This window comes from Acomys minous (assembly GCF_964271855.1).
Source record: "Acomys minous genome assembly, chromosome: 1".
Lineage (NCBI taxonomy): Eukaryota > Metazoa > Chordata > Mammalia > Rodentia > Muridae > Acomys > Acomys minous.
Window position 1 is genome coordinate 21,698,507 of NC_140483.1, and position 144,179 is coordinate 21,842,685.

Sequence of the window (144,179 nt, forward strand, 5' to 3'; positions counted from 1 at the left end):
TCGTTTACCTAGCTTGTATGTGCAGTTCAAACCATGCTGGACTTTCAACTATTGGTAGATAAAATGAAAAAAAAAAAAAAAAAAAAAAGAACAAAGATGACTGTTAGTTGGATGACATATTCTGACTTCAGAAAGTTGTTTAGGGGATATTGTTAAAAAACAAGTCAAAACAAAAAAATGAAAATAAACTAAAAGCCAAGAAAAATGTATGAAGATATTTTATTTTGGTAAATGAAATATTTGGTAAAAATAGTACTATTTTAATATAGGATTATTAATGGTAGTTATCTTGGCTGTCATAGAGAAGTTTTGTTTTAGAATGTGTCAATTACTCACAATTAAAGCACATAGGATATTTTTTTGAGAAAAATAAAATATACCAAGAGAAATATACAAAAACTCTTCTTCTCCCTCCAGAAATGCTTCTCAAGGACAGAGGAGTGTGTTGTTTTTTTACATTTGGAACTTGAGCAAAGGCAAGAAATGGCATGAATGTAGCCAAGTAGTATGCCTTTTCTATTCTCAGTTATTTTATTTTACTTGTTGGGACAGAGTCTTGCTGTGTAGCTTAGACTGTCATGAGACTTCCTATACTGTAGCCCAGGCTGGCCTTGAACTTAGGACTTTTCTAGCTTCGATACTGAAGGCAGTCAAGCAGATTCTGTGATTTCAGGAGATAAAATTTAACAGCAATGATAATGTCAGTGATAAGTTTTTTTTTTTTGAGACAAAGTTTCATGTAGCCCAGGCTGGCCTCAAACTTTCTGTATAACTGAGGAGGGCATTGACTCCTCCTGACTCCATTTCCCAAGCATTAGGATTCTAGGAGTGCGCTGCCACATGGTAACTGGCAAAACTAGCAGTTGGACCAGATGTTTTTGAGCTTTTAAATGTTAGGCACTGTGCCAAGGGCTTCAGGTTTACATTCATCCCTTGTGTTCCTGGGAGATGGTCTATGCTATCCCTAGATGCCAAGAAAAAGTATGTATATAGTTAGTATAGATACAGTTCTTTCTCAAATATTTCAGTTTGCACCTGATAGGATACACATAACATAAGTAGGCCCACAGTTGCAGAGCCAACTGTACTGTCTTATTTAATTACCACACAAACCTATTACATATGCATTTATTTATTAAAAATATTGAGCACGGAGAATGTACTAGGTATTAATGGTTACAGCAACAAAACAATCATTGTCTCTGTTCCCATGAACTTATGCTCTTATGATGGTAACAGTGTTAAAAATAAAAATAAGTGTAATAATATAAATGTATATGTAAAAAATTTTAAAAATTAAAAAAAATAAATATTCAATTACATGTGATAAACAACATGGAAGGTCTAGGAGAAGAACAAGGAGACCCAGTTCAGGTAGAGTGCTCTGGGAACCAGGCTTCTTCTGTGTCCTCTTCCAAGGGCTCAGTAGATGGGTTCTACTTGCGTTTCTTCAAAGCTTTCACCAACTTAATAGATGTCCTTACAAGTATTCATCCCGTGAGAGATGGGCTTATTTTATGAGGAGAGAAATGAAATAGATCAATAGGGATCAGGGCTATAGCCTACCCCCATGGCCTCAAAGAGGACGTGAGAGCCCTCATGGTTAGATCGTAGGGCTATTGGTGGCACAAGGCAGGAGGACTGTGTTAAAAACAAAAACAAAAACAAACAAACAAACAAAAAACTAGGCTAATTATAATAGGGGATCCTAACACAAGATAATTTAAAATTTCATCACCTTATTTATTTATTTATTTATTTGTGTGTGTGCACGTGTACAAAGTGCACAAGTGTGCTCTGCCGCAGAGAACAACTTGTTTCTCTCCTACGCTGTTGGTTCTGGGGATTGAACTCAGGTCATCAGGCTTGTTGAAAACTGTCTTTTTATTCACCGAGTCAACTCACCAGCCCCAAGATAAGTTTTTACATTTTAGTGATGTCTCCAGACTTTTTTTTTTCTAGTGGTATTTGGATAGCTGTAAAATGGACCTTTTAATTTATTTGCAAAAATCACAGGAAAGGAGTGAAAAATACAAGAACCCAGGGGCTGGCAAGATGGCTCAGTGGATAAGAGTACCTGCTGAGCAAACATGAGGATTTGAGTTCAAATCCCCAGTCCCCTTGTAAAAAGCTTTCATGGGCTTGTAATGCCAGCACTTTAGGGGCCAGAAGCAGGAGGACTGGGCTTTCTGGCCACAGGCTTAGCTTCAGGGTCAGGAAGAGACACTGTGTTCTGAGAGGAAGGCGGAGAATGATAGAGCAGATCCCTGCATGGGCTTGTTCCCATCCACACGCGCATAAGCACACACCACACACACGTACATTACACACATAGTCACACATACAAAAGAAAAGAAGATAAAGCAGTCATGGATTTACCTCTCTGGCCTGATTAACTATGGAGTAAATTGTCATGGAATCATTTTTTATGGACTTGGAGCTTTCCATTTCCTGTAAACAAACAAAGAAAGAAACAAAGAGTTATATGTGCAAAGAGGTCCATATGTACACGTATTTTGGGAAAAAGGCAGTATGACAAGCGAAGTGGCATGCCAAGGGGAGCTGGGGACCAAGCTCCACCAGTTCAAACCTGTGAGGTTTTAGCATCTCAGAAGGTTATTGCATCATATCTTTTGTCTTAGCTTTTACTAGCTGTAACTGGGGCCACTTGCTTCAGCTGCTCCATTAATCCTTGTTATTCTAATGGCCTAGTTAGCATGTAATGGTTGGGGGTGGGGTGGGGGGGAACCGGAAGTGTAGGAACTCCAAGTTTTGAGAGCGGCTCTCTCTCATACACCAAGTAGTAGTGGCAACAAAAATACTCAGGCCCTAGATGAATCTGTTCATATATTTTGATACTTTAATAAATTAATGAAGGAATTTTAGAGAATAATTTAGACCCCCCAAAACTCCAAGGTATAATTTTTTTTTTTAAAGAAGCTGACAAATGGGCTAGTGATTAGTGTTTTGGGTTTGCTCCCAGGGGGAGTTGGGAATGGTAAATGAGTAAGGGGTGCGAATGCCCCTTATTGGTCTTTCTTTCTTTTAGGAGCTTTACTCCCCAAAGACTGTGATGGGCTGGGCCAGAACTGTTTGCTGTTTAGGAAAGTGGCCCCACATTTGTCTCACTCATGGGTAGTGGGGAGAGAGGATTTCCCGGTGCTTGTCAAAGGCCGTCCTATTGTGTGGGAGTTCTCTTGCTTTCATTTCCTTTCTTGTGGAGGGCGTCCGAGTGCCCCGTCTCTCTTGAGACACTAACTCTAAGCACTCCCATCCCCACCTCTGCCTGGATGACAGCTCCTACCGGAAGAGAATCTCCTCTGATCTAGTCAAGCATGCCAAGGGAAAGGGAGCCGGTCTAATTTGTCCCTTCAAGCAGGTTGAAGCTACCCTGAAGGGACAAGACCCACTGGCGCGTTAAGCAGCTACAGAGCCCTGAGAAGCAAGTGAAAGACAAGGTTCCCTCAGGGGTGATCATGGAGGACACCGGGATGGTCAGCCCTGTGCTTGCCTTTACCTGCATTGGGCGGATGACTTGTGCATACACAGTGTTCCCAGGGGAGCCTGGAGCATCTGTGTTGCCGGGGTAATCTATGGTGAACACAGAAAGGCACAGCTGTCAGTGGTAGGACCCGGGGCCTGCTCCTCACAGCATCTCGGCAGGTCTTGCTGGTCTCCACAGCACTTCTTTTATCCCCAAAGCAGTTATTTCAAGCTTGCCCTTCCTTAAGGACTCTGTCCCCACCTCTCAATCTTTAGCATTCTGGGCTAAACAAGAACTTCCACATGATGTATTTTTAACCTCATTTTTTTGGGTGTGTGTGTGTGTAGGTGGAGGTGGTGTTCTCATGACTCAAGCATTTTAGTGACTTTCTCGTGTCAAAACATGAAGGACTAAATACTGCAGTCCATGGGACATTGTTTTCACAGCCCCGTGGGACAGATTGGACTATTTTAGAGACAAGGAATTGCAGGCTCAAGAGAGCTTAGTAGACTTTCAAGAAAGTCTGTCAGAGGGCTGGAGAGATGGCTCAGAGGTTAAGCGCACTGACTGCTCTTCCTGAGGTCCTGAGTTCAATTCCCAGCAACCACATGGTGGCTCACGACCATCTATAATGTGATCTGATGCCATCTTCTGGCCTGCAGGTGTACATGAAGACAGCACTGTATACATAATAATAAATAAATAAATCTTTAAAAAAAAAAAAAAGAAAGTCTGTCAGGAAACAATGGGATAGGCGCTGGAATGCTTGTTTTCTGACCCCTGGCCTTGTGCCATCTCTTCAACAATGGCATCTTGAAACTATCACCCATGGGATGAGGCAAAAAAAAAAAAAAAAAAAGCCTGCATTCATCTATTTATCGCACCTACTTTTTCAGCAGTGACTATCCACTGTCGAAACCTTGGCTGAGTATCAATGGTGCAGTCACAGAGCTTGGTTTTGAGTGTTGTATGCCCAACTCCTATTTCTGCCCCAAACCTGTGGGGTGACAGTGGGTGGTTCATGGATGCTTTCACTGGGATTTATTTTCTCCATCAGAAAGGAGGTAAGTGATCTTGACCTTGCTATAGAAAACGGTGATGTCCCTCACATGCTTGGGAGGAACTCTACGGGTCTCATGGCCACCAGCCAGCCTCTCGGACACCATAGGGTCCAGTTGAATAGCGATGCTCTGATCTCTCTCCTCTCTCATTGTTCAGCCCTCTGGCAAGCCCCTCTTCCCTTTCACTTATCTCTTCCTGTCTGCCTTAAGTTTTGTGGTGGAGAGCTTGGGTGCTCACCTGCATGCTGGCTAGCCAAAGGAAGAAAACCTAGAAAATAAAAGCAAGAAGTAGAAATGCAGGACCAGGGAGATGAGTTTCCATCCCTTCCTATCCCAACAGGCATCTTTCCAGAGGATGTAGGCAATAGGTCCCAAATGAAGGGCGGGCGAGCAGGTGGATCCTGAGGCTGAGTCCTGCTTTTCTCAAGGATACCTCTCTTGAAATATTAACAGATGCCTGGCCACACCCAGGGATTATCCCAATAAACTAATTTAGCCAGAGGTTGTGTCCACCCTCCCTTGACCTTTGGCAACCAGAGGTCCAAGATTCTAAACACGGGCTTAAAGGAGATAGAGGAAAGCAGAAGGAAAACTTACCTCTTCTTTTCATGCAAACATAACTGACCACGCCCACGACAGCTATGATTATTGGAATAATTATAAGCCACTGTAAATTCCAGTGAAGATTAGTTAGAATGCCTAAAAAGAAGAATAAAGAAGTGGAATTTCTTAGGGTACATAAAATGAAGGCTCCATTGAGTTTGTTTCATCTCTTGAGTCTCTTCTGGGATGCCTACAGAGGTATGGTCATTTATATTCCTGTCTGGGGCTCTGGCAGACTTCCTCAGTGGCCTTGTGGAAGCAGGACAGGTAGGAACTGGGGGTGGGGAAGGGGCGGAGGACAAAGCCATCCTGACTCCTGAGGCCTAGAAGAGGACACTGACTCCGACTCACAGAGGCAGAGAGTTTTAGAGCCTGCCTGTCTCTCTCTGCAGCAGTTTGGCCACTCCCAAGGCCACAGTCCAGGAAGTCATGTGGGCTGTGAATCCATGCTGTAACACCACACAGCTAATTGAAGCTCCTCCTAGAAAAGACCCATGGTGGCAGGTGTTACCTTTGCAAAGGCTCCGGGCGGAGACAGAGACGGAGAGATTGCTGACAGCGTTCTCAGCTCTGCAGGTGTAACTCTGGTCACTGGAATTCTTCGAGTCCCAAGAGATAGTGAGATTTGGTCCCCCTAAAGAGATGTTCCCTGAGGCCTGCCACCCAATTGAGACAGTAGAATTTGGATTCTCCACAATACAGGCCAGGTGCATCTGGCAGGTCCCATTCTCAAACAGGAGAGTTTGGTTGGTGACTTCTAAGTTACTCAGTCGTTCTACACAAAGAGAAAAGACCTTAGTTAAGAACACATGGCCTTGCTCATCAACCTGTGAACGACATCCCTCACTTTCCTGTCTTGTCTTTTGGTGTGTGTACATGTGTGCGTATGATAGGATGTGTGCATGTATGTATGGGTACATGTTCATATGCAGATGGAGGTCAGTGGTTGGTGCTGGGAGGGGTCTTCCTTTATTACTCTCTACCTTATTTTGGGGGACAGGGTCTCTCACTAAACCTGGATCTTACTAGTTGGTCGAGGATAGCTGGCCAACAAGTTCCAGGGGCTTTCCTGTTTCTTGCTCTCTAGTCTTAGGATTATAGATGGTTGCCACCATCCCCAGATTTTCCTGTGGATGCTGAGGGCCGATGTTCGCCTTCTTGAGGGATGCTCTTTGAGCGTAGAAGAGCTTTGTTACCTGCTCGGAATGACCCTTCCTCCAGATAGCTGCATGGTTTATCCTCTTAACACCAATAAATCATCTCAAATGTTTTGTTTTCAATGAGGACTATTCTGATCACTGCCTCTGAAATGCTTCCTTGGGCCTGGTGTACATTCAGCGATAGAGTACCTGCCTGGCTTACTCAAGGGTCTAGTTTTAGCCTTTAGCACCAGGTCTCCTACCCTGTTCCCTGGCACCCCTGATCCTCCATGCCTTTTTTCCTTAGCACTCATGGCATACTGTAAGTTTATTTACTAATTAATTAGTCTGTTTTTTTGAGACAGGGTCTCTATACATAGCCCTGCCTATGCTGGAACTCACACTGAAGACCACTCGGCTGGGTCTACTCGGTCTTTGTGGAAAGTGAGACAGGTCAGTCACGTGGGATGTGCCACCACTTATCATTCCCAAGACATGACTAAGGCTGTGCTTTGCGCATAGCAGCGTGCACACCTCATAGGGCCTTTGTAAGGAGTGAGCGTGGGGACCTACTGTGTGTGTGTGTGTGTTAATAGCATCATTAAGTATTTTGCTTCCATTAACTGTATGCTTCTGATAAAGAGGAAGTGAGGTGACTGTGTAGACAGCCACAAGACTTAGTTTTTGACTCAGCTCTGCTTGCTGTTTCGCTGTGTAACATTATCAAACTGCTTTACTTCTGGGCCCCCTTATGATGCCAAATGCCACCCTCATTGTCCCTAGACTACAGTGCACAATGGTAGGCATGTCGGATTGAAATATATGGTTTGCATTTTGTTTTATTTTGTTTGTTTATTTACAAGTGGGTAAATGCCACATTTGGACTTACCGAACACCCTCAGAATATAACTGAAGATGACTGGTTTAGAGTCCTCTGTGGTTATCTGCACACTGTACTGTCCTGTGTCTGCCATTGTGAGGTTTCTGATGAGCAGGGAATAGGACTCGGTAGCATTTAGTCGCTCTTTCCTCTGGGGATCAGGTCGCATGATCTGTGGTTTCTTAGACGGATGGAGCTGGATGACAAGGATTGTAGTGACATGCGGCGCTTCTCTCCCATAATTCCACACAAATAAACTGATCGTCTTTCCTTCGGGAAGCTCTAGAGGAAAAGTTGCAGACTCCCCTAGGACACCGTTCACTGGCCGGGGGGCTAGGCTGCTTTGTGAAACTTCATTCCCTGTAAACACAGAAGGAGAAGAGCCGTCTCTGACCACCTCCTGCCATCCCTGCATCCTTTCTCTTAATTCTGCTAGTCTGTTTAAGCTATTTGGAAGATGACCAGAGGTGTGATGATGAAAGAAAAGGGTTAGAAGTGTTGTGGTGGACAATTACTCTCCCAGTGCCTCCTCCACCTCCAACAGTCTTGGTAAATGGGAAATTGATCTAGTTAGATAATCCTGACTGATGTGTGGTCTCCTTCTACCCTGGCTGGTCATATTTTTGTCACCTCAGCCTTTGAAATCTTTTGGCACCAATCTGTGAGGGATAAGGAAACATATTAACCCCTTGGCACAAACTCCAACCATTGCAACATTTTGTTGATGGCAGTATTGTCACAGCCAGCCATTTACAATGTAATGTTTGCCTATGTACAGTGCTTATACAATCTAGAGAGCAAGTAGCAGGGGTCTACTTATGCACAGTTCTTTGTATGCATTATTTCATTTGATGTGGATAACAGTCTTTAAGGCAGAGTTTTAAAAAGTCTGCTTATGGATGAAGAGACTGAGATACAGAGCCGTCAACTGACTTTCCTTGGTATGGCCTCTGAAAACCAGCAGAGCTAGGATTCAAACTCAGGCCTTTAAAAAATGTGTATAAGTTGCTTGCATGTATGTCTGTATACCACATGCCTGATGGCTATGTCGGCCAGAAAAGGGAGCTGGGTCCCCTGGAACTGGAGTTACAGACAGTTGAGTCACTATGTTGATACTGGAATCAAAGCTTAGTTCTCTGAGAGAGCAGCCTATGCTCTTAGCTGCTGAGCCAACTCTGCAGCCCCATTCTTTAGCGTCAATGCCAAATGCTTAGCTTGTATTACTCTGTTTTCTAGGTCTCTGCTTACTTGTCTGACTGGCCACGCTGTGATCATTTTCATATGCCAGACTTACCACTTAGCACTCCACACGGTGTCTGACATAGGGCATGATCTGTGGTAGTGTTTGGCTATCAGTCAACAAATAACCCCGGTGACTTCAACTTTCAAGGAGGAGTTGCATACGTGTGTGTATATTTATGGGGTATCACAGAGGGGACATCTCGGGGCTCCTGACACTTACTCAGCTCTTACATGAACTTGCACTTCTGCTTTCTTTCCTGAATTGCCATGTGGTCACCAGGCACACCAGGGTTGCCATCACACACCCACTTCTGCGTGGCATGTTTCCCATCAGCCCTTTGACACATGGCTATTTGTCTTCTCCGCCTCTCTTTCCTCTCAGAATCACATGAGTAAAATATAACGAGAAAAACCTTGAGTCCAAAAGTCTCCCTCAAGTAGTATTCCATGTATTTGAAATTAAAACCAAGCAGGGCAAATCTGTACTATCAGAAATCAGGAGGACGGTTGAGGAAGGACAGGCAGTGAGCAGGAGGCACCGTAAGAAGGGAACTTAGGGTGTTGATAACAGTGTTCTATGTCTTTATTTGTGTGTGTAACACAGGTGCTCTCTTTTTTTTTTAAATGACAATTCATTGAAGCTAATAACTCAGAATTTGTGCAGTTTCTCTTTGCATTTAGTAAAAATAATCATAGCAGTGACAACAAAAATCAAACCTAAAAATGTCATTATAATGACCTATAAAGGACTAAGATGATTAGGCCAGTTTCCTTGTCTGGCACACTTCCTATGACTTCCTTCCTGTTCAGTTTGCCCCAACTTGGGGATTCCTTGAGCTGGCTCTGCACTTGTACTTCCCTGGAAGGCACTTCTTCCAGGCATACGTGTGGCCGCTCCTTCATCTGCATAATGCCTTCAATGCAAATGTTCCTTTCAGAGATGCTTTTCTGAGATCACTCTTTCCTCACTATCAATCTCTACCACCCCTCCAACCCACTCTCCACTGGGCTTATTTTTCTCTATGGCAATCAGCATCTGGTATACTTTATACATTTGTAGGGTTTTGTTTTGCTTTGGTTTCTGTTTGGTTGTTTTATCCTCCCTACTAGCAGTGTAAGCATCACACAGGAAAGGATTTTTTAATCTGTCTTATCACGACTGTGAACATGCTTGACTGGTGCCTGGCACACTCATGCAGAGCATCAGATAAATGCATCGTGAAGCGAATGGACACATCCCTGGTGCTCCTTTTGGAAGGTCTTTATCCAGGATGTTGAAGTTCACTTTCTCTGAATAAAGAGACTGGGCTTATTTTCTCAGTGGCCATAGGACTCACCAGGAACTCTCCCTCCCCCCCATCCCCCCACTGCCTAGCATATTCCTCTCAGTTCTCTTGATTTTATAGGTCAAAATTATTAGAGTTTTTTTTCTGGCTGTTGTTTGGAGACAAGGACTTATATATAGGCCAGGCCAGCCTCAAACTGGCAATCTTCTGCCTTAGACTCCCGGGGCCTAGAATTACAGGCATGTGTCACTATGCCTGGTTTATTCTTTTATTCAAAAAGCTTACTAGTTGGTTAGTTTTGTGCTAATTTAATGGGTAAAAATTTAGAAATCGTGGCATCTGGACCATATTTTTTTTTGGCTTCCCTTCGTATACCTGCTTCTGGTGTGGATCTGGGGAATGCATATGTTGTTGTATGTGTGAACAAGATCGTCCTGATTCCCTGGCTCACTCTCTGATAAAGAAGGCTGACAGGTGAATTGCTCTATAGTGTGGTTGTCGGGTAATGGCCTGGGATTAGGCTTGCCTTTGCATTGTCCAAGTACCGCTACTGTACCAGCTACGTCGAGTACTCCTTTTCTTTACTATAATTATAATATTATTTCCACGTTTTTCTTCCTAAATGAGAGCAGGCTTTATGCTTGTTTACTACGTATTCTTATTGCTTAGCACAGTTTCAATTCAATAAAATAATGACCTGATAGAGGTATATATGTGCTCTACGGAAACACAAGTGGTGAATGAGGGACCAGGGCCAGTTGCCAAGAAACAAGCCACGAGATACAATGTTACAGGAAGATTTTGAATAACAAGAAGGAATTTTCCATCGCCGAGTGATTTGTAAATTTCCTACACGATTCTGCTTTCTTTGGATTGCTGTTACTTCGGACTGAAATTATCCTTCATTTTTACATGGCAAGCTGTTACTTTTCTTTGAAGGATTGCTGAAACACCTGCTTGCCTCTGGTTATATTTGTGGAAGTTTTCACTGGTGCAGGGGAAGGAGAAGGGAGCTTGTGTTGAGAACAGAGAGGTGCATGGGCATACAGAACAGTAAGAGCAGTTCCCTGCATGTCTAAAATGAAGTAATGACAAAACCAGGTTTGAACCAACAGGCTTATGATGCCCGAAGATCAGAAGTTGCTGAGCATGCTCAAAAGACCACCAGGTGAAATGTTTTGGCCCAGAGGAAACATGGGATTTTTCTTTTTTCCTGCATTGGGCACTGATGCTTTTCATCACTCTGGACCAATACCTTTCACATGGATACTGATGTTCTGGAGCATCAAGCTGCTCAGCTGGCAGTAAATGTGGAAGAGTAGAAGCAGAATAGAAGAGTAGGAGTTGGAGAGATGCTTTATGGTGGCTCTGGCTGTGGCAGGCTACATGGCCTCTGTGTGTGTGTGTGTGTGTGTGTGTGTGTGTGTGTGTGTGTGATGTAGAAAGCATACCTTCGGGACTCTATAAACCACCAGAGGATCACTTGAACTATGGGGAAGGTGTTGATATTCTCTGGTGACATCAAACCAGGGATCACGAATGTCTGGCTGAGCTTTACATTTTTGTACAAGTTGGTACAGTGTACACAATGAGAGCTCTGCAGATCGAGACTAGAATGTAGAAAGTCTTAAAGAGTCACGTGAGCAGTGGGAATCTACTTTGTAAGGTAGTAGTAAAGTAGAACACATTGGGGAAGCAGAAAAGTGTATGGGAAGCAGTGTTTCAGGAAGGAGTAGGTAGGCAGAAGATGGCTCTGAAAAAGAATGAAAAGGCCCCAGAGATCCATGGTGTTTCTAACTTAGATGGCTGGCTTAGGTATGTTCATAGCCAAAGGGGGATACAGTGGACTGTTTTACCTCCCAGGCAATTAGTTCAGAGTGAAAGAAAGTGGGGGCTGATTTGTCAAGGGATTTGACAGAGAAAGAAAGAAAAACATAGAGCAGACCTTTTAGGTGGAGTTGGAAGAAGGAAAGGTGGTCATTAGGACTGTAAGAACCCTTGGTAATGGGTTGGAGAGATGGCTCAGTGGTTAAGAGCACTGGCTGCTCTTCCAGAGGTCCCGAGTTCAATTCCCAGCAACCACATGGTGGCTCACAACCATCTATTATAAGATCTGGTGCCCTCTTCTGGTGTTCAGGTGTACATGCAGACACAACATTATATACATAATAAATAAAATCTTTAAAAAAAAGAACTCTTGGTAAATTTAGAGAAAAGGGGAACAGTGCACAAGGAAAGACTTTAAAAATATGGTGGTAAAGGAATGTTTAAAACACAGAGCTGTTTCTGAGGAGGAAGCCAAAATGGTGCTCTGGAGCACAAGTGAGGTGTCAGTTTTGAATGAAGGTGTGTCTCCTCTGCCATCAAAGCAAGCAAGAATGAGACTAAGACATTTATAGGTGAAGGAAGAGATTTAGATACGTCATAGAGCTTGATCTTAAAGTTATAAGACCACTGATCTGATAGGTCCTGAAGGAAGATATTCTTGGATTATTCACCAAGATAGACTATATGCGAAGGCCAACACAAGTTTCTGAAAATTCTAAAAGCTGTCCTCCCCAAACCAAACAAAACCAACCAACCAACCAATCAACCAATCAACCAACCAACCAACCAAAAGACTCTTCTTTGACTACAGTGGAATAAAATTAGAAATCAAGAACAGAAAGAACAATAAAAAATGCACAAATAATGTGGAAATTAGACTTCATTATGTAAAGCAGTCCATGGGCTAAAGAGGAAGCCGCAGTGGAATTAGACTATCTTGAGAGAGGCAGAAATGAAAAGACAGCATGCTAAAACAGAGGGATACAACAAAAGCATAGCACAGAGGAGTGTTTGGACATATATGTGCTTACATTAAAGGAGAAGGAAGATCTCAAGTCAGTAATTTAACAACAAGGCCAAAGACATCAGGAAGGAAAAGAAAGAAAAAGAAACAAGGAAAAACTTCCTATCCCCTCCCCAACAGCAGTTCTCAACCATTGGTTCACAACCATTGGAAAATACATATTTCTGATGGTTTTAGGAACTGAGACACTACCCAGTAGCAAAATTACAGTTATGAAATAACAACAAAAATAAATTTATGGTTGGGTGTTTCTAAGACCATCAGAAGTCTGTGGTTTTCAATGGTTATGACCCACAGTTTAAGAACCACTGCTAGATGGAATGTTTGTGGAAAAATCCTTAACAAAATGCCAACAAACTGAACAGAACTGTAAGGTTATACTTCATGATTAAGTGAAATTTATCTCAGGAATATCAGAGTAGTTAAACACACACACACACACACACACACACACACACACCAATCAATGCAATTCATGAATATTAACAAGACAGAGAAAAAAGGTCAAGGTTATCTCTTTTGATATAGCAAAAGATTTGAAAAAAACTCAACACTCTTTGAGAATCTAAGTATGAAAGAAAACGTCTTTAACCTGACAAAAGGCATTTATGAAAACCTGTGGTTAACATTCTACTCAACAGGTGTGCCTGATAGTTTTATGTCAATTTGACATGAGCTGAAGTCATCTGAGAAGAGAAAACCTCAATTGAGGAAATGCCTCCACAACCCAGGGTTGCAGGTAAGCCTGTAAGGCATTTTCTCAATTAGTGATTGATGGGGGAGGGTCCAGCCCATTGTGAATGCTGCTACCCCTGGGCTGGTTGTCCTGGGTGCTATAAGAAAGCCATGAGGAGCAAGCCAGTAAGGAGCACATTTTTATGGCCTCTGAACCAGCTCCTGTCTCTAGATTCTTGCCGTGTTTGAGTTCCTGTCCGGACTTCCTTCAATGATGAACAGTGATATGGAAGTGTAAACCAAGTAAACTCTTTTCACCCCAACTTGCTTTCTGGTCATGGTGTTTCATCACAGCAACAGAAACCCTAAGACAATATGCAAGACTGAATGTCTTCTAGTTAAAACTGGAAGAACGTACCCATTTTTACCATGTCTACTCAGTGTTGTTCTAGAAGTTACAGCTAGAGCAAATAGGCAAGAAAAGGCAACAACAACAACAAAAAGCATATAAACTGTAAAAAAGAAAAACAGTTCCTAGTCATAGATGCTATGGTCATATGAACAGAAATTCCTAAAGAGTATATCAAAATAACCAGAGCTAATATGTGAATTTAGCAAAGTCAGCAGGTCACAAGATCACACACAAACAAACTAGTTTGGCTAGGTGTGGTGGCTTTAATCCCAGGACTTGGGAGGCAAAGGCAAGTGAAACTCCATGAGTTCAAGGCTAGCCTGATCTACATAGTTCCAGGACAGTTAGGGTTATATAGAGAGACCCTGTCTTAACAAACAAGCATAAATCCAACAAAAGCTAGCTTGTATTTGTCTACACAAGCAGTGAAGAACAATCTAGAAAAAAAAGGGGGGGGAAACAAATTCCACTTACAATAGTATCTAAAAGAATAATGTCCTATGAATAAGACTTCCTCAAGACTCAGCTTTTCCACTCCTTGGAATATACCCACAAAAATGCTCCACCACACAACAAGGACATATGCTCAACCATGTTCATAGCAGCCTTATTCATAATAGCCAGAACCTGAAAACAGCCTAAATGTCCCTCAGTTGAAGAATGGATAAAAAAATTGTGGTACATTTACACTATGGAATACTACTTGGCTATTAAAAACAAGGAAATCCAGAAATTTGTGGACAAATGGATGGAACTAGAAATGATCATAATGAATGAGTTAACCCAGAAGCAGAAAGACTCACATGGTATATACTCACTTATAATTGGGCACTAGCCCAAAAGGCATGTCCCACGAAAGCCTTCACTTATCAGGAGATTGGGATAGATGTGAGGACTTCCTATTGTGAATCTAGGTAAGAGAAATATAGGAGATGAGGAAATAGAAAGACCCAGAGGGTCATAGAAACCTACAAGAAGAACATCACGACGGGTGGATCAGGGCCCAGTGGGTTCTGCTCAAACTATTGCACTAATCAAGGACAATACAAGTAGTAAACATCGAACCCCTATTCTGATCTACCCAATGGACAGGACATTCCCCACAGTTATGTGGAGAGCGGGGACTGACGCTGACATGGACTCTGATGCCCCATATTTGACCACTTCCCCTTGGTGGGGAGGCCTGATGGCATTCAAAGAAAGAATAAGCAGGCTACCAAGATGAGACTTGATAGCCTATGACCATATAGTGGAGAAGTGTCATCTGTCATGGGCAGCAGTTATGCAATGACTCATAGTCAAATGGTGAGAATAAATGATTCCTGTGGGCTCATCCCTAAATAGCACATCTATGTCAACCACACAAGAGTTGGGAAACACTGGGGAAGATGATGTGGAAAGAGTATAAGAGACAGAGAATGAGGAAGGATGCTGTGAAATGCTATTTTCTAGACATGACATTTTAGTTTCACTCATGAACTCACTGCACCCATGGCCACTTGCAGAAGACTAGGCCAATACAACCAGTCAACATTCCAATAGGCAATGTTAACTGGTACTCAGTGGGTTCCAGAAACAACAGCAACACCCCACATAACAGCTCAGTGCCAGACATGGCTACCCCATATGAGTTATTGGTCAGGGAGGTCTAAGAAGTGTCTCAGATACACAGGCTATTGCAATTGCTCTTGATTGTCCATCAGAACAACATGGTGAGACCCCAAGGCACCACTCATTTTGGATACAAGGTATAGAGAAGTCAACCTCTAACTTGTTAGGACACTTGCCTCCTGCTGGCTAACTTACATAGTGCTAGAAGGTGCTATGCAAGTTGCTAGGGGAGAAAAGATATCAATGGTCCCTCCCAGTGCTGGACTCTGTATGTGCCAACACTGATATGCTGGCAAGATATGCCTCCTGGGTCAGTAGTGGTATGAAAGGTTATGGTGTGTATGTGTGTGTGTGTGTGTGGTAACCAACTACTTTCTGATCAGATATATAGCCTGCTCCACAGGAAGGAATTTGTACCTCCTGCTGTAAACCTTTTCAAAAGCCTTTGATGGGAAATGACAGGCCCTGGGCAAGAAAGATGGAACCTACTGTTGATGTTTTGTAAAACTCTTCTTGAGGAAAATAAAATAAAATAAAATAAAATAAAATAAAATAAAATAAAATAAAAGTCACTAACTGAGGTTTTGGCTCTTACTCAGGAGTTGGCCTTTAATTTGATTGGACGGGATGAGCTGTGTTCTTTACCAAGGGAACAAAGTAATAAAAACATGGTATCTAGTCATTTTGCTCTATAAGCTGATTAGCTGCCCACGAGCTGTCCATAACTTGTGTTTTCCTTTTCTTCCCAGAAATTGTTAGAAGCTTGGCCTAGTTAGGCAGAGTGGAAACCTGAAGCCTGTCATGGATTTGGTTTAGTCAAGCAAACTGGGGTCTTTGGGGAGGGGTTTGGGGCTCCGGGGGAGGGTCCCTTCAGTACTGGGTATAAACAACTCCTAGTGTGCTCAGCTGTGAGCTCAAACTCTACCACTGAGCTGCATGCTCAGTCTGGGATTTTCTTTTTGGGTGATGCCTATATTAGAGCAATATAAGTGATGGTTGCAGAATACATGCTATGTGAATTTCATCTTGAAAAGAAAGAAAGGAAGGAAGGAAGAAAAGAAGGAAGACAGACAGAGAAAGAAAGAAGAAAGAGAGAAAGAAAGAAAGAAAGAAAGAAAGAAATGAAAGAAAGGTTTTAGTGTGAGTGAAGGAAACAACTTGAGCTAGATCTGGAGTGAGGGACCCAAACCTGAGGGGTGTGAGGCATGGAAGGCTAGAGATCACAGTGGGGACAGAACACGAAGTCTGAGCGATGGAAAGTCACATGTTTTTTGAGCATAATAACAAGATGTCTTTGATGAGGTAAAATAACTGTCTGAATATGCAGATGGTTGTTATAAAGAAGATAACGGTGCTTGGGGAGTCATTAGGCCACAATCTGTTAGCACTAGAACAGTTTCCACTTTTGACTCATAAAATTTCAGTCAGGGCTGCAGAAGGAGGTCAGTGCATGCTTGAGGCTATTGTTTGGATCCCTAGCTGCAAAGTAAACGAAAGAAAGGAAGAAAGAAGGAAGGAGAGAGGGCAGAAGGGAGGATTTTCCTTTACCGGTACCTCCAACCACTGCTCTCCCCTGGGCCTCAGAGGCCCTGTGTCTGTTTCCTTCCAACGCACCCAAAGAGTTAGCTCTTACTTTTGTCTGGCAATGACTGCAGTGTGACTGCATTTCAGAACCTTGCTACGGTCCTTTGGTCCAAAGGTACGGTCCTTTGACAGGCAACAGTGATATCAGCTGGGAGTTTGTTAGAGCTGCAGAGTCACAGCCTCCTCTTAGAGAGTTGTCATTCTAATAAACTCCTTAAGCTATGTGTACATTAAAGTCTGACAAATTCCTACGGAGAAAGAAGAAAGAGAGAGATAGCTGAGATTCACGCAGATGCCTGATTTCATTTTTATAACTGTTGTTTTGCTATACTAGGCTTTTTGTATTTTGCTTTGTTGTGTAGCCCAGTTTGCCTCAGCATCCTAAGCTGGGATTGAAAACATGCAGCACCACACCTGGATGTCAGGCTAATTAAAAAAAAATGTTTTTGTTAGTCTCTATTAATTATATGCACTAAGAGGTTTCATTATTTTTCATACATGTATATATTTTGGTTATTTTTACCCACATTACCTTCTCTTGACCCCTTCCCACTCCTGTTGATCTCCTTCTGAATTAATCCATCTTTTTATTTTATTTATTTATTTATTTATTTATTTATTTATTTTTTGAGACAGGGTTTCTCTGTGTTAGCCTTGACTGTGTCCTGGGCTCGCTTTGTAGACAAGACTGGCCTCAAACTCACAGCGATCCACCTGCCTCTACCTCCCCGAGTGCTGGGATTACAGATGTGAGTCATCACATGGGTAAGCGGTTATTTATGTACAGGGGCAAGTGGTCACACCACCAAGGAAAATGTCTCTCCCTCCCCAGCCAACCACTAACGACTTATAAGGCCTGAGGCAGGGGCAGGCCTGATTGGTTTCTTCCATCTGCATGACAGGATGTTGTTGGATTTAATCTTGTGCACAGCCTTGTGTGGGTAATCACAGGTGCTGTGTGTTGAAGAGTACAACTGCCAAGTCACGTGGTAGGTTAGTTTTGTGCCCGCCCCCCCCCCCCTGCAAGGAAATGAGTTAAAGCGAACGCAGGGGGCTGGGGTGATGCATAACTTGGCTAAGTGTTGGCCATGTAAGCAGGGTCATCTGTGTTCAGATCCTGAGCACCCCGAGTTAAAAGCCAAGTCAACCGATCCATTGCTGTTCACCTCAGCACTGGGGAGGCAGGAGGATCTTTGGTGCTTATGGACCAGTCCTCTGCCTAGCCAAATGGACACACTTCAGGTTCGGTGAGAGCCCTGTCCCAGAGAATAAAGGAGCAGTCATGGAAGATACTCAATGGATGTCCACCTCCACACATTTGTAAGCACACGGGAACAAGTAAACACCCGTGCATGCACACAAAACGAGTCAGGATGAGTCCCAGCTACCTGGACACTTGTAGTGAGTCATTTTCTCCATCTTCTCAGAGAGTATCTGTCTCTTCGTCTGATTTACCCTGCAGTCTTGTCTTTCCTCAACCACCCCAGATGCTTCCCTGCTGTATTTTCCTCTCCCTCCCACACTTCTTTATTTGACTCCTTCTCTTTTCACGTACTTTTCACCTATTCCAGAAAGTTCTTCCTCAGCACCCCATCCAGAGCAGTTCCCCTATTTTGGGTGCCCTTCTTAGTTTTACCCTAGAACCAGACTCTTCACTTTCCACCCTGGTAAGCAAGGTTCCGCTCCACTGCGGGGGTTTCTGGCCACCTGCATCTATCTGCTGCAGTCAGTTAGCCTTGTCTTTCCCTTTGTGCCCATCCCCCACAGCTGTGTGGCAGTAAACTGTTACTTAGGCTCTGTTGCTTTCTTTCTGCACCCGCAGATTGGTGACAGAGGAATCCTCAGAGATATGGAGAAGGGATTTTAATATAAGGACACTCAAAAAGTATTCAGTTTTATAGAGGTGAAAGTGAGGTTAAAAAGCTCAAGTCTCAGCCAAGCCTTTAGTCCCAGCACTTAGGAAAGCAGAGGCAGGCAGATCCCTGTGAGTTCTAGGCCAGCCTGATCTACAAAACAAGTCCAGAACAGCCAAGGCTACACAGAGAAATCCTGTCTCGAAAAACCAAAATAAAACAGCAGCAGCAGCAGCAGCAGCAGAAACAACAACAACAACAACAACAGAAAAAACTCAAATCCTTGGTCGGTTCCAGGCCAAGACATCGCAACTTGGATGGATGCAAGTAAAATAATTTTCACATTTTTTTCTTCATTTTATATGTATTTCTCAAGGTTCTGTCCTCCTTAGTTTGACTTAGTCTCTATTCTCAGCATGAGCCTTGTGCCTCAGTTTCCAGCTGCTTTCAGGAAATCTCCTCTTTGTTATTGCACCGATGTCATAAAACAGATATATCCAAAAAGGAACTGATCGTCCTCCTGTGGCTGGTCCTCCATCCTAACTCTGTCCCTCCTTATCTTTGACTGTCCAGTCTACAATGAGACATTATATGTCTCTTTCTTGAGTTCTTTTTTCTTATTTCTTCAAAATTATCTGTCATTATTCAGTGCACATTTTACTTGTTTATAGTTTCTCTTCCCTGCCGAGACATTAATTCCACAAGAACAGAAATTTTGCTGACTTAGGTGCTGATGTAGTTCCTGAAACTTCTACAGTGCCAAGAATTCAGTAGTCATTTAATGAATGGTTATCAGATGACTTAATGAATCTTCCCTTCCTCTTATTTCTGTTCTCAACTAATCGAATTACTTCTATATCTACAATATGTCTTGATTTGTGTATGTGCGTGTATATGTGTGTGTGTGTGTGTGTGTGTGTGTGTGTGTGTGTGTATGTGTGTGTGTATGTTACTGACAGGTTTAGTCAAGCTGTTTGTTTTTCTTTTTGTTTTGTTTTCATCTTTTTGATGGCTAATAAAAATTTGGCAAGTTATTTACTTTGCTTTAGTCTCAGTTCCTTGTGTCTACATACAATTATTAATAGAACAAATTCATAGACATACCACAAGACTTCTAAATACAACTCATGCTTAACATGATTTTCACAGGCTTTTTCCTTTTTCTGGCTTTGCCTGTTTTCTGGAATAAAATAAATGCTTGCTAATTTGTTTCTTCGATGGACTCCTTGGGCATAGGTCTGAGTTAGCAGCCTTTGTTTGATCTCTACTGCAACACCACTTCAGCCCAGATGGACACTGTGTGATGTCTCAAACATGATGTGAGCCTTCCTGCTCTCCGTGTTACAGGTAGCAAGGAGAAGAAGAAGCGGGCTCAGTTAATCCTTTCCTAACGGCAGTGTAAAAGCTGCAGGGTTTCCAATATTTGAGTGTAGAGCGAGGCTCAGAAAAGATAACAGATGCCCCTGAAGTTACACAGTATCATAGTAGGTAAGGCATAGAAGACTGTCTTCTTCTTCTTCAACTTATTTTTGTGCCACAACATGCTGGTCACAAACAGTCTTGACTTACAAAGACCCATGCCCCAGAAAACACTTCCCTTCTAGACAGCCCGAGCTGAAATGTTTGCGCTAGAGGGGTCCCATGGCAGTCCGAGGAAGCGGCTTGCTATGAACCACTGAATTTCCTCCGGCCCCGAAAAGAGAACCAGGCGCCTCGATTTAGATGACTTTGATTCAGCAAGCCTTGCCAAAGAAGAAACTCTCTCAGAGACAACAGTCCAAAAGAAGAAACTTACTCAGAGACAACAGTCCAAAAGAAGAAACTCGGTCAGAGGCAACAGTCCACAGACATTTACCTGAGCCAAGGCAGAAGACCAGTGGGAGCAGCCAGACCATCCTCTGAGAGCCCGAGTCAGATGCTGGTGCCCTTGACACAGGCATTCTTGCAGAAGCTTGTCACTGAGACTTCCTTTTCCTCTAGTGATGAGCGCTCTTCCTCTAAGTTAGCAAACTTTTGTTTATCGATTTTTTTTTAACAGCACACTTTGTGTAAGTTAAGACTGCTAGCAATGGAGGACACGGAGCCTGAACTGGCCATCTCCTGTAACCAGGCAAGACTTCCAGTGGAGGGACTGGGACACCAACCCAGCCACAAACCCTTCCATCCACAATTTGTCCTGGCAGCATGATGTAGGGGAGTAAAGGAGGTGCAGAATTGTGGGTGTGGCCAAGCAAGGACTGGTCCACCTTGAGACCCATACCACGAGAGGGAGCCCACTCTTGACACTGCCTGGAGAGTCAGGAACTTTGGGCTGGATTGCCCAAAGACACAACCTGCCAAAAAAAAAAAAAAAAAAAAAAAAGGAAATGAATTGCTTCCTTATGATTATTCTTCTATATTCATAGATAGGAACCTAGCCCAATTGTCATCAGAGAGGCTTCACTCAGCAACTGAGGAAACATGCAGGGACTCACAGCCAAGCATTAGGTGGAGTTCAGGAGGGAACCCTGTGGAAGAGGTGAGCAGGAGAATTGTAGGCGCGAGAGGGGTCAAGGACACCTCAAGAAAACCCACAGAATCAACTAACCTGGGTTCATGAGGCTCACAGAGACTGAAGCAACAATCAGGGAGCCTGCATGGGTCTGACCCAGGCCCTCTGCATATAGGTTAAGGTTGTGTAGCTTGGTCTTGTGGGACTCCTAACAGTGGGAGTGGGGGCTGTCTCTGACTCTTGTCCTTTCTTTTGGGACCTTTTCCCTCATACTGGGTTGCCTAGTCCATTCCTCATACGAGGGGAGGTGCCTTGTTTTATTACCACTTGATGTTCAGTTGATGTCCCTGAGAGGTCTGCCTTTTTCTGAAGGGAAACAGAAAAGGAGTGGAGGCGGGGGGGGGGGGGGGGGGGGGAGGGGGGGGGATGGGGGGGATGGGGGAGTCAGGCGTGGGGGATAGAGGTGGGGAAAGTGTGTGTGTTGGGGAGGAAAGGTGTGTGGGAGGAGGGACTGGGAGGGAAGGACAGAGGGGAGCTGTGGTTAGGATGTAATTTTTTTTTAAAAAAAGGAAATATCTTGTAGAATTTTTTGAACTTGTATAATTTTAACTTAAAAATTTTAGGGAGAGTTGTAACCTGACCAATTTATGTATTTGAGAAAATGTTCACCTTGTCCATGGCATCTTCTGTAATGTCTGTCAGATCTTAGTGGTTTGCACAGTTGCTCAGCATTTGTTTTTTTTTTGTTTGTTTGTTTTTTTTTGTTTTGTTGTTGTTGTTTTTTTGTCTTCTGTAGTTCAGGTGATGCAGGTGATCCAATGCGGTGATGCAGAAGGGTGGTGGGACCTCTGAGAAGCATGTCCTAGTGGGAGAATATCAGGTCATTGATGGTCTCTGACAGAGGGATTTCCGGTATGCAAATACCTTTGAACTAGCCACAGGCTGCCACCCACAGAAAGCCCCTCACCCATGCACCTGGAAGTAACCCCAGTGAACTAATCTACACTTGTGTGGCTGTTTCTCTGTTTTGTTGTCAATGCCTTATCTGGGGTGACTAGAGATACTTGTTCAAATCTCCCCAGAAAAAGTCACAATTGGTGCCTGGACTGGGAGAAACAAGGCAAAGATGAGCATGAGAGAGAAGGGCTCACGTGACCCCTGGCTGTGGGTGAGACACAAGAATGCCGACTGAGCCAACGGAAGATGGAGCATTCAGGCAGCAGTCCTGACATCATTACCCTTCCCTGCTGGTATGAGACCGTGTGCCTCCTTGCTGGAGCGTGTGTTATGCATAAGACATGCAACGGAAGCTGAACAGCTCTGAGGGGAAACCCAGGGTGGCTGCCTTCCTGTGCGGTATGGCTGGCATATCCCTTTTATGAATGTGGTCTGTCACTCAAGTACAGGAATGTCCCCAAGGTGGCTGATGGACTAGAGACTCCGTTGTAATTTCTGGAAGTGGCACATATGGCGTGTGATTATAAGCAGGTCATGGAAATAGTCCTTTGGTCTCGGCTGGATGCCCTAAGAGATGTGACTGAGGCTGAGATTTCTGCCCAGAAGGAATTGCCAGCAGGAGAGAGAAATTATGATAGAAGAGGCACACAAATGCTCTCCTCCACATCACCTTCTAAAGTGACAGGAAAAGGAGGAGAAAGGAGGATGGCTTTTCCCTCCCCTTTCAGTTAGTGAAAAAGACTTCATTAGTCCTAGTAGAGAGAGCCCTTCCTGGAACCCAAAAATCTTGACCCATGAGAAGAATCAGACAGTGAGGAATGAAGAGATGAGGAGGAAATGATAGGAAAAAACCCCTCAGGTTAGAACAGCTGTATAGTTTGGAGCTGCTAGTACTGGGAACACTGGGAGAAAAGGGATTGTTTAAGCCAACTGTTGGGGAGCCGCTAAAGGAAGACCATCTGGGAAAGAAATTAGATTCAGGCCTCTCTCTCTCTCTCTCTCTCTCTCTCTCTCTCTCTCTCTCTCTCTCTCTCTCAATCTCTCTCTCTCTCTCTCTCTCTCCCCCTCCCTCTCTCCCTCTCTCTCTCCTTCTTTTCTCCTGTCTAGTGTTAGGGAGTGAAACCGGGAGAGGGGTTGAGTTGAGTGAAGGGTGGGAAAAAGAAGATCCTGCGAAATGGCAAAGACAAGCTACAGAGATTGCGCAGGATGGAGTTCTTTTAGAAGTCAGGGATGGGTGATGGAGGTGGTCTGGAAGCAGTCTGAACCCTGTCTGGTACAACAAGGAGCTGGCTCAGTAGTGGCTGTGATAGATGACAACATTGGTTTGCTTTCCCTTGCCTAAGCCAGCCCCATGGAGCCTATCAGGGTTGGGAAGACGTGTAGTTGCCCAGGATGAGGATATTGCATGACATGGATTACAATGATTAGAGATGATAAAGATCCAAATAAGGTAGTGCCCCCATCCATGTATCTAAATTGCATTTTGAAAAAATACAGTTGAGACAGTGATGGAATATTTTTTATGCTATATCTCTAACTTTAGCCAGGTGATTATAGCATACAACTTTAGTCCCAGAACTTGAGAGGCAGAGGCAGGAGGATCTCTGTGAATTAAAGGTCGGACTGGTCTACAGACTGAGCTCCAGGACAGCCGGGACTACACAGAGAAACCCTGTCTCAAAAGCAAACCAAACCAAACAAACACAATTTAGATTGAATGTCAAAACCAATTAGCATTTACTTAGAAGAGACAGCAATGGACCTTCAGAGGCCCTGATCACTCTCTGTGAAAGTTTTCATTATGTAATCCTAAACTCTGTGTGTCTTACAAATTTAGAAAATCATCTAGAAGAACAGTAAAAAAAAAAAAAATAGTAGTTGAAAAGCTTGAAGGAATGTACCCTATGTGGGTGGGGGAAAAGCATTCTAGAAACAGAAAGTTGTTGGGTTAAAACAATATGCATAACAGAAGTGGATTACCTCTCTGAGCAATTATTGGTCAGAAAGGCCCATGAGGACCCTATAAAATATGGGCTATAGCCCCTGCTGTCAAGTGTATGTCGGAACTACACGCTAAGTTTCTACAACTGCAGACACTGTATGCTTTGGTTGCAGGCAGTTAAGAAATCAAATTTGAACTAAGTTGAAAGCTCATTTCTTGTTGGCCAGCTTTTGTAGTACTTGAAGGAACTATGTAGGATTATGGAAGAGATTTGTGACCAACAGGCCTGCTTCACTATGGACATTGTGTGCTATATATATATACTAGTGACATGTCAGTCAGAATGTGCCTCTGATTCAATAGTGGCACGGCTGTTGTAGGCACAACCAACTGCTTTCTGCCTGGATTTGAGGCCTGTCTCACAGGATAGAACTCATATTTGGTAATGTAAGCCAGGATAAGATCTGTGATTGGGAGATTATAGGAGTGAAGGAGGCTACTGTTACTGTTTTGTTAAACTGGTATTATGTACCTCTTAATTTGCCTTCTAAATATTTATGTGTATATCCACACATTACTGCAGAATTTCTTTTTTCCAGTAGCGAATCCTGGAGAAGTTGACAACCAGTCAAAATACTGAGAGTAAGTGACTTTTGCTGTGGAACAGTGCCGCAGTATGTAGCCATGAATGAAAGTGAATACCCAGATGTCATTATTGTCCCTTCAAGAAACACTGTAGAAGAGAGGCCAGAAAGAATGCAACAGCTGCAGGAAGGAGTGGAGTTGCTGCACAGCTGTTTCCTCTAAACGGAATGATTCCTTCCTGCAGGAAAGAGGGAGGTTCAGAAGATTAAGGAAACTCACCAAGATCACATAACTTACAAGGTTTAGGAATAGCATAAAAACTTATAAGACCCAGAAAACCCATCACCAACTTTAAAGAAGCAGCAAACAACTGTGGTTAGGAGAGGAAAGTCTTCAGTGGAGATTCCTGCAACTTGTTCAGGGGACCTCAGTGATGATGCAGCTTTCAGGTGTTAACAGCCATGCCTGGATGGGCTTTTCAGTGATGCAGCCATCTGCCTTTGAGTCTCCTAGGCTTCTGTAAGCAATCTATCACCTGTGCACCTGTGCACCTGTGCACCTGTGCACCTGTGCAGTGACTCTTTGCCTTACCAAGCTAGCTTTGGGTGAATTGGCTTTATCAGTGCACTATCTGGTAGGAATGGATGCTTTTGCATAGCTCTCCAGGAAAAGTCACTCAACCCTTTGATACTGCTTAAGTACACTCACTGATTTGATCTATTTCAGTGAATGTATGTTGTAGCCGGCTTTTGCTACTTTGTGTGTTCTCCTTTTTCCCACCCTTTGTTCCTCCAATTTTACCCCCTATCACTAGATAGGAGATAAGAAAGGATATTGGGATATCTATCTATCTATCTATCTATCTATCTATCTATCTATCTATCTCTATGAATCTAATTCATTTCTTCTGTTTCTTTCTTGCTTGTAGCTGGTCCTAGCTACTTTGTGGGTTCTTCTTTTTCTCACCATGAATCTAATTTCTTTCTTCTTCTTTGAGCACAACTACTAACATACTGCAACCAACTTCCCTCAATGACTACAAACCACCAACCTCAACCCTTGGGGCCCTCAAAGTTTTGTACCCTTTGAAAAATTCTGCAGCTGGCAAAATCATGCCTTGGCTAGAGCACAAGGCAAATCCTAGGCAGCTGCTGTGAAGCAGCCCCATATCTCCACACCTGGGATTAAAATGAAAACATACTCTTACAATATTTCTGTGTGAGTATTTTTAAAAGAAGCCAAAATTGCAGAATTGTCACTATAGTATGTAAAACAAAATCAGCCAAGAGAAATGAATGCACAAGCTATGTGCTGACAAGATGGCTCATGAGGGAAGGCCATTTGCTGTCAAGCCTGATGACTTTGAGTTCGATCCCTGTGGGACCATATTGTAGAAGGAAAGAACTTGCTCCCATGATTTCTACATGCACGGTGGCATTTGTGTGCTTCCCTTACACAATAAATACAACGCAAATATAAAAAATAAATAAAGAGGGGGGGGCAAGGGACAAAGCCACTTTCTATTCAATACTTCAGGACACATCCTCAGGAACTGAAGGTTTTGTGGGAATCACAGCCTCCCTGTCTTTGTCTAAAACCCAGTGCCTTAGTTCCTTTCTTCAAAGTGGTAGTATTGGTAATAACTGTCCCGTTCCCTAGTCTCAGACGCTAAGTGTTTTGTGGTTTCAGGTGGCGCAGGGCTTGTACTGCGCTGACTGTCTTTTGTTGGTTTTAGCTAGTTCATTTTTTTTCCTTGGGGAAAAAAAAAGACAGACAAATGAAAAGATGCATTATAAGACAGTATTTATTATGTTTACTTGATGAAGTGAAGCCTGTAGCCCAATGCTTTAAACACTTACAAAGTAAAATTTATAGATAAGGAAATTTACAAAGACAGACATTGATTGTGTCACTAACTTCTGAGGCAGGTGAGTAGCATCATTTATTGTCATCAAGCGTAATCTTTTTGTTCATAATAAACTAATCTAACAAAAAATCATTTTTGATGACTTAATATTTGATTCTGGAGAACTCAAAAATAGAGTAAGATAGATTCCTGACTCAAATTAATTCGCTGACTAGTCAGTCAGAGAGACAGTTAAGAAAATATAGCCGCTACATAATGGCCACAGGATGTGGCGAGTGCTGCCACTATGCATGTATGAAATGCTGTAGAAGCACAAATAAAATGATGTATAATTAGCTTTGTTTGGGGAATTGGGAGGGATAACAAAGAGAAGATACTTACTTTGACTGTGAAGACAGCATGATATGGAAAAAGGTGTGTGTGTGTGTGTGTGTGTGTGTGTGTGTGTGTGTGTGTAGGGGTATGGAAATGTTTTGGCAACTCATAGATCTATGACAATTCTGTGTGATCAGAACTAGGTAAGAGCAGGACTCTAAGCCTTTGAGGTAGAAAATTCCAGTAAGGAAAGAGGAAATTAAGTTATAGCTTTTTATGCGTCATTCAGGTAGCACAAGACAAGGGAGCAGACATGCAGAGGACGTATGCTTCAGAATTAGGTAGATAGAGGGAGATGTGCATGAGAGGAGGCATGAGGAGGACTGGGGACTGACCAAATCCAATAAAAGGGGAATTGTGGTGGCAGGCTGAGGAAGTGTCGAGCTTTTGACTATTCAGTTAAATGGGCAACTGATCCTTTGTGTGATTCCCAGCTGCTTAATCCACACAGGATGATGTGTCTACCTCAGAAAGAGGATAGGTGTGGTGTTTCTCAAGAGCTTCCAGTGACTTATGTGCAGAAGAGCCCAGGGAGTGGCACATGATGAGCACTCAATCAATGCCAGTGTTTATGCTTACCTGGCACGGGGGAAGCAGAAGAGCAAGGTGGGGAGGTAATGAAAGACTCAGTTCAGTTTGGGGCCCAGTAAGTTAGAGGTGACTTTTGACATCTACAATAAGATCACAGTTGGAGAGGAACAAAAGTGGAAGGGTTGAGACTGGCGCATGTTAAAGAAATAGTCTTGACAGATGATATATATGAAGAAAGAAACTCAATTTCTCATTTTCAAAGACACAGCCATATTTAGGTCAGAGACTTGACCCGCCTACACTCAGAGACTCATTCAGAGCTCTTCAGAATGGACTGGACCATCAGCCAGCAAAAGTTCAGAACCATCACGAATTTCCTCATGTATTCATTTTCAAAAAAATTATTTATTCACTTTACATCCCAATTGTAGCCCTCATCTCCTTCCCCTCCAGGTCCCACCCTCCCTCCCACTTCCTCCCTCCCCTATTCCTCAGATAAAAAAAAGAGCCCACCCCAGCTCATCAAGACCAATCAGGACTGAGCATGACCTCTTCCACTGTAGCTTGGTGAGGCATCCCCACGTGGGCGTGGTGGGAGGAAATGATCAAAAAGCAGGCAAATGAGTCCATATCAGAGACGGCCTCTGCTCCCCTTGCTAGAGGATGCACGTGAACCCTGAGCTGCCCATCTGCTACATCTGTGTAGGGGCCTAGGTCCAATCTATTGATGGTCCTTGGTTGGTGCTTCAGTCTCCTCTAGCCCATCTGGGCTCTGGTTAGTTGGCTTTGTTGGTCTTGTGGAGCTCCTGTCATTTCCAGGTCCTTCTGCCAATCTCCCCACTTTTCAACAAGACTCCCCTTGCTTCTCCCAATGTCTGGCTATGAGTCTTTGCATCTGTTTGGATCTGCTGCTAGGTGTAGCCTCTCAGAGGACAGCTATGCTAGGCTCCTGTCTGCACGCATAACAGTGTATCCTTGATAGTGTGTCAGGGGTTGGCTCTCTCCCATGGAGTCTTCATGTATTCTTAAAATAAACCTCTCAAGGGCTGAAGGCCTCTGAATAATGCTCTGCTCTTTATTTTGCCTCATTGAGCTAGAGGTCAAGCCTTCTGCTAACTGCTATTTGTCAAAATATCTGAACACTTTGGTATATTTTGAAAAAAATCTCAAAGGCCTTTCATATTAGTGAGCAGTGCAATCCTCTAAATTTTTACCTCTTCTGTTCCTGTTATTTTTATGATGTTAATGGTGGAAATACACACTGTCCCCGTCATCTTCTAAAATCTCACCAGAAATATACATGACAATGACTCCTTGTTTTCTATGAAAGCAACTTTGTCCACTCAGACAAAGATTGGTGCAATCAGAAAGGTCTTCTTTACTTTGATGGGCAGGGCAGTTAACCACACTACCATGGGATTAACATGCCAACATATTTACATCTATCTCCTTCTAGTAGCTTTAAAATAAGAATCTATGCAAGTATTCATTCAGTAGGTGTTGGGTGATCCTTCTATTATGCAAAAATGCCATATGTGTGCTATGTCTGAGGCCAAGTGTCAGGTGTTGGGGATCCGCAGCAGGGAAATGGAGGCCACGTGTCAGGGTGTAAATGCATGGATCTCAAGTTCAACTCCTGTCTTCCCAGCTTCCTGATTTTGTCAACATATCTATTCCTTTAGTCTTAATACAAGCTAGAAGAATTAATTTCTACTTTAACTGGGCTGTTGGTATTAACAACAATATACACAATGCAGTAGTGGTTGATATGCAAAATAAGTCCTCAATGAACTGTTACAATATCCTTTCCTTGCAAGAGCTCTTCACTTCATTTTAATTGTTATTTAGATATATCCCCTATCGTATCTGTCTCTTTGAGGAGATGGGTATGCAGACTGGTGTGTGCAGATGGCAGAGGGAATAGATGGGGCCTGTAACAAAATAGCCTCAATAGTCCTTGTTACAAGGACTTTGTTAAAAGGACCCAGGACTTTACTATTTTCTGTCATATTCTTTTTAAAAAAAGATTTATTTATTAATATGTATACAGTGTTCTGCCTGTATGTACACCTGAAGGTCAGAAGGCATCAGATCACATTACAGATGGTTGTGAGCAACCATGTGGTTGCTGGGAATTGAACTCAGGACCTCTGGAGGAGCAGTCAGTATCCGTAACCCCTGAGCCATCTCTCCAGCCCTTCTGTCATGTTCTTATAGTAACACTTCATTTAATGATCACAACCAATCCTGATAAAGTAGGCACTGTTGTAATATTGATAAATAACCCCCCCCCAACATATTTGTGATAGGAAGATTTATAGTAGAGGAGAAGAGGGGAGAGAAAGAAGAGAGAAGGCGCGCCCCAGGAGGACAGAGGAAAAGAAGCTGAGGAAAGGGCAGAGAGAGCAGGCAGGGGTGGCAAGTGGCCTATATCCTGGGCCCTGGAGTCCATGGCAGGTGCTGACATCAGCGGTTGCTAAGCAACCTAGAGGCAGGCTAGTGGAGCTGCCTTTATGCTAACAGGTACTATTAACTATTTTTATTTTACAGATGGGCAACTCAAGGCACAGGAAGTTGAAGTTACTTGCTCCAAGGCCACTGGGAAACTAGGTTTTAGATTTAGGCATTCCAATGTCAGAGCCCATGTTTCTGATCACAATATTTTCTTCTGTTTGTTTTTGTTTTTCGAGCTTCATTTGTACCCAGTAGAGAAAAATCATTATTTTGGGGAAAGGTATACAAATATTGGGACATTCAGGAAAAAATTGAGCAGAATAGGTATAAAATTTGGAAGAAACTAGCTCAGTCATTTCTCCTCACCAAGGTTTAGGTAAGTTTGCTTTCTGTTGACACAACCTAGACCACACAGGCTTTTTTATGTCTGTAGCCTTTTTCCAAAAAGGCCCAGTCAAACTCTCTCGTGTGAGCTGTCTTGTTTATGGTAATTTTTAAAATAAAAATATTTTAAATAAACTCAGGTTTCCCCCATTCTTTGAGTAACGCGAATTGCAACTTTTCATTTACTTAGTGGAGAGCCCAGTGAAGCCTTGTGTCCGTAGAGGCAAGGTCTTGGATCACCAACACCTTCCACTAGAGGGCACTGTGTTGGAGAGGTCAGTATTGCAGGGGAAGGCACACTGTAGGCTGGGAAGGACTCCTGTTCTATTGGAAGTACACTTTGATTTTTATGGACCTATGGGTTACACTCTAGTTCTTTAAAAGGGAAAATAATATAACTCTATTTTTTTTAGAAGACTCTGAGAACTGAGCCCTAAGAAGGGAGTGGATAGCTTCTATCTTAACAAATCACAAGGTTCCTAGAATAGAGCGCAGGCTGGTCCTGAGTCTCAAGGCCACCTTTCGAATTCCCATGCTTCCAACACGGGTTGTAGTTAGTGTCTTGTAGGCTGCCTAGAGAACTCTTGCCTCTGGTCTGTTACACTTGGCATTGTACGCTAGAGCTTTAAAATGCTGGGAAGTTTAGTGAGCTGATTAGAGAGAGGAAAGGACAAGCAGGAGAAGGAGATCTGTCCGGGAGGGATTCCTCAACTCAGCTCCAGGACAAGGCGTGGGTCTGAGAAACTCTGTTCAGTGTCACTGTGACTTGTGACACTGAGCCTTTATGACCCAGTCTCTTTACTCCTTTCTACACGTGTCTCTCCAGGGCACCGCCTCGTCATGCCAGGCTTGCCACTTCAGCTGACCTCATGTGCAGGCCATGTTCCAAGGAGAAGAAAAGTCTAGTTTTGTTTGTTCTCACAAGGGAAGTCTCATGTAGCCTAGCCTGGCTTTGAACCGGTTGTGTAGATGAGGCTGGTCTTGAATCCTCTTGCCTTTGCCTCTTCAGTGCTAAGATTATAGCTTTCATCACTACACCTGGCTTTAGCTGGCCTCTTAGTTGGTTTCTCAAAGTCTTTTTCTACCAATTTCCCTCACATTAAGGCCATATATGATGTTTGCACTTCATGATTAATGTTTAGTGTAATCTGGTTCCTCCATGTCTTTTAGCTTCTATTAATCTTTACTTTCCATGTGTGCCTTCTTCTGAGTTGACAGGTCACTTTGAATTCTATTCAACAGCAGTCATTACTCTCACATAGGCTACACTGTGGTATGTTTGGTGCGGCAAATGCAAGTGGGAATTAATAAATAAAAGCAACAGATTTTTAAAAGAGTTGTGTTTGTCACACAGAGGAAAACAAAAAAAAAAAAATGCTTTTTCTGTAAGTCAAAATGAAATGAGTTAAAGTGAAGGAAGGACCCATGGGGGAGAAAAAGTGCAAAACCTTAACTGTTTGATGCAGGGAGAGCTTCATAAAGAGGGAATCAGAGGGAATATAAATGGACAGGGTTGGGGGTTTTAATTGTGAAAAATAAGATATGAAATATGCACCACACAACAGATATGATACGGAGTTTATTATATGAGCATGGGGGTGAAGGAAGGGGGGGTGCTCCAGAGAGAGAGAGAGAGAGAGAGAGAGAGAGAGAGAGAGGGAGAGAGAAAGAGAGAGAGAGAGAGAGAGAGAGAAAGAGAGAGAGAGAGATGGGATTGTCCTTTTAAATAATCCTGGGGAGAGGCACACCTAAGGCAGGCACCTAGTGACATTATAGGTTGATATACAGATTGGGACACTATGCTAACATTCCTCCCTTTTCCTATAATTAAAAAAAGAAGACATTGGATTGTTTTTATGTAAAGTAGGTTAAAGTATATAAATGTAGGTTCACTGGAAGCAGCTCTTGGCTGCTGTGCAAGTGGAAAAAGAGAGAGAGAGAGAGAGAAAAAAAAAGCAGCAGCAACATGTCCAGATTATATGGTGAATGAGAAGGAAAAGCTCTGTCCTGGAAAGTTCAGGGTAGAGGGTAGGATGTGTCAGCCAGGTCCTGCAGCAGACACTCCCGAGGAGTGCTGGGAGAACCTGGAGCTGTTTGCCCTGGGTCTGAAGCACAGCATTTCAGGCTTTAGTAAATGGATAAAGAATGAAGAAATCAATGTCTTTGACTGCTTCCTGCAGAAAGTAGGGCAGCAACAGGGGGTTAAAAGGTGGCAATGTAGGCCAAGTCCAGGAAGAGCAGGCTGTTGTATTTGCTGTCCAAGGTCTGAGAAATTCTGCAGCTAGGAGTAATGTAGGTCAAGGTAGGAGGAACAATGCAGGTCCAAGTGGCATGATCTGTGAGGTTGGGCTGGAGGACCTGTGAACAGCTGCTTTGGTGATGTCCTGGATGTAAGAATATAGCAGCATACTGGACCATATACAATGGGCAGAAGGCAAAGTTAGTAGGTCAGAGAGAAAAATTCCCTCTAGGTGTACATTTGAAATTCTTGGAAGAGCAAGCAGAGACAGAAGTTTTGGAGTGAAGAAGGGAAAAGCTTGAATGTAGGGAACTTGCTTTCATTTTACTTTAGGTGTATATTTGACACCTTTGGGAGGGCAAAGAAGAGAAAAGGTTTGAACATGGGGGAACTGCCTTCCATTTTACCTGCTTGCTGGTGGTAGGTAAAAAGGTCTCAGTTTGGATCTAAGTATGGTTGTAAAGGCATGTAAGCTTAGAAGCCCCTCATGTGGCTGTAGGAATTTGAAATTGTCCCGAAGATATTCCAGAGGAGCCTGGGGGTGCGGCGAAAGGACTGTTTCTCATGTGGAGGTGAAGTCAGTATTCTGTTAGGGTGTCCCCAGAAACAGATTGTGACTCAAAAAGGCAGGTACAGACTGCCCCAGTGACTCATCAGTTCTAGTCAGCGATCAAGAGAACACAGCCAGACCAGGAGGCACAGCCCATCCAGTACTAGGATTTAGTGGCAGCAGCGGGCAACAGCAGTGTAAAAAAAGAGCTGTATCAGAGGTCTTGCCCAGTGGGAAAAGTCCTAGTTGTAGGTCAGCGAGAAGGACCAGCCACAGTCACGCAGACTGGGGTTGGGTACCTCAGCTCCCAGTGAATCACAGAGGTGTCAACAGTCTCTCAGAGAAAGGGAAGCATTTACACAGACTAGGAAGGGGCAACTCATGTAATCAGTGGGTGTTGGGTACAGAAAGATGGCAACCAGGAAGTCAGGGAGGGGAGTCCCAAAACCAGCGTAAGGGGGAAGAATCCCACCCTCTGAAGTGGGAGACTTAGACTGTTGATTGGCAACACTCATCTGGATTCCATTTGACCTGAGAGGTGGATTTCCTGTAGCTTACAAGAATCCTTTTACGTTTGTAAATGGAGATAACTTTTAGACATGTTAGCATCATCACTGTTTGTAATCTGCAGTGAAATTCAAATTGTTAGACATGTACATGTTATAGGAAAAGTCAGTAGACATATAGCACGACAGAGGCTTGGGGGGATGTTTGTGTTAAAAGTATGAATGCTCTTTGAGGTGAACTTAGAAAATGCAGAAGCCTTATAGATTTTTCTGACATCTGTGAAACAGTAACATGGGGAGGACAGATGTCTCTTGTAGAGCAGAGGGGCAAAGGCTTTGATTTTGATTTTTGGCATCAGTACACATCATGAATTAGATTAACAAATCAGAGCTTCAGTGATTAGTGTCAAGACTCTGAACAGTTAATACAACAACCACATAGCAACAGGTTAGCAATAGGAAGAAATAAAACATCCTTTAGATAACTTGACCTTCATAACTTGTATTTTCCAACCTTAAAACGCCCTTTTAGACCGTCTAGCATTCATCTTCCTGGAAGCTTTAAGATATAGGTGAAATCGCTGTGATCAGTCACTGTCCTTTAGATAAAAGGATGATAAAAGGTTGTATCTGAGAAGTGTTTTTAAGTCTGGTAACAAGGTAGAATGTATCTAGCCCTGATAGTTAACGTTTGGCCTTGTGTGTATGAAGAGGGCTGGGAAGGTATCTGAAGCCTCCCATGATAGAAGTTGCCAACGCAACTGTGTAGACTGAGTGTAAGGTTAAAATAGACCTGTAGTATCACCCTGAGTTTGACGAGGTTGTTGAATCTAGGAGCTATCCTTAGTCCACCAAGTCAAGGAGCTAGAAGGCTGGAAGTGTCTATAGCACTTGGGCTGGTTGACCCTCCAGTGGCTGGGTACTGTGGGAAAGATTAAGCTTTGTCACAGGTGGAAACAGTCTTGGCGGGCTTTACCCTTGGGGCACCCCATGAATACCTTGTGATAGACTGAGTGGAACCTTCCTGGGCTTGGAATTCAGGAAGCAGACCTGGGAACCCCACCTTGGCTATTGTTTTCCTAATTGACCCTCAACGGGAGAAGGAGACCGCCCTTTCCATGTGACTCAGGCAGGTGGGGAGGAGAGAACAACAAGTTCAGCTCAGGCAAGAGCGTGTGGGGAGCAGCGACCAGGCCGGACCAGCACGCGGGCCAGAGAGACACCTAAGGACCGGTCCCGTGGAACGGATACTGGAAGGTTCACTCTTTTGTCCCTTTAACCTTTTTTCCTTCTTGTGTAAGCTAGTTGGGTTGTATAATAAAGTTTAATTGTTAAAAAACAGAGCCAACAGGGTATGGAGGACATGCCTGCTTGGGAGCATTTTGACATCCATAGACTAATGTGCTGACAGGAAGGGTATGGTTTTCAGGCAGCTGTGGTATCGTTATCCCTTTCTGGATACAGCAGCAGCGGGACTAGTGTTCCCTTTTTTGCTGCATCTGAAACAGGTCCCTAGTGAAGCTGACTCAGGCTGGACCCTGGTGGGAGGGGCCACTGCAGACCTCTATTTCCTTGACTCAGGGAAGTGGCTAAGGCCTTGTATATAGTTTTTTTTTTCCTTTTTCTTTTTCTGTTGCTGAGCCTGTCCAGAAGGCTCCTCTCAGGTTTTAATGATTTTAAAATTATTTTTACCAGTTCCTATATGAGGGTTTTGAAAGACCCCCGAAGGAAGACCCTCACTCAAGCCTCGGGATGGCGCACACCCAAAGACACACAAACGACCGTCTTGCTGTAAACACATGAGGCAGTTTATTGGCGGAGCTCCGGGTCGACACGTATCTCATGCAGGAGACAGAGGGGTCGACCCAGAAGCCCAGGGGTTTGGGGTTTATATGGGCAAGGGTCGGGGGGAGTGGGAAGTTTTGGCGCGGCCACACACGATTGGTTGTTTCAAACATTTGAACATCAGCAAATTGCATAGGCAGATCTGGGGTAAGCTCAGACTTAATCATACGGGAACAGTCCTTGGTTCCTGTCTTTCTTGGAACCTGAGGGTAGATGTTTATCTGAGCTAACGACACATCTGGTTAAACTCAAACCTGGAACATTGTGTGCGGGCCTCAAGGGGGGGGACTAAGCAGACACCATAAGATCGGATGAGGGGTCTTGGCTCATTACTCACTCGACCATGTCCGGTACCTGTTTCTCTCAGGAATTTGTCCTTGTGTATTTTCCCTATCTTTTATGGCCAGCCGGTCCCTGGAACACTCAGTAGGCCTTTGTCTCCTAGCTCCACATTCTTTGTGACTTATCATCTGGGACCTTGGGCTAGCATACCTGTTGACCTGCACTTATGAGTTAGAGAGCTCTGCTGTTCTGGTTGCTTTAATGCTAATTAAAAATTTTCCCTTTCAGTTTAAGAACTATCCTCAGCCTTTTAGTTAAGAGGACAGGGAGACCACAGTCTATCCTCAGAATATTCAGATACACAAGCTTTGTTTTTAATTTATCTTAATCATTAAAGACTAAGGCTTTAGGTTTTATTCCTGCTAAGTTGGAGTCTTAAAGAATATAAATACAGTCCATAAAAAGAGAGCAGAACTGTTTCTTGTATGTTTTGGTTTGTAAAAAGTCCATAGCTCATAAAAGTTTAAAGCTATATTAATATTAGTAAAAAAAAAAAACAAGGCTAAATACATTCATAAGGTAGTGAATTTCAGGCTTTGAGAATGAAGGTAAGGCATGACAACCAAGTTCTAACATTGTAAAAAATTGAATGTTAATATAGCAGAATATTATAGAACAATTAGAAAACCATATCAAATCCATTAGTCAGGAAGTTTGGTTGTGAGAGACTCAAGCCTCTCTATTGAAGGCTGCCAACTGCATTCAGTTGCCTTGCTCAGCACCAAGAGCAACCTCTGTCTTTTAAGATAGCTTTTGCTGTTCAGTCTTTTTTTCTTTTTCTTTTTTTTTTAATTTATTGCTGCTGAGTCTTAATGATGGAATGTGGTATAGTCAGCAAGATTGCCAGTCCATCAATGAACTCTATCTATGATTAAAAGTTTTACATTGATATTAGTTTAGGAATATATTTAAAAGTGTACTAATAATCGATGCCGTTTATGGTCAGCTATATCAGCAAATCAGTTGCCTGATAGTTAATGAGACAATTCCAAGAGAGTGATGCCCCATTCCCTAGGTGGGGTAGATGGTTTTTAGTTGTTCAAATCTTTGTATATTGATACAAAATTAAGGTTATATTTTGATTACAGCATTCTATGTATCAACTCTTTTAAGGTATTGTGCCTATGTGATGCTTAAAGATTCTATGTGCAGTTCCTTTTAAAAGCTACTACTGCGCAAAGTGTTTAGGATATTTAAAGCCTATGGTTATTTTAGGTATTAGTTCAGTTAATCCACAGGTGTTTTCCCCTAAAATAATCAGCTAATATTGAGCTAGAAACAAGCAATTCAGATATACTAAAACTAGACAGATGTGGTCCTCTAGCACTTATCTGCAGATTATAGTGAGATGTAGTTTAGAGCAGATAACTAAAGACAGACAAGATTGAGCACAGATATGCTGGTCCTCAGGCTTATCAGAGATCTGCTGAATTTGGCACTCAATATATTTAAACTAATTATGACAGAGAGTCCTACATCCTAGCAGTAATGCTCAAGGTCTCTGAGAAGGTTTGGCATGGCAGACAACTCCATCTCTGGATTGTGGTTTCTAGCCACTGTGGAAAGCTGCTCCATGGATCAGCCTAACTGTGGACAAACTGGACACCCGGAGGAGCTATTGTCTTACATTGATGAATTCAAGGTGAGGCCAATGTCTTCTGTGTTCTCCTTCTCATGTCTCTGATTACATTGATGGCTAAGCTAATGGCATCTTGACAGCTAGAGGACAATTAGATCGACTGTTAGTACACTAGTCAGTTCATTAGCTAGTCAAAACTACTAGGTACTAGGTCTCTTGTCTTATTTAAAAAGGCAAACAGGCTTGCCTTGCTCACAGGCTTCATGTTAAATGGTAAACAGCTTTTAGAGTAACTCAACCGCCTGTGTCTCTTAGTGAATAACTGGATAGAAAAAAGGGGTGGTTTATATAAGGTCTGAGGATATGAAAGTTTAAGTTCTGTGAATTTAAAGTATTTGGGGGGGGGCTTGAGAAAGCATCTTAAAGTTGATACATGCAAGATAAGAATGTTAGAAGATCTAAGAAACGGTTCCAAGAAGCAGTTTTAAGGTTGCTATAAGAAAGTGTTTCAAGTTGATAAGGGCAAGTGTTTGAGAGTCTGAGAAAGTGTTTAATATTTGAGGGTCTAAGAAAGGGCTTAAATGTTGGCAAGTGAAAGTTATAAAAGTTAAAGGGTCTTAAGAAAAGTTTTAAGGTACATAAATACAAGTTGCAGATTTCTAATGAGATCAATGAAGTTATAATGAGCTGGTAGAGTGCTGGCTGCTTATTAATCAGTTCCAAGCTCAAGATTTTAATTTCTCTTTGGTTGTATCCTTTTTTTTGTTTTTGTTTTTGTTTTTTTTTGTTTTTTCGAGACAGAGTTTCTCTGTGTAGCCTTGGCTGGCCTGGACTCGCTTAGTAGACCAGGCTGGCCTCAAACTCACAGTGATCCACCTGCTTCTGCCTCCCAGGTGCTGGGATTAAAGGCGTGTGCCACCATGCCCGGCTGTATTCTTAATATAGACTTAAGGGTGCTTCTCATCATGCTAAAAATGAGTCTGTCCAACCTGGATATCAAGTCTTCTGGACTGAGAAAAGAATGTTCATGCTTTTACTGGGCTTCAAAGGCATAAGCTTACTCCAGCTGTCTTAGAAACACAATTTTAGCTTCTGTCCCTAGTCTGTGTTTGTCTCAGCAGAGTTTTACCTGGCTAACCGACTAAATCCAGAGCTGCTGAGATCTGGACCTGCTGGAAGCTGTCGTAAACCAATCCCACAGATATGACTACTCCCCGTCTCTTCAACTGGATCAGCTAAACAGATGCTTTTGATAAACGCCCCATTATCAAGCTTTTCAGCCTTTCCAGGCTTGATAACAGCGCCCCTAATGTCAACAGGAAGAAGTTACAGAAACAAAAGACTTCACCTGTTTTCCCACTTCATAGGCTGAAATGCTAAGTCAAGGGCAACTCTCTGGCACGAGGGACAAATGGCTATAAGAACATAGACTCTTAGTTCTGTTTAAACCAGCCATGCTTTGTCTCCTCCCTTATATCAAGCAGAGATTGGGCGCCATCCAGCTAATAGTCATGAGGGCACAGTCCCTGGCCTTACAACAAGGCCAACTCAGAGGAATAAGTTTCAGGAAGACCCATGATTGGGTCTTCAATGAACCTGTTGGGGAGGGGGATGTAAGGGCAAAATTAATTCTATATCCTATATGTAATTTTATCCTGCAACTTATGCCGTGGTCTGTGAATGTTCTGTGAGAACTTGTCCTCCAGGTGACTTCACTTCTTCCTGAGTTCTGGGAATGACCACACACTGCCATAAACTAGATCTGTCAGCAGTCTCCAGAAATTCCACCAGAGCAATTGGATACAATTAATGCCCAATGATCCTGTGAGATAAAACAAATTCCCAGGAGATTCTGCCTCCTGGACCCAACCTGCCTGAAGGTTGACATTCCTGTGACCCACAGCTTTCCCTTGAGATTTAGCCTCCACTAACCTGCCTGAAGGTTGACATTCCTGTGACCCACAGCTTTCCCTTGAGATTTAGCCTCCACTAACCTGCCTGAAGGTTGACATTCCTGTGACCCACAGCTTTCCCTTGAGATTTAGCCTCCACTAACCTGCCTGAAGGTTGACATTCCTGTGACCCACAACTCCCACTCATGGCTTTTTCCTTACTTCCTTGTGACCCCAACCCCCAATTACAGTTTTTCCCTTATCAACCCAGTACCCTTGAAGCTCCAGTGCCACTCTTCTATCCTGCTGCATCAGGAAGGATTGTGATCCAAGGCTCAACTTTGTAATTCAGGACCCTGTGTACATTGCATCAGTATTGAATCCTGGTGGTCTTTTTTGGGGGTTTCACGATCTGGGTGATTTAAGTATTACATAATATGTAAATGTAGGTTTACTGAAAGTGGCATATGAGGGGGAGGAGAAGAGGAGCTCATGCTGGGGCTGGGGGAAGGGAAGCAGAGAGGGCAGGGAGATGGGAAAAGGACAAGGGCAAAGGTGGACAAAAGGAGAACTGTGGAACCAATTTGCCTGATTTATATAGTGAGTCTCTGGGAGTGGAGAAGTCCCATCCCAAGGTAGAGGGAAGGCCATGCCAGCTATGCCCTGTAATGTGACCTAACAAACGGAGACTCAGATGGTTATGGTGGAGGAATGATGGGCACACAATGGAACACTCCATCCAGCCTTTATTTATGAACCTTGGGCTGTGGGTGGGGGTTTGAAGGTGAATGTGTCTGATTCAATGGGATCAGGGGTGCCAGGATACTTAATCTACCGGAATTGGTACAGTATTTCATTTACATGCAGTAGCACAGTGTCTTACTGCAAGATGGAAAACACACTACTTAATTATTCTGTAGGTGGGGAGGGGCAGGGGAAGAACTTCTAGGTACAATTAAAGGTCATTTGCTTAAGGCTAGGGTCTCCTTAGTATAAAGTAGGGTACTCCAAGAAATCCAGGTGTTTTCTGATCAGGAAAGGATTGGTCATATGATCTTCCCTGAGGGCTATGTGATACTCCTTAAAGAATCTGGGGGTCTCAGATCAGGGGAAGAGAGAACCCCAGTTAGAAAGGGAGTCCATTGTAATAGACCAAGCTCAGTTAGTTGGCTCTCAGTGCCCCACAGACCGTGTGCTGTCCTATCCAGCTAGAGGATTCTTCCTTATGGCTAGCCAGCTGGTTTTGAGTTTGTAGGGCTGCTGGAGTGAAGGAATGCAACCTTAGCTTGAACCCTGTGCTTGTCTGAGATGAAACATAGGACCTGGAGTGAACCAGGCTCGCTATCTTCAGTGTTATCTTTCAAGTTCCCTCTTAGGAATGCAAATGGCTTTGCATTATTCAAGATCTCTCTTTTTAAAATACATTTATTTTATTACACATGTATAAAACTAACTAGACCATGTGACAATCATGAGTTCTATAAATGTTACATTCATAGTGGTTTGGCTATTTGTATTTTTCCAGCTTGCAGTAAATGTCTTTTCTGTCTTGTTGAGTCTAAATTTCTGAATGAAATTTATTATGTATCCCATCTCAACTCTAAGGAGATAGGAGCTGAAAAGAAAGAAAGGGACATAGGAACATAGAGGGAGGATAGAACAAACACTAGATGATTGAATCTATTCCTTAACTCAAGGCCCTAATTGTTAACACATAATGAAGGTCACATCTAAGTCAATGGTATAGAATATAGTATATTGATACAAAACATGGGCATGTCAGATACTTGTCAGTTTTTAGCACAAGAATATATATCCCAAGTCTAACAGATAGATATGACTCTATTGATATATGAGGTAAAACAGTTAAACAAGGTCTTCAAAAGCCTCGGAGACACACAGAATTTGGTATTTAAAGATCTTTTTATAATCCTAAATTTCTTTGACAACAAGACCAGTTAACTCCTGACAACACCCAGCCGAATTAAAAGAAGGTGATGAGAATCAAAGAGACTCCTTATGGAGATGGCCTCAGATGTGGCAAACCAGCCACTGGGCAAAATGTCCTCATTCCTGCCACAAACAGAATTCTGCCTAAAAATGGGCAGCTTAGATGCAGGCAGAGTTGACGGCCACACTCTGTCAAGACAGGGTAAGCAAATCCTCAATAGTTCCTGCCTTGCCAATAAGTCTGGCAGAGATATTGGGACAGAAAGCCAAAGATGAAGCTCCAACATTGTAGAGAGTGTTGGGTGACTGTTCAGGCAGTAAACCATCTAAGTCAATTTGTTCATTTGGGAAGCTGCTCACCTGCACTGCTGGTTCACTCAGCAATTTAAGTTTTATTTTTTCTCAAGTCTCTGATGGGCATTGAAGGGCAGATAGTTTAGTTTTACAATCAAGTTTAGTTGGTTAGAGGATGTTTTTAGATCAAGATGTTCAAGATCTTTTGATGGCTTGATTACAGCCACTTCCCTCCAAGTGTCAGAAATGTGGCTGGACATTTTGTTTTGGACCATGAAGCTCTCGGGCATGGTGCCTTTTTGCTGAGTCTGACTGAAGGAATACATGTTGAAAGAATGCTTGGCCAGAAAGGAAACTGTGAGAAGATTCATTCTAATGCTACACTAAGAGGATGTATCTGCCTGGCTTAGGGTCACAAGCCACAGCTTTCCAAGCAGCATGGCCATCTCTATTTGGGATAATAGTGGCAGTTGTGTCCTGTATGATGGTTCCTGAGCTTAGGAATGAATAGGGGTTGACATGTAGCCTACACTTGGACAGACATGCTATGCATTCAAGTAAGGGGTTAGATATACCCTAAAGGCACCTTTCCTAAGTTGCTTAAGGAACCATAGAGACTGGGAGGCCTTGCATCAGGGTTCCTTACACTTGCCTAGTCTGCACTTTTAGCTGGTATGCCATGGTGTGTTAGAGGTGCTCACAATAATGATTGATTTCTTCCCACAGCTGTTGGGCAGTGATGTTCCATCTTGATTTGAGAATCTTCCAGCCATCTTCAGTCTTTTATGGACGTAAGCTGCTTTGATGATTTAATCCAATGTGACATAAAAATAATTTTATATGCTCTGTGGCATGAAGAAGTCTGTGGGGCACCATATAAGAGAATCTATCTTGCCCAGATAGGAAGGATTTGATAAGTAAGCTCAAAGTGTTCACAAGGTCTCTAGGGAACGTACCCTTGCCGTGGTTGTTACTTAGTTTCCAGAGGGAGAACGTTGCTTGCTCCGCTAGATGACAAGTTCATTACTCAAAGTCATGGGAAGTCTGTGATCCTTCATGTTGGTTATCCTCATCTGTGTAGGAGAAGAAAATATGAAAAAAAATAAGCTGAAAGGTGTGACTGGGGGACTCCAGTCCCCTGAAGTACCAGGAGAGATAAGAAATCAGCCTAGGGTGATATCTTAGATTTCCCCTGTGCTTGGGGACATGTGGGTGGAAAGGACATTTGCTTTGGTGAGTCATTTTCCTCTGCTCCAGCCATCCCATTTGGGAGCCCCAGGGGAACTTCATAGCTCCGAATAAATAAGTATAAAGAAATAGGTGTGTTTGAAATTGGTTTTGATTGTTAGACCTCAAACAATGTCGAGGATCAGTTATTTGTTCCTAGGTCAGCCTTAGATCTTTTTTTTTTTTTTTGGTATATTTTATTTATTTATTTTATATATATGAGTGTTCTATCTGTGTGTACTCCTTCATGCCAGAAGAGGCATCAGATCTCAGTGTAGATGGTTGTGAGCCACCGTATGGTTGGTGGGAATTGAACTCAGGTCCTCTGGAAGAGCAGACTCTTAACCGCTGAGCCATCTCTCCAGTCCGAGCCTTAGATCTTTCTGTTCCTCAGCAGCTCCATTTTTGCCTTAACATAGAGACAAATAACTGCTGGGGTCAGGTCACTATTAATGTCTCCCATGATCTAGTATTTAGGATGCTGTGAACAACTTTCCCTTTGCCTCAAGGAGACTCAGGCTTTCAGTTATATACTGATGGACGGGATGCAGCAGGAGGGTAGAACGCATGGGGGGAAAAAGATTAAAAAGCCACCCAGGAATTACCTTCTCAGGAAGCTTCACTGAGGAATAAATGGTGTTCACTGCTTCTTCCTCATAGGCATAGGACCTCACCTGGAAAAGAGATACTTTCTCCTCAGCGAGAGTTCAGAAGACAAGCCTTAACAGGCTCTCTTCCTAATTCCAGTCTCTCCACCACCCATTCTGGATCTCATTTCACCATGCAGCCTCCTTTTCTGGCATCAGGTCTTGTTCCATCCAACTCTGGATCAGGTTACGACAGCCATAAAGATAAGTGGGTGGCAGTTGGGCATACATAGCTTTGTAGCAGAAGGCCTCCAGGAGCTAAGAGGAGGGTTCTGTGTAGTTTAGACTGAGTCTTGCTGCGCTGAGAGATTAGATTTCTGTGAGTTATGTGAATCTATAATTGCGTCCCCAGCAGTCCTAGTACAGTGTCAGAGTAACTGGAGAAACCTAAGTGTCCCCGTTCAGTCCTTGCAGACTCAAGGAAGCAGGCTTGTGTAGGTACAGAAGGTGATCTTTGGTGGGAGCGAGCCATGGGAGGCCGGCCAAAGGAAGAAGGTGTGGAACAGAGCGATTAAGGGTCTAAGAAAAGCTGTTGTCGACCAGCTAGTTTAGTTCAAGGTTGTCTGTCTTTCCTTCTGTGTCCTTGGAACAACCTTAGTACCGACTTTGCCTGCTGGTGACCCCATAGCATTCCTCATCTCACAATAAGGATTCTATCATTGATTGATTCCTCTAGAGAGGGCCTCTTAGACACAAATTGCATCTAACCCTCAGTTAAGCCTTCATGTGAAGCTCAGGGCCGTATGCCATGGAGGCTGTCATGAGGAGGCAAGGGACTATGTTGGCTTTCATGCGGAGACCCATGCCATCATTTCCTTTTTGGTTGGTCCCTTCAGACTCTTGTCTGTAGCTTCTTTCTATGTAACAGCAAACAGAGGGCAACTGTTGCCCAAGATGCCTATTCTGGTGGTGGTACTGGTGGTAGGGTGTATTCATGAGTAGCATCAGCTTACCTGGGACTCAAGGATTTCATCATAGATTGGGGACTCTGTGTGATGAGCAGTTCTTGAAACTACAGAATATATTGTTTCCATTGGGACAACACCACCTGCCATAAATAAACATAGAACCACAGTCTGTGTAAGGTAGGTTGGTGTTTAGATACTACCTAGTCTTATCTTTCCATGATAAAGAAATAAAGCTCAGAGCTTGAATGGCCCCCGCCCAATGGAGACGGATGCTTGAATCCTCAGATGGCCTTTTCATCCCAAAGATTACTTGTGTGATAGGGCACCTCTTGTTCAAATCTCACCAAAAGCCCAGTGTGAATTCTTTTCTATTCCTGAAGTTCAGCTTAGCCCATCCCCTGCATGGATTCAAGTATAGCTCTGGCATTGATGACATTGCATGGCTTCTGGACTTTCTGCGTCAGGATCTTGGTTGTTTAATTTGATTGATTTTAATTATAGCCAGTGCTTTATTATCCCAGTGCATACCTGACTATAACCACAAACATTCACAAAATAGTTAAATATGTATCAAGCTCTTTCTTTGTGCCAGGCTTCATAGGAGGAAGCAGAAAAACATAGAAAGGGTACATAGATTTTTACTTTTAAAAATGTCTGAGCTAGATGAGGCATTAATCTTAATACATTCTTTTTCTTTTCAGTATTAACACAATGCTTTTGGGTCAAGTTGAAAAGAGATAGACAGAACTTTGTGCCTTCATCTTATAGGACTCCAAAATATGTACAAATAGTGGATCTAATCCAAGATGATCACAGATGTCACTATTTCAGAACTAGTCTCGTCTAAGTCTCTGCCTCAGACATAGTGAGGGAGCCAGACAAAGTGCTCTCAATCTTATTTGTGTGTGCAAAGAAAGAATAGTCTGTCTCCAACTCTTGGTCTTTGTCCCTCTGTCTCAGTTGTCTCTGTTTCCTTGGAGATCATGCTTGGATACTATGACATTTCCTTTTTGTGAGTCCATTTGATTTGTGATGCATGTAACAAACCCTTTCCCATAGAATGCTATCTCAACATCCTACTCAGACCTGCCAATTATACACACTGGAGCTCATATTTACCTAGTACTAGGTACCATTGGCTATTGCATGTATGCAATCTACTTAATAATTATATGTAGCAAGCCCTAACACTTATGGATACCTTACAGCTGAGAAAATAGGATCTCACAGTGCTACAATAACTAGCCAAATAATAGTCAAGATGGAATTTCATCTCTACATGTATTTTGTTATAGCAATGAGGAAAGTAACTAATGCACCAAGGTAGGCCCTGAGGAAAGCAGAAAGTGAACAGGTACCCTTATAGTGTGTAAGAATGAAAGGCTGATTCACTCTCAAAATGTAGTGTAGTTGGCAACAGTACCTCATCCAAGGTGAATCTGTAAATGCTCTGAGGACATCTTCTTCCCTCTCCTCTCTCACCAGTCTTCCCCATGCAAGCATTGCTGCTCTCCAGAGCAGGTGGGAGCAGAGTGAGTGGTCAGTGGTTGTTTTGCCTATACTTTCTGGCCCCTGGCAATACGCCCTCCTTCAAGAGGCCCATAGGTTACTCAGTTTTCCCTGGAAGGTGGTCTTTTTCGCTTAACACCAATCCACAGCACTTTTGAGACTGTAAGATTTTTGCCTTCCATGTTGGTTTGGCTTTACCAGCTGGATAGGTTTGCCTCTTGAGTGAACTTAGATTTAACCTCCATGTATAGGGAGAATCTCTATTCTCTTATATATTTTTTGGATGTAGGCTCAGCCTTTAATGGCTGAACCATCATCTCTCCAGCCTGAGAGTTTCTTGTCTCAAGAGACACCTTAACTTAAAAGCACCTCGCGATTGAGCCAGTGCAGTGTGACCAGGTCTTGCTCTTGACAAAAGAGTTCTGTTGCTTCCACAGGTGGGGCATTCTGGGTAATAATTTCACTTCTGGTAGTACCTACATGATGGGCCCTGGCTCATTATTTTCTGACTTAGCTCTGGGATGTATTCTGAAAAGGTGGCACAAATACGAAGCCCAGATTATCAAAGGAAAAATACCCCCTGGTTTTTCTTTGCAATAAAACTTGCCCCTTACATCCACTCCCAGTTGAAGAACGTTCATCACCTCATGGCACACTGAGCTCTAAGTGGGACTTATAGTTAGTTCTCTTCTGTCATATTTGAGAGAAGAACATAGATCTCTCATCCTTAAGCCTCTATGGCCTCATTACAGTGCCTCACACTACAAGAAGGATGTCCTATCTGTTTTACCACATTATCTCACACTAGCCCATCTTCCTTAAACTCACCACTGCTTACCACTCTAGAGGTGGTAGGACCTGGGAGAATGGAGCCTAAAAACGAGGTAGATGAAAGTCTTATACGGTGGCCAACTTTATTCAGAGCATCAGACAATGTATGCTCTGAGGGTTAAGAAGAGCAACCTGAGTAAAGTATCCAATCCCAAGGAGAAGCTGTATGTGCCAAACCCTTGCTTTTCCATGAAGACATATAAACAAACGACAATGCTCAGTTGTAGTGGATACTCTGAAGTAAACTCAATCCTATTCCATCCTCCTGGGAGGATGACACAAAACACGTTCCAAGAACAATTCCATGTTTTGAAGAAACTGAGATCACAAGACTTTTGCCTCGTTTTCTTGGAATTTTCTCCCAAGCACCGAGAACTCTTCTTATGTGTCTTCCTTCTTGGACCGTGTGCCAACACTCAATCACAGTCGACATGTTTGATGACGCTTCCTTTGCTGCACTCAAGCCCCTGCTCACCAGCCAGCCCATCTGGCAACTCTGCTCTTCCCTCCATTTTAAGTTTGAAGGCCCTCACTTTGAGAGCTAGACCAGAGATCCCAGACTCCTTTTTGCAGTTTATGAAGCACACAGAGAGAGAGAGAGACAGACCGACAGACAGACAGACACTTAATTTCCTCCCTTGTCAGTGATTTCAGCTTGTAGATTTATAAGGTGAGGGGTAGAGACAGAGCAGGAGAGATGGCTCAGCTGTTCAAACCGCCCTGATCTCACAGAGAACTTCAGTACCTTCATTGGGTGGCAGAAACTCCAGCTCCCGAGGATCTTGTGCCCTTTTCTGGTTATTTCAGGCATGTAGGTGTGAATGTGTGTGTGAGTGTGTGTGTGTGTGTGTGTGTGTGTGTGTGTGTGTGTGTGTGTAAATAAAATAAACATTTTAAGAAAAAAATATAGAGACAAAAAAGTTCTCTCCCTCAAATGCACACATTCTCACTCTTTAACAGTCAGACCCTCACGATTTGCGGCCTGACCCTAGTGGCTTGTGACATCTTCTTATTAGCTCAAACGGCTAGTATCAAGAAAGATAACTCTATTGTTAAATTTTCTAGTCATCAAGATTGTGAAATGTGCAGGTATGTTGCTTAAGATAAGACCAAAAAATTTCCCTTAATTCCTCGAAAAGAACTCAATTCTTTCATTGGATTTTCCCCCTCTAAGACTGTCTCCTGCATCCCTTTCTCTTGTAGCACATTTTCTTCATTACACCTTTTTTGTATTTGTTCTCCACTGGTAAATACTTTTACCCTGTTCCTTTGCCTTGCCAGTGTGGTTCCCAAAGTGATACTCCCTACTCCACTAGGGTAGATAAATCAGGTCACTTCTTGGAAGCAAGAAGACACATTCTCACATTTTACCTTCCAGGGCAACCCTACCTTGCCTTCTCTTGTACAAATGGAACAGAAGAGCCAACACCGCAGTGAGAATAAACAGAGAGAGCACAGCCAGTCCACTTGGCAACACAGCAGGGTGAACATGGGAGCCTCGCATGTCTGGAAATAGAAATTGTTATGAGTCTTGGCTATCAGGAAACAGGCCCACGACACTGTACGGGTTTGCCCACATTTGGGCCAATGTCAAGACGGCATGCCCTTCAGAGAGGGCCAAAGCCCTTCAATTTGCAGTCTCCATCAGACTCCTCAAGATCCTCGAGAATGATCAATGCTTCACAGAAGCTTTGGTCATTCCCTCAGAAGGCTGCCTGGGTGAGGACGCACCCACGGCTAGTCTTGGCATGAAGGAGGCACACTCGCATGATGAGGAGTCAAAAGCTAAGGCATGGAGTCTTCAGAGTCTCAGGTGACTTCTGAGACTGTCCAGAGAGATGGGAGGAGCTGGTTACCTGCACAGGATTGCGGGAGAGTGACAGAGTCAGAATTGTTGCTGACAGGGTTCTGGGCCATACACGTGTAAGTCATCTTTTGATTCTCAGGGGAATGGAAGATTTGAAGGACGTTGCCTTTCTCTCCAGAGGGACTCCAACTGTAGGCCACGTTCTTCTCTTCGCTCCCCACAGAGCACGTCAGTGTGACATTACAAGTGTTGTTCACAAGTGTTGTCAAATTCTGTGTAATTGTTGGTTTTCCAAGCCGGCCTATGAGGAGAAAGCATATGAGGCGAGAGTGACTTGAAACCGGCCTATATAAGCTTGTGGGAAGCGATTGTTAACCTCCCAGAAATTTGTGTGATACATGTTAAACACATTAAAGAAGAGGTCACGAAAACAAATAAATCACATTAAAATTATTTTTGATATTTTAGTATAGCCCATGTGATGGTGGCGAGTTGTACATATTGTGGCCATGCTTTGTAATGATGTATGAATAATAGATCCTTTCAACCGTATAGATCTTAAAATCAGCCAAAGCAGAAGGTTGCTTTAAAAAAAATGGTTTTCCTATACTTATTTACTTTTCTCTCACTCACATTAAGTCTTCAACAAGAGCTTTTATCATTGCTGAGATTATAATATAATTACATCATTTCCCTCTTCCCTCCAAACCCTCTATAAAGCTTCCTTTTACAAATTCATGGTCTGTTTTGTTTTCTCACCAGCTGGCACATGCATATATGCACACACACTTTTATGCACACCTAATTTCTCATTTTTTTTCCTTTTATTGAAAACAGATTACTTTCACATACAATCCACCATGAGTCAGAATGGAGTGGATGTGGAGGTGAGGTGAACAGGGACAGAGAGGAGCAGACAAGGGGGACCTTATCATGGCAGAAGTTGTTAAACTGCAGATATTTGGAAATGCTGTAGTCATTACGTTGTGAATATAACAGAACCTTATACTGATCCAATGCCTGTTATATCTATATCTGTATCTGTATCTATATCCATATCTATATATCCTCAGTAAAGGAATTGCTCATATTTAGGCATGGGAGTGTATGCCTACATCCTTGCACTTGGGAATGTGATGCAGAAAGATTGTGAATTTGTGGACATCCTGGGAGACCTAGTAACAGCATTGAAAACTCCAAGAAATCATTACTCTGTAAATTATGAGCATCAGAGTTGTGGTGGTTTGAATGAAAATGATTGCCACCGGCTCATAGGTTTGAATATTTAGTCACCATGGAGTGGAATGGTTTGAACCAATCAGAAGGATTAGGAGGTGTGGCCATGTTGGAAGAATTGTGCCACTGGGGGTAGGCTTTGAGGTTTCTTTTTTTTTTTGTTAATTTTTATTTTATTAATTTATTCTTGTTACATCTCAATGGTTATCCCATCCCTTGTATCCTCCCATTCTTCCCTCCCTCCCATTTTCCCCTTATTCCCCTCCCCTATGACTGTTCCTGAGGGGGACCTCCTCCCACTGTATATGCTCATAGGGTATCAAGTCTCTTCTTGGGATCCTGCTGTCCTTCCTCTGAAGAAGGCTTTGAGGTTTCTAAAAGCTCACACTCGGCCCGGAATTTCTCTGCCTCTTGGCCTTCGGCTCAGGGTGTGGCTCTCAGCTTTTGCTCTAGGCCGATGCATGCTGCCATGCTCCCTGCTGTGATGATAACGAACTAGACTTCTGAAACTGTAACCAAACCCCACGTTAAATGCTTTCTTCTTATATGAGTTGGCTTGGTCATGGTGTCTCTTCACAGCCATAGAATACTTACTATGGCAGAAGGAGAATTCTACCCTGTGATGGCCATTCTCGCTTGTCAACTTGACTACACATGTGATGTACTAAAATTAAAAAATAGAGGGCACATGTCCCCTGGATGGGGAGACCTGGTGGCAATCAGAGGAAGGACAGCAGGTTACCAAGAAGAGACTTGATACCCTATGATCCTATAGAGGGGGAGGTAATCCCCCTCAGGAACAGTCATAGGGAAGGGGAATAAGGGGAAATTGGGAGGGAGGGAAGAATGGGAGGATACAAGGGATGGGATAACCATTGAGATGTAACAAGAATAAATTAATAAAGGAGGAAAAAAAATAGAGGGCACATCAGGGAGGGATATTTGCTTAATTTGAGGTAGGAAGATCTAATCCTATTCCTGATCCTGAGTTGGAAAGACACACCTTTAATCTGGGGCCCACCTTCTGCCTGAAGCCTATGTAAGGACATGGGAGAAGGAAGCTTTGGCTTTACGTCTGCTTTCTAGTCCATCCCTTCACTGGCGTGAGAGCTTACTTCTCTGGAATTCCAGAGTCGGCTGAAGACCAGCTGAGACATCCTCTCTGCTGAGCTGAGAAACTGTTCAATTCTTGGACTTTCCATTTATAGCCAGCCGTTGTTCTTTCAGCTGGGCCAGCAGTCTGTCAGTCATTGGAAGAAATCCTCTTGCTCCAGAGAGAGATTCATTCTGTAAGTTTGGTTGTTCTAGACTCTAGAGCCTAGAGAACCCTGACGGATACAGACTTTGGTATCAGGAGTTGTTCTACAGCAACAGAAGGATGAGGGTGACTCCTGTAAGTATCCGGAACAGGCTCTCCAGTTTGCCATCACCTACAAGTCCTTCCGCCTCTCCAGTTTCTGAAGCCTCTCCTGGGAGCTCAGAGTGCACTAAAAGCCCATGCAGGGTGTAAACTATTTTATGAACTAAAGGAGACAAATACATCTGATTATTCTGATTCACCAGCTGTGGGTGGCAATGGATTTGGTAACTTTGGACAGCGTGGGAAACTAAGGAAAATGATGCTGCTGGTTGGTTTCTCAGCATCCCTGGATGAATTGACAAAGGAGAAGAATGAGCTCTGTGATCAAATGAACCGACTTCTAGCATCTCAGAATACAGTGAAGGGCAGCAATGAACGTAGTCATAAAATTGACAGGCTCCAAATGCACATGCGCGGCCTGAATGTTCCAAGTGGGCCCTGCAATAGGATCTTCTGTGCAGCAGCCAAAGCGCTCACACTGTGGGAACTCAAACCAAATCCCTCATGGTAAGCTGGGCTGAACAACAGCAACAATTCAGGTTTTAGTCTCGAAGGGTGCACTCCATCTTGTTCATTATTTGTAGCCTCATCAGGATCGTCTTCATATATGTAAAGAGTTTTCCACAGCAGTAGGTTTCTAAACTGCTCATCAAATGCCCCCCCATGCTACCTTATTCTCCAAACATTCTGTCTCAACCGGATCTTCCCTCCCCACCTGATGCTCATGCTCCCGTTCCGGTCTTTCCAGCTCCCAGTCCACCCGCAACACTTATTCTATTTCCTCCTCCTACAGATCTATGTGTCCTCCCTAGTCCTGTTCTCTATTCCTAACCTCTCCAGGTCTTTAGATTAGAGCTTGGCTATGACTTTTTAGTGACTGATATCCACATATAAGCAAATGCACACCATATTTATGTTTATGGGTCTGAGTTACCTCACTCAGGATGATTTTTTTTCTCGTTCATTTCATTTATCTGCCAATTTCATGATGCCATTATTTTTAGGGAGTTGGGTGATACTGCATTGTGTAAAAGGAACTCATTTTCTTATGGATTCTACTATGGTGGGACATCTAGGTTGTTTCCAGCTTCTGGCTACTATGGAGAGAACAGCAAAGGACATGGTTGTGCAAGTGTCTCTATGGTGTATGAAGCATCCTCTGGCAATATGCTCAAGAGTAGTACACGTGGCTCTTAAATAGATAGACTGCCAAATGTCTAGGGAAGCACAGTTTTGACTTTCACAGTGGTTGTACGAGGTTCCACTCCCACCAGCCACGGAAGAGTGTTCCCCTTATTTCACGTCCTCGCCAACATGAGCTGTCACCTGTGTCTTTGACCTTAGTCACTCTTAGAGGTGCAAGATGCAACCTGAAAACAATGTTGGTTCTTAGAGCCAATCTTATTGTATTCCATAAGTCTAGGATTTTCATTGAATTCTAGCGAGTCCTCAATTTCTTTATTTCTGTATGGAGAAATTTCCCATTCATTTGAGAATTCTTCATGAGTTTATAAGCTTTCTGTTCCTACTGTTGTGTTGATATCCAACTTTATTTTGTGATGGTCAGATAGGACCACTTGATAGGGTATCAATATCTTCTTGGTAGCCTGTTTTCCTTCCTCTGAGTGCCACTGGGCCTCCCCATGATCAAATATGGGGCCCGGATCCGGACCCAGGGGTTCTGCTCAAAGTACGGCACCAACCAAGGACAATATGTGCAGCAAACATCGAACCTCTACCCAGATCTAACCAATGGACAGGTCATTCTCCACAGCTGAGTGGAGAGCGGGGACTGACTTTTGCAACTTTCCTTTTAACCCCACCTCCGCCGCCATCTCTTCTAGATCCCATAGTCCTCCCACTTTGACCCTCCCTCTCCTTTCTTGTTGCTGTATCCTAGCATCCACCTCCAGCAGGCACTCCCTGCTAACCCACAGAGCACTTCTGCCAGGAAGGCAGGTAGGCATCTGTAGCTCTTCCCCTTGTCTTGTGTTCTTTTAGATCCACCAGCAGTCTCATCCCCATTGTCTACAGCAGACTATTTGGGGAGACCTTGCTTCCTTGTCTCCTGATTCCAAGGAGATGAAGTAAACATATGGTGGCTGAACACTCCTCTCCTCTCTCCTATGGACCCCTTCAGACCCCTAGCCTATCCCAGGTCCTATGTGCCACCTCCCAATACCCAGAAACACATTTTACTGGAAACACCCAGTGGCCACAACTATCAGATTCAAAGAAAACTTCCTACCAGACAATAAACAGCCATCACTCTCTCTGAAAATCCAGAGAAGAAACAGAAACATAGCATCAGAACACCCACTCAACAAAGACAAATCCAAAAATCATCACATAGATTGATAATCATCCCAATGCCAGATGCCTAGATGCCAGCATTAAAACACAGGCAATACCAGCCAGGGCAATGCTATCCCACCACAGCAGCCCCTGATAATTCCAGCATAGCTGAAGCACAAGAAAAAGACACCACATTTACCTATTGTAAGGGATAAGTGTGTGAGTGTGTGTGTGTGTGTGTGTGTGTGTGTGTGTGTGTGTGTGTGTGTGTTGGGGGTGGGTAATGGTACAGCTACAGTGGTGAAAACTGCAATCTAATTTCATTTTCTCTGTAGGAACAAGATGTCCTAAGCATTCTGCAATTATTTTGAAACAGGAACCTTTTAAAGACCACTTTGCATATGGTTTCTTACTAGCTTGTCATAATAGCACTTGTAATTTGATTGATATGATTGTTGATATAAGGAAGGAAAACGAAGATCAAACAGCAAATTCTGTGGCAAAACGGAAAACAGCTAAAGTGTTTTGAGGCCACAACTAATTTAGACCTTTATAAGGACTGATGTGCTTATGTCATCATAAGTATGAGGAGAATTAGGAAATTCTGTTTTCATGGAAATGTGTGTGCTTTATATCACAAATCTCCAAAGCAAAAGTAAAATCCAAGGCCTCTTACATCCCATAACTTACGGTAGACATGCAGGTGGTAGCGTTTGGTGATGGTAGAATCCTCCTCATTTATGTTTGCTGTGTAAGTTCCTGCATCTTCCATCCTCAGGTGTCTAATGACCAGGTTATAGTTCTGACCCATGACCTCTATTCGTCCTTTATAAATGAAGTGGGTCACAAAAACTTCAGGTGCTCCTCCTCCAACTCCTGGTTTTATAAAAGCGACAGACAAATCTGAATTCCAAGCAATGCTCCTCACTTTCTGTGGTTCTTGAATATTGACATGGAAAGTAACCGACTCTCCAACAGTTGCATTCAGCACCATCGAGTCTGTGCCTCTTCCTGCAGCTTCAGACCCTGAGGATATAAATAGAAAACAGTCCCCATCAGACTGTTGAGCTGCTTTGTGGTCTTTCTCTTTCTTGGCTATCACTGAGGAACTTCCTCAGACACTGCTCATCCTGTGTCGTGGGGATCTTTCTTCTTCCGTTCTAGGTTTTGGGTTTGTTTGTTTGTTTGTTTTACTTTGGGGAATGTTTGAGAAAGGTGTGTGTGTATGTGTGTGTGTGTGTGTGTGTGTGTGTGTGTGTGTCTGTGTGTGTCTGTGTGTGTGTCTGTGTGTGTGACTGGCTGTCCTGTACTCACTTTATAGACTAGGCTAACCTCTAACTCACACAGATCTGCCTGCCTCTGCCTGGTGCTGGGATTAAAGGCATGTTCCACCACCACCTGGCTTATCCTAGGTATGTATAATATGCAATGACAAATAAAGATTAGTTGAATTCCTGCCATATTGTCTGAAACAAAACAGTCCCTGAATAAATGCATGTGTTCATTAGTGACTCAATGAAGACATGAACTTCATCTGTTTTGTAAGTTGCTTCAAGAAAGTCTATACAACTCAGAATGAATTCCAATACTTCCCTCACTCAGTAAATGGTTAAAAATTTATTGAATGTCAAATATTCTATGTAGCCTGGGAAGATAGATGAGAACAGAAATGATCCCCTGAACTCATCAATTTAGGGGGTAACATCACCAGACTTTGACTTTATCTTCCAAGGATAGAGGCAAAAATGTAAAATGTCTTTTTGAAGACCACAGTAAATCAATCAATCAATCAAATAAACAAACAGAAACAAAAAACAAAAAGGTAGTGATTGAGTAGGTCATCAGCTCATAATACTCCAGAAAATTACCCCAAACTCATCCACTAATGGGCAGAAGCATGAGGAAAGGGACACACTTGATATCTTGGACCTAATGAAGGTTAATGGTCTTATTCCTTGAAAGTCTTCTAGCCTTCAGAATTTATACATCAAGATAAACGTGTGTTATGCAGCAGATCCCCACTGAGATCTTTAATGATCTTTAAGACTGGCCTTCATGACACATGTGGTATTCAATAACGGATATGACATGGGGACTGACCTGTCAGAAAGGGTATTAACAGCAAACAAGTGGCTGGGCTGTTTGGGTGTGAACTAGTTCTGTGTAAACCCCAAAGGCCAAGCCATGTTTTCCACATAAACGGGTTCAGGTTAACCCTAAAGTTTCTACAGAGGGTCTATAGAGAATGCAAGTCACTAAGATGGAAGGATTTATTAACCCAGTGGTGCTCCCAGTTGTGTCCACCTCTCTCTTGAGCTCAGTAGCTACTGCAGGATTCCAGGATGCTGAGATGAACCTCTTTCCTTTCAGGTCAGCAGAAGGACTGCCCTCAGGGAGAATGTACTGGTGATTTAGTTGGAATGCGCGAGCCAAGTCAACATGTTTCAGGGCTCTACAGCAAGGAAGGGTGGGATGGGGGAAAGTCAGGGATATTTATTTACCTACCAATAGTTAGCGTTTACCAAGTACCAACTCCATGTCAGAAGCTATGCTAGGACCACAGGGAGACTAGGATGCCACTGCTGCCCCGAGAATCCCTTGGATTACAAAAGCTGACATACTGAGTGCCAAATGGAAAGGACAACAGGAAGAAAACATACAGAGAACATAGAGATATGTTAATGTGGCCTCTGGGAGCCACACTTTGCAGAAATCCCCAACACCGATTGTCACCCATAAATGATTCTAACTGGGCTGAGAAAGTTCACAGAGGGCTCTTGGAAAACCTTAGCTTGTGTCTCAGCTATAGCATGCACAGAAGCTTAGTTCAAAGGACCTTAAACTTGGCTTTCCGGTGCTGTGTGGCTTCCAAACGCTTAACGGATTTTGCCCAGAGAGCTCCAATTTTCATTTCACACTGCATCTTTGAAAGTTCCTACCCACGCCCTGTCCCAGATCTCCCACCTGTCTCAAGGCTGGTGTGGGTTCAAGTCCTTTGACGTAATGTCATTCTACTATCTAGGTGTAAGTTTGGTATGAGGAGGATCAGATACGTGACATGTAACTCTGGCCATCTTCCGTCACTAGCATCTGAAATGTGGAGGCCATTTGCTAAGGCTGAGAGCGTCCTGGTATTAGAACTGTGCAACCACAATCCGTTGAATGTGGTGTCAGTGTTACAGTTATGTGCCACTCTCCACAGCAAAGCCTTTCAGGAAACGATGCTGGACTATGAAAGGGCAATCAAGCAGGGCAGGTGACCAGTGAGTGACAACACTGCAGGGGAAACACTGGACGCATCTTCCTCACGGCCCCCACTCTCCACAGCAAAGTATTCCGGAAATGATGCTGAACTATCAAAGGGCAATCAAGCAGCGCTGGTGAGGAGTGCGTGACAAAGTTGCAGGGGAAATGCTGCATGCAGCTTTCTGTGTGGCTGAATTTGGTGCAAGAACCCTGGCCTCGCTGAGAAAAAGCAGAGTGTGAATACGTGGGAACTGACTTTTCTGCTGCTTTTAACGGCACAGCACACAACTGCTCCTAGACAGGTAGTTGTGAGACCATGGCATGTAGCTGAGACACACATGAGACCAGCTCCAGACCAGGCATCTACTCACAAACCAGGCAAACTCAATAAAGTTACAGGACCTTTCTCAGTCTATAGTAGCCGTAACACGGGCCCCATCTGTCCAGCGAGCAGCAAATGATGTGAGCTGAGCAGAGGTGCTTTGCTCACTGTCAAAGTGAAATTAATGTGAATTACTCCTGATGCTGAGCATGACTAATTGGTATGTCCATTTTAAACATTGCATGGCCCTTCCCTATGACAGATCAGTGAATCTGAGGCCATATGGACCCCCATTTAAAGCTGATTTTTGAGATAACTCAAATAAAGCTCAGCTGGATGCTTTGAAGTGCTCTACTTAGTGGATTTCAATCTGCTTTTAAAAACACATTGTTTACACTGGGTGTCGTATCACATGCCTGTAATCTCAGCACTTGAGGAGGCAGAGGCAGGTGGATCTATGTAGGTTCAAGGCTAGCCAGGTCTATATAGCAAGTCCAGGACACCCAAGTCTACACAGAGAAACCCTGTCTCGAAAGACCAAACCAAACAAAACCAAAACTTTTAGCCGTTTTAGTAATGCCAAATGAGGGAAATAACACATGTCTATAACTTTCATGTATATATCCATGTCTTAACACATGTGTATAACTCTCTTTCGCAAAATGAGGTGGGAAATAATAAATTCAGGCAAATGAATGATATTCATCGATGGTAATTTCAGTCAAAACTCAAAGAAGAGAAAGAGTACTTTGAACTGTGGCTGTTAAAAAACTTATTGGAAAAAAGGAGAATTCTCTAAACATAAGAGAATAGAAGGTGTCTCAGGTCTTTGGGTTCTGCATTAAAGTTCACATGGTTTGATGTCAATTGAGTCTAGATATTCATGATGGGGGAGGTGAAAAGAGGAAGGAGGAAAGGAAGAAGGGAGGGAGGAAGAGAGAGAAAAGGGAGAGAAAGAGAGAATATATATATATATATATGTATATATATATAAATATATAAATGTAGAGAGAAACAGTAGAGATAAATTTAGTAGAGATATAAATTATCTTTTGATTTGGGGAATGGTCAAATTTGAGTTTATCCTATAGGGAGAGGGATCTACAGACTTTTATGGATTAAGTTAAAAATAATGTAGTAATGATATATCGAAAGAATAAGAGGTATTAGTAATAGAGAAAACATATGTTGTAAAGAAACCAGAGAGAACTTGAATAGGTTAATGTGGCCGTCAGGGTATGAACCAAGGGGCATATAATAGGAATGGAATGGAAGGGATGAGTTTGAGAGATAGTGATTGCAAGCAAGGACAATGAAGAAATAGGCACCTAATAAAATTCACTTCTTTTACCACATGATTTTAGCTTCTGCTTCACACCAGTGGAAAATTGGTAGCAGAAAACATATATGCAGGAGGAGACATCAAAGAGACAAGACAAGGTTAGTGTTAGAACTGTTGAATCTGAGATGAGATTCAACCCCCTGAGGAAGCAGTTGAAGGAAGGAGGACAGGAGGAAGTGTGGTCTAGTGGTATTGTCCAGTGGAAAGGAGTGAAAACCAACCGGCGAGCTATTTCCCAATATTTGTTCTCACCGTCGTCACAGGGACAGGACTGTGGGTGGTTAAAAGGGAAGATGATCACCAGGTTAGACTATGTTATCCTGCTTTCTGTTGGTGAAGTGCCATTATGTCACTAAGTTCAGGCCAATGGAGTACAAGTTAAGGTACCATATTTGCCTTCAGTGCCTAGAAAAGAGGAAAAACTTCTCTCTCCATATTTTTTCTTTACATTTTATTTTTTCCAGGGAGCGGGACCATTATATTGCTTCCTAAATACAAAAGAAATAAGAGGCTGGAGGAATGACCTAATCTGTAAAGTAATTGTTTTGTAAGCAGGTTGACCTGAATTCCGATCTCTAGCACACATCTGTAACTCTTGCAACAGGGGAGGGCTAAGGTTGGGGAAGAGACAGGCAGATCCTTAAAGCCTATTGGCCAGACCTAGCTGAATCAGTGACCTACAGGTTCAATTAGAAAAGCCATCTTAAAAAATAAGGTGGAGAGCAATGAGGAAGACTTTGTATGTTGACTTCTGACCAGTCACACAACACAGAAACACACACACACACACACACACACACACAGACAAACACAGACACAGACACGATAGCGGAGAGAGAGAGAGAGAGAGAGAGAGAGAGAGAGAGAGAGAGAGAGAGAGAGAGAGAGACAGAGAGACAGAGAGACAGAGAGACAGAGAGACAGAGAGACAGAGACAGAGAGAGACAGAGAGAGACAGAGAGACAGAGACAGAGACAGACAGAGGGACAAAGAGAGAGAGACAAAAAGAGAGAGAGACTGAGAGAAAGAGACAGAGAAAGAGACAGAGGCAGACCACACATTTACTTACAAATACCTCCCAAACAAACAGCCATTGTTGAAGGGACTAATATAATACCTTAGACTGCTCTGAAGGAGGAAGAGAAAGAGTGATACATGGGGTGAGGTGGGAAGCTGTGCAGCAAAGAGACAGGAACTAGGGAAGGATGAATTGTTGCTTAACACCCAACGCTACACTTAGATTATTCATGATACTTTAAATAAGCATTTCTTGGTCATGTTCTTTTTGGTGGTATGTGAGGGGGTAGGACAGTAGCTAAACGGCCCTTTTTTTCATTCTCCATCTGAGAGTTAAGAGTGTGGCTAGAAGTTCCTCCCATGTTTCAGACTTGTCAGGATGAACAGAGATAGCTTGCCTAAACAACCTAAAAGAAGAGGTGTAATTAATTAAAATAAGTCAAGAGATTTTGAGAGCAATGAGAAAGGAAAGGACAGGGCAACTGAAATCCCACGCCACTCTCCATAATTAGAGAAGTTCCTGGATTACAGTTGGTTTGTTTTTAGAAACTGTCTCCCCAAGATATTTTCACTTGGTGACATCTTTATTGATAATTAGGTTACTCTGACTCAATATTTAAAAAACCTATCAAACGCAAAATCTCAAACAGAGGTGAAGTCATGCTTTACTCATCAAGCTAGACAATACTTATTCAAATGAACTAAAAGGCAGAGAGGAGAGCTAGAGAGAGCGAAAGCAGAGAGAGAGAGAGAGAGAGAGAATATCCAAATTAATAAAATCAGAAATTAAAAGGGGGACATAACATCAGACAGCAAAGAAATCCAGAGAAAGATAAGTATATATTTTAAAAATCTATATTCCACTAAATTGGAAAATCTAAATTAAATGGATACTTTTCTTGACGGATACCAATTACTAGAGTTAAATCAAAATCACGTAAGCAATATAAATGGATCTATAAGCTCCCATAAAATAGACACAGTCATTAGAAGTCTCCCAACCAAAACAAGCCCAGTGCTCCAAATCTACCATACTCTCAAAGAAGATCAATACTCCTGAAATTATCCCACAAAATAGAAGCAGAAAGAACACTGCCAAGGTTATTCTGTGAGGGCACAGTTACCCTAATAGCCAAACCACATACAGACCCTCAAAAAACATTACAGATCAACCCCTGTAAACATAGATGCAAAAATACTCCATAAAATACTTGTAAACTGAATCTAAAAAGACATTAAAAATTATCCACCATGGTAAAGTAGGCTTCATCCCAGAAATGCAGAGATGGTTCAACATACAAAAAAAAATCAATACTTCCTATCTACCATATAAACAAAATGAATTTTAAAAGGCATGATCATCTCATTAGATGCAGAAAAGGCCTTTGACAAACTCCAACAGTGCTTCGTGATGAAAGTCCAGAGAGACAGAAATGCAAGGGACATACCTCAACACAATAATGGCCATTTTACAGCAAGTCTATAGCCAACATCAAATTAAGTGGAGAGGAACTCAAACCATTTTCACTGAAATCAGGAGCTAGGGAACTCCACTCTCTCTATACCTGAGCAACAAGACAACTGAAGGGATTTAGGGGATACAAATTGGTAAGAAAGAAGTCAAAGCATCTTTATTTGCAGATGACATGATACTATGCATAAATGACCCTAAAATTCCACCTGAAAACCCTTATAACTAATGGACATTTTTAGCAAAGTAGCTGGATACAGAGTTAATTCACAAAAATCACTAGCCCTGAAACTGACTAGGTAGGCCAGCATGGTCTGGAATTCTCCTGCTTCTGTCTCCTGTGTGCTAGGATTGAAGGTGTATACCACTACACTTGGCTAATATTTTACAAGGATTATTATATTTCACACACACACACACACACACACACACACACACACACACACACACACACACAAATCATCACCAGCACCCCCACCAGCAACAATTAAAACAAAAAATGGGAATCCAAACCATCAGTCATTGACATAGCTCAATATCTTGCAGTAACTCTAAGCAAGCAAGTGAAAGACTTGTATGATACAAAACTTTACGTCTTTCAAGAAAGACGTAGAAGATGGAAAGACTTCCCATGCTCATGGATTGGTAGGATTAACATGGTAAAAATGACTATCTTACCAAAAACATTCTACAAAGTCAATACAATCTCCACTGAAATCCAACACAGTTCTTCAAAGACCTTGAAAGGGCAATTCTCAGCTTCATATGGAAAACCAAAGGACTCAGAATAGCTACAAGAATTTCTGAACAATAAAAAATGTGCTGCAAGTCTCACTATTGCTGATGTCTAATAAAACTACAAAGCTATAGTAACAATAAGAACAACAACAACAACAAAAGAGCATGCTATTAACATAAAAACAGACAGGTTGGTCAATGGAATAAAATTGAAGATCCAGATATAAGTCCACAGAGCTATGGACAATTGATTTTCCTTTTGTAAGAAGGAAATATATATATATATATATATATATATATATATATATATATATATATATATATATATATATATATATATCTTTAAAACTGCTTCTGATCTACTTGGATGTCTGCATGTAGAATGATGCCAAGAGATCCGTACTCATCACCCTTAAGAAAACTCAAGTTCAAGTCTATCAAATGAGCCTTGTACTCATTGGCGCAGGAGAAGACTTCTTGAGCAGAACACTGATAGTGCAGTTTCATGGGACCTCATGAAACTGAAACGCTTCTATAAGGCAAAGAACACTGTCATTTAGACAAAATGGCAGCCTACAGCATAGAAAAAAAAGTACAAACTTAAATCTGATAGAGGACTAGTATCCAAAATATATAAATAACCCAAGAAGCTAGATATCAAGTAAGCCAATCAAACAGAGGGTATAGATCTAAACACAGACTTCTTATTAGAGGAAACTCAGATTGCTGAGAAACACTCAAACAAATGTTCAACATCCTTCACCATCAGGGAAATGCAAACCAAAATTATTTTGAGATGCCATCTTACATCCATCAGAATGGCTAAGATCAATTAGACAAGTGGCAGCTCATTTGAGCAAAGATGTGGAATAAGGGAAATACTCATCCGTTGTTGGCGGGAATGCAAACCTGTCTAGACACTATGGAAATGGATATGGGGTTTCCTGAGGGTCTAGGGAATTGATTTACCTTGTGACCCAGCTATACCGCTCTTGGGCTGAGACACACAAGGTGTTTCATACTCCTGCAGGCCACACTTGCTTACTCATGTTCATTTTCTTCTCTATGTATAATAGCCCCAAACTGGAAACAACCTAGATGTATTTTAGCAGTAGAATGAATAAAGAAATTGTGGCAATTTACACAATGAAGTTTTACTAAGCTCTTTAAAAAATGGACATTATGAAATTTGCAGGCAAATGGATAGAAACAGGAAAAAAAAAACTTCCTGAGTGAGGTAATCTGAACCCAGAAAGATAAATATGACATGTCTTCATTATATGTGTATATTAGCCATTAAATAAATGATTACCAAGCTACAATCTGTAGGCCCAGAGAGGCTAGGTATAGAGAGAGGAAAAGGGAGGCACATGGATCTCGCTCAGAGGGGGAAATGGAATAGACTTTATGGGTGGTCTGGGGACAGTTGGGGCAGGAACAGGAGGGGAGGAACTGGTGGAGAGAGGGAGAAGAGACAGGGTGGAGAAGGGGAATGTGAGCAGACACAGCTGGACCTGAGGGGCCATTTGTGGTATGATTAGGAAACCTAGTGCAATGGAAATTTCCTAAAATATATGAAGACAGTCCTACTGAGATCTTCTAATAACCGCGGAGACAGCATCTCACCTGGCCATCTCTTGTCATGAAGGAAGATTCCAGTAGCGAGACTGGGTTGCATTCAGTTAAGTTGTTAGCAGAGGGAGTCCCACAGAAACCCCCGAATAACCCAGGCTGTTGCTAAGACAGTGGATGCTCTCCACACACTGACAGTGGGACCCCATTGCCAAGGACAACACCCACACAACTCATTAAGCATAGAGAAGTTGAACTGTTGCCTACATGGAACCTTTACGCCCATGTTTTAGTGTCACTGGTGTAAGAAAGTACTCTGTAGTACTTATAACACATATACTCTGTAATATATATATATATATATATATATTTAATGTATGTAATTATATATAATTTTATCATGTATATTACCTAAAGAAATTAAAGACCAACCCAGCCACAAAACCTTTGAACTACAATCTGTCCTGCATGGAAGATATGCTAGGGCAATGGTGGTACCGAATTTCTGGGAATAACTAACCAATGTCTGATATGATTCAGGCCTGTTACATGAGATGGAACCCCTACCTGACACTGCTTAGGAGTCCCAGTCAATAAAGTGACTCCTAATGACATTCTTCTACACTCGTCGTTCAGTGTCTTTTTCAGTCATCACCAGACAAGTTCCCTCCTGCAGCAGATGGTAACAGATGCAGAGACCCACAGCCAGACGCTTGTGGAGAGAGAGTCCTTAGAACACACAATTCTGAATGGGATATCCCCACCATATCCCTCCTATCAGAGCTCAGGGAGCCCTATGGAATAGGAGGCAGAGAGAGTGTGAGAGCCAGAAATGATGGAGGACACGAGGAGACAGGCCTCTGAGTTAATTAGTCAAGGCTTATATGAACTTACAGATCCCGAAGCTGAAAGCACAGGGTCTCTATGGTTCTGCACCAGGTCCTCTGCACATATATTACAGCTTTCAGCGTAGTGTCTTTATGTGTGAAGGAGTGGCTTAGTTTCTTGTGTCTTCTTTTGGGGTCTTTTCCTTCTGTTGGATTGCATTGTTCAGCCTCAGTGTGATTTCTTTTTGTTTCTCTGTATAATGTTTTATTTTGTAGTGTTTGTTTTTTATCTTTAGAAAGCTGCTTTTCTCTAATGAGAGAAAGAAAAGGGAGTGGATGGAGAGAAGAGAGAAAATGGAGAGGAACTGGGAGGACTTTAGGGTGGAGAAACTGTAATTAGGACATATGGTATGAAAAAAGTCTTCTATTTTCATTACATGGAAAAAAGAAAATAAAAAGAAGCATTGGTTCTTATCCTACTTCCTAGTGATTGCTATTATATGACTCCAATGACTAGCATTAATGAATTAATTAGTTAATTAATTATCCAACAAACATTTATTAAGTACTTACTATGTTCCAGACACGTTATGGAGACAAGACAAGTTAAGCTGAATTAAATAAACAGATGGGAATACAAAAAGAAAATCAAATTGAAGTCATGACAACAATGAGAATTTTAAGTCAAATAAAGAGTTCAGTGGGAAGCCTCACCAACAACATAGATTGCAAGGAGGAGAGGGGAGCAAGAATTGAAGGCACAGTTGGGAACCGGAGCATCCAGTGAAAGGTGACTGAATTAACGAAATAAAATACAGTTTGGATCTTGAATTTTTCCTCTAGTTCAATATTTTGAACATAAGATAAACAGAAGCCCAGGAAATTCTGCTGAAAATAGATCAAAGAGACATGCCAATGCCCTCTGAAGCATAATTTCTACAATTTTATGACTAAGTACAATTTAAATTCTAAGAAGGTTTGCACTTACATGTTTGCAGGAAGAGGAAACAGAGCCACAGGTGATGCTGAGCCATCTCTGGTCACACTGCAGTCTTCTGTGAGAGAATGAACTGTTTGAGCAGACTGTTTCAGTTTTGAAGCTTCATGACGCTTGAGAGAGGAAGTGTGAGGTGATTCAGAAGTTTTGCTCTCGCTATTAGGAATAAAACCGCTCTGAACTTAGTTGAGCAAGTCTCCTTGTTATATAGTGGAGCATCTTTTGGGTATATGCGCAGACGTGGTATAGCTGAGTCTTGAGGTAGAGCTATTTCTAAATTTCTGAGAAAGCCCTAGATTGATTGCCAGAGTGGTTTGTTGGCTCAATTTCCTTAACAATTATACTTTATTATGAACTTATTAAATGAATGTACCTCCCTTACAACCTGACTACCCTAAGCAAGAGGGTAAAGGAGACTAAGGAAAACAAAAACGTATCTTTCTGAGTATGATTTCTTGGGAATGATTCTCCTGGTGTAGTCAGCAGTATTTCAGCAGACCAGCAAATCCGTCAAAGTTTCTGCTGGAACCTGGAGCAACCTGTACCAGAAGCCTCAGCTTGAGCCAAGGCCTCGAAGCTTTCCCTGGAGCGGTTCTCACTAGGAGGGTCTCAACTTGGAGTGATGAACCGCCAAAGAATACCAAGACCCAGAAAACCGCAGCCTTCTGCTTTGGGCCTATCATAATGTTCTTGTAGGTTTCTAGGACCCTCTGGATCCTTCTACTTTGCTATTCACTCATGCTTCTCTCATCTAGAGTCCCAATAGTATGTTCTCCCCTCCGTCCCAGTTTCCTGGAAGTGAAGACTTTCATGGGACATGCCCCTTGGGCTAGTATGCAGATATAAGTGAATATATACCACTTGACTCTTTCTGCTTCTTGGTTAACTCACTCACTATGAGTATTTCTAGTTCAATCCATTTGTCCACAAATTTTGGGAATTTCTTGTTTTTAAACGCTGAGTAGTATTCCATAGTGTAAATGTACCACAGGGTTTTTTTTTATCCATTCTTCTACTGAGGGACAGTTAGGCTGTTTCTATGATATGGTTATTATGAATAAGGCTGCAATGAACATGGTTGAGCAAATTTTCTTGTTGTGTGCTGGAGCATCTTCTGTGTATATTCCGAGGAGTGGAATAGCTGGGTCTTGAGGAAGCTCTATTCCCAGTTTTCTGCGGTAGCACCAATTAGATTTCCAAAGTGATTGTGCTAATTTGCATCCCCAACAGTAATGAAGGAGTGTTCCTCTCTCTCCACATCCTTGCCAGCATGTGGTATCACTTGAATTTTTGATCTTAGCCATTCTTTTTTTTTTTTTTTTTTGAGACAAGGTTTCTCTGTGTAGCCTTGGCTGTCCTAGACTCACTTTGTAGACCAGGCTGGCCTCGAACTCACAGCGATCCGCCTGCCTCTGCCTCCCGAGTGCTGGGATTAAAGGCGTGCGCCACCACGCCCGGCCTGATCTTAGCCATTCTGATGGGTGTAAAATGGAATCTCAGAGTTGTTTTGATTTGTATTTCCCTGACTAAGGAGGTTGAGCATTTCTTTAAGTGTTTCTCAGCCATTTGATATTCCTCTGTTGAGAATTCTCTGTTTAGTTCTGAGCCTCATTTCTCAATTGGGTTATTTGGTTTGGTTGTGTTTAATTTCTTGAGTTCTTTATATATTTTGGATATTAGACCTTTGTCAGATGTAGGGTTGGTGAAGATCTTTTCCCAGCCTGTAGGTTGTCGCTTTGTTCTCTTGACAGTGTCTCCTGCCTTACAGAAGTTTCTCAGCCTCATAAGGTCACCTTTATTAATTGCTGACATTAGGGCCTGGGCTGTTGGTGTTCTGTTCAGGAAGTTGTCTCCTGTGCCATTGTGTTTCAGGCTCTTCTCCATTTTTTCTTCTAACTGACTTAGTGTCTCTGGGTTTATGTTGTGGTCTTGGATCCACTTGGATTTGAGTTTCATGTAAGGTGACAAACATGGGTCCAGTTGCATTTTTTTACACATAGACATTCAGTTAGACCAGCACCATTTGTTGAAGATGCTATCATTTTACCATTGAATGGATTTGGCTTCTTTGTCAAAAATCAAGTGACCATACGTGTGTGGATTCATATTTGGGTCTTCAATTCAATTCCACTGATCAACTATCCTGTTGCTGTGCCAGTAAAATGGTATTTTAATTTCTGTTGCTCTATAGTACAGCTTGAGATCAGGTATGGAGATTCCTCCGGAGGATCTTTTATTGTACAAAATTGTTTTATCTATTCTGGGTTTTTTGTTTTTCCATATGAAGTTCAGAATTGAACTTTCAATGTCTTTAAAAATTGTGTAGGTATTTTGATAGGGATGGCTTTGAATCTGTAGATTGCTTTTGGTAAGATGGCCATTTTTACTATGTTAATTCTCCTCATCCATGAGCAAGGAAGATCATTCCATCCTCTCCTGTCATCTTCAATCTCTTTCTTCAGAGTTTGAAATTGTATCTTCTAGACCTCAGATTCCTTCCTCTATCCCTTGGATTCTGTTAGAAAAGCACACCTCTGTGTTGCTTGCCTTCTTCTCTGAGGTCTCACGTTCCCGTTTTTCTTCTGATTGTGTGTTTATCATTGAATCCATTTTCATCTTCAGATCTTGAGCTGATTTTTTCATTTCTTTCATCGGATTGTATATTCCTGAGTTTCTTCCATGGCCTCTTTGTAGACTTTCAGAGCTTGAACCATTTTATTGATTTCCTTCATCTGGTAGTTTGTATTTTCCTGAAAAAATTCCAGTGCCTCTCTATGGGCTTCTTTTGTCTTCCACCTGTTTGGCTGTGCCTTCCTGCATTTGATTACAAAATTTATTTGTTTCCACCCTTATCATCCTCATTACTAAGGATTTGAGGTCATTTTTTTGTATTTCCATTGTGTTTGTGTTCTCTGGGTTGTTGTCTTTGGGATAGCTGAGATCTGGAGATGCCATATTGTTTTGAGGGTTTTTTTTTTGTATGATTTTACGCTGTCCTTTAGACATCTTCCCATCTCTGTTTTGTTGGCTAGCCTCCAGAGTTGGGTGAAGAAAACCAAAACATTCCCTCTAGGTATAAAGTAGGAAAGAACTTTGCATCAGCAGGACTCTAAATCTTTGGGATAGAAAATTCCAGTAAGGAAAGGGGAAATTTATTTACAGCTTTTTATGCATCATTCAGGTAGCACAAGACAAGGGAGCAGACATGCAGAGGACGTATGCTTCAGAATTAGGTAGATAGAGGGAGATGTGCATGAGAGGAGGCATGAGGAGGACTGGGGACTGACCAAATCCAATAAAAGGGGAATTGTGATGGCAGGCTGAGGAAGTGTCGAGCTTTTGACTATTCAGTTAAATGGGCAACTGATCCTTTGTGTGATTCCCAGCTGCTTAATCCACACAGGATGATGTGTCTACCTCAGAAAGAGGATAGGTGTGGTGTTTCTCAAGAGCTTCCAGTGACTTATTAGCCCAGGGAGTGGCACATGATGAGCACTCAATCAATGCCAGTTTTTATGCTTACCTGGCACAGGGGAAGCAGAAGAGCAAGGTGGGGACTCAGTTTGGGGCTCAGTAAGTTAGAGGTGACTTTTGACGTCTACAGTAAGATCACAGTTGGAGATTAATAGAAGTGGAATGGTTGAGGCTGATGCAGGTTAAAGAAATAGTCTTGACAGATGACTTTTAAGAAAACAATATATACATTTCTCATTTTCAAAGACACAGCCATGTTTAGGTCAGAGAGTTGAGCCTCCTACACTCAGGGACTCATACAGGGTTCATCAGAAAGGACTGGATCATCAGCCAGCAAAAGTTCAGGACCATCATAGATTTCTTCATGCATTCTTAAAGTAAACCTCTCAAGGTCTGAGGCCTCTAGATAATGCCCTGCTCCTCACTTTGCCTCACCGGTTAGAGGTCAAGGCTTCTGATAACTGCTAGTTGTCAAAATAGATTTTGAAAAGGTTTCTCATACAGAGAACAGTGCCATCCTCCAAATTCTTACCTCTTCTGTTCCTGTTATTCTTATGATGTTAATGGTGGAAATACACACTGTCCCCCTCAACCTGTAAAAATCTCACCAGAAACATACATGACAATGACTCCTTGTTTTCTATGAAAGCAACTTTGCCTAGATGCAATCAGAAGGTGTCACAGACATGAGGAAAAGTCACAGAGGCTTTGCTTGACAAAGTTCCAGAGACCGCCGAGTGTGCAGCACAATCTCTAGACATCCAGAGCAGCTGTTGACGCTTTGCTTAACAAAGTTGCAAAGATATCTGGCTGATCACTACTGCCCTTAAATAGTATTTATGGTCCAGGTGCAATGTTGTTAGAAATCTGCTATTTCTCCTAAAGCCATTTTTTCTCTCTATTTTTTCAGCCCTAAGGAAAATCATACAGGGAAAACCTTTTTCCCACAGAGAATGTTGAGAGAGGGCATCTGGCCAAAATCTTGAGACAATGATAGAGTTTTTTTGTCCTGACTGTGAGCACCCAGGTAGAAACGGCATGTAAGAAGGTTAAGACCTAGACATAACAGTACATGGCTAGATACTGTTACCTGTAGAAATGTTTCTCTAGAATCTGCTTTGAGAGCACTAGAAGGTGGACTTGGAGCATCATGCTCTACAGATGTTTTATAATAGAGGACCCTTTGGCAGTTAGCCTAGGCTTAGATAGCACACCTTTTTAGTCTGGGACTGGAAATAGGTCAAGATTTTTCTTTAGAGAATATTTAGCCTAAGTTATGTTGCTATGACCATCTTGTGAACACATTGACTTTAGTCCAGGGAAATTTATGATTAAACATTCCTGTGTATTGTTTAAAAAATAACGATCAGATCATGCTGACCATTGCTTGAATTTTGTTGTATGGTTTGTTGGAGGTGACAGAACATTATGTATTTCTTTGTTACTCTGTTGATTTTTGATTGCCCTAGCTATTGTAAAAGATAGAAAAAGTTCATGATTTATTCTCTAATGAAAAAAATTAAACTTCATTTCAATAAAACAGTGAGGTCGGCCCAAGGAGAAAGGGGAAACAGGAGACAGACATGAGCGAGTACGCTAGAGTGAGACGGGGAGCAGCAAGAGAGAAAGAGAGAGGGCTGATTAGCAAGAGGAGAATTAGAAAGGTGGGCAACAGCAAGAAGAAAATTAGAACGACAGGAAACAGCAAGCAGGAAGATAGAAAAATGGACAACAGCAAGCAAGAAGAGAGTTACTTAGACAGAAAGACAGCAAGCAAGTAAGCGAGCAAGGAGCAAGGAGCAAGGAGTCAGACAGACAGTAGGCAAGAGAGAGATGGGGACAGATGGAGAGCCAGAACAAAAGCTCTCCTGGGCTTTACTACCTTCAGCTTGTACTGCATATGCCTGAGTGTCCAAGCGTTTCTTTTTCCTCTGTTCCTCAAACTCTCCTCAACAACTGGGTCTTCTAGCTAGTGGTTCAACCAATGGCTGGTTTCCCTTAACCAGCATTCACAGCCTGCTCAATTCTCCCTACTGTGGATCTACCTCTTTTCTCTCCTCTTTGCCGTTCCAGGAGCTGCTCTTGGGAGGTGGCAAGAAGGCTCTACACAGCTTCTTTACTTTGATGGGCAGGGCAGTTAACCACACTGCCATCGGATTAACGTGCCAACATATTTGCATCTATCTCCTTCTAGTAGCTTTAAAATAAGAATCTATGCAAGTATTCGTTCAGCAGGTGTTGGGTGATCCTTCTATTATGCAAAAATGCCATATGTGTGCTATGTCTGAGGCCAAGTGTCAGGTGTTGGGGATCCGCAGCAGGGAAATGGAGGCCACGTGTCAGGGTGTAAATGCATGGATCTCAAGTTCAACTCCTGTCTTCCCAGCTTCCTGGGAAGCTCAATTCCCCTCTTTGTTTGAGTAAGAATTACAACTTTTCATCTGTGTCTGTAGAGGCAAGGTCTTGGATCACCAACACCTTCCACTAGAGGGCACTGTGTTGGAGAGCTCAGTATTGCAGGGGAAGGCACACTGTAGGCTGGGAAGGACTCCTGTTCTTTTGGAAGTATACTTTGATTTTTATGGACCTGTGGGTCACACTCTAGTTCCTTTAAAAGGGAAAATAATATAACTCTATTTTTTTAGAAGACTCTGAGAACTGAGCCCTAAGAAGGGAGTGGATAACTTCTATCTTTACAAACCACAAGGTTCCTAGAATAGAGCGCAGGCTGGTCCTGAGTCTCAAAGCCACCTTTTGAATTCCCATGCTTCCAACACGGGATGTAGTTAGTGTCTTATAGGCTGCCTAGAGAACTCTTGCCTCTGGTCTGTTACACTTGGCATTGTACGCTAGAGCTTTAAGATGCTGGGAAGTTTAGTGAGCTGATTAGAGAGAGGAAAGGACAAGCAGGAGAAGGAGATCTGTCCGGGAGGGATTCCTCAACTCAGCTCCAGGACAAGGCGTGGGTCTGAGAAACTCTGTTCAGTGTCACTGTGACTTGTGACACTGACCCTTTATGACCCAGTCTCTACTCCTTTCTACACGTGTCTCTCCAGGGCACCGCCTCATCATGCCAGGCTTGCCACTTCAGCTGACCTCATGTGCAGGCCATGTTCCAAGGAGAAGAAAAGTCTAGTTTTGTTTGTTCTCACAAGGGAAGTCTCATGTAGCCTAGCCTGGCTTTGAACCGGTTGTGTAGATGAGGCTGGTCTTGAATCCTCTTGCTTTTGCCTCTTCAGTGCTAAGATTATAGCTTTCATCACTACACCTGGCTTTAGCTGGCCTCTAGCATTTGGTCTTTTCCTACCAAATGCTCTCCCACTGAGGCTTCCGTGGAGGCAATAGGCATTGTAGGGGTATTTCGGGGTTTGTAGGGGCCCCAGCCACAGCGACAGAGTGAATCACTGAGCATCATGGATATCTGGGTCTGTGTGTGCTTGGAGAGCACAGCCAACTCAAAGTGGCTGGAGCGATTCCAGAGTCTGGCTCAACAGCTGGCAGCCGGGGTGGGGGTCGGGTAGCGGGGTGGGATGGGTCATGGTGGGGGCACACTTCTGCCGAGGTGGCAGGGAGTGTGGTGGGGGAGGGAGGGTGTGTGAGCTTTCCCTGGTGGATGGAATGGTGCACAAGGCCATTGTCAGCGAGCTTAAGTATGAAGCAGCCTATCCGCCTTGATTGATTACAAAGTTTAGGGAAAGCAGATCTGTTGGGTGCAGGAGGAAAAAGTTCTTATGGTAAAGACTGTGGGATTGCTTTCCATGTACAGAGTCACCAATTTTAGGTACGAAAAATAAGATATGAGATATGAAATACGTGCCATACAACAGATATGATATGGAGTAGTTTATTATATGAGCATGGGGGGAGAAGGAAGGGGGGAGCGCTCCAGACTGAGAGAGACAGAGACAGACGAGACAAAGAGAGACAGAGACAGGTAAGAGAACAAGAGAGGAAGAGAGAAACAAGATAGAGAGAGGTAAGTTTTGCCTTTTTTTAGTCTTGGGGAGGGGCACACCCAGTGGCAGGCAGGTAATGACATCACAGGCTGCTAGGCAGGCTGGGGCACTCTGCTAACATAGGGCATACATTCTGGCTGAGGCACTATGCTATGAATTGGCAAGACACTACCAGTGTGGATTATCTGAGGATATTCCCAGCATGCATTCTACAGGTGCAGACCTCTCTGGTTAGTTTGTCTGCTTCCCTCACTTGGAGGCCCTCTGTCTGCTCCATTTTCTACCAGATTCCCTTCTACACACTGAGGTCCAGCTTTAGCCTTGTACAACATTCCCCCACCTCCAACCCCTCCAGGACTACCAGGTCTTTTCTCTTCTAGCTCATGTTATAGTTTAGGATTCAGATATAGTTAGTGTCAGTGCTGGTATTGTCTCTTCAGTTAGACAGATTACAAACTGTGATGATGCTAAATTTATCTCCCTTCATCAACTTGAAAGGATTCTTGTAAGCTACAGGCAATCCATCTCTCAGGTCAAATGAGCTAAGTCCAGATAAGTACTGTCAATCCAAAGCCTAGGGTTTTCACCTGTCGCCTATCTCTGAGGGTGGGATTCCTTCTCCTTTTCCCTGGGTTTGGGACCCCCTAACTCCCTGATTGCCACCTTTCTGCCCCCAAGACCAGCTAGATTCCCCCTTCCTAGTCTGATAAACACTCCCCTTTGTCCGAGAGGCTGTTGGCATCTCTCTGGATCAGAGAGAGGTACCCAACTTCAGTCCTCTTCACTGACCTACAACTAGGACAGTTCCCACCGGGTGAGCTTTCAGATGTAGCCTCCTTCCTGCACCTGTCCTTACTGTTTGCAGCCGCTGTCCAAACCCCAGTGCACTGGGTAGCTGTATCTCTGGGGCCAGCTCTTCCTCCGTCGAGTTGTGCTCTTGGTCACTAGTCAGGGCTGGCAAGGTACTCTCCAGTCTGTACCTGTTTTTCCTGGGTCATTATCCATTTGGGGGGACTCCCTAGTGGGTTACTGACCTCACCTACCCATAGAAAACGTCCAGATGCCTGTTCCTCCAGGCTGCTCTGGGACGCCTTCTGAGAATTTCAAGTCCCTATGCCCTCGTTAAGGGCTTCTAAGCTTACCTGCCTCTGTAACCAAACTTGGACAGATCCAAAATTAAGCCTTTTAATTATTGCCAGCAATTGGGTAAAAATGGAAGGAAGCTCCCAATGTTCAAACCTTTTTCTTTGCTCTCCCAAGAGTTTCAAATGTATACCTAAAGGGACTTTTCTCCCTAACCTACTAACTTGGTCTTCTGCCCACATCTATATTCCAGTATCTTCCTGCCAGACTTCCTACATCTGGGACATCATCAACGCAGCTACCCACATCTTCTCCCATCCAACCTCAGAAATCCAGCTGGACCTGCACTGTTCCTCCTAGCTGGACCAGAATTGCCCTTCCCAGCTGCAGATGTTCTCAGACCCTGGACAGAAAATTCTTCCAGAACCTGGTCAGTGTTTCAGCCTTTGAAATCCCCTATCACCACCCTACTGTCAGCAGGAAATAGTTAAGACCATTACTTTGCTCCCTTATCCATTTGCAAAAGGCTGAAATGGTGTGCTCCAGGCCCTGGACAAACAGCTCCAGCTTCCCCCAGCACTCCTCGGTCCCTGTCTGCTGCAGGACGTGGCTGACATAGCCTTCTCTCTACCTTGAACTTTTAGGGCAGATCTTTTCCTTCCCTTCACTATATAATCTGGATAGTTTGTTGCTATTGCTTTTCTTTCTCTTTCTCTCTCTCTTTTCCCTTAACGTGGCAGCCGAAAGCTGCTTCCAATGAGCCTACATTTATATACTTTAACTTACCTTCTCTACAACACAGTCCAATGCTCCTCATTTTTTAATTATAGGAAAAGGTAGGAATGTTAGGGGTCTGCTTCAGTCTGCCTACCTGTGGTGTCATTGCTAACCTGCCACGGGACGTGGCCCTGCCCAGGGCTCTATAAAAGGACAAATCCTCCACAGGGTCTCTCTCTACTCTCTCTCTACTTCTTACTCTTCCTGTCTCTATCTCTGTCTCTGTCTGGGGTACCCCTTCCCTTTTTCCTTCTCTCCTCAGGCTCATTTAATAAACCTCATAGAACATAATATCTGGTAACTAATAGCCATCAATATCTTATTCTCATATAGAAAACTCGGTAGTTGGGGAAGGAGAGTCCCAAACCTGGGGCATAGTGGAGGAAATACTTATCTGGACTGTCACCTGTGGATTTGAGTGGCTCTATTGAAGATCACAAGAATCTTTTTAAGTTTACAAAAAGAGATGAATTGACTTGGGAGACAATCAAAATGTGATTAATGTTAATGCTCTGAACAGTCTAAACACAACAGTGGGATAGTGGGCGGAGAGGAGAATTTTTATGTACCTTAAATCACTTTCTTCTTAAAATTTTTATTTAAGTAATTTATTCAGATTACATCTAATTTGTTATCCCTTCACTTGTTTCTTCCCATTCCCCCTCCCTCCCTCCCTCCCTCCTTCCCTCTTTCATTCTCTTCCCCTCCTCTAGGTCTGTGACAGAAGGAGACCTTGTCCCCCACTAGAAGATCACAGGCTATCACATATCTTCCTGGTAGCCTGCTTACTCTTCCTCTGAGTGTCATCAAGTCTCACCACTAAGGGGAAGTGGTCAAATAGTGGGCACCAGAGTTCATGGCCGAGTCAGTCCTTGCTGTTCACACATGTGGAGAGCATGGTGTCCATTGGCTAGATCTGGATAGGGGTTCTAGGTTTACTGCATGCATTGCCCTTGGTTGGTACGGTAGTTTGAGCTGATTTGCCTGGGTCCAGATCCACCAGCCTCAATGGTCTTTTTGTAGGTTTCTAGGACCCTCTGAATCCTTCTATTTCCCCGTTATTCCTTATCTCTCTCATTGAGAATCCCAGTAGGAAGTCCCAGGATGTATCCTAATCCCCAGCTAAGTGAAGAGCTTTCAGGGGTCTGGTGGGCTAGTGTCCAATAATAAGTGAGTATATGCCATGTGTATCTTTCTGGGACTGGGTGAACTCACCAGGATGATCATTTCTAGTTCCATGCACCTCAAATCACTTTCTTTTACCAGCCTTAAAACACTTTCTTACCCTCAGACATGTCTTAGATCCTCAAATCTTACCTATGTCAGTAAGTGTGCGTTTATGTAAGTGTACCATGAGTCTGTTCCGCAGCTCTGTGTTTTCTGGCTGCTCGGGACTTCTGTATCTGTGGCAGCCAGGAGTGACTTAGCGGCCGCACTGGATAGTCCTGGCTGCGCGAGCCTGTGAAGCTGTTCCAGATCCCATCGGGTGGTCTTCGGTCCCCATCAGGAGGGGGGTATCTGACCCCCATTAGGGAGGCCTTAGAGCATCATCAGGGGCTATTCCATTCCCTTCAGGAAGGACTCTCTGACTCCCGTCAAGAGGACTTAGAGCCTCACATCTGTTTCCTACTGGATCCAGCTACTGAACACTCTCCTGGGTACCCAAACCAGTATGGTATGTTCGTTTCCACTCAAATCAGCGGGCTGAAGGTGTTTGTGTGTCCGACGACTGTTGTGTATGGGTATAGTGTTGATTGATACTTTGTGTATGTAGTGTTGACTGAGACTGACTAGACAGACAACCTCAAGCTTGGGAGACAAAGCGGGTCGCTCCTACAGTGTGGCAGATGCCAACGTCTCACTGCCTGTGCGCACCAGGAAGTCTGATATTGTCGGTTTTGTGCTTTGTTTCCTTTTTGTCGTTGTGTGACTCTGTCACTAAGAATCTTTTGTAGGAATTTCAGACCAGGTCTGGTTTTTGACTCAGGCAGAGACCGGTTACGGGATAGGCTGCTTTGAGTTTGGTGTCTGGCAGAACGTGCTGGATGGAGGAGCCAGCCCGTTAGCTCACAAGATAGTTGCCGTTCTGAATTTCGGTTCTTTTCTCTTGCCGTACTGGTACATCTCTGTGTGTAGTCGTTTTGTGTTTGTGTTTGCTTGTAGCCATCTCAGTTCTAGAAATGGGCCAGGTCTCAAGCAGGGCAGAGGCTTGTGCCAAGCATGGAAGGTCTTCTGGGGACCCCTGCCATGAACACAAGTGCTTTGGGGGTTATTGCTGGTCAGAAACACCTGATTCCTCAGCCAACAGCGGCACATCCTGCTCCCTACCTGCCTGCGCTCTCTGGCTTGAGTGTGCAGCATTAGGAAAGGTGTGGACACAGGATTGCTAAGGTCTGCCACCACTTGTGCTGAGCAAGCACCAAGATGACACAGAAACTGCAGGGCCTTTGGGGTGGCTGCTGTCTGGCCTTGGTGAAGGCTTTTTCCAGTTTGCAGTCTGGTCGCAAGTTTGGCCCCCCAAGTATATATAGTACACTGGTCACCTGATCTGGGACACCGCTGGAAAGCCCCAGCTCTTGCCTCTATTGATTGGGTTCAACAGGTGACAAGGTACTTTTCCTTGAAATTACACCTAGAGAAAGTTTTGTCTGCCTGTCTTAAAATGTATGACTGTATGTAGCCACTATATGTCTGATTTCAAATGTATAAATTTATTGTGTTCTGTACATCTTGCTTATAAATGATTGGTTATCGAAGATGGTTAAAAAGATCTTTAACATCTGGAACAAAGGTTAGCTTAAACTTGTAAGTTAGAGTTGGAGCCATTCTAAGCAGCAAGTGGCATAAGCCAACAGGTCTCTAAAGATACTTTTAAATTAAGGGTTTTATGTAATTATTGTCCTGTATTTGAAACTAGAGTTATAAAAGTTAGGATTTAAAATAATGCTTCCTTAATAAGGTATTAAAGCTGCACTTCCAGGCTATATAGCTTAAGATTATACTGTGAACCCTTATTTAAAGATGTATAATTTGCTCATTGGGTAATAATGTTTAAAATTTAAGTTCAAATGCTTGCTTAGAACATACTTATGTGTATATGTCTTTGTAACACACATGTTTTTAAATAGCAGCCATGGGGAACACCTGATCTGTATCCGGCCATGTGACTCCACCATCTTGAGATAGCCACATGGGATACGGCAATAATTTTAGAGCCTCTTGGTCCTAATGAGCTCTCTGCTTCTTATGAAGGTCAATTCGGGTTAACATACTGCTGTATTGTAGACTTTGGAAATGAGTAATTCTAAAGGATCCTTTCAAGTTAAGAAATATTAATTTTAGAGATATTCAGTTGCTTGCCCTGTTAAAATTTGGGTTTGTCTTCTAAATTGATGGTTATTATGTTCTACCTCCATTCTCAAAAAGGTAGAAATTGCTGCCTCAGGAATATCTTTGGCTTTATTTTCTTAATATGGCGATGTTTTTAAATTGCCCAGCACAGCCTCTAAGACCAAGCGGCTGGCCGCCATGCTGACTGAGTTGTAAAAAGGATGTGGTTGTAAAAAGGGCAGTCACATGGCTGGCAGCCAGTTTTGTTGTGGGAGACTCAAACTTCTCTGTTGAAGACTGCCAACCGCATTCAGTTGCCTTGCTCAGCACCAAGAGCAACCTCTGTCCCTTTGCTGTTCAGTCTTAATGGTGGAATGTGGCAGAATCAGCAAGATTGCCAGTCCATCAATGAACTCTATCTATGATTAAAAGTTTTACATTGATATTAGTTCAGGAATATATTTAAAGGTGTACTAATAATTGATGCCGTTTATGGTCAGCTATATCAGCAAATCAGTTGCCTGATAGTTAATGAGACAATTCCAAGAGAGTGATGCCCCATTCCCTAGGTGGGGTAGATGGTTTCTAGTTGTTCCAATCTTTGTATATTGATACAAAATTAAGGTTATATTTTGATTACAGCATTCTATGTATCAACTCTTTTAAGGTATTGTGCCTATGTAATCCTTAAAGATTCTATGTGCAAATTTAAAGTATTTGGGGGTTTGAGAAAGTATTTAAAGGTTGATACATGCAAGATAAGAATGTTAGAAGATCTGAGAAACTGTTCCAAGAAGGTGTTTTAAGGTTGTTTATAAGAAAGTGTTTCAAGTTGATAAGTACAAGTGTTTGAGAGTCTGAGAAAATGTTTACTATTGAGGGTCTAAGAAAGTGTTTAAATGCTGGTAAGTGCAAGTTATAAAAGTTAAAGGGTCTTAAGAAAAGTTTTAAGCTGCATAAAAGCAAGTTGCAGATTTCAAATGAGATCAATGCACTTATAATGAGCTGGTAGAATGCTGGCTGCTTATTAATCAGTCCCAAGCTCAAGATTTTAATTTCTCTTTGGTTGAATTCTTAATATAGACTTAAGGGTGCTTCTCATCATGCTAAAAATGATTCTGTCCAACCTAGATATCAAGTCTTCTGGACTGAGAAAAAAATGTTCATGCTTTTACTGGGCTTCAAAGGCATAAGCTTACTCCAGCTGTCTTAGAAACACAATTTTAACCTCTGTCCCTAGTCTGTGTTTGTCTCAGCAGAGTTTTACCTGGCTAACCAACTAAATCCAGAGCTGCTGAGATCTGGACCTGCTGGAAGCTGATGTAAACCAGTCCCACAGATATGACTACTCTCTGTCTCCTCAACTGGATCAGCTAACCAGCATTTGATAAATGCCCCATTAGCCTTTGACTAGCTTTTCAGCCTTTCCATGCTTGATAACAGCGCCCCTAATGTCAGCCGGAAGAAGTTACAGAAACAAATGACTTCACCTGTTTTGCCACTTTATAGGCTGAAATGCTAAGTCAAGGGCAACTCTCTGGCACGAGGGACAAATGGCTATAAGAAAATAGACTCTTAGTTCTGTTTAAACAAGTCATACTTTGTGTCCGTGCCACGGACCATCTCAATCAGGTATAGGTCCTTGGGAACAGGAGTTCTCAAAGCATCAGTGGACACAGATTTGGCGAGTGACAAACAGAGACAAACACAGAGGCAGTTTGAATCTGAGTGTATTTTGCAGGCAAGCAGTCTGGATTTTTATACACATTTTTTGAAAGAGGGAGTGTTTTGTGGCTACATTTCCCATGAAGTAGATTCAAGGGAGGCAGTGAAGCAATGCAGTACAAACTACAGAATGCAAAGTAATAATATTGCCATTTTTGAGTAATCGAGTTGAATGAAACAATACAGGGTAGAGAATGCAAAGTAAATACATCATCATTGTTAGGTTGTTGGGTTGGTGTCAGCACGCATGTGCTCTCTTTGTCAAGGGTCAATGTTCTCTCATTTAAGGAACTTTTGCCTGCACCTATGTGCTGGGAGTGTGGGAACCAAGACAGTTTTTTCTTTGTTCTCCATTCTAATATCTGAGAGCCATTATTTGGAGCTTTCTGAAACACTTTATTTCTTTGTAAGTCATAATATAAATTATTAACTAATGAATAATTCTTAGACATGTTTCTTTTAATAAGTGGAGAAAACCAGCAGAACTTGGCAGTGAACTCCGGTCACTGGCTGCAGTCCCATGTCAGAGCGTTTCATTGAAACGTTGTCATGTTTGAAGGGTCCTGGTATGGGATTAAGGTTAGAAGAAAGAATAAAGGCAGAATATACCAATCCAATGAGACAAAAAAAAAGGCTGCAATCAAGTACTCCTGGCAGGAAGTCCAGATAGTATACTTCTACAATCAAGTTTAGTTGGTTAGAGGATGTTTTTAGATCAAGATATTCAAGATCTTTTGATGGCTTGATTACAGCCACTTCCCTCCAAGTGTCAGAAATGTGGCTGGACATTTTGTTTTGGACCATGAAGCTCTCAGGCATGGTGCCTTTTTGCTGAGTCTGACTGAAGGAATACATGTGGAAAGAATGCTTGGCCAGAAAGGAAACTGTGAGAGGATTCTCCAGGCCTCCAGCACTCTAGTCTACAGGAAGAGCACATTCTAATGCGACACTAAGAGGATGTATCTGCCTGGCTTAGGGTCACAAGCCACAGCTTTCCAAGCAGCATGGCCATCTCTATTTGGGCTAAGAGTGGCAGCTGCATCCTGCGTGATGGTTCCTGAGCTTAGGAATGCATAGGGGTTGACATGTAGCCTACACTTGCCTGGCCACACTGTGCATTCAAGTAAGGGGTTAGATACACCCTAAGGGCACCTCTCCTAAGTTGCTTAAGGACCCATAGAGACTGGGAGGCCTTGCATCAGGGTTCCTTACACTTGCCGAGCCTGCAAAAAAAATCTATCTGGTATGCCATGGTGTTTTAGAAGTGTTCACAATAATGACTGATTTCTTCCTACAGCTGTTGGACAGTGATGTTCTATCTTGATCTGAGAATCTTCCAGCCATCTTCAGTTTTCTTATGGACATAAGTTTCCTTGATGATTGAATGCAGTGTGACCAAAAAATTTTTTTATATGCTCTGTGGTATGAAAAAGATTGTGGGCACCATATCAGGGAATCTATCTTACCCACATAGGAAGGATTTGATAAGTAAGGGCAAGTGTTTACAAGGTATCAGGGCATGTATCCTCACAGTGGTTGTTACTTAGTTTGTTTCCAAAGGGAGAAGGCTGCCTGCTCCATTGGACAACAGGTTCATTACTCAAAAAGCTGGAAGGTCTGTGACACTTCATGTTGGTTTTCTACATCTGTGTAGGAGAAGGAAATATGAAAAAATTGTTAGCTGAAAGGTGTGACTGGGGAACTCCAGTCCCTTGAAGTACCAGGAGAGTTAAAGCAGCCTAGGGTGAGATCTTAGCTTTCCCCTGTGCTTGGGGACATGGGGGTAGAAAGGCTGTTTGTTTTGGTGAATCATTTTTCTCTGCTCCAGCCACCCCATTTGGGAGCCCCAGGGAGCTTCTTAGCTGAGAAGTAATAAGTAGAAAGGGATGGGGTATTTGAAAGTGATTTTGATTGTTAGGCCTCAAAAGGTATCCAGGATGCATTATTTGTCCCTAGGTCAGCCTTAGATCTTTCTGTTCCTCAGCAGCTCCATTTTTGCCTTAACATAGAGACCAATAACTGCTGGGGTCAGGTCACTATTAAGCCTCCCATGATCTAGTATTTAGGATGCTGTGAACAACTTTCCTTTTGCCTCAAGGAGACTCAGGCTTTCAGTTAAATACTGATGGACGGGATGCAGCAGGAGGGTAGAATGAATGGGGGAAAAAAGATTAAAAAGCCACCCAGGAATTACCTTCTCAGGAATCTGCACCGTGGAATAGATGGGGTTCGCCATTTCTTCCGTACATGAATTCCCCTGGAAAAGAGATACTTTCTCCTCAGCGAGAGTTCAGAAGACAAGCCTTAACAGGCTCTCTTCCTAATTCCAGTCTCTCCACCACCCATTCTGGATCCCATTTCACCATGCAGCCTCCTGAAGGCCTTCAGGAGCTAGGAGGAAGGTTCTGTGTAGTTTAGACTGAGTCTTGCTGCACTGGGAGATTAGTTTTCCGTGAGTTATGTGAATCTATAATTGCTTCCCCAGCAGTCCTAGTACAGTGTCTGAGTAACTGGAGAAACCTAAGTGTCCCCCTTCAGTCCTTGCAGACTCAAGGAAGCAGGCTTGTGTAGGTACAAAAGGTGATCTTTGGTGGGAGCGAGCCATGGGAGGCCGGCCAAAGGAAGAAGGTGTGGAACAGAGCGATTAAGGGTCTAAGAAAAGCTGTTGTCGACCAGCTAGTTTAGTTCAAGGTTGTCTGTCTTTCCTTCTGTGTCCTTGGAACAACCTTAGTACCGACTTTGCCTGCTGGTGACCCCATAGCATCCCTCCTCTCACAATAAGGATTCTATCATTGCTTGATTCCTCTAGAGAGGGCCTCTTAGACACAAATTGCATCTAACCCTCAGTTAAGCCTTCATGTGAAGCTCAGGGCCGTATGCCATGGAGGCTGTCATGAGGAGACAAGGGACTATGTTGGCTTACATGCGGAGACCCATGCCATCATTTCCTTTTTGGTTGGTCCCTTCAGACTCTTGTCTGTAGCTTCTTTCTATGTAACAGCAAACAGAGGGCAACTGTTGCCCAAGATGCCTATTCTGGTGGTGGTACTGGTGGTAGGGTGTATTCATGAGTAGCATCAGCTTACCTGGGACTCAAGGATTTCATCATAGATTGGGGACTCTGTGTGATGAGCAGTTCTTGAAACTACAGAATATACTGTATCCTTTGAGACACCACCTGCCATAAATAAACATAGAACCACAGTCTGTGTAAGGTAGGTTGGTGTTTAGATACTACCTAGTCTTATCTTTCCATGATAAAGAAATAAAGCTCAGAGCTTGAATGGCCCCCGCCCAATGGAGACGGTTGCTTGAATCCTCAGATGGCCTTTTCATCCCAAAGATTACTTGGGTGATAGGGCACCTCTTGTTCAAATCTCACCAAAAGCCCAGTGTGAATTCTTTTCTATTCCTGAAGTTCAGCTTAGCCCATCCCCTGCATGGATTCAAGTATAGCTCTGGCATTGATGACATTGCATGGCTTCTGGACTTTCTGCGTCAGGATCTTGGTTGTTTAATTTGATTGATTTTAATTATAGCCAGTGCTTTATTATCCCAGTGCATACCTGACTATAACCACAAACATTCACGAAATAGTTAAATATGTATCAAGCTCTTTCTTTGTGCCAGGCTTCATAGGAGGAAGCAGAAAAACATAGAAAGGGTACATAGATTTTTACTTTTAAAAATGTCTGAGCTAGATGAGGCATTAATCTTAATACATTCTTTTTCTTTTCAGTATTAACACAATGCTTTTGGGTCAAGTTGAAAAGAGATAGACAGAACTTTGTGCCTTCATCTTATAGGACTCCAAAATATGTACAAATAGTGGATCTAATCCAAGATGATCACAGATGTCACTATTTCAGAACTAGTCTCGTCTAAGTCTCTGCTTCAGACATAGTGAGGGAGCCAGACAAAGTGCTCTCAATCTTATTTGTGTGTGCAAAGAAAGAATAGTCTGTCTCCAACTCTTGGTCTTTGTCCCTCTGTCTCAGTTGTCTCTGTTTCCTTGGAGATCATGCTTGGATACTATGACATTTCCTTTTTGTGAGTCCATTTGATTTGTGATGCATGTAACAAACCCTTTCCCATAGAATGCTATCTCAACATCCTACTCAGACCTGCCAATTATACACACTGGAGCTCATATTTACCTAGTACTAGGTACCATTGGCTATTGCATGTATGCAATCTACTTAATAATTATATGTAGCAAGCCCTAACACTTATGGATACCTTACAGCTGAGAAAATAGGATCTCACAGTGCTACAATAACTAGCCAAATAATAGTCAAGATGGAATTTCATCTCTACATGTATTTTGTTATAGCAATGAGGAAAGTAACTAATGCACCAAGGTAGGCCCTGAGGAAAGCAGAAAGTGAACAGGTACCCTTATAGTGTGTAAGAATGAAAGGCTGATTCACTCTCAAAATGTAGTGTAGTTGGCAACAGTACCTCATCCAAGGTGAATCTGTAAATGCTCTGAGGACATCTTCTTCCCTCTCCTCTCTCACCAGTCTTCCCCATGCAAGCATTGCTGCTCTCCAGAGCAGGTGGGAGCAGAGTGAGTGGTCAGTGGTTGTTTTGCCTATACTTTCTGGCCCCTGGCAATACGCCCTCCTTCAAGAGGCCCATAGGTTACTCAGTTTTCCCTGGAAGGTGGTCTTTTTCGCTTAACACCAATCCACAGCACTTTTGAGACTGTAAGATTTTTGCCTTCCATGTTGGTTTGGCTTTACCAGCTGGCTAGGTTTGCCTCTTGAGTGAACTTAGATTTAACCTCCATGTATAGGGAGAATCTCTATTCTCTTATATATTTTTTGGATGTAGGCTCAGCCTTTAATGGCTGAACCATCATCTCTCCAGCCTGAGAGTTTCTTGTCTCAAGAGACACCTTAACTTAAAAGCACCTCGCGATTGAGCCAGTGCAGTGTGACCAGGTCTTGCTTTTGACAAAAGAGTTCTGTTGCTTCCACAGGTGGGGCATTCTGGGTAATAATTTCACTTCTGGTAGTACCTACATGATGGGCCCTGGCTCATTATTTTCTGACTTAGCTCTGGGATGTATTCTGAAAAGGTGGCACAAATACGAAGCCCAGATTATCAAAGGAAAAATACCCCCTGGTTTTTCTTTGCAATAAAACTTGCCCCTTACATCCACTCCCAGTTGAAGAACGTTCATCACCTCATGGCACACTGAGCTCTAAGTGGGACTTATAGTTAGTTCTCTTCTGTCATATTTGAGAGAAGAACATAGATCTCTCATCCTTAAGCCTCTATGGCCTCATTACAGTGCCTCACACTACAAGAAGGATGTCCTATCTGTTTTACCACATTATCTCACACTAGCCCATCTTCCTTAAACTCACCACTGCTTACCACTCTAGAGGTGGTAGGACCTGGGAGAATGGAGCCTAAAAACGAGGTAGATGAAAGTCTTATACGGTGGCCAACTTTATTCAGAGCATCAGACAATGTATGCTCTGAGGGTTAAGAAGAGCAACCTGAGTAAAGTATCCAATCCCAAGGAGAAGCTGTATGTGCCAAACCCTTGCTTTTCCATGAAGACATATAAACAAACGACAATGCTCAGTTGTAGTGGATACTCTGAAGTAAACTCAATCCTATTCCATCCTCCTGGGAGGATGACACAAAACACGTTCCAAGAACAATTCCATGTTTTGAAGAAACTGAGATCACAAGACTTTTGCCTCGTTTTCTTGGAATTTTCTCCCAAGCACCGAGAACTCTTCTTATGTGTCTTCCTTCTTGGACCGTGTGCCAACACTCAATCACAGTCGACATGTTTGATGACGCTTCCTTTGCTGCACTCAAGCCCCTGCTCACCAGCCAGCCCATCTGGCAACTCTGCTCTTCCCTCCATTTTAAGTTTGAAGGCCCTCACTTTGAGAGCTAGACCAGAGATCCCAGACTCCTTTTTGCAGTTTATGAAGCACACAGAGAGAGAGACAGACAGACCGACAGACAGACAGACACTTAATTTCTTCCCTTGTCAGTGATTTCAGCTTGTAGATTTATAAGGTGAGGGGTAGAGACAGAGCAGGAGAGATGGCTCAGTTGTTCAAACCGCCCTGATCTCACAGAGAACTTCAGTACCTTCATTGGGTGGCAGAAACTCCAGCTCCCGAGGATCTTGTGCCCTTTTCTGGTTATTTCAGGCATGTAGGTGTGAATGTGTGTGTGTGAGTGTGTGTGTGTGTGTGTGTGTGTGTGTGTGTGTGTGTAAATAAAATAAACATTTTAAGAAAAAAATATAGAGACAAAAAAGTTCTCTCCCTCAAATGCACACATTCTCACTCTTTAACAGTCAGACCCTCACGATTTGCGGCCTGACCCTAGTGGCTTGTGACACCTTCTTATTAGCTCAAACGGCTAGTATCAAGAAAGATAACTCTATTGTTAAATTTTCTAGTCATCAAGATTGTGAAATGTGCAGGTATGTTGCTTAAGATAAGACCAAAAAATTTCCCTTAATTCCTCAAAAAGAACTCAATTCTTTCATTGGATTTTCTCCCTCTAAGACTGTCTCCTGCATCCCTTTCTCTTGTAGCACATTTTCTTCATTACACCTTTTTTGTATTTGTTCTCCACTGGTAAATACTTTTACCCTGTTCCTTTGCCTTGCCAGTGTGGTTCCCAAAGTGATACTCCCTACTCCACTAGGGTAGATAAATCAGGTCACTTCTTGGAAGCAAGAAGACACATTCTCACATTTTACCTTCCAGGGCAACCCTACCTTGCCTTCTCTTGTACAAATGGAACAGAAGAGCCAACACCGCAGTGAGAATAAACAGAGAGAGCACAGCCAGTCCACTTGGCAACACAGCAGGGTGAACATGGGAGCCTCGCATGTCTGGAAATAGAAATTGTTATGAGTCTTGGCTATCAGGAAACAGGCCCACGACACTGTACAGGTTTGCCCACATTTGGACCAATGTCAAGACGGCATGCCCTTCAGAGAGGGCCAAAGCCCTTCAATTTGCAGTCTCCATCAGACTCCTCAAGATCCTCGAGAATGCTCAATGCTTCACAGAAGCTTTGGTCATTCCCCTAGGAGCCTGCCTGGGTGAGGACGCACGCACGGCTAGTCTTGGCATGAAGGAGGCACACTCGCATGATGAGGAGTCAAAAGCTAAGGCATGGAGTCTTCAGAGTCTCAGGTGACTTCTGAGACTGTCCAGAGAGATGGGAGGAGCTGGTTACCTGCACAGGATTGCAGGAGAGTGACAGAGTTAGAATTGTTGCTGACAGGGTTCTGGGCCATACACGTGTAAGTCATCTTTTGATTCTCAGGGGAATGGAAGATTTGAAGGACGTTGCCTTTCGCTCCAGAGGGACTCCAACTGTAGGCCACGTTCTTCTCTTCGTTCCCCACAGAGCACGTCAGTGTGACATTACAAGTGTTGCCCACAAGTGTTTTCAAATTCTGTGTAATTGTTGGTTTTCCAAGCCGACCTATGAGGAGAAAGCATATGCGGCGAGAGTGACTTGAAACCGGCCTATATAAGCTTGTGGGAAGCGATTGTTAACCTCCCAGAAATTTGTGTGATACATGTTAAACACATTAAAAAAAGAGGTCACGAAAACAAATATATCACATTAAAATTATTTTTGATATTTTAGTATAGCCCATGTGCTCGTGGCGAGTTGTACATACTGTGGCCATGCTTTGTAATGATGTATGAATAATACATCCTTTCAACCGAATAGATCTTAAAATCAGCCAAAGCAGAAGGTTGCTTTTAAAAAAAATGGTTTTCCTATACTTATTTACTTTTCTCTCACTCACATTAAGTTTTCAACAAGAGCTTTTATCATTGCTGAGATTATAATATAATTACATCATTTCCCTCTTCCCTCCAAACCCTCTATAAAGCTTCCTTTTACAAATTCATGGTCTGTTTTGTTTTCTCACCAGCTGGCACATGCATATATGCACACACACTTTTATGCACACCTAATTTCTCATTTTTTTCCTTTTATTGAAAACAGATTACTTTCACATACAATCCACCATGAGTCAGAATGGAGTGGATGTGGAGGTGAGGAGGGGCAGAGAGGAGCAGACAAGGGGGACCTTATCATGGCAGAAGTTGTTAAACTGCAGATATTTGGAAATGCTGTAGTCATTACGTTGTGGATATAACAGAACCTTATCCTGATCCAATGCCTGTTATATCTATATCTGTATCTGTATCTATATCCATATCTATATATCCTCAGTAAAGGAATTGCTCATATTTAGGCATGGGAGTGTATGCCTACATCCTTGCACTTGGGAATGTGATGCAGAAAGATTGTGAATTTGAGGACATCCTGGGAGACCTAGTAACAGCATTGAAAACTCCAAGAAATCATTACTCTGTAAATTATGAGCATCAGAGTTGTGGTGGTTTGAATGAAAATGATTGCCACCGGCTCATAGGTTTGAATATTTAGTCACCATGGAGTGGAATGGTTTGAACCAATCAGAAGGATTAGGAGGTGTGGCCATGTTGGAAGAATTGTGCCACTGGGGGTAGGCTTTGAGGTTTCTTTTTTTTTTGTTAATTTTTATTTTATTAATTTATTCTTGTAACATCTCAATGGTTATCTCATCCCTTGTATCCTCCCATTCTTCCCTCCCTCCCATTTTCCCCTTATTCCCCTCCCCTATGACTGTCCCTGAGGGGGATTACCTCTCCCTGTATATGCTCATAGGGTATCAAGTCTCTTCTTGGGAACCTGCTGTCCTTCCTCTGAAGAAGGCTTTGAGGTTTCTAAAAGCTCACACTCGGCCCGGAATTTCTCTGCCTCTTGGCCTTCGGCTCAGGGTGTGGCTCTCAGCTTTTGCTCTAGGCCGATGCATGCTGCCATGCTCCCTGCTGTGATGATAACGAACTAGACTTCTGAAACTGTAACCAAACCCCACGTTAAATGCTTTCTTCTTATATGAGTTGGCTTGGTCATGGTGTCTCTTCACAGCCATAGAATACTTACTATGGCAGAAGGAGAATTCTACCCTGTGATGGCCATTCTCGCTTGTCAACTTGACTACACATGTGATGTACTAAAATTAAAAAATAGAGGGCACATGTCCCCTGGATGGGGAGACCTGGTGGCAATCAGAGGAAGGACAGCAGGTTACCAAGAAGAGACTTGATACCCTATGATCCTATAGAGGGGGAGGTAATCCCCCTCAGGAACAGTCATAGGGAAGGGGAATAAGGGGAAATTGGGAGGGAGGGAAGAATGGGAGGATACAAGGGATGGGATAACCATTGAGATGTAACAAGAATAAATTAATAAAGGAGGAAAAAAAATAGAGGGCACATCAGGGAGGGATATTTGCTTAATTTGAGGTAGGAAGATCTAATCCTATTCCTGATCCTGAGTTGGAAAGACACACCTTTAATCTGGGGCCCACCTTCTGCCTGAAGCCTATGTAAGGACATGGGAGAAGGAAGCTTTGGCTTTACGTCTGCTTTCTAGTCCATCCCTTCACTGGCGTGAGAGCTTACTTCTCTGGAATTCCAGAGTCGGCTGAAGACCAGCTGAGACATCCTCTCTGCTGAGCTGAGAAACTGTTCAATTCTTGGACTTTCCATTTATAGCCAGCCGTTGTTCTTTCAGCTGGGCCAGCAGTCTGTCAGTCATTGGAAGAAATCCTCTTGCCTCAGAGAGAGATTCATTCTGTACGTTTGGTTATTCTAGACTCTAGAGTCTAGAGAACCCTGACCGATACAGACTTTGGTATCAGGAGTTGTTCTACAACAACAGAAGGATGAGGGTGACTCCTGTAAGTATCCGGAACAGGCTCTCCAGTTTGCCATCACCTACAAGTCCTTCCGCCTCTCCAGTTTCTGAAGCCTCTCCTGGGAGCTCAGAGTGCACTAAAAGCCCATGCAGGGTGTAAACTATTTTATGAACTAAAGGAGACAAATACATCTGATTATTCTGATTCACCAGCTGTGGGTGGCAATGGATTTGGTAACTTTGGACAGCGTGGGAAACTAAGGAAAATGATGCTGCTGGTTGGTTTCTCAGCATCCCTGGATGAATTGACAAAGGAGAAGAATGAGCTCTGTGATCAAATGAACCGACTTCTAGCATCTCAGAATACAGTGAAGGGCAGCAATGAACGTAGTCATAAAATTGACAGGCTCCAAATGCACATGCGCGGCCTGAATGTTCCAAGTGGGCCCTGCAATAGGATCTTCTGTGCAGCAGCCAAAGCGCTCACACTGTGGGAACTCAAACCAAATCCCTCATGGTAAGCTGGGCTGAACGACAGCAACAATTCAGGTTTTAGTCTCGAAGGGTGCACTCCATCTTGTTCATTATTTGTAGCCTCATCAGGATCGTCTTCATATATGTAAAGAGTTTTCCACAGCAGTAGGTTTCTAAACTGCTCATCAAATGCCCCCCATGCTACCTTATTCTCCAAACATTCTGTCTCAACCGGATCTTCCCTCCCCACCTGATCCTCATGTTCCCGTTCCAGTCTTTCCAGCTCCCAGTCCACCCACAACACTTATTCTATTTCCTCCTCCTACAGATCTATGTGTCCTCCCTAGTCCTGTTCTGTATTCCTAACCTCTCCAGGTCTTTAGATTAGAGCTTGGCTATGACTTTTTAGTGACTGATATCCACATATAAGCAAATGCACACCATATTTATGTTTATGGGTCTGAGTTACCTCACTCAGGATGATTTTTTTTCTCGTTCATTTCATTTATCTGCCAATTTCATGATGCCATTATTTTTAGGGAGTTGGGTGATACTGCATTGTGTAAAAGGAACTCATTTTCTTATGGATTCTAATATGGTGGGACATCTAGGTTGTTTCCAGCTTCTGGCTACTATGGAGAGAACAGCAAAGGACATGGTTGTGCAAGTGTCTCTATGGTGTATGAAGCATCCTCTGGCAATATGCTCAAGAGTAGTACACGTGGCTCTTAAATAGATAGACTGCCAAATGTCTAGGGAACCACAGTTTTGACTTCCACAGTGGTTGTACGAGGTTCCACTCCCACCAGCCACGGAAGAGTGTTCCCCTTATTTCACGTCCTCGCCAACATGAGCTGTCACCTGTGTCATTGACCTTAGTCACTCTGAGAGGTGTAAGATGCAACCTGAAAACAATGTTGGTTCTTAGAGCCAATCTTATTGTATTCCATAAGTCTGGGATTTTCATTGAATTCTAGCGAGTCCTCAATTTCTTTATTTCTGTATGAAGAAATTTCCCATTCACTTGAGAATTCTTCATGAGTTTATAAGCTTTCTGTTCCTTCTGTTGTGTTGATATCCAACTTTATTTTGTGATGGTCAGATAGGACCAATTGATAGGGTATCAATATCTTCTTGGTAGCCTGCTATCCTTCCTCTGAGTGCCACTGGGCCTCCCCATGATCAAATATGGGGCCCGGATCCGGACCCAGGGGTTCTGCTCAAAGTACGGCACCAACCAAGGACAATATGTGCAGCAAACATCGAACCTCTACCCCGATCTAAGCAATGAACAGGTCATTCTCCACAGCTGAGTGGAGAGCGGGGACTGACTTTTGCAACTTTCCTTTTAACCCCACCTCCGCCGCCATCTCTTGTAGATCCCATAGTCCTCCCACTTTGACCCTCCCTCTCCTTTCTTGTTGCTGTATCCTAGCATCTCCAGCAGGCCCGCCCTGCTAACCCACAGAGCACTTCTGCCAGGAAGGCAGGTAGGCATCTGTAGCTCTTCCCCTTGTCTTGTGTTCTTCTAGATCCACCAGCAGTCTCATCCCCAGTGTCTACAGCAGACCCTCTCGGGAGACCTTGCTTCCTCGTCTCCTGATTCCAAGGAGATGAAGTAAACATATGGTGGCTGAACACTCCTCTCCTCTCTCCTATGGACCCCTTCAGACCCCTAGCCTATCCCAGGTCCTATGTGCCACCTCCCAATGCCCAGAAACACATTTTACCAGAAACACCCAGTGGCCACAACTATCAGATTCAAAGAAAACTTCCTACCAGACACTAAACAGCCATCACTCTCTCTGAAAATCCAGAGAAGAAACAGAAACATAGCATCAGAACACCTACTCAACAAAGACAAATCTAAAAATCAGCACATAGATTGATAATCATCCCAATGCCAGATGCCTAGATGCCAGCATTAAAACACAGGCAATACCAGCCAGGGCAATGCTATCCCACCACAGCAGCCCCTGATAATTCCAACATAGCTGAAGCACAAGAAAAAGACACCACATTTACCTATTGTAAGGGATAAGTGTGTGAGTGTGTGTGTGTGTGTGTGTGTGTGTTGGTGGTGGGTATTGGTGTAGCTACAGAAGTGAAAACTGCAATCTAATTTCTTTTTTTCTGTAGGAACAAGATGTCCTATGCATTCTGTAATTGTTTTGAAACAGGAACCTTTTTAAGACCACTTTGCATATTGTTTCTTACTGGCTTGTCATAATAGCACTTGTAAATTGATTGGTATGATTGCCGATTTTATAAGGAAGGAAAACCAAGGGCAAAGGGCAAAATCTGATGCAAACAGAATACAGATAAAGCCTGTTGAGGCCACAAGTTAGACTTTTATAGGTTCTCATGTGCTTATTAAGAGAGTATTAAGAGAGTTAGGAAACTCTGTTTTCTGGAATATAGGTGAGCTTCATATCACAAATCTGCAAAACAAAAGTGAAATCCAAGCCTTCTTACATCCCATAACTTACGGTAGACATGCAGGTGGTAGCGTTTGGTGATGGTAGAATCCTCCTCATTTATGTTTGCTGTGTAAGTTCCTGCATCTTCCATCCTCAGGTGTCTAATGACCAGGTTATAGTTCTGACCCATGACCTCTATTCGTCCTTTATAAACAAAGTGGGTCTCGATAAGTTCAGGCGGTCCACCTTGGACTCCTGGTATTACAAGAGCGATACTTGATTCAGAAGCCCAGGCAATGCTCCTCAATTTCTGTGATTGTTGAATATTGACATGGAAAGTAACCGACTCTCCAACAGTTGCATTCAGCACCATTGAGTCTGTATCTCTTCCTGCAGCTTCAGACCCTGAGGATATAATTAGAAAACAGTCACCATCAGACTGTTGAACTGCTTTGTGGTCTTTCTCTTTCTTGGCTTTCACTGAGGAACTTCCTCAGACACTGCTCATCCTGTGTCGTGGGGATCTTTCTTCTTCCATTCTAGGTTTTGGGTTTGTTTGTTTTACTTTGGGGAATGTTTAAGAAAGGTGTTTGTGTATGTGTGTGTGTGTGTGTGTGTGTGTGTGTGTGTGTATGACTGGCTGTCCTGTACTCACTTTATAGACTAGGCTAACCTCTAACTCACACAGATCTGCCTGCCTCTGCCTGGTGCTGGGATAAAGGCATGTTCCACCATCACCTGGCTTATCCTAGGTATGTTTAATATGCAATGACAAATAAAGATTAGTTGAATTCCTGGTATATTGTCGGAAACAAAACAGTCCCTGAATAAATGCATGTGTTCATTAGTGACTCAATGAAGACATGAACTTCAAGAAAGTCTATACAACTCAGAATGAATTCCAATACTTCCCTCACTCAGTAAATGATTAAAAATCCATTGAATATCAAATATTCTATGTAGCCTGGGAAGATAGATGAGAACAGAAATGATCCCCTGAACTCATCAATTTAGGGGGTAACATCACCAGACTTTGACTTTATCTTCCAAGGATAGAGGCAAAAATGTAAAATGTCTTTTTGAAGACCACAGTAAATCAATCAAACAAACAAACAAACAAACAAACAAACAGAAACAAAAAACAAAAAAGTAGTGACTGAGTAGGTCTTCAGCTCATAATACTCCAGAAAATTACCCCAAACTCATCCACTAATGGGCAGAAGCATGAGGAAAGGGACACACTTGATATCTTGGACCTAAGGAAGGTTAATGGTCTTATTCCTTGAAAGTCTTCTAGCCTTCAGAATTTATACATCAAGATAAACGTGTGTTATGCAGCAGATCCCCACTGAGATCTTTAATGATCTTTAAGACTGGCCTTCATGACACATGTAGTATTCAATAACGGATATGACACGGGGACTGACCTGTCAGAAAGGGTATTAACAGCAAACAGGTGGCTGGGCTGTTTGAGTGTGAACTAGCTCTGTGTAAACCCCAAAGGCCAAGCCATGTTTTCCACATAAACGGGTTCAGGTTAACCCTAAAGTTTCTACAGAGGGTCTATAGAGAATGCAAGTCACTAAGATGGAAGGATTTATTAACCCAGTGGTGCTCCCAGTTGTGTCCACCTCTCTCTTGAGCTCAGTAGCTACTGCAGGATTCCAGGATGCTGAGATGAACCTCTTTCCTTTCAGGTCAGCAGAAGGACTGCCCTCAGGGAGAATGTACTGGTGATTTAGTTGGAATGCGCGAGCCAAGTCAACATGTTTCAGGGCTCTACAGCAAGGAAGGGTGGGATGGGGGAAAGTCAGGGATATTTATTTACCTACCAATAGTTAGCGTTTATCAAGTACCAACTCCATGTCAGAAGCTATGCTAGGACCACAGGGAGAATAGGATGCCACTGCTGCCCCGAGAATCCCTTGGATTACAAAAGCTGACATACTGAGTGCCAAATGGAAAGGACAACAGGAAGAAAACATACAGAGAACATAGAGATATGTTAATGTGGCCTCTGGGAGCCACACTTTGCAGAAATCTCCAACACCGATTGTCACCCATAAATGATTCTAACTAGGCTGAGAAAGTTTACAGTGGGCTCTTGGAAAACCTTAGCTTGTGTCTCAGCTATAGCATGCACAGAAGCTTAGTTCAAAGGACCTTAAACTTGGCTTTCCGGTGCTGTGTGGCTTCCAAACGCTTAACGGATTTTGCCCAGAGAGCTCCAATTTTCATTTCACACTGCATCTTTGAAAGTTCCTACCCACGCCCTGTCCCAGATCTCCCACCTGTCTCAAGGCTGGTGTGGGTTCAAGTCCTTTGACGTAATGTCATTCTACTATTTGGGTGTAAGTTTGGTATGAGAAGGATCAGATACGTGACATGTAACTCTGGCCATCTTCCGTCACTAGCATCTGAAATGTGGAGGCCATTTGCTAAGGCTGAGAGTGTCCTGGTATTGGAGCTGTGCAACCACAATCCGTTGAATGTGGTGTCAGTGTTACAGTTATGTGCCACTCTCCACAGCAAAGCCTTTCAGGAAACGATGCTGGACTATGAAAGGGCAATCAAGCAGGGCAGGTGACCAGTGAGTGACAACACTGCAGGGGAAACACTGGACGCATCTTCCTCATGGCCCCCATTCTCCACAGCAAAGTATTCCGGAAATGATGCTGAACTATCAAAGGGCAATCAAGCAGCGCTGGTGAGGAGTGTGTGACAAAGTTGCAGGGGAAATGCTGCATGCAGCTTTCTGTGTGGCTGAATTTGGTGCAAGAACCCTGACCTCGCTGAGAAAAAGCAGAGTGTGAATACGTGGGAACTGACTTTTCTGTTGCTTTTAACGGCACAGCACACAACTGCTCCTCGACAGGTAGTTGTGAGACCATGGCATGTAGCTGAGACACACATGAGACCAGCTCCAGACCAGGCATCTACTCACAAACCAGGCCAACTCAAAAGTTACAGGACCTTTCTCAGTCTATAGTAGCCGTAACACGGGCCCCATCTGTCCAGCGAGCAGCAAATGATGTGAGCTGAGCAGAGGTGCTTTGCTCACTGTCAAAGTGAAATTAATGTGAATTACTCCTGATGCTGGGCATGACTAATTGGTATGTACATTTTAAACATTGCATGGCCCTTCCCTATGACAGATCAGTGAATCTGAGGCCATATGGACCCCCATTTAAAGCTGATTTATGAGATAACTCAAACAAAGCTCCGCTGGATGCTTTTAAGTGCTCTACTTAGTGGATTTCAATCTGCTTTTAAAAACACATTGTTTACACTGGGTGTGGTATCACATGCCTGTAATCTCAGCACTTGAGGAGGCAGAGGCAGGTGGATCTCTGTAGGTTCAAGGCTAGCCAGGTCTATATAGCAAGTCCAGGACACCCAAGTCTACACAGAGAAACCCTGTCTCGAAAGACCAAACCAAACAAAACCAAAACTTTTAGCCGTTTTAGTAATGCCAAATGAGGGAAATAACACATGTCTATAACTTTCATGTATATATCCATGTCTTAACACATGTGTATAACTCTCTTTTGCAAAATGAGGTGGGAAATAATAAATTCAGGCAAATGAATGATATTCATCGATGATAATTTCAGTCAAAACTCAAAGAAGAGAAAGAGTACTTTGAACTGTGGCTGTTAAAAAAACTTATTGGAAAAAGGAGAATTCTCTAAATATAAGAGAATGGAAGGTATCTCAGGTCTTCGGGTTCTGAATTAAAGTTCACATGGTTTGATGTCAATTGAGTCTAGATTTTCATGATGGGGGAGGTGAAGAGAGGAAGGAGGAAAGGAAGAAGGGAGGGAGGAAGAGAGAGTGAAAGGGAGAGAAAGAGAGAAAAAATATGTATATATATATATATATATCTATATGTAGAGAGAGAAACAGTAGAGATATAAATTTAGTAGAGACATAAATTATCTTTGGATTTGGGGAACGGTCAAATTTGAGTTTATCCTATAGGGAGAGGAATCTACAGACTTTTATGGATTAAGTTAAAAATAATGTAGTAATGATATATCGAAAGAATAAGAGGTTTTAGTAATAGAGAAAACAGATGTTGTAAAGAAACCAGAGAGAACTTGAATAGGCTAATGTGGCCATCAGGGTATGAACCAAGGGGCATATAATAGGAATGGAATGGAAGGGATGAGTTTGAGAGATAGTGATTGCAAGCAAGGACAATGAAGAAATAGGCACCTAATAAAATTCACTTCTTTTACCACATGATTTTAGCTTCTGCTTCACACCAGTGGAAAATTGATAGCAGAAAACATATATGCAGGAGGAGACGTCAAAGAGACAAGACAAGGTTAGTGTTAGAACTGTTGAATCTGAGATGAGATTCAACCCCCTGAGGAAGCAGTTGAAGGAAGGAGGACAGGAGGAAGTGTGGTCTAGGGGTATTGTCCAGTGGAAAGGAGTGAAAACGAACCTGCGAGCTATTTCCCAGTGTTTGTTCTCACCGTCGTCACAGGGACAGGACTGTGGGTGGTTAAAAGGGCAGATGATCACCAGGTTAGACTACGTTATCCTGCTTTCTGTTGGTGAAGTGCCATTATGTCACTAAGTTCAGGCCAATAGAGTACAAGTAAAGGTACCATATTTGCCTTCAGTGCCTATAAAAGAGGAAAAACTTCTCTCTCCATATTTTTTCTTTACATTTTATTTTTTCCAGGGAGCGGGACCATTATATTGCTTCCTAAATACAAAAGAAATAAGAGGCTGGAGGAATGACCTAACCTGTAAAGTAATTGTTTTGTAAGCAGGTTGACCTGAATTCCGATCTCTAGCACACATCTGTAACTCTAGCGACATGGGAGGGCTAAGGTTGGGGAAGAGACAGGCAGATCCTTAAAGCCTATTGGCCAGACCTAGCTGAATCAGTGACCTACAGGTTCAATTAGAGAAGCCATCTTAAAAAATAAGGTGGAGAGCAATGAAGGAAGACTTTGTATGTTGACTTCTGACCAGTCACACAACACAGAAACACACACACACACACACACACACACAGAGACAATATAGGAGAGAGAGAGAGAGAGAGAGAGAGAGAGAGACAGACAGACAGACAGACAGACAGACAGAGACAGAGAGAGAGAGAGAGACAGAGAGAGACAGAGAGAGACAGAGAGAGACAGAGAGACAGAGAGACAGAGAGACAGAGAGACAGAGACAGAGACAGAGACAGAGACAGACAGAGAGGCAAAGAGAGAGAGACAAAAAGAGAGATAGACTGAGAGAAAGAGACAGAGGCAGACCACACATTTACTTACAAATACCTCCCAAACAAACAGCCATTGTTGAAGGGACTAATATAATACCTTAGACTGCTCTGAAGGAGGAAGAGAAAGAGTGATACATGGGGTGAGGTGGGAAGCTGTGCAGCAAAGAGACAGGAACTAGGGAAGGATGAATTGTTGCTTAACACCCAACGCTACACTTAGATTATTCATGATACTTTAAATAAGCATTTCTTGGTCATGTTCTTTTTGGTGGTATGTGAGGGGGCAGGACAGTAGGTAACTGCCCTTTCTTCATTCTCCATCTCAGAGTTAAGAGTGTGGCTAGAAGTTCCTTCCATGTTTCAGACTTGTCAGGATGAACAGAGATAGCTTGCCTAAACAACCCTAAAAGAAGAGGTGTAATTAATCAAAATAAGTCAAGAGATTTTGAGAGCAATGAGAAAGGAAAGGACAGGGCAACTGAAATCCCACGCCACTCTCCATAATTAGAGAAGTTCCTGGATTACAATTGGTTTGTTTTTAGAAACTGTCTCCCCAAGGTATTTTCACTTGGTGACATATTTATTGAGAATAGGTTACTCTGAATCAATAATTAAAAAACCTATCAAACGCAAAATCTCAAAAAGAGGTGAGGTCATGCTTTACTGGTGTTTTTTCTTTTTCTTTTTTCTTTTAGTATATACTTAAACTTTGAGTAAGACAAAACCCCTCACTTGATCTCTGAGTGTTTATGTATAATTTTTTCATCTAATAATGTGTCATGGAATTAAACAAGGTAATAATTGCAGAGGCTTTAGAATTATGTCACACACATAGGGATTTCTTCATGCATGGTTAATCTTTGCTATTATTGAGGATATAGCACCATCAATAGGAGATAGGAGAAAAGATCAAATGGGAAGAATTGAATAAATAGATTTCTTAAACGGGAGGATAAAAAATAATTAAAAGAACACAGAAAAGGTTTGTAGAGAGAAGGAGGAAGAAGCAAGGTGGTGGACTCATCTGTCTTCTGGCCCTGGAGGCTAAATGGCTCTAGGAGACATGGAGAACAATCATCCACATAGTTCACAAAGAAAGCTGAATCAGACATAGAACTATAAGTCTTAGTTTTGAGGAAGCTTTTCCAGTTCAAAGAAGTCATGAGTTCACTGTCTCCAGCTTCCCTGGTATCGGTGAGTTCAGGGAAAAATAGAGACTTCCACATGCAGTTCCCCTTAGCCCACTATCCCACTGCTCTGAGTGCTGGGGAGAGGTAGAAATGCAGTGTTGATCTCCTAGCCCACTGCTGAATGGAGAGGACCTCTCCACCAATGATAGCAGCAGGAGAATCTAGCACATATCACACCCTTAAGAAGTATCTGCAATAATTGTTCAGAGGGAAACATAGGCACACTTAAGTGATTGTACTTCTGACTTCTCTGAAAGCAAAGCTAATCAAAAGAGATATAGAAAGACACTACATATTCATCAAATCCACCAAGAGGTCATTGCAACTGTCAACCTCTATGCTCCAAACACAACAGAAGCAAGTTTTCTAAAGAAACACTAGTACAGCTTAAATCACACATTGACCCTCACACACTGAGAATGGGAGAATTCAAATCCCCACTGTCACCCAATCAGAGTAATGCTGGTACTAGCAGACATTATAATCCAAATGGACCTAACAGCTATTTATAGAACATTTCACCCAAACGCAAGAGGGTATGTCTTCTCTGAATCTCAGGGAACTTTCTGCAAAACTGACCACATACAAAGACACAGAGTAAGTCTCAAGAGATACAAGAAAATTGAAATCACTCCCTGCATCCTATCAGTGCCCCATATATTAAAGTTGGAGGTCAACAACAGACAGAAAGCTTATAAACTCATGGAAGTGTAAGAACTCTCAACTGAATGGAAGATATGTCCAGACAGAAATAAACAAAGAACTTCCTAGAATTCAATGAAAACCAAAGATACTCAAACTTATGGGACACAATGAAAATGACTCAAAGAGACAAGTTCAGAGCACTAAATGCCTATATTAAAGAAAAAAGCTGGAGTTCTCTCATACTAGGAACTTAGTAGCACATCTGAAAGTGCTAGAAAAACAAAAACAAAAAAGGCAATCACAACCAAGAGGAGTAGTTGGCAAGAAATGATCGAACTCAGTGCAGAAATCAATAAAACAGAAACAAAGAGAACAATACAAAGAACTAATGAAACAAAGAGAAGATTCTTTGAGAAACTCATCAAGATACACAAGTACTTATCCAAATGAACTAAAAGGCAGAGAGGAGAGCGAGAGAAAGCGAGAGAGTGCAAGAGCAGAGAGAGAGAGAGAGAGAGAGAGAGAGAGAGAGAGAGAGAGAGAGAGAGAGAGAGAGAGAGAATATCCAAATTAATAAAATCGGAAATTAAAAAGGGGGGACATAACATCAGACAGCAAAGAAATCCAGAGAAAGATAAGTATATATTTTAAAAATCTATATTCCACTACATTGGAAAATCTAAATTAAATGGATACTTTTCTTGACGGATACCAATTACTAGAGTTAAATCAAGATCACATAAGCAATATAAATGGATGTATAAGCTCCCGTAAAATAGACGCAGTCATTAAAAGTCTCCCAACCAAAACAAGCCCAGTGCTCCAAATCTACCATACTCTCAAAGAAGATCAATACTCCTGAAATTATCCCACAAAATAGAAGAAGAAAGAACACTGCCAAGTTTATTCTATGAAGGCCCAGTTATCCTGATAGCCAAACCACATACAGACCCACAAAAAACATTACAGATCAACCCCTGAAAACATAGATGCAAAAATACTCCATAAAATACTTGCAAACTGAATCTAAAAAGACATTAAAAATTATCCACCAGGTAAAGTAGGCTTCATCCCAGAAATGCAGAGATGGTTCAACATACAAAAAAATCAATACTTCCTATCTACCATATAAACAAAATGAATTTTAAAAGGCATGATCATCTCATTAGATGCAGAAAGGGCCTTTGACAAACTCCAACAGTGCTTCGTGATGAAAGTCCAGAGAGAGAAATGCAAGGGACATACCTCAACACAATAATGGCCATTTTACAGCAAGTCTATAGCCAACATCAAATTAAGTGGAGAGGAACTCAAACCATTTTCACTGAAATCAGGAGCTAGGGAACTCCACTCTCTCTATACCTGAGCAACAAGACAACTGAAGGGATTTAGGGGATACAAATTGGTAAGAAAGAAGTCAAAGCATCTTTATTTGCAGATGATATGATACTATGCATAAATGACCCTAAAATTCCACCTGAAAACCCTTATAACTAATGGACATTTTTAGCAAAGTAGCTGGATACAGAATTAATTCACAAAAATCACTAGCCCTGAAACTCACTAGGTAGACCAGCATGGTCTGGAATTCTCCTGCTTCTGTCTCCTGTGTGCTAGGATTGAAGGTGTATACCACTACACTTGGCTAATATTTTACAAGGATTATTATATTTCACACACACACACACACACACACACACACACACACACACACACACACAATCATCACCAGCACCCCCACCAGCAACAATTAAAACAAAAAATGGGAATCCAAACCATCAGTCATTGACATAGCTCAATATCTTGCAGTAACTCTAAGCAAGCAAGTGAAAGACTTGTATGATACAAAACTTTACGTCTTTCAAGAAAGACGTAGAAGATGGAAAGACTTCCCATGCTCATGGATTGGTAGGATTAACATGGTAAAAATGACTATCTTACCAAAAACATTCTACAAAGTCAATACAATCTCCACTGAAATCCAACACAGTTCTTCAAAGACCTTGAAAGGGCAATTCTCAGCTTCATATGGAAAGCCAAAGGACTCAGAATAGCTACAAGAATTTCTGAACAATAAAAAATGTGCTGCAAGTCTCACTATTGCTGATGTCTAATAAAACTACAAAGCTATAGTAACAATAAGAACAACAACAACAACAAAAGAGCATGCTATTAACATAAAAACAGACAGGTTGGTCAATGGAATAAAATTGAAGATCCAGATATAAGTCCACAGAGCTATGGACAATTGATTTTCCTTTTGTAAGAAGGAAATATATATATATATCTTTAAAACTGTTTCTGATCTACTTGGATGTCTGCATGTAGAATGATGCCAAGAGATCCGTACTCATCACCCTTAAGAAAACTCAAGTTCAAGTCTATCAAATGAGCCTTGTACTCATTGGCGCAGGAGAAGACTTCTTGAGCAGAACACTGATAGTGCAGTTTCATGGGACCTCATGAAACTGAAACGCTTCTATAAGGCAAAGAACACTGTCATTTAGACAAAATGGCAGCCTACAGCATAGAAAAAAAAGTACAAACTTAAATCTGATAGAGGACTAGTATCCAAAATATATAAATAACCCAAGAAGCTAGATATCAAGTAAGCCAATCAAACAGAGGGTATAGATCTAAACACAGACTTCTTATTAGAGGAAACTCAGATTGCTGAGAAACACTCAAAGAAATGTTCAACATCCTTCACCATCAGGGAAATGCAAACCAAAATTATTTTGAGATGCCATCTTACATCCATCAGAATGGCTAAGATCAATTAGACAAGTGGCAGCTCATTTGAGCAAAGATGTGGAATAAGGGAAATACTCATCCGTTGTTGGCGGGAATGCAAACCTGTCTAGACACTATGGAAATGGATATGGGGTTTCCTGAGGGTCTAGGGAATTGATTTACCTTGTGACCCATCTATACCGCTCTTGGGCTGAGACACACAAGGTGTTTCATACTCCTGCAGGCCACACTTGCTTACTCATGTTCATTTTCTTCTCTATGTATAATAGCCCCAAACTGGAAACAACCTAGATGTATTTTAGCAGTAGAATGAATAAAGAAATTGTGGCAATTTACACAATGAAGTTTTACTAAGCTCTTTAAAAAATGGACATTATGAAATTTGCAGGCAAATGGATAGAAACAGGAAAAAAAAAACTTCCTGAGTGAGGTAATCTGAACCCAGAAAGATAAATATGACATGTCTTCATTATATGTGTATATTAGCCATTAAATAAATGATTACCAAGCTACAATCTGTAGGCCCAGAGAGGCTAGGTATAGAGAGAGGAAAAGGGAGGCACATGGATCTCGCTCAGAGGGGGAAATGGAATAGACTTTATGGGTGGTCTGGGGACAGTTGGGGCAGGAACAGGAGGGGAGGAACTGGTGGAGAGAGGGAGAAGAGACAGGGTGGAGAAGGGGAATGTGAGCAGACACAGCTGGAACTGAGGGGCCATTTGTGGTATGATTAGGAAACCTAGTGCAATGGAAATTTCCTAAAATATATGAAGACAGTCCTACTGAGATCTTCTAATAACCGCGGAGACAGCATCTCAACTGGCCATCTCTTGTCATGAAGGAAGATTCCAGTAGCGAGACTGGGTTGCATTCAGTTAAGTTGTTAGCAGAGGGAGTCCCACAGAAACCCCCGAATAACCCAGGCTGTTGCTAAGACAGTGGATGCTCTCCACACACTGACAGTGGGACCCCATTGCCAAGGACAACACCCACACAACTCATTAAGCATAGAGAAGTTGAGCTGTTGCCTACATGGAACCTTTACGCCCATGTTTTAGTGTCTCTGGTGTAAGAAAGTACTCTGTAGTACTTATAACACATATACTCCGTAATATATATATATATATATATATATATATATATATATAATGTATGTAATTATATATAATTTTATCACGTATATTACCTAAAGAAATTAAAGACTAACCCAGCCACAAAACCTTTGAACTACAATCTGTCCTGCATGGAAGATATGCTAGGGCAATGGTGGTACCGAATTTCTGGGAATAACTAACCAATGTCTGATATGATTCAGGCCTGTTACATGAGATGGAACCCCTACCTGACACTGCTTAGGAGTCCCAGAGACTAGAGTGACCAAGTCCTTGGGTAAAACCAAACACCACTGCCACAAACATATCAATAAAGTGACTCCTAATGACATTCTTCTACACTCATCGTTCATTGTCTTTTTCAGTCATCACCAGAGAAGTTCCCTCCTTCTGCAGATGGTAACAGATGCAGAGACCCACAGCCAGACGCTTGTGGAGAGAGAGTCCTTAGAACACACAATTCTGAATAGGATATCCCCACCATATCCCTCCTATCAGAGCTCAGGGAGCCCTATGGAATAGGAGGCAGAGAGTGTGAGAGCCAGAAATGATGGAGGACACGAGGAGACAGGCCTCTGAGTTAATTAGTCAAGGCTTATATGAACTTACAGATCCCGAAGCTGAAAGCACAGGGTCTCTATGGTTCTGCACCAGGTCCTCTGCACATATATTACAGCTTTCAGCGTAGTGTCTTTATGTGTGAAGGAGTGGCTTAGTTTCTTGTGTCTTCTTTTGGGGTCTTTTCCTTCTGTTGGATTGCATTGTTCAGCCTCAGTGTGATTTCTTTTTGTTTTTCTGTATAATGTTTTATTTTGTAGTGTTTGTTTTTTATCTTTAGAAAGCTGCTTTTCTCTAATGAGAGACAGAAAAGGGAGTGGATCGAGAGAAGAGAGGAAATGGAGAGGAACTGGGAGGACTTTAGGGTGGAGAAACTGTAATTAGGACATATGGTATGAAAAAAGTCTTCTATTTTCATTACATGGAAAAAAGAAAATAAAAAGAAGCATTGGTTCTTATCCTACTTCCTAGTGATTGCTATTATATGACTCCAATGACTAGCATTAATGAATTAATTAGTTAATTAATTATCCAACAAACATTTATTAAGTACTTACTATGTTCCAGACACGTTATGGAGACAAGACAAGCTAAGCTGAATTAAATAAACAGATGGGAATACAAAAAGAAAATCAAACTGAAGTCATGACAACAATGAGAATTTTAAGTCAAATAAAAAGTTCAGTGGGAAGCCTCACCAACAACATAGATCGCAAGGAGGAGAGGGGAGCAGGAATTGAAGGTACAGTTGGGAACCAGAGCATCCAGTGAAAGGTGACTGAATTAATGAAATAAAATACACAGTTTGGATCTTGAATTTTTCCTCCAGTTCAATATTTTGAACATAAGATAAACAGAAGCCCAGGAAATTCTGCTGAAAATAGACCAAAGAGACAGCCAATGCCCTCTGAAGCATAATTTATACAATTTTATGACTAAGTACAATTTAAATTCTAAGAAGGTTTGCACTTACATGTTTGCAGGAAGAGGAAACAGAGCCACAGGTGATGCTGAGCCATCTCTGGTCACACTGCAGTCTTCTGTGAGAGAATGAACTGTTTGAGCAGACTGTTTCAGTTTTGAAGCTTCATGACGCTTGAGAGAGGAAGTGTGAGGTGATTCAGAAGTTTTGCTCTCGCTATTAGGAATAAAACTGCTCTGAACTTAGTTGAGCAAATCTCCTTGTTATATAGTGGAGCATCCTTTGGGTATATGTGCAGACGTGGTATAGCTGAGTCTTGAGGTAGAGCTATGTCTAAATTTCTGAGAAAGCACTAGATTGATTGCCAGAGTGGTTTGTTGGCTCAATTTCCTTAACAATTATACTTTATTATGAACTTATTAAATGAATATACCTCCCTTACAACCTGACTACCCTAAGCAAGAGGCTAAAGGAGACTAAGGAAAACAAAAACTTATCTTTCTGAGTATGATTTCTTGGGAATGATTCTCCTGGTGTAGTCAGCAGTATTTCAGCAGACCAGAAAATCCGTCAAAGTTTCTGCTGGAACCTGGACAAACCCGTACCAGAAGCCTCAGCTTGAGCCAAGGCCTCGAAGCTTTCCCTGGAGCGGTTCTCACTAGGAGGGTCTCAACTTGGAGTGATGAACAGCCAAAGAATACCAAGACCCAGAAAACCGCAGCCTTCTGCTTTGGGCCTATCATAATGTTCTTGTAGGTTTCTAGGACCCTCTGGATCCTTCTACTTTGCTATTCACTCATGCTTCTCTCATCTAGAGTCCCAATAGTATGTTCTCCCCTCCGTCCCAGTTTCCTGAAAGTGAAGACTTTCATGGGCCATGCCCCTTGGGCTAGTACGCAGATATAAGTGAATATATACCACTTGACTCTTTCTGCTTCTTGGTTAACTCACTCATTATGAGTATTTCTAGTTCAATCCATTTGTCCACAAATTTTGGGAATTTCTTGTTTTTAATAGCTGAGTAGTATTCCACAGTGTAAATGTACCACAGGGTTTTTTTTTTATATCCATTCTTCTACTGAGGGACAGTTAGGCTGTTTCTATGATATGGCTATTATGAATAAGGCTGCAATGAACATGGTTGAGCAAATTTTCTTGTTGTGTGCTGGAGCATCTTCTGGGTATATTCCGAGGAGTGGAATAGCTGGGTCTTGAGGAAGCTCTATTCCCAGTTTTCTGCGGTAGCACCAATTAGATTTCCAAAGTGATTGTGCTAATTTGCATCCCCAACAGTAATGAAGGAGTGTTCCTCTCTCTCCACATCCTTGCCCGCATGTGGTATCACTTGAATTTTTGATCTTAGCCATTCTGATGGGTGTAAAATGGAATCTCAGAGTTGTTTTGATTTGCATTTCCCTGATGACTAAGGAGGTTGAGCATTTCTTTAAGTGTTTCTCAGCCATTTGATATTCCTCTGTTGAGAATTCTCTGTTTAGTTCTGAGCCTCATTTCTCAATTGGGTTATTTGGTTTGGTTGTGTTTAATTTCTTGAGTTCTTTATATATTTTGGATATTAGACCTTTGTCAGATGTAGGGTTGGTGAAGATCTTTTCCCAGCCTGTAGGTTGTCGCTTTGTTCTCTTGACAGTGTCTCCTGCCTTACAGAAGTTTCTCAGCCTCATAAGGTCCCCTTTATTAATTGCTGACATTAGGGCCTGGGCTGTTGGTGTTCTGTTCAGGAAGTTGTCTCCTGTGCCATTGTGTTTCAGGCTCTTCTCCATATTTTCTTCTAACTGACTTAGTGTCTCTAGGTTTATGTTGTGGTCTTTGATCCACTTGGATTTGAGTTTCATGTAAGGTGACAAACATGGGTCCAGTTGCATTTTTTTACACATAGACATTCAGTTAGACCAGCACCATTTGTTGAAGATGCTATCATTTTACCATTGAATGGATTTGGCTTCTTTGTCAAAAATCAAGTGACCATACGTGTGTGGATTCATATTTGGGTCTTCAATTCAATTCCACTGATCAACTATCCTTTTGCTGTGCCAGTAAAATGCTATTTTAATTTCTGTTGCTCTATAATACAGCTTGAGATCAGGTATGGAGATTCCTCCGGAGGATCTTTTATTGTACAAAATTGTTTTATCTATTCTGGGTTTTTTGTTTTTCCATATGAAGTTCAGAATTGAACTTTCAATGTCTTTAAAAATTGTGTAGGTATTTTGATAGGGATGGCTTTGAATCTGTAGATTGCTTTTGGTAAGATGGCCATTTTTACTATGTTAATTCTCCTCATCCATGAGCAAGGAAGATCATTCCATCTTCTCCTGTCATCTTCAATCTCTTTCTTCAGAGTTTGAAATTGTATCTTTTAGACCTCAGATTCCTTCCTCTATCCCTTAGATTCTGTTAGAAAAGCACACCTCTGTGTTGCTTGCCTTTTTCTCTGAGGTCTCACGTTCCCGTTTTTCTTCTGGTTGTGTGTTTATCATTGAATCCATTTTCATCTTCAGATCTTGAGCTGATTTTTTCATTTCTTTCATCTGATTGTATATTCCTGAGTTTCTTCCATGGCCTCTTTGTAGGCTTTCAGAGCTTGAACCATTTTATTGATTTCCTTCATCTGGTAGTTTGTATTTTCCTGAAAAAAATTCCAGTGCCTCTCTATGGGCTTCTTTTGTCTTCCACCTGTTTGGCTGTGCCTTCCTGCATTTGATTACAAAATTTATTTGTTTCCACCCTTATCATCCTCATTACTAAGGATTTGAGGTCATTTTTTTGTATTTCCATTGTGTTTGTGTTTTCTAGGTTGTTGTCTTTGGGATAGCTGAGATCTGGAGATGCCATATTGTTTTGAGTTTTTTTTTTTTTTTGTATGATTTTACGCTGTCCTTTAGACATCTTCCCATCTCAGTTTTGTTGGCCAGCCTCCAGAGTTGGGTGGAAGGAGTCTGATGATAGATTCACCTGTTTCTCACAATTTCTCTAGGCCAGAAGCTCTGATGCTTCACTAGTCTGGATGGCAGGAGGCTAGCCCTGTCGTTTTGGACTCTCACAGCCAGTGATCCCCAGCTCCTCTCTACTGTGGGTCCTGCAGTCCTTCTGTGTCTCTGAATGTGCGTTGGGTCAGGCCAAAGTGTCCAGAGCTTTCTGGGGCCCCTTGTAGCACCGGAGCTCTCCAGGGACTGAAGCAGGTCAGGTGGAGGTGGTCTGATGGCCACTCTACTCCCTGTCTCCCTGAGAATTCCTTAGTTGTGGAGCTTTGATGCTCTCCTGGTCTGTGGTTCCTGGTAGCATTTCAAGACCCAGACCACCTGCAGAGTCCAGGTTAGTGTCACAGGGCCCAAACCATGCACACACTAAGTCCAGTTGGTGTCTCAGGACCCAAATGGGCCTCAGGGCCTAATCCACGCACTTAGTCCAATTAACGTTGAGTCCAACCAGGGTCTTGGGCCCAAAGTGCCCACTGAGCTCGCAGAGTTCAGTTAGAGTCTCAGGGCCCAAACTTCCTGCCGAGTCCAGTCAGAGTCTCAGGGCTGGTACTCCCTGCCAAGCCCGGCCAGGGACTCTGGGCCCAAACCATGCGCTGAGCTCAGTTAGATTCTCTGGGGCCAAACTGCCTTCCAAGATCAGCTAGAGACTCTGGGCAGAAACTGCCTGCCAAGTCCAGCCAGCTACACTGGGCCCAACCACACGCCGAACTCAGCTAGATTCTCAGAGTCCAAATAGTCTGCCAAGTTCAGCTACGGACTCTGGGCCCAATCCACGCATGGAGCTCAGCTAGGGACTTTGGGACCAAAATGCATGCTGTGGTCAATTATAGTCTCAGGGCCCAAACTTCCCGCCAAGCTCAGGCAGGGATTCTGGACCCAAAATGCGCACTGAGTCCAACCAGCGTCTCAGGGCCAGGACTGCGCACAAAGCTCAGCTAGAGTCTCTGGACCCAACCTACCCACCAAGTGCAGTTAGGGACTCTGGACCCAAACCTCACATCAGGCTCAGACAGTCTCAGGGGTGGAACTGCGCACCAAGCTCAGCCAGAGACTCTGGAGCCAAACCTCACACCAGAGTATTGGGGTGGAACTGCTCATCGAGCTCAGCCAGGGACTCTGGAGCCAAACTGCGTGCTGAATTCAGCCAGGGACTCCAGGCCCAAACTGCGTATAGAGTCCAGCCAGAGTCTCATGGCCCAACCTGCCCACCAAGTACAGCTAGGGACTCTGGGCTGAAACTGTGCGCTGAGCTCAGCTAGCATCTCGGAGGCAGAAGCGTGCGCTGAGCTGAGCTTGGGTCTCAGGGGCAGAACCATGCCCTGAGCTCAGCTAGCGTTTCTGGGGTGGAACTGTGTGCTGAGCTGAACTTGAGTCTTGGGGCAGAACTGAGTGCTGAGCTGAGCTTGGGTCTCAGGAGCCCAACTGAGCGCTGAGTCCAGTTTGGGTCTCAGGGAATGGGCCGCCCCTCAAGTTTAGCTTGGGTCACAGAGCCCAACCATGCAATGTGGCCCAAAACCTGCCCAGAGTCCCCTCTCCTGCAGCAACTTTCACTGACCACCACACCAATCACCTTCGCTGGAGGGCTCTGAGCTGCAGACCTCAGCGGCCGCCCCTGCTACCGCTGCCACTGCCACTGCCGCCGCCGCCGCTGCTGCTCTGGTCTGAGAAAATCCGTGCTCCTCCCGTGTGCAGGGGTATGCAGGTCCTCTGCAACCTCGCCCATTCGAACCGTGGAGCACTCCTGCTGCAGTGGTTTGGGGACCTCTGTGTTCCTGGTTCAGACTTCTGTGCAATTCCCTAAATTGTTTACTGGAGCTTCTAAACATGGTCCACACTGCTCGCTGCCATCTTGGATCAGGTTTCAACCAGTCAATTTGTATTTGACAATCTTGGAGAAATTATTCCCTTCTCTATCCTATCCTACTGAGTCTTATCCTAGTATCCAAACATTAAAAAAATCTTTATTAGAAATTACATTTACCAACCTATAAACTTGTAAAAAATAGACAGAACAGAGAGAGCTGACTGACTGGACGGTCACACGTTCCTCTCCATCATCAGGGCATCCAGTCTTCAGCTCACTGGCCCAAAGCCATCTGACAGACTGCTCTGTGAAGCAGGAATCCTGAAGGACTGGCCCACATAGTCTCTGCAAGGCTGCGCAGCCAGTTTTTCAGGATCAGGCTTGATCATAGTGGACGGTCATTATGTCTTCAGCAGTAGTGATAAAAACACTTCTTCAGGCCAGTGGCTATTCTGCCACAGTCATTTCTTGATGCACTCATAATTAAACTGGAGGTGCTGCAAGAAATGGATGTGTCTCTCTGTCACAAAAGTCCTTTATTATTAAATGTCATATTCTGTGGATCTCTGAAGTGTTTGAAGACCATCTATCTATCTATGCTATACATCATCTATCTATTCCTTTGAAGTCATGTATAAGAAACTAAATAATGCTCATTCTGTAATTAATAATTTAGTATCTAGTAAGATTTATAGGTAACTAACTACCAACTATTACCTCTGATCATTTTGAACAGGTTATAACATGCCCGGACCTGCAGGGTTCGACTAAAACTTGGGAGGGAGGTCACCTGTTGAGAAATGCAAGACACAAGGAAGGAGAGCAAGTCTCATTGCTCAAGCTCTCAACTTTATTATTCAGGGGGCAACTGTTATAATTCAGAAGGCAGGGAAGCATATCACTATAGCAACGCAGTTGCAGGTTTTTCTCAAAACATAGGGAATTCCAGGCAGGGTCATGATGTCCTGCTACGCAGAGTATCTTGCTTTGTCTTCATCTAGCTTTAGTCTAACTGTTGACTCACAACAGGGTCGCTCCATCCCTATCTGTCTTTAGCTGCTGACTCACAACAGGGTCAGCTAGTTTCTGGTTAAAGGTAAGCTCTGGGAAAGACAGAGACTTAAAGGTTCAGACTTGGACAAGATGGCTGAACATTGGTCGTATGGCCTATCATCCCCAACATCAACAGTTTGATTTTGAATGACTAGGACTGTACATCACCCTTTCAAATGAGTTGAACACATATAATTCATTAAGTAAATGTTGAACAAAATGATCTTACATTTCTACTGACATATAACATATAGTTTAAGTTCCTATCAACACACAATATACAATACATAAAACAAAAACTGAATAAAATAGTCATAAATTTCCATCATTCTACAATACCAATGTAAAATATTGGAATATCAATGTAAAATATTTGAAGCTAGTAGATTCAATAATCTACTTCTTATTCTGTTCATCTATATGTTCCCTTATATCCTTCCCTCCTTCTCCTCTTTGCCCCTAACACTAGATAGGGTAGAAAGATAAGGGAGAAAGAATGATAGAAGAAAGAAATGCCTAAATGAAACTTTTATTATCTTATAACTAACCCTCCTAGGCAAAAATGAACATTGGTAACCCACCAAAAATAGCCACCCCACCTCTTGGGAAATGGGGGTGTCATGTTCTCAAAATCACTTTTTGCTGTCTGGGAGTAAAAACATCTTTTTGGTACCCTTAGAAAAATAAGATTTGGCCAAGCACTGGAAAAGCTAGCTGCATCTGTTTTTGTCCATTCTTTTTGGGATCGGTTCTTTGGGCTAGCCCATTTAAAGTGGATATACATGCAAACTTTTGGGGAAGCAATAGCTGGGGCAGTCTTCAAGGTTGAATCACCTGGGCTACCTTCTTTGTCTTCATTATTATCTGTATTTTTGCACCAATAATAAGCAAACTTTTAGAATTATTATTATAGGTACATTTCTACACATATATAGAATATGCAAGGTATACAAATTATCTCAAGATAAATGTCTTCCCTATTTTTGAGCAGGTGTAAGCCATCAATGTTATACAGCTGTTTGAGCTGTAATATCCAAGCTATATGAAAGAATGTCACGTCATAAGGACCAGGTATCTCTTAAGATTCCCTTGCTGTATGAACACATTCATATCTTAATTACTAAGAGGTCTTTCCTGGCCAGGGCTAATCTTTACAAGTTTTGTCAGTTACCATATTTTAGTATCACCTTAGTATCATGAATTAGTTCACTAACACATAATTCCTATTTTCCTGGAAGTCCATTAATTCTGGACTGGCCAGGGAAATCCAGCTTGTATTGTTGGTGGAGCCCTGAGACGATTGGGCCCCTCCTGCCATTTCCCATTGGCAAGATATTACCTTTCACATCTCTTTTAGATTGACACTCCCTAGACCAATGTTTTCCTTTCCCACAGTGGCCATAGTAGCCTGGAAGTCTTGTCACCTAGTAACCAGCATGGCCAGAAACTCATTATTCTCTCCTATGAGTCCCATTTACTCCAAAGTGAGTGCATCTGTTATTTTGAGGTCTGGAACTTTTAACCTTACAGTTTCTTTGTAAATGGCCAATTTCACCACAATTAAAGCACCAGGTGTTATGATATCTGGAACCTCTGGCTATACCTTGTCCTACAATATTGTTTTGATGTTCTGGAGAGCTATTATTAACTGTTTTTCTCACTCACTCATCTAATGGAGCCCCTCTTTCCTTTAATGGTCTCATTGCCTCTTATACTCAGTATTATCATTTTCATATGCCACGATCAGTTACAGGGCCGGTTTGGTCTCAGAATCTGGTGTGGCTCTATCTAGCACTGACCCTAATTTCTGCAAAAATTCTATGAAGGCTTCCACAAACCCTTGAAATACCTTAGTAAAGGGAATGGGTATCTTACCAGGTTCCTCTACCATGCCCTAAGCTCATAAGGCTGCAACATGACATTGTTCAATCACTCTATCATCAGATTGAACTTGTTCTCTTAAGTCAGCATATTGCCCTTCACCAAGCAATTGACCTTTATCAACATTTATCTCTCTTCTCTTATTTTCTTGTTCTATTCTTACAGCCTCACTTTGCCACCATGATAAACATCGAAATTGTTGCACCACTTCTAATACCCCTGAAACCACACTTTTCTAATCTTGGGGAACAAGTCTATGTTACATAGCCCAGCTATTTAACATTTGTTTAATGAAGGCCAAATGTACTCTATACTTGATAACAGATTCCTTAAAGTGTTTTAAATCCAACATATCTATTGGATGCCATGCCATTTCATCATAACCCTCAGCACCATTTTGAGCAGGCCCATGTCTTATAGTAAGTGGAAAAGCTGATGGTGTCTGTGTGACTCTGGAGGGTGCCTCTATCACAACACTTTTCTCCAAAGACCCTTTTGTTTGTCTACTCTCCTGTTCCTCTAGTTTCTTTACAGCCTCTCCGGCTTCCTGTTTTTCTCTGCCCCCTTCCACATGCTGGTTGCCTCACCACCTGGCCTGTGGAGCAGGGTGGGGCGGCAATTGTGTGAAACACTGGCTCTCAGTTACCAGGTTTTTTTTTCCTTTATCAACTGCATCTTTTGTTTTCTGATTGTTTCATCCTCTATACACAAATTCTCTAATTGTACTGCAAACTCTGCAATCGTTTTCAGAATGATAGAATTTACTGACCCTTCTGGTTTTTGCATCTTATTGGTCTCTCTTAAAAAATGTTATACAGTAAAAAGATGAAGAAAACCAAAACATTCCCTCTAGGTATAAAGTAGGAAAGAACTTTGCATCAGCAGGACTCTAAATCTTTGGGATAGAAAATTCCAGTAAGGAAAGGGGAAATTTATTTACAGCTTTTTATGCGTCATTCAGGTAGCACAAGACAAGGGAGCAGACATGCAGAGGACGTATGCCTCAGAATTAGGTAGATAGAGGGAGATGTGCATGAAAGGAGGCATGAGGAGGACTGGGGACTGACCAAATCCAATAAAAGGGGAATTGTGATGGCAGGCTGAGGAAGTGTCGAGCTTTTGACTATTCAGTTAAATGGGCAACTGAGCCTTTCTGTGATTCCCAGCTGCTTAATCCACACAGGATGATGTGTCTACCTCAGAAAGAGGATAGGTGTGGTGTTTCTCAAGAGCTTCCAGTGACTTATGTGCAGAAGAGCCCAGGGAGTGGCACATGATGAGCACTCAATCAATGCCAGTGTTTATGCTTACTTGGCACAGGGGAAGCAGAAGAGCAAGGTGGGGACTCAGTTTGGGGCTCAGTAAGTTAGAGGTGACTTTTGACATCTACAATAAGATCACAGTTGGAGATTAATAGAAGTGGAAGGGTTGAGGCTGATGCAGGTTAAAGAAATAGTCTTGACAGATGACTTTTAAGAAAACAATATGTACATTTCTCATTTTCAAAGACACAGCCATGTTTAGGTCAGAGAGTTGAGCCTTCTACACTCAGAGACTCATACAGGGTTCATCAGAAAGGACTGGATCATCAGCCAGCAAAAGTTCAGGACCATCATAGATTTCTTCATGCATTCTTAAAGTAAACCTCTCAAGGTCTGAGGCCTCTAGATAATGCCCTGCTCCTCACTTTGCCTCACCGGTTAGAGGTCAAGGCTTCTGATAACTGCTAGTTGTCAAAATAGATTTTGAAAAGGTTTCTCATACAGAGAACAGTGCCATCCTCCAAATTCTTACCTCTTCTGTTTCTGTTATTGTTATGATGTTAATGGTGGAAATACACACTGTCCCCCTCAGCCTGTAAAAATCTCACCAGAAACATACATGACAATGACTCCTTGTTTTCTATGAAAGCAACTTTGCCTAGATGCGATCAGAAGGTGTCACAGACATGAGGAAAAGTCACAGAGGCTTTGCTTGACTAAGTTCCAGAGACCGCCGAGTGTGCAGCACAATCTCTAGACATCCAGAGCAGCTGTTGACGCTTTGCTTAACAAAGTTGCAAAGATATCTGGCTGATCACTACTGCCCTTAAATAGTATTTATGGTCCAGGTGCAATGTTGTTAGAAATCTGCTATTTCTCCTAAAGCCATTTTTTTCTCTCTATATTTCAGCCCTAAGGAAAATCATACAGGGAAAACCTTTTTCCCACAGAGAATGTTGAGAGAGGGCATCTGGCCAAAATCTTGAGACAATGATAGAGTTTTTTTGTCCTGACTGTGAGCACCCAGGTAGAAACTGCATGTAAGAAGGTTAAGACCTAGACATAACAGTACATGGCTAGATACTGTTACCTGTAGAAATGTTTCTTTAGAATCTGCTTTGAGAGCACTAGAAGGTGGACTTGGAGCATCATGCTCTACAGATGTTTTATAATAGAGGACCCTTTGGCAGTTAGCCTAGGCTTAGATAGCACACCTTTTTAGTCTGGGACTGGAAATAGGTCAAGATTTTTCTTTAGAGAATATTTAGCCTAAGTTATGTTGCTATAACCATCTTGTGAACACATTGACTTTAGTCCAGGGAAATTTATGATTAAACATTCCTGTGTATTGTTTAAAAAATAACGATCAGGTCATGCTGACCATTGCTTGAATTTTGTTGTATGGTTTGTTGGAGGTGACAGGACATTATGTATTTCTTTGTTACTCTGTTGATTTTTGATTGCCCTAGTGATTGTAAAAGATAGAAAAAGTTCATGATTTATTCTCTAATGAAAAAAAATTAAACTTCATTTCAATAAAACAGTGAGGTCGGCCCAAGGAGAAAGGGCAAACAGGAGACAGACATGAGCGAGTACGCTAGAGTGAGACGGGGAGCAGCAAGAAAGAGAGAGGGCTGATTAGCAAGAGGAGAATTAGAAAGGTGGGCAACAGCAAGAAGAAAATTAGAACGACAGGAAACAGCAAGCAGGAAGATAGAAAAATGGATAACAGCAAGCAAGAAGAGAGTTACTTAGACAGAAAGACAGCAAGCAAGTAAGCGAGCAAGGAGCAAGGAGCAAGGAGTCAGACAGACAGTAGGCAAGAGAGAGATGGGGACAGATGGAGAGCCAGAACAAAAGCTCTCCTGGGCTTTACTACCTTCAGCTTGTACTGCATATGCCTGAGTGTCCAAGCGTTTCTTTTTCTTCTGTTCCTCAAACTCTCCTCAACAACTGGGTCTTCTAGCTAGTGGTTCAACCAATGGCTGGTTTCCCTTAACCAGCATTCACAGCCTGCTCAATTCTCCCTACCATGGATCTACCTTTTTTCTCTCCTCTTTGCCGTTCCAGGAGCTGCTCTTCGGAGGTGGCAAGAAGGCTCTACACAGCTTCTTTACTTTGATGGGCAGGGCAGTTAACCACACTGCCATCGGATTAACATGTCAGTATATTTGCATCTATCTCCTTCTAGTAGCTTTAAAATAGGAATCTATGCAAGTATTCATTCAGCAGGTGTTGGGTGATCCTTCTATTATGCAAAAATGCCATATGTGTGCTATGTCTGAGGCCAAGTGTCAGGTGTTGGGGATCCGCAGCAGGGAAATGGAGGCCACGTGTCAGGGTGTAAATGCATGGATCTCAAGTTCAACTCCTGTCTTCCCAGCTTCCTGGGAAGCTCAATTCCCCTCTTTGTTTGAGTAAGAATTACAACTTTTCATTTGTGTCAGTAGAGGCAAGGTCTTGGATCACCAGCACCTTCCACTAGAGGGCACTGTGTTGGAGAGCTCAGTATTGCAGGGGAAGGCACACTGTAGGCTGGGAAGGACTCCTGTTCTATTGGAAGTACACTTTGATTTTTATTGACCTATTGCTCACACTCTAGTTCTTTAAAAAGGGAAAATAATATAACTCTATTTTTTTAGAAGACTCTGAGAACTGAGCCCTAAGAAGGGAGTGGATAACTTCTGTCTTTACAAACCACAAGGTTCCTAGAATAGAGCGCAGGCTGGTCCTGAGTCTCAAGGCCACCTTTCGAATTCCCATACTTCCAACACGGGATGTAGTTAGTGTCTTATAGGCTGCCTAGAGAACTCTTGCCTCTGGTCTGTTACACTTGGCATTGTACGCTAGAGCTTTAAGATGCTGGGAAGTTTAGTGAGCTGATTAGAGAGAGGAAAGGACAAGCAGGAGAAGGAGATCTGTCCGGGAGGGATTCCTCAACTCAGCTCCAGGACAAGGCGTGGGTCTGAGAAACTCTGTTCCGTGTCACTGTGACTTGTGACACTGAGCCTTTATGACCCAGTCTCTTTACTCCTTTCTACACGTGTCTCTCCAGGGCACCGCCTCGTCATGCCAGGCTTGCCACTTCAGCTGACCTCATGTGCAGGCCATGTTCCAAGGAGAAGAAAAGTCTAGTTTTGTTTGTTCTCACAAGGGAAGTCTCATGTAGCCTAGCCTGGCTTTGAACCGGTGGTGTAGATGAGGCTGGTCTTGAATCCTCTTGCTTTTGCCTCTTCAGTGCTAAGATTATAGCTTTCATCACTACACCTGGCTTTAGCTGGCCTCTAGCATTTGGTCTTTTCCTACCAAATGCTCTCCCACTGAGGCTTCCGTGGAGGCAATAGGCATTGTAGGGGTATTTCGGGGTTTGTAGGGGCCCCAGCCACAGCGACAGAGTGAATCACTGAGCATCATGGATATCTGGGTCTGTGTGTGCTTGGAGAGCACGGCCAACTCAAAGTGGCTGGAGCGATTCCAGAGTCTGGCTCAACAGCTGGCAGCCGGGGTGGGGGTCGGGTAGCGGGGTGGGATGGGCCATGGTGGGGGCACACTTCTGCCGAGGTGGCAGGGAGTGTGGTGGGGGAGGGAGGGTGTGTGAGCTTTCCCTGGTGGATGGAATGGTGCACAAGGCCATTGTCAGCGAGCTTAAGTATGAAGCAGCCTATCCGCCTTGATTGATTACAAAGTTTAGGGAAAGCAGATCTGTTGGGTGCAGGAGGAAAAAGTTCTTATGGTAAAGACTGTGGGATTGCTTTCCATGTACAGAGTCACCAATTTTAGGTACGAAAAATAAGATATGAGATATGAAATACGTGCCATACAACAGATATGATATGGAGTAGTTTATTATATGAGCATGGGGGGAGAAGGAAGGGGGGAGCGCTCCAGACTGAGAGAGACAGAGACAGACGAGACAAAGAGAGACAGAGACAGGTAAGAGAACAAGAGAGGAAGAGAGAAACAAGATAGAGAGAGGTAAGTTTTGCCTTTTTTTAGTCTTGGGGAGGGGCACACCCAGTGGCAGGCAGGTAATGACATCACAGACTGCTAGGCAGGCTGGGGCACTCTGCTAACATAGGGCATACATTCTGGCTGAGGCACTATGCTATGAATTGGCAAGACACTACCAGTGTGGATTATCTGAGGATATTCCCAGCATGCATTCTACAGGTGCAGACCTCTCTGGTTAGTTTGTCTGCTTCCCTCACTTGGAGGCCCTCTGTCTGCTCCATTTTCTACCAGATTCCCTTCTACACACTGAGGTCCAGCTTTAGCCTTGTACAACATTCCCCCACCTCCAACCCCTCCACGACTACCAGGTCTTTTCTCTTCTAGCTCATGTTATAGTTTAGGATTCAGATATAGTTAGTGTCAGTGCTGGTATTGTCTCTTCAGTTAGACAGATTACAAACTGTGATGATGCTAAATTTATCTCCCTTCATCAACTTGAAAGGATTCTTGTAAGCTACAGGCAATCCATCTCTCAGGTCAAATGAGCTAAGTCCAGATAAGTACTGTCAATCCAAAGCCTAGGGTTTTCACCTGTCGCCTATCTCTGAGGGTGGGATTCCTTCTCCTTTTCCCTGGGTTTGGGACCCCCTAACTCCCTGATTGCCACCTTTCTGCCCCCAAGACCAGCTAGATTCCCCCTTCCTAGTCTGATAAACACTCCCCTTTGTCCGAGAGGCTGTTGGCATCTCTCTGGATCAGAGAGAGGTACCCAACTTCAGTCCTCTTCACTGACCTACAACTAGAACAGTTCCCACCGGGTGAGCTTTCAGATGTAGCCTCCTTCCTGCACCTGTCCTTACTGTTTGCAGCCGCTGTCCAAACCCTAGTGCACTGGGTAGCTGTATCTCTGGGGCCAGCTCTTCCTCCGTCGAGTTGTGCTCTTGGTCACTAGTCAGGGCTGGCAAGGTACTCTCCAGTCTGTACCTGTTTTTCCTGGGTCATTATCCATTTGGGGGGACTCCCTAGTGGGTTACTGACCTCACCTACCCATAGAAAACGTCCAGATGCCTGTTCCTCCAGGCTGCTCTCGGACGCCTTCTGAGAATTTCAAGTCCCTATGCCCTCGTTAAGGGCTTCTAAGCTTACCTGCCTCTGTAACCAAACTTGGACAGATCCAAAATTAAGCCTTTTAATTATTGCCAGCAATTGGGTAAAAATGGAAGGAAGCTCCCAATGTTCAAACCTTTTTCTTCGCTCTCCCAAGAGTTTCAAATGTATACCTAAAGGGAATTTTCTCCCTAACCTACTAACTTGGTCTTCTGCCCACATCTATATTCCAGTATCTTCCTGCCAGACTTCCTACATCTGGGACATCATCAACGCAGCTACTCACATCTTCTCCCATCCAACCTCAGAAATCCAGCTGGACCTGCACTGTTCCTCCTAGCTGGACCAGAATTGCCCTTCCCAGCTGCAGATGTTCTCAGACCCTGGACAGAAAATTCTTCCAGAACCTGGTCAGTGTTTCAGCCTTTGAAATCCCCTATCACTACCCTACTGTCAGCAGGAAATAGTTAAGACCATTACTTTGCTCCCTTATCCATTTGCAAAAGGCTGAAATGGTGTGCTCCAGGCCCTGGACAAACAGCTCCAGCTTCCCCCAGCACTCCTCGGTCCCTGTCTGCTGCAGGACGTGGCTGACATAGCCTTCTCTCTACCTTGAACTTTTAGGGCAGATCTTTTCCTTCCCTTCACTATATAATCTGGATAGTTTGTTGCTATTGCTTTTCTTTCTCTCTCTCTCTCTCTTTTCCCTTAACGTGGCAACCGAAAGCTGCTTCCAATGAGCCTACATTTATATACTTTAACTTACCTTCTCTACAACACAGTCCAATGCTCCTCATTTTTTAATTATAGGAAAAGGTAGGAATGTTAGGGGTCTGCTTCAGTCTGCCTACCTGTGGTGTCATTGCTAACCTGCCACGGGACGTGGCCCTGCCCAGGGCTCTATAAAAGGACAAATCCTCCACAGGGTCTCTCTCTACTCTCTCTCTACTTCTTACTCTTCCTGTCTCTATCTCTGTCTCTGTCTGGGGTACCCCTTCCCTTTTTCCTTCTCTCCTCAGGCTCATTTAATAAACCTCATAGAACATAATATCTGGTAGCTAATAGCTATCAATATCTTATTCTCATATAGAAAACTTGGTAGTTGGGGAAGGAGAGTCCCAAACCTGGGGCATAGTGGAGGAAATACTTATCTGGACTGTCACCTGTGGATTTGAGTGGCTCTATTGAAGATCACAAGAATCTTTTTAAGTTTACAAAAAGAGATGAATTGACTTGGGAGACAATCAAAATGTGATTAATGTTAATGCTCTGAACAGTCTAAACACAACAGTGGGATAGTGGGCGGAGAGGAGAATTTTTATGTACCTTAAATCACTTTCTTCTTAAAATTTTTATTTAAGTAATTTATTCAGATTACATCTAATTTGTTATCCCTTCACTTGTTTCTTCCCATTCCCCCTCCCTCCCTCCCTCCCTCCTTCCCTCTTTCATTCTCTTCCCCTCCCCTAGGTCTGTGACAGAAGGAGACCTTGTCCCCCACTAGAAGATCACAGGCTATCACATATCTTCCTGGTAGCCTGCTTACTCTTCCTCTGAGTGTCATCAAGTCTCACCACTAAGGGGAAGTGGTCAAATAGTGGGCACCAGAGTTCATGGCCGAGTCAGTCCTTGCTGTTCACACATGTGGAGAGCATGGTGTCCATTGGCTAGATCTGGATAGGGGTTCTAGGTTTACTGCATGCATTGCCCTTGGTTGGTACGGTAGTTTGAGCTGATTTGCCTGGGTCCAGATCCACCAGCCTCAATGGTCTTTTTGTAGGTTTCTAGGACCCTCTGAATCCTTCTATTTCCCCGTTATTCCTTATCTCTCTCATTGAGAATCCCAGTAGGAAGTCCCAGGATGTATCCTAATCCCCAGCTAAGTGAAGAGCTTTCAGGGGTCTGGTGGGCTAGTGTCCAATAATAAGTGAGTATATGCCATGTGTATCTTTCTGGGACTGGGTGAACTCACCAGGATGATCATTTCTAGTTCCATGCACCTCAAATCACTTTCTTTTACCAGCCTTAAAACACTTTCTTACCCTCAGACATGTCTTAGATCCTCAAATCTTACCTATGTCAGTAAGTGTGCGTTTATGTAAGTGTACCATGAGTCTGTTCCGCAGCTCTGTGTTTTCTGGCTGCTCGGGACTTCTGTATCTGTGGCAGCCAGGAGTGACTTAGCGGCCGCACTGGATAGTCCTGGCTGCGCGAGCCTGTGAAGCTGTTCCAGATCCCATCGGGTGGTCTTCGGTCCCCATCAGGAGGGGGGTATCTGACCCCCATTAGGGAGGCCTTAGAGCATCATCAGGGGCTATTCCATTCCCTTCAGGAAGGACTCTCTGACTCCCGTCAAGAGGACTTAGAGCCTCACATCTGTTTCCTACTGGATCCAGCTACTGAACACTCTCCTGGGTACCCAAACCAGTATGGTATGTTCGTTTCCACTCAAATCAGCGGGCTGAAGGTGTTTGTGTGTCCGACGACTGTTGTGTATGGGTATAGTGTTGATTGATACTTTGTGTATGTAGTGTTGACTGAGACTGACTAGACAGACAACCTCAAGCTTGGGAGACAAAGCGGGTCGCTCCTACAGTGTGGCAGATGCCAACGTCTCACTGCCTGTGCGCACCAGGAAGTCTGATATTGTCGGTTTTGTGCTTTGTTTCCTTTTTGTCGTTGTGTGACTCTGTCACTAAGAATCTTTTGTAGGAATTTCAGACCAGGTCTGGTTTTTGACTCAGGCAGAGACCGGTTACGGGATAGGCTGCTTTGAGTTTGGTGTCTGGCAGAACGTGCTGGATGGAGGAGCCAGCCCGTTAGCTCACAAGATAGTTGCCGTTCTGAATTTCGGTTCTTTTCTCTTGCCGTACTGGTACATCTCTGTGTGTAGTCGTTTTGTGTTTGTGTTTGCTTGTAGCCATCTCAGTTCTAGAAATGGGCCAGGTCTCAAGCAGGGCAGAGGCTTGTGCCAAGCATGGAAGGTCTTCTGGGGACCCCTGCCATGAACACAAGTGCTTTGGGGGTTATTGCTGGTCAGAAACACCTGATTCCTCAGCCAACAGCGGCACATCCTGCTCCCTACCTGCCTGCGCTCTCTGGCTTGAGTGTGCAGCATTAGGAAAGGTGTGGACACAGGATTGCTAAGGTCTGCCACCACTTGTGCTGAGCAAGCACCAAGATGACACAGAAACTGCAGGGCCTTTGGGGTGGCTGCTGTCTGGCCTTGGTGAAGGCTTTTTCCAGTTTGCAGTCTGGTCGCAAGTTTGGCCCCCCAAGTATATATAGTACACTGGTCACCTGATCTGGGACACCGCTGGAAAGCCCCAGCTCTTGCCTCTATTGATTGGGTTCAACAGGTGACAAGGTACTTTTCCTTGAAATTACACCTAGAGAAAGTTTTGTCTGCCTGTCTTAAAATGTATGACTGTATGTAGCCACTATATGTCTGATTTCAAATGTATAAATTTATTGTGTTCTGTACATCTTGCTTATAAATGATTGGTTATCGAAGATGGTTAAAAAGATCTTTAACATCTGGAACAAAGGTTAGCTTAAACTTGTAAGTTAAAGTTGGAGCCATTCTAAGCAGCAAGTGGCATAAGCCAACAGGTCTCTAAAGATACTTTTAAATTAAGGGTTTTATGTAATTATTGTCCTGTATTTGAAACTAGAGTTATAAAAGTTAGGATTTAAAATAATGCTTCCTTAATAAGGTATTAAAGCTGCACTTCCAGGCTATATAGCTTAAGATTATACTGTGAACCCTTATTTAAAGATGTATAATTTGCTCATTGGGTAATAATGTTTAAAATTTAAGTTCAAATGCTTGCTTAGAACATACTTATGTGTATATGTCTTTGTAACACACATGTTTTTAAATAGCAGCCATGGGGAACACCTGATCTGTATCCGGCCATGTGACTCCACCATCTTGAGATAGCCACATGGGATACGGCAATAATTTTAGAGCCTCTTGGTCCTAATGAGCTCTCTGCTTCTTATGAAGGTCAATTCGGGTTAACATACTGCTGTATTGTAGACTTTGGAAATGAGTAATTCTAAAGGATCCTTTCAAGTTAAGAAATATTAATTTTAGAGATATTCAGTTGCTTGCCCTGTTAAAATTTGGGTTTGTCTTCTAAATTGATGGTTATTATGTTCTACCTTCATTCTCAAAAAGGTAGAAATTGCTGCCTCAGGAATATCTTTGGCTTTATTTTCTTAATATGGCGATGTTTTTAAATTGCCCAGCACAGCCTCTAAGACCAAGCGGCTGGCCGCCATGCTGACTGAGTTGTAAAAAGGATGTGGTTGTAAAAAGGGCAGTCACATGGCTGGCAGCCAGTTTTGTTGTGGGAGACTCAAACTTCTCTGTTGAAGACTGCCAACCGCATTCAGTTGCCTTGCTCAGCACCAAGAGCAACCTCTGTCCCTTTGCTGTTCAGTCTTAATGGTGGAATGTGGCAGAATCAGCAAGATTGCCAGTCCATCAATGAACTCTATCTATGATTAAAAGTTTTACATTGATATTAGTTCAGGAATATATTTAAAGGTGTACTAATAATTGATGCCGTTTATGGTCAGCTATATCAGCAAATCAGTTGCCTGATAGTTAATGAGACAATTCCAAGAGAGTGATGCCCCATTCCCTAGGTGGGGTAGATGGTTTCTAGTTGTTCCAATCTTTGTATACTGATACAAAATTAAGGTTATATTTTGATTACAGCATTCTATGTATCAACTCTTTTAAGGTATTGTGCCTATGTAATCCTTAAAGATTCTATGTGCAAATTTAAAGTATTTGGGGGTTTGAGAAAGTATTTAAAGGTTGATACATGCAAGATAAGAATGTTAGAAGATCTGAGAAACTGTTCCAAGAAGGTGTTTTAAGGTTGTTTATAAGAAAGTGTTTCAAGTTGATAAGTACAAGTGTTTGAGAGTCTGAGAAAATGTTTACTATTGAGGGTCTAAGAAAGTGTTTAAATGCTGGTAAGTGCAAGTTATAAAAGTTAAAGGGTCTTAAGAAAAGTTTTAAGCTGCATAAAAGCAAGTTGCAGATTTCAAATGAGATCAATGCACTTATAATGAGCTGGTAGAATGCTGGCTGCTTATTAATCAGTCCCAAGCTCAAGATTTTAATTTCTCTTTGGTTGAATTCTTAATATAGACTTAAGGGTGCTTCTCATCATGCTAAAAATGATTCTGTCCAACCTAGATATCAAGTCTTCTGGACTGAGAAAAAAATGTTCCTGCTTTTACTGGGCTTCAAAGGCATAAGCTTACTCCAGCTGTCTTAGAAACACAATTTTAACCTCTGTCCCTAGTCTGTGTTTGTCTCAGCAGAGTTTTACCTGGCTAACCAACTAAATCCAGAGCTGCTGAGATCTGGACCTGCTGGAAGCTGATGTAAACCAGTCCCACAGATATGACTACTCTCTGTCTCCTCAACTGGATCAGCTAACCAGCATTTGATAAATGCCCCATTAGCCTTTGACTAGCTTTTCAGCCTTTCCATGCTTGATAACAGCGCCCCTAATGTCAGCCGGAAGAAGTTACAGAAACAAATGACTTCACCTGTTTTGCCACTTTATAGGCTGAAATGCTAAGTCAAGGGCAACTCTCTGGCACGAGGGACAAATGGCTATAAGAAAATAGACTCTTAGTTCTGTTTAAACAAGTCATACTTTGTGTCCGTGCCACGGACCATCTCAATCAGGTATAGGTCCTTGGGAACAGGAGTTCTCAAAGCATCAGTGGACACAGATTTGGCGAGTGACAAACAGAGACAAACACAGAGGCAGTTTGAATCTGAGTGTATTTTGCAGGCAAGCAGTCTGGATTTTTATACACATTTTTTGAAAGAGGGAGTGTTTTGTGGCTACATTTCCCATGAAGTAGATTCAAGGGAGGCAGTGAAGCAATGCAGTACAAACTACAGAATGCAAAGTAATAATATTGCCATTTTTGAGTAATCGAGTTGAATGAAACAATACAGGGTCGAGAATGCAAAGTAAATACATCATCATTGTTAGGTTGTTGGGTTGGTGTCAGCACGCATGTGCTCTCTTTGTCAAGGGTCAATGTTCTCTCATTTAAGGAACTTTTGCCTGCACCTATGTGCTGGGAGTGTGGGAACCAAGACAGTTTTTTCTTTGTTCTCCATTCTAATATCTGAGAGCCATTATTTGGAGCTTTCTGAAACACTTTATTTCTTTGTAAGTCATAATATAAATTATTAACTAATGAATAATTCTTAGACATGTTTCTTTTAATAAGTGGAGAAAACCAGCAGAACTTGGCAGTGAACTCCGGACCTTAATGGTCACTGGCTGCAGTCCCATGTCAGAGGGTTTCATTGAAACGTTGTTATGTTTGAAGGGTCCTGGTATGGGATTAAGGTTAGAAGAAAGAATAAAGGCAGAATATACCAATCCAATGAGACAAAAAAAAGGCTGCAATCAAGTACTCCTGGCAGGAAGTCCAGATAGTATACTTCTACAATCAAGTTTAGTTGGTTAGAGGATGTTTTTAGATCAAGATGTTCAAGATCTTTTGATGGCTTGATTACAGCCACTTCCTTCCAAGTGTCAGAAATGTGGCTGGACATTTTGTTTTGGACCATGAAGCTCTCGGGCATGGTGCCTTTTTGCTGAGTCTGACTGAAGGAATACATGTGGAAAGAATGCTTGGCCAGAAAGGAAACTGTGAGAGGATTCTCCAGGCCTCCAGCACTCTAGTCTACAGGAAGAGCACATTCTAATGCGACACTAAGAGGATGTATCTGCCTGGCTTAGGGTCACAAGCCACAGCTTTCCAAGCAGCATGGCCATCTCTATTTGGGCTAAGAGTGGCAGCTGCATCCTGCGTGATGGTTCCTGAGCTTAGGAATGCATAGGGGTTGACATGTAGCCTACACTTGCCTGGCCACACTGTGCATTCAAGTAAGGGGTTAGATACACCCTAAGGGCACCTCTCCTAAGTTGCTTAAGGACCCATAGAGACTGGGAGGCCTTGCATCAGGGTTCCTTACACTTGCCGAGCCTGCAAAAAAAATCTATCTGGTATGCCATGGTGTTTTAGAAGTGTTCACAATAATGACTGATTTCTTCCTACAGCTGTTGGACAGTGATGTTCTATCTTGATCTGAGAATCTTCCAGCCATCTTCAGTTTTCTTATGGACATAAGTTTCCTTGATGATTGAATGCAGTGTGACCAAAAATTTTTTTTATATGCTCTGTGGTATGAAAAAGATTGTGGGCACCATATCAGGGAATCTATCTTACCCACATAGGAAGGATTTGATAAGTAAGGGCAAGTGTTTACAAGGTATCAGGGCATGTATCCTCACAGTGGTTGTTACTTAGTTTGTTTCCAAAGGGAGAAGGCTGCCTGCTCCATTGGACAACAGGTTCATTACTCAAAAAGCTGGAAGGTCTGTCACACTTCATGTTGGTTTTCTACATCTGTGTAGGAGAAGGAAATATGAAAAAATTGTTAGCTGAAAGGTGTGACTGGGGAACTCCAGTCCCTTGAAGTACCAGGAGAGTTAAAGCAGCCTAGGGTGAGATCTTAGCTTTCCCCTGTGCTTGGGGACATGGGGGTAGAAAGGCTGTTTGTTTTGGTGAATCATTTTTCTCTGCTCCAGCCACCCCATTTGGGAGCCCCAGGGAGCTTCTTAGCTGAGAAGTAATAAGTAGAAAGGGATGGGGTATTTGAAAGTGATTTTGATTGTTAGGCCTCAAAAGGTATCCAGGATGCATTATTTGTCCCTAGGTCAGCCTTAGATCTTTCTGTTCCTCAGCAGCTCCATTTTTGCCTTAACATAGAGACCAATAACTGCTGGGGTCTAGTCACTATTAAGCCTCCCATGATCTAGTATTTAGGATGCTGTGAACAACTTTCCTTTTGCCTCAAGGAGACTCAGGCTTTCAGTTAAATACTGATGGACGGGATGCAGCAGGAAGGTAGAATGAATGGGGGGAAAAAAAGATTAAAAAGCCACCCAGGAATTACCTTCTCAGGAAGCTGCACCGTGGAATAGACGGGGTTCGCCATTTCTTCCGTACATGAATTCCCCTGGAAAAGAGATACTTTCTCCTCAGCGAGAGTTCAGAAGACAAGCCTTAACAGGCTCTCTTCCTAATTCCAGTCTCTCCACCACCCATTCTGGATCCCATTTCACCATGCAGCCTCCTGAAGGCCTCCAGGAGCTAGGAGGAAGGTTCTGGGTAGTTTAGAATGAGTCTTGCTGCGCTGGGAAATTAGTTTTCTGTGAGTTATGTGAATCTATAATTGCGTCCCCAGCAGTCCTAGTACAGTGTCAGAGTAACTGGAGAAACCTAAGTGTCCCCGTTCAGTCCTTGCAGACTCAAGGAAGCAGGCTTGTGTAGGTACAGAAGGTGATCTTTGGTGGGAGCGAGCCATGGGAGGCCGGCCAAAGGAAGAAGGTGTGGAACAGAGCGATTAAGGGTCTAAGAAAAGCTGTTGTCGACCAGCTAGTTTAGTTCAAGGTTGTCTGTCTTTCCTTCTGTGTCCTTGGAACAACCTTAGTACCGACTTTGCCTGCTGGTGACCCCATAGCATTCCTCCTCTCACAATAAGGATTCTATCATTGCTTGATTCCTCTAGAGAGGGCCTCTTAGACACAAATTGCATCTAACCCTCAGTTAAGCCTTCATGTGAAGCTCAGGGCCGTATGCCATGGAGGCTGTCATGAGGAGGCAAGGGACTATGTCGGCTTACATGCGGAGACCCATGCCATCATTTCCTTTTTGGTTGGTCCCTTCAGACTCTTGTCTGTAGCTTCTTTCTATGTAACAGCAAACAGAGGGCAACTGTTGCCCAAGATGCCTATTCTGGTGGTGGTACTGGTGGTAGGGCGTATTCATGAGTAGCAGCGACTTACATCTGACTCAGGGATTTCATCATTGTTTCTGGACTCTGTGTGATGAGCAGTTCTTGAAACTACAGAATATACTGTATCCTTTGAGACACCACCTGCCACAAACAAACATAGAACCACAGTCTGTGAAAGGTAGGTGGGGTTTTAGAGACCACCTAGTGTTATTTTACCTTTCCATGATAAAGAAATAAAGCTCAGAGCTTGAATGGCCCCCGCCCAATGGAGACGGATGCTTGAATCCTCAGATGGCCTTTTCATCCCAGCGATTACTTGTTTGATAAGGTACCTCTTGTTCAAATCTCACATAAGCCCAGTGCGACATTTTCTTTATTCCTGATGTTCAGCTTAGCCCATCTGCTGCATGGATTCAAATATAGCTCTGGCATAGATGACCTTGTATGGCTTCTGGACTTTCTGTGTCAGGGTCTTGGTTGTTTAACTTGATTGATTTTAATTATAGCCAGTGCTTTATTATTCCAATACATGCCTGATTATAACCACAAGCATTCATGAAATAGTTAAATATGGATCAAGCTCCATAGCCTTCTTTGTGCCAGGCTATATAGGAGGAGCCAGAAAAACAAAGGATACATAGGTATTTTACTTTTAAAAATGTTTGAGCTAGATGAGGCATTAATCTTAATACATTTTTTTTTAGTATTAACACAATGTTTTTGGGTGAAATTGGAAAGTGATAGCCAGAATGTTGTGCCCTCCTATAGGACTCCAAAATATATACAAATAGTGGATCTGATCCAAGATGATCACAGATGTCACTGTTTCAGAGCTAGTCTTGTCTAAGTCTCTGCCTCAGACTTAGTGAGGGAGCCAGACAAAGTGTTCTCAATCTTATTTATGTGTGTGCAAAGAAAGAATAGTCTGTCCCCATCTCTTTGTCTTTGCCCCTCTATGTCACTCTGTTTCTGTTTCCTTGGATATCATGCCTGGAGACGATGACATTTCCTTTTTGTGAGTCCGTTTGAGTTATGACGCATGTCACAATCCCTTTCCTATAGAGTGCCACCTCGACTTCCTACTCAGGCCTGCCAATTACACACACTGGAGCTCATATTTACCTAGTACTAGGTACCATTGGCTATTGCATGCATGCAATCTACTTAATAATTATATGTAGCAAGCCCTAACACTTATGGATACCTTACAGCTGAGAAAATAGGATCTCACAGTGCTACAATAACTAGCCAAATAATAGTCAAGACGGGATTTCATCTCTACACGTATTTTGTTATAGCAATGAGGAAAGTAACTAATGCACCAAGGTAGGCCCTGAGGAAAGCAGAAAGTGAACAGGCCCCCTTATAGTTTGTAAGAATGAAAGACTGATTTACTCTCCAAATGTAGTGCACTTGGCAAAGGCAGCTCGTCTAAGGCGAATCTGCAAATACTGTGAGGACATCCTCTTCCCTCTCCTCTCTCACCAGTCTTCCCCATGCAAGCATTGCTGCTCTCCAGAGCAGGTGGGAGCAGAGTGAGTGGTCAGTGGTTGTTTTGCCTATACTTTCTGGCCCCTGGGAATGCTTCCTAATCCAAGAGGCCCATAGGTTACTCAGTTTCCCCTGGACAGTGGCCCCTTTTGCTTAACACCAATCCACAGCAAGTTTGAGACTGTAAGATTTTTCCCTTCCATGTTGGTTTGGCCTCACCAGCTGGCTAGGTTTGCCTCTTGAGTGAACTTAGATTTAACCTCTATATGTAGGGAGAATCTCTATTTTCTTATATTTTTTGGATGTAGGCCCAGCCTTTAATGGCTGAACCATCATCTCTCCAGCCTGAGAGTTTGTCTTCTCAAGAGACACCTTAACTTAAAAGCACCTCTCCATTGTACCAGTGCAGTGTGACCAGGTCTTGCTTTTGACAAAAGAGTTCTGTTGCTTCCCCAAGTGGTGCATTCTGGGTAACAATTTCACCTCTGGTAGTACCGACATGATGGGCCTGGGCTCATTATTTTCTTGGACTTAGCTCTGGGATGTATTCTGAAGAGGTGGCACAAATACGAAGCCCAGATCATCAAAGGAAAAATACCCCCTGGTTTTTCTTTGCAATAAAACTTGACCCTCAGGACAGTGTTCACGATGGGTACAATGTAGAATTAGTTTCATTTGATTCCGGAACTTTTTCCCCCTCTGAGGACATGTCACTTGTATGTACCACATGTGATTATTTATTCTGATGTAAGGGTGGGGGCCTCTGTAAAGACCTTAAAATTGATCATGTTGGTAATAACCCCAGCTAAATAATAACAACAGCAAAACCTTTAATTATAACTGGCTTTGAAAAAAATCTGAAAAAAAAAAAAACTTGACCCTTACATCCACTCCCAGTTGAAGAACGTTCATCACTTCATGGCACACTGAGCTCTAAGTGGGACTTATAATTAGTTCTCTTCTGTCATATTTGAGAGAAGAACATAGATCTCTCATCCTTAAGCCTCTATGGCCTCATTACAGTGCCTCACACTACAAGAAGGATGTCCTATCTGTTTTACCAGATTATCTCACACTAGCCCATCTCCCTTAAACTCACCACTGCTTACCACTCTAGAGGTGGTAGGACCTGGGAGAATGGAGCCTAAAAACGAGGTAGATGAAAGTCTTATACGGTGGCCAACTTTATTCAGAGCATCAGACAATGTATGCTCTGAGGGTTAAGAAGAGCAACCTGAGTAAAGTATCCAATGCCAAGGACAAGCTGTATGTGCCAAACCCTTGCTTTTCCATGAAGACATATAAACAAACGACAATGCTCAGTTGTAGTGGATACTCTGAAGTAAACTCAATCCTATTCCATCCTCCTGGGAGGATGACACAAAACACGTTCCAAGAACAATTCCATGTTTTGAAGAAACTGAGGTCACAAGACTTTTGCCTCGTTTTCTTGGAATTTTCTCCCAAGCACCGAGAACTCTTCTTATGTGTCTTCCTTCTTGGACCGTGTGCCAACACTCACAGTCGACATCTTTGATGACGCTTCCTTTGTTGCACTCAAGCCCCTGCTCACCAGCCAGCCCATCTGGCAACTCTGCTCTTCCCTCCATTTTAAGTTTGAAGGCCCTCACTTTGAGAGCTAGACCAGAGATCCCAGACTCCTTTCTGCAGTTTATGAAACACACAGTCTTCCAGGTCTTTAAGACCCAAGAGGACAGAGAGCTCTGTGCACACATGCATACATACATCATACATACATGCATACATACTATATCATGCGTACATTACGTAGATAGAGTGAGCCACCCTGTGAGGTCTGATTTTCCCAGTTATTACCTGTCCTGGGACAGCTCACCAGCATAGCTCCCATTCTTTCTGTTCTTTCTGGCCTTTGTTTATTTAGCCTTCTTGTATAATTCATATCCTTCTTATTAGAAGCCATTAAATTCTGCAAGGGGTTGTTTCAGGAGTATCAACCGTTACCATCAGTGTTGGTGCCAGTCTCTAACATGAGGACCTCTATGGTTCTACAACCCTATGGCAGATCAGAAACCCCAACCAGTGTCCCTTATCACCCCATCAGCTCCAAAGCAGCTCTAGGGGAGAGAGAGAAAGAGAGAGAGAGAGAGAGAGAGAGAGAGAGAGAGAGAGAGAGAGAGAGAGAGATACAGAGACAGAGAGATACAGAGGCCGAGATAGAGAGACAGAGGGAGAGAGACAGAGAGAGAGAGACAGACAGATAGACAGAGAGAGAGAGAGAGAGAGAGAGACAGACAGACAGACAGACAGACAGACAGACAGACAGACAGACAGACACTTAATTTCCTCCCTTTTAAGTGATTTCAGCTTGTAGATTTATAAGGTAAGGGGAAGAAACGGAGCAGGAGAGATGGCTCAGCTGTTCAAGACTTCTCCTGATCTCACAGAGGACTTCAGTACCCTCATTGGGTGGCTCACACTCTATCCAGAAACTCTGGCTCCTGAGGATCTTGTACCCTTTTCTGGTTATTTCAGGCATGTAGGTATGAATGTGTGTGTGTGTGTGTGTGTGTGTGTGTGTGTGTGTGTGTGTGTGTGTGTGTGTATGAAAATAAAATAAACATTTTAAAATAAAAATGTAGAGACAAAAAAGTTCTCTCCCTCAAATGCACACATTCTCACTAACAGTCAGACCTTCACCATTTGTGGCCTGACCCCAGAGGCTGGTGACATCTTATTTGCTCAAATAGCTACTATCAAGAAAGACAGCTTATATTGTTAAATTTTCTACTTATCAAGATTGTGAAATGTGCAGATGTGTTGCATAAGATAAGACCAAATAATTTCCCTTAATTCCTCGAAAAGAACTCAATTCTTTCATTGGATTTTTCCCCTCTGAGACTATCTCCCTTTCTCTTGTAGCACATTTTCTTCATTACATCTTTTTTGTATTTGTTCTCCACTGGTAAATACTTTTACCCCTGTTCCTTTGCCTTGCCAGTGTGGTTCCCAAAGTGATACTCCCTACTCCACTGGGGTAGATAAATGAGGTCACTTCTTGGAAGCAAGAAGACACATTCTCACATTTTACCTTCCAGGGCAACCCTACCTTGCCTTCTCTTGTACAAATGGAACAGAAGAGCCAACACCGCAGTGAGAATAAACAGAGAGAGCACAGCCAGTCCACTTGGCAACACAGCAGGGTGAACATGGGAGCCTCGCAGGTCTGGAAATAGAAATTGTTATGAGTCTTGGCTATCAGGAAACAGGCCCACGACACTGTACGGGTTTGCCCACATTTGGGCCAATGTCAAGACGGCATGCCCTTCAGAGAGGGCCAAAGCCCTTCAATTTGCAGTCTCCATCAGACTCCTCAAGATCCTCGAGAATGCTCAATGCTTCACAGAAGCTTTGGTCATTCCCCTAGGAGCCTGCCTGGGTGAGGACGCACCCACGGCTAGTCTTGGCATGAAGGAGGCACACTCGCATGATGAGGAGTCAAAAGCTAAGGCATGGAGTCTTCAGAGTCTCAGGTGACTTCTGAGACTGTCCAGAGAGATGGGAAGAGCTGGTTACCTGCACAGGATTGCAGGAGAGTGACAGAGTTAGAATTGTTGCTGACAGGGTTCTGGGCCATACACGTGTAAGTCATCTTTTGATTCTCAGGGGAATGGAAGATTTGAAGGACGTTGCCTTTCGCTCCAGAGGGACTCCAACTGTAGGCCACGTTCTTCTCTTCGCTCCCCACAGAGCACGTCAGTGTGACATTACAAGTGTTGCCCACAAGTGTTTTCAAATTCTGTGTAATTGTTGGTTTTCCAAGCCGACCTATGAGGAGAAAGCATATGCGGCGAGAGTGACTTGAAACCGGCCTATATAAGCTTGTGGGAAGCGATTGTTAACCTCCCAGAAATTTGTGTGATACATGTTAAACACATTAAAAAAAGAGGTCACGAAAACAAATATATCACATTAAAATTATTTTTGATATTTTAGTATAGCCCATGTGCTCGTGGCGAGTTGTACATACTGTGGCCATGCTTTGTAATGATGTATGAATAATACATCCTTTCAACCGAATAGATCTTAAAATCAGCCAAAGCAGAAGGTTGCTTTTAAAAAAAATGGTTTTCCTATACTTATTTACTTTTCTCTCACTCACATTAAGTTTTCAACAAGAGCTTTTATCATTGCTGAGATTATAATATAATTACATCATTTCCCTCTTCCCTCCAAACCCTCTATAAAGCTTCCTTTTACAAATTCATGGTCTGTTTTGTTTTCTCACCAGCTGGCACATGCATATATGCACACACACTTTTATGCACACCTAATTTCTCATTTTTTTCCTTTTATTGAAAACAGATTACTTTCACATACAATCCACCATGAGTCAGAATGGAGTGGATGTGGAGGTGAGGTGAACAGGGGCAGAGAGGAGCAGACAAGGGGGACCTTATCACGGCAGAAGTTGTTATCCTGCAGATATTTGGAAATGCTGTAGTCATTACGTTGTGGATATAACAGAACCTTATCCTGATCCAATGCCTGTTATATCTATATCTGTATCTGTATCTATATCCATATCTATATATCCTCAGTAAAGGAATTGCTCATATTTAGGCATGGGAGTGTATGCCTACATCCTTGCACTTGGGAATGTGATGCAGAAAGATTGTGAATTTGAGGACATCCTGGGAGACCTAGTAACAGCATTGAAAACTCCAAGAAATCATTACTCTGTAAATTATGAGCATCAGAGTTGTGGTGGTTTGAATGAAAATGATTGCCACCGGCTCATAGGTTTGAATATTTAGTCACCATGGAGTGGAATGGTTTGAACCAATCAGAAGGATTAGGAGGTGTGGCCATGTTGGAAGAATTGTGCCACTGGGGGTAGGCTTTGAGGTTTCTTTTTTTTTTTTTAATTTTTATTTTATTAATTTATTCTTGTAACATCTCAATGGTTATCTCATCCCTTGTATCCTCCCATTCTTCCCTCCCTCCCATTTTCCCCTTATTCCCCTCCCCTATGACTGTCCCTGAGGGGGATTACCTCTCCCTGTATATGCTCATAGGGTATCAAGTCTCTTCTTGGGAACCTGCTGTCCTTCCTCTGAAGAAGGCTTTGAGGTTTCTAAAAGCTCACACTCGGCCCGGAATTTCTCTGCCTCTTGGCCTTCGGCTCAGGGTGTGGCTCTCAGCTTTTGCTCTAGGCCGATGCATGCTGCCATGCTCCCTGCCGTGATGATAACGAACTAGACTTCTGAAACTGTAACCAAGCCCCACGTTAAATGCTTTCTTCTTATATGAGTTGGCTTGGTCATGGTGTCTCTTCACAGCCATAGAATACTTACTATGGCAGAAGGAGAATTCTACCCTGTGATGGCCATTCTCGCTTGTCAACTTGACTACACATGTGATGTACTAAAATTAAAAAATAGAGGGCACATGTCCCCTGGATGGGGAGACCTGGTGGCAATCAGAGGAAGGACAGCAGGTTACCAAGAAGAGACTTGATACCCTATGATCCTATAGAGGGGGAGGTAATCCCCCTCAGGAACAGTCATAGGGAAGGGGAATAAGGGGAAATTGGGAGGGAGGGAAGAATGGGAGGATACAAGGGATGGGATAACCATTGAGATGTAACAAGAATAAATTAATAAAGGAGGAAAAAAAATAGAGGGCACATCAGGGAGGGATATTTGCTTAATTTGAGGTAGGAAGATCTAATCCTATTCCTGATCCTGAGTTGGAAAGACACACCTTTAATCTGGGGCCCACCTTCTGCCTGAAGCCTATGTAAGGACATGGGAGAAGGAAGCTTTGGCTTTACGTCTGCTTTCTAGTCCATCCCTTCACTGGCGTGAGAGCTTACTTCTCTGGAATTCCAGAGTCGGCTGAAGACCAGCTGAGACATCCTCTCTGCTGAGCTGAGAAACTGTTCAATTCTTGGACTTTCCATTTATAGCCAGCCGTTGTTCTTTCAGCTGGGCCAGCAGTCTGTCAGTCATTGGAAGAAATCCTCTTGCCTCAGAGAGAGATTCATTCTGTACGTTTGGTTATTCTAGACTCTAGAGTCTAGAGAACCCTGACCGATACAGACTTTGGTATCAGGAGTTGTTCTACAACAACAGAAGGATGAGGGTGACTCCTGTAAGTATCCGGAACAGGCTCTCCAGTTTGCCATCACCTACAAGTCCTTCCGCCTCTCCAGTTTCTGAAGCCTCTCCTGGGAGCTCAGAGTGCACTAAAAGCCCATGCAGGGTGTAAACTATTTTATGAACTAAAGGAGACAAATACATCTGATTATTCTGATTCACCAGCTGTGGGTGGCAATGGATTTGGTAACTTTGGACAGCGTGGGAAACTAAGGAAAATGATGCTGCTGGTTGGTTTCTCAGCATCCCTGGATGAATTGACAAAGGAGAAGAATGAGCTCTGTGATCAAATGAACCGACTTCTAGCATCTCAGAATACAGTGAAGGGCAGCAATGAACGTAGTCATAAAATTGACAGGCTCCAAATGCACATGCGCGGCCTGAATGTTCCAAGTGGGCCCTGCAATAGGATCTTCTGTGCAGCAGCCAAAGCGCTCACACTGTGGGAACTCAAACCAAATCCCTCATGGTAAGCTGGGCTGAACGACAGCAACAATTCAGGTTTTAGTCTCGAAGGGTGCACTCCATCTTGTTCATTATTTGTAGCCTCATCAGGATCGTCTTCATATATGTAAAGAGTTTTCCACAGCAGTAGGTTTCTAAACTGCTCATCAAATGCCCCCCATGCTACCTTATTCTCCAAACATTCTGTCTCAACCGGATCTTCCCTCCCCACCTGATCCTCATGTTCCCGTTCCAGTCTTTCCAGCTCCCAGTCCACCCACAACACTTATTCTATTTCCTCCTCCTACAGATCTATGTGTCCTCCCTAGTCCTGTTCTGTATTCCTAACCTCTCCAGGTCTTTAGATTAGAGCTTGGCTATGACTTTTTAGTGACTGATATCCACATATAAGCAAATGCACACCATATTTATGTTTATGGGTCTGAGTTACCTCACTCAGGATGATTTTTTTTCTCGTTCATTTCATTTATCTGCCAATTTCATGATGCCATTATTTTTAGGGAGTTGGGTGATACTGCATTGTGTAAAAGGAACTCATTTTCTTATGGATTCTAATATGGTGGGACATCTAGGTTGTTTCCAGCTTCTGGCTACTATGGAGAGAACAGCAAAGGACATGGTTGTGCAAGTGTCTCTGTGGTGTATGAAGCATCCTCTGGCAATATGCTCAAGAGTAGTACACGTGGCTCTTAAATAGATAGACTGCCAAATGTCTAGGGAACCACAGTTTTGACTTCCACAGTGGTTGTACGAGGTTCCACTCCCACCAGCCACGGAAGAGTGTTCCCCTTATTTCACGTCCTCGCCAACATGAGCTGTCACCTGTGTCATTGACCTTAGTCACTCTGAGAGGTGTAAGATGCAACCTGAAAACAATGTTGGTTCTTAGAGCCAATCTTATTGTATTCCATAAGTCTGGGATTTTCATTGAATTCTAGCGAGTCCTCAATTTCTTTATTTCTGTATGAAGAAATTTCCCATTCACTTGAGAATTCTTCATGAGTTTATAAGCTTTCTGTTCCTTCTGTTGTGTTGATATCCAACTTTATTTTGTGATGGTCAGATAGGACCAATTGATAGGGTATCAATATCTTCTTGGTAGCCTGCTATCCTTCCTCTGAGTGCCACTGGGCCTCCCCATGATCAAATATGGGGCCCGGATCCGGACCCAGGGGTTCTGCTCAAAGTACGGCACCAACCAAGGACAATATGTGCAGCAAACATCGAACCTCTACCCCGATCTAAGCAATGAACAGGTCATTCTCCACAGCTGAGTGGAGAGCGGGGACTGACTTTTGCAACTTTCCTTTTAACCCCACCTCCGCCGCCATCTCTTGTAGATCCCATAGTCCTCCCACTTTGACCCTCCCTCTCCTTTCTTGTTGCTGTATCCTAGCATCTCCAGCAGGCCCGCCCTGCTAACCCACAGAGCACTTCTGCCAGGAAGGCAGGTAGGCATCTGTAGCTCTTCCCCTTGTCTTGTGTTCTTCTAGATCCACCAGCAGTCTCATCCCCAGTGTCTACAGCAGACCCTCTCGGGAGACCTTGCTTCCTCGTCTCCTGATTCCAAGGAGATGAAGTAAACATATGGTGGCTGAACACTCCTCTCCTCTCTCCTATGGACCCCTTCAGACCCCTAGCCTATCCCAGGTCCTATGTGCCACCTCCCAATGCCCAGAAACACATTTTACCAGAAACACCCAGTGGCCACAACTATCAGATTCAAAGAAAACTTCCTACCAGACACTAAACAGCCATCACTCTCTCTGAAAATCCAGAGAAGAAACAGAAACATAGCATCAGAACACCTACTCAACAAAGACAAATCTAAAAATCAGCACATAGATTGATAATCATCCCAATGCCAGATGCCTAGATGCCAGCATTAAAACACAGGCAATACCAGCCAGGGCAATGCTATCCCACCACAGCAGCCCCTGATAATTCCAACATAGCTGAAGCACAAGAAAAAGACACCACATTTACCTATTGTAAGGGATAAGTGTGTGAGTGTGTGTGTGTGTGTGTGTGTGTGTGTTGGTGGTGGGTATTGGTGTAGCTACAGAAGTGAAAACTGCAATCTAATTTCTTTTTTTCTGTAGGAACAAGATGTCCTATGCATTCTGTAATTGTTTTGAAACAGGAACCTTTTTAAGACCACTTTGCATATTGTTTCTTACTGGCTTGTCATAATAGCACTTGTAAATTGATTGGTATGATTGCCGATTTTATAAGGAAGGAAAACCAAGGGCAAAGGGCAAAATCTGATGCAAACAGAATACAGATAAAGCCTGTTGAGGCCACAAGTTAGACTTTTATAGGTTCTCATGTGCTTATTAAGAGAGTATTAAGAGAGTTAGGAAACTCTGTTTTCTGGAATATAGGTGAGCTTCATATCACAAATCTGCAAAACAAAAGTGAAATCCAAGCCTTCTTACATCCCATAACTTACGGTAGACATGCAGGTGGTAGCGTTTGGTGATGGTAGAATCCTCCTCATTTATGTTTGCTGTGTAAGTTCCTGCATCTTCCATCCTCAGGTGTCTAATGACCAGGTTATAGTTCTGACCCATGACCTCTATTCGTCCTTTATAAACAAAGTGGGTCTCGATAAGTTCAGGCGGTCCACCTTGGACTCCTGGTATTACAAGAGCGATACTTGATTCAGAAGCCCAGGCAATGCTCCTCAATTTCTGTGATTGTTGAATATTGACATGGAAAGTAACCGACTCTCCAACAGTTGCATTCAGCACCATTGAGTCTGTATCTCTTCCTGCAGCTTCAGACCCTGAGGATATAATTAGAAAACAGTCACCATCAGACTGTTGAACTGCTTTGTGGTCTTTCTCTTTCTTGGCTTTCACTGAGGAACTTCCTCAGACACTGCTCATCCTGTGTCGTGGGGATCTTTCTTCTTCCATTCTAGGTTTTGGGTTTGTTTGTTTTACTTTGGGGAATGTTTAAGAAAGGTGTTTGTGTATGTGTGTGTGTGTGTGTGTGTGTGTGTGTGTGTGTGTATGACTGGCTGTCCTGTACTCACTTTATAGACTAGGCTAACCTCTAACTCACACAGATCTGCCTGCCTCTGCCTGGTGCTGGGATAAAGGCATGTTCCACCATCACCTGGCTTATCCTAGGTATGTTTAATATGCAATGACAAATAAAGATTAGTTGAATTCCTGGTATATTGTCGGAAACAAAACAGTCCCTGAATAAATGCATGTGTTCATTAGTGACTCAATGAAGACATGAACTTCAAGAAAGTCTATACAACTCAGAATGAATTCCAATACTTCCCTCACTCAGTAAATGATTAAAAATCCATTGAATATCAAATATTCTATGTAGCCTGGGAAGATAGATGAGAACAGAAATGATCCCCTGAACTCATCAATTTAGGGGGTAACATCACCAGACTTTGACTTTATCTTCCAAGGATAGAGGCAAAAATGTAAAATGTCTTTTTGAAGACCACAGTAAATCAATCAAACAAACAAACAAACAAACAAACAAACAGAAACAAAAAACAAAAAAGTAGTGACTGAGTAGGTCTTCAGCTCATAATACTCCAGAAAATTACCCCAAACTCATCCACTAATGGGCAGAAGCATGAGGAAAGGGACACACTTGATATCTTGGACCTAAGGAAGGTTAATGGTCTTATTCCTTGAAAGTCTTCTAGCCTTCAGAATTTATACATCAAGATAAACGTGTGTTATGCAGCAGATCCCCACTGAGATCTTTAATGATCTTTAAGACTGGCCTTCATGACACATGTGGTATTCAATAACGGATATGACACGGGGACTGACCTGTCAGAAAGGGTATTAACAGCAAACAGGTGGCTGGGCTGTTTGAGTGTGAACTAGCTCTGTGTAAACCCCAAAGGCCAAGCCATGTTTTCCACATAAACGGGTTCAGGTTAACCCTAAAGTTTCTACAGAGGGTCTATAGAGAATGCAAGTCACTAAGATGGAAGGATTTATTAACCCAGTGGTGCTCCCAGTTGTGTCCACCTCTCTCTTGAGCTCAGTAGCTACTGCAGGATTCCAGGATGCTGAGATGAACCTCTTTCCTTTCAGGTCAGCAGAAGGACTGCCCTCAGGGAGAATGTACTGGTGATTTAGTTGGAATGCGCGAGCCAAGTCAACATGTTTCAGGGCTCTACAGCAAGGAAGGGTGGGATGGGGGAAAGTCAGGGATATTTATTTACCTACCAATAGTTAGCGTTTATCAAGTACCAACTCCATGTCAGAAGCTATGCTAGGACCACAGGGAGAATAGGATGCCACTGCTGCCCCGAGAATCCCTTGGATTACAAAAGCTGACATACTGAGTGCCAAATGGAAAGGACAACAGGAAGAAAACATACAGAGAACATAGAGATATGTTAATGTGGCCTCTGGGAGCCACACTTTGCAGAAATCTCCAACACCGATTGTCACCCATAAATGATTCTAACTAGGCTGAGAAAGTTTACAGTGGGCTCTTGGAAAACCTTAGCTTGTGTCTCAGCTATAGCATGCACAGAAGCTTAGTTCAAAGGACCTTAAACTTGGCTTTCCGGTGCTGTGTGGCTTCCAAACGCTTAACGGATTTTGCCCAGAGAGCTCCAATTTTCATTTCACACTGCATCTTTGAAAGTTCCTACCCACGCCCTGTCCCAGATCTCCCACCTGTCTCAAGGCTGGTGTGGGTTCAAGTCCTTTGACGTAATGTCATTCTACTATTTGGGTGTAAGTTTGGTATGAGAAGGATCAGATACGTGACATGTAACTCTGGCCATCTTCCGTCACTAGCATCTGAAATGTGGAGGCCATTTGCTAAGGCTGAGAGTGTCCTGGTATTGGAGCTGTGCAACCACAATCCGTTGAATGTGGTGTCAGTGTTACAGTTATGTGCCACTCTCCACAGCAAAGCCTTTCAGGAAACGATGCTGGACTATGAAAGGGCAATCAAGCAGGGCAGGTGACCAGTGAGTGACAACACTGCAGGGGAAACACTGGACGCATCTTCCTCATGGCCCCCATTCTCCACAGCAAAGTATTCCGGAAATGATGCTGAACTATCAAAGGGCAATCAAGCAGCGCTGGTGAGGAGTGTGTGACAAAGTTGCAGGGGAAATGCTGCATGCAGCTTTCTGTGTGGCTGAATTTGGTGCAAGAACCCTGACCTCGCTGAGAAAAAGCAGAGTGTGAATACGTGGGAACTGACTTTTCTGTTGCTTTTAACGGCACAGCACACAACTGCTCCTCGACAGGTAGTTGTGAGACCATGGCATGTAGCTGAGACACACATGAGACCAGCTCCAGACCAGGCATCTACTCACAAACCAGGCCAACTCAAAAGTTACAGGACCTTTCTCAGTCTATAGTAGCCGTAACACGGGCCCCATCTGTCCAGCGAGCAGCAAATGATGTGAGCTGAGCAGAGGTGATTTGCTCACTGTCAAAGTGAAATTAATGTGAATTACTCCTGATGCTGGGCATGACTAATTGGTATGTACATTTTAAACATTGCATGGCCCTTCCCTATGACAGATCAGTGAATCTGAGGCCATATGGACCCCCATTTAAAGCTGATTTATGAGATAACTCAAACAAAGCTCCGCTGGATGCTTTTAAGTGCTCTACTTAGTGGATTTCAATCTGCTTTTAAAAACACATTGTTTACACTGGGTGTGGTATCACATGCCTGTAATCTCAGCACTTGAGGAGGCAGAGGCAGGTGGATCTCTGTAGGTTCAAGGCTAGCCAGGTCTATATAGCAAGTCCAGGACACCCAAGTCTACACAGAGAAACCCTGTCTCGAAAGACCAAACCAAACAAAACCAAAACTTTTAGCCGTTTTAGTAATGCCAAATGAGGGAAATAACACATGTCTATAACTTTCATGTATATATCCATGTCTTAACACATGTGTATAACTCTCTTTTGCAAAATGAGGTGGGAAATAATAAATTCAGGCAAATGAATGATATTCATCGATGATAATTTCAGTCAAAACTCAAAGAAGAGAAAGAGTACTTTGAACTGTGGCTGTTAAAAAAACTTATTGGAAAAAGGAGAATTCTCTAAATATAAGAGAATGGAAGGTATCTCAGGTCTTCGGGTTCTGAATTAAAGTTCACATGGTTTGATGTCAATTGAGTCTAGATTTTCATGATGGGGGAGGTGAAGAGAGGAAGGAGGAAAGGAAGAAGGGAGGGAGGAAGAGAGAGTGAAAGGGAGAGAAAGAGAGAAAAAATATGTATATATATATATATATATCTATATGTAGAGAGAGAAACAGTAGAGATATAAATTTAGTAGAGACATAAATTATCTTTGGATTTGGGGAACGGTCAAATTTGAGTTTATCCTATAGGGAGAGGAATCTACAGACTTTTATGGATTAAGTTAAAAATAATGTAGTAATGATATATCGAAAGAATAAGAGGTTTTAGTAATAGAGAAAACAGATGTTGTAAAGAAACCAGAGAGAACTTGAATAGGCTAATGTGGCCATCAGGGTATGAACCAAGGGGCATATAATAGGAATGGAATGGAAGGGATGAGTTTGAGAGATAGTGATTGCAAGCAAGGACAATGAAGAAATAGGCACCTAATAAAATTCACTTCTTTTACCACATGATTTTAGCTTCTGCTTCACACCAGTGGAAAATTGATAGCAGAAAACATATATGCAGGAGGAGACGTCAAAGAGACAAGACAAGGTTAGTGTTAGAACTGTTGAATCTGAGATGAGATTCAACCCCCTGAGGAAGCAGTTGAAGGAAGGAGGACAGGAGGAAGTGTGGTCTAGGGGTATTGTCCAGTGGAAAGGAGTGAAAACGAACCTGCGAGCTATTTCCCAGTGTTTGTTCTCACCGTCGTCACAGGGACAGGACTGTGGGTGGTTAAAAGGGCAGATGATCACCAGGTTAGACTACGTTATCCTGCTTTCTGTTGGTGAAGTGCCATTATGTCACTAAGTTCAGGCCAATAGAGTACAAGTAAAGGTACCATATTTGCCTTCAGTGCCTATAAAAGAGGAAAAACTTCTCTCTCCATATTTTTTCTTTACATTTTATTTTTTCCAGGGAGCGGGACCATTATATTGCTTCCTAAATACAAAAGAAATAAGAGGCTGGAGGAATGACCTAACCTGTAAAGTAATTGTTTTGTAAGCAGGTTGACCTGAATTCCGATCTCTAGCACACATCTGTAACTCTAGCGACATGGGAGGGCTAAGGTTGGGGAAGAGACAGGCAGATCCTTAAAGCCTATTGGCCAGACCTAGCTGAATCAGTGACCTACAGGTTCAATTAGAGAAGCCATCTTAAAAAATAAGGTGGAGAGCAATGAAGGAAGACTTTGTATGTTGACTTCTGACCAGTCACACAACACAGAAACACACACACACACACACACACACACACACACACACACAGACAATATAGGAGAGAGAGAGAGAGAGAGAGAGAGAGAGAGAGACAGACAGACAGACAGACAGACAGACAGAGACAGAGAGAGACAGAGAGACAGAGAGAGACAGAGAGAGACAGAGAGACAGAGAGACAGAGAGACAGAGACAGAGACAGAGACAGAGACAGAGAGAGAGGCAAAGAGAGAGAGACAAAAAGAGAGAGAGACTGAGAGAAAGAGACAGAGGCAGACCACACATTTACTTACAAATACCTCCCAAACAAACAGCCATTGTTGAAGGGACTAATATAATACCTTAGACTGCTCTGAAGGAGGAAGAGAAAGAGTGATACATGGGGTGAGGTGGGAAGCTGTGCAGCAAAGAGACAGGAACTAGGGAAGGATGAATTGGTGCTTAACACCCAACGCTACACTTAGATTATTCATGATACTTTAAATAAGCATTTCTTGGTCATGTTCTTTTTGGTGGTATGTGAGGGGGTAGGACAGTAGCTAAATGGCCCTTTTTTTCATTCTCCATCTGAGAGTTAAGAGTGTGGCTAGAAGTTCCTCCCATGTTTCAGACTTGTCAGGATGAACAGAGATAGCTTGCCTAAACAACCTAAAAGAAGAGGTGTAATTAATTAAAATAAGTCAAGAGATTTTGAGAGCAATGAGAAAGGAAAGGACAGGGCAACTGAAATCCCACGCCACTCTCCATAATTAGAGAAGTTCCTGGATTACAGTTGGTTTGTTTTTAGAAACTGTCTCCCCAAGATATTTTCACTTGGTGACATCTTTATTGATAATTAGGTTACTCTGACTCAATATTTAAAAAACCTATCAAACGCAAAATCTCAAACAGAGGTGAAGTCATGCTTTACTCATCAAGCTAGACAATACTTATTCAAATGAACTAAAAGGCAGAGAGGAGAGCTAGAGAGAGCGAAAGCAGAGAGAGAGAGAGAGAGAGAGAGAGAGAGAGAGAGAGAGAGAGAGAGAGAATATCCAAATTAATAAAATCAGAAATTAAAAGGGGGACATAACATCAGACAGCAAAGAAATCCAGAGAAAGATAAGTATATATTTTAAAAATCTATATTCCACTAAATTGGAAAATCTAAATTAAATGGATACTTTTCTTGACGGATACCAATTACTAGAGTTAAATCAAAATCACGTAAGCAATATAAATGGATCTATAAGCTCCCATAAAATAGACACAGTCATTAGAAGTCTCCCAACCAAAACAAGCCCAGTGCTCCAAATCTACCATACTCTCAAAGAAGATCAATACTCCTGAAATTATCCCACAAAATAGAAGCAGAAAGAACACTGCCAAGGTTATTCTGTGAGGGCACAGTTACCCTAATAGCCAAACCACATACAGACCCTCAAAAAACATTACAGATCAACCCCTGTAAACATAGATGCAAAAATACTCCATAAAATACTTGTAAACTGAATCTAAAAAGACATTAAAAATTATCCACCATGGTAAAGTAGGCTTCATCCCA

General features: G+C 42.8%; 3 protein-coding genes and 1 long non-coding RNA gene across 6 annotated transcripts; all 4 read right to left on the bottom strand.

Moving 5' to 3' along the window:
- Nucleotides 1–202: 202 nt before the first annotated feature.
- SLAMF6 (SLAM family member 6) lies at nt 203–20,887 on the bottom strand. 3 transcript variants are annotated; one of them, XM_084782511.1, is made up of 8 exons: nt 20,537–20,886; nt 7,177–7,527; nt 5,660–5,923; nt 5,143–5,244; nt 4,784–4,813; nt 3,518–3,591; nt 2,380–2,451; nt 203–1,509 (listed from the first exon to the last, which is right to left on the bottom strand). In XM_084782511.1, the coding sequence occupies exons 1-8, from the start codon at nt 20,619–20,621 to the stop codon at nt 1,468–1,470; spliced, it is 1,020 nt and encodes a 339-aa protein (XP_084638637.1). In that variant the 5' UTR covers nt 20,622–20,886; the 3' UTR covers nt 203–1,467. The 3 variants fall into 3 exon arrangements, with proteins under 3 accessions (XP_084638637.1, XP_084638638.1, XP_084638639.1); XM_084782512.1 differs by lacking the exon at nt 4,784–4,813; XM_084782513.1 differs by lacking the exons at nt 4,784–4,813; nt 5,143–5,244 and having other exon boundaries at nt 20,537–20,887.
- Nucleotides 20,888–44,052: 23,165 nt separating this feature from the next.
- On the bottom strand, nt 44,053–54,278 carry LOC311597264 (SLAM family member 5-like; the record flags this gene model as incomplete). Its single annotated transcript, XM_084781487.1, has 4 exons — nt 44,053–44,195; nt 47,976–48,092; nt 48,443–48,694; nt 53,975–54,278. The coding sequence occupies 4 exons, from the start codon at nt 54,276–54,278 to the stop codon at nt 44,053–44,055; spliced, it is 816 nt and encodes a 271-aa protein (XP_084637613.1).
- Nucleotides 54,279–86,298: 32,020 nt separating this feature from the next.
- Nucleotides 86,299–92,219, bottom strand: LOC311597988 (SLAM family member 5-like). The gene is made up of 2 exons (XM_084782717.1): nt 91,887–92,219; nt 86,299–86,643 (listed from the first exon to the last, which is right to left on the bottom strand). Exons 1-2 carry the CDS (start codon nt 92,188–92,190, stop codon nt 86,345–86,347), a joined length of 603 nt encoding a protein of 200 aa, XP_084638843.1. The 5' UTR covers nt 92,191–92,219; the 3' UTR covers nt 86,299–86,344.
- Nucleotides 92,220–124,345: 32,126 nt separating this feature from the next.
- Nucleotides 124,346–127,297, bottom strand: LOC311592080. The gene is made up of 3 exons (XR_014777285.1): nt 127,210–127,297; nt 126,318–126,380; nt 124,346–125,767 (listed from the first exon to the last, which is right to left on the bottom strand). It is a non-coding gene; the product is annotated as an uncharacterized lncRNA (long non-coding RNA).
- Between the last annotated feature and the right edge of the window lie 16,882 nt (nt 127,298–144,179).

What these genes read in the sequence shown, in the direction of transcription:
- SLAMF6 (XM_084782511.1), bottom strand. Translation starts at nt 20,621, where the DNA reads ATGCCTGTGTCAAGGGCACCAGCATCTGACTCGGGCTCTCAGAGGATG. An exon ending in TGTTTGCATGAAAAGAAGAG is followed by an intron (nt 4,814 to 5,142) that starts GTAAGTTTTCCT and finishes TTTATTTTCTAG; the next exon opens with GTTTTCTTCCTTTGGCTAGC. An exon ending in AAGTCATCCGCCCAATGCAG is followed by an intron (nt 2,452 to 3,517) that starts GTAAAGGCAAGC and finishes GTTTGTTTACAG; the next exon opens with GAAATGGAAAGCTCCAAGTC.
- LOC311597988 (XM_084782717.1), bottom strand. Translation starts at nt 92,190, where the DNA reads ATGGTGCTGAATGCAACTGTTGGAGAGTCGGTTACTTTCCATGTCAAT. An exon ending in CTACCACCTGCATGTCTACC is followed by an intron (nt 86,644 to 91,886) that starts GTAAGTTATGGG and finishes TTCTCCTCATAG; the next exon opens with GTCGGCTTGGAAAACCAACA.